General features: G+C 43.8%; 1 protein-coding gene and 2 long non-coding RNA genes across 13 annotated transcripts; 1 reads left to right on the top strand and 2 right to left on the bottom strand.

Annotated features, from left to right (window-relative positions):
- The first annotated feature begins 12,868 nt into the window (after positions 1–12,868).
- CD46 (CD46 molecule) lies at positions 12,869–56,180 on the top strand. 10 transcript variants are annotated; one of them, XM_003893174.3, is made up of 14 exons: positions 12,869–13,136; positions 17,872–18,060; positions 18,408–18,510; positions 20,515–20,600; positions 22,089–22,286; positions 27,808–27,990; positions 28,393–28,437; positions 28,550–28,594; positions 31,265–31,306; positions 44,315–44,353; positions 46,084–46,119; positions 46,633–46,696; positions 50,938–51,026; positions 54,176–56,180. In XM_003893174.3, exons 1-13 carry the CDS (start codon positions 13,040–13,042, stop codon positions 50,987–50,989), a joined length of 1,179 nt encoding a protein of 392 aa, XP_003893223.1. In that variant the 5' UTR covers positions 12,869–13,039; the 3' UTR covers positions 50,990–51,026; positions 54,176–56,180. The 10 variants fall into 10 exon arrangements, with proteins under 10 accessions (XP_003893223.1, XP_009186496.1, XP_009186502.1 ...); XM_009188232.3 differs by lacking the exon at positions 50,938–51,026 and adding an exon at positions 47,276–47,334; XM_009188238.2 differs by lacking the exon at positions 50,938–51,026 and having other exon boundaries at positions 12,869–13,079.
- Positions 56,181–62,028: 5,848 nt separating this feature from the next.
- Positions 62,029–76,626, bottom strand: LOC116270710. Its single transcript, XR_004178871.1, has 2 exons — positions 72,183–76,626; positions 62,029–70,274 (listed from the first exon to the last, which is right to left on the bottom strand). It is a non-coding gene; the product is annotated as an uncharacterized LOC116270710 (long non-coding RNA).
- Positions 76,627–122,816: 46,190 nt separating this feature from the next.
- Positions 122,817–129,407, bottom strand: LOC116270712. Of its 2 annotated transcripts, none has more exons than XR_004178872.1 (2): positions 129,292–129,407; positions 122,817–128,291 (listed from the first exon to the last, which is right to left on the bottom strand). It is a non-coding gene; the product is annotated as an uncharacterized LOC116270712 (long non-coding RNA). The 2 variants fall into 2 exon arrangements; XR_004178873.1 differs by lacking the exon at positions 129,292–129,407 and adding an exon at positions 128,615–129,264.
- Positions 129,408–133,315: the final 3,908 nt, after the last annotated feature.

The raw sequence follows: 133,315 nt of genomic DNA, 5'->3' as shown, positions 1-133,315 counted from the left end.
TGGTGGCTGGTTGGGTTGGGAGCCGGTTCGCTGGGGAGGAGGTTCCTCAGACCCCTAGGGGATGTTGAGGAAGGGTGTCCTCCCAGGTCGGGCTTCGGCACCAGCTGTTTTGTTTCGTTTTTGCTTCTCTATTACTATTATTAATAGACGCAAAGACTAAATATCAATAAAGGCCAAAACGAGTGAAGAAAGTGGCAGCCCTTTTATTTGCAAATATGCACGCACTCTGGACGAGGTTCACTGGTCCGCGGGAAAGGGCAAGGGAAGTCGCGCCAGCGCTCTTGGGTGATGTTCTCCGGTCCACGAATGCGGGGGGGCCGAAGAAGTCACGCCGGCTCCTGCCTGGGAGCTGGAAGAGGAGGAGTTTGGGGCGTGTGTGTAGGAGTGGCTTCTTGAATTTCGGTGTCCCCGGCTTGACGTCATTCTGCGCATGCTCAGTTGATTTGGTTCTTTTCCCGGGCGTGGGAATTTTTCCCGGGCACGGGAAAATCTGTGATGAAGAACCCAGAAACAATAGGGACTGCTCCATCTTGTTCACCTTCCTCCATCTTGTCCCTTTTCCCTCACCCAAACATATATGATTACTGCTTATTTCTGTATAATTCTGTTTAACAGTTGCTTTAAAGGTGAATTTGGCCACATTTATTTTGACAACAATATAAAGAGAGAGATAGACATGAACCTGGATTTCAATTTAAAATCATGCAAGATAGGACAAAAAACAGCCTAAGAAAAATCTGTCAGGCCTTTGAGCCCAATCCAAGTCATCGCATCCCCTGTGACTTGCACATATATGCCCAGATGGCCTGAAGTAACTGAAGAATCACAAAAGAAGTGAAAATGCCCTGCCTCGCCTTAACTGATGACATTCCACCACAAAAGAAGTGAAAATGACCGGTCCTTGACTTAAGTGATGACATTACCTAGTGAAAGTCCTTTTCTGGGCTCATCCTGACTCAAAAAGCTCCCGCACTGAGCACCTTGTGACCCCCACTCCTGTCCTCCAGAGAACAACCCCCTTTGACTGTAATTTTCCTTTACCTACCCAACTCCTATAAAACGGCCCCACCCTTATCTCCCTTCGCCAACTCTCCTTTTGGACTCAGCCGGCCTGCACCCAGGTGATTAAAAAGCTTTATTGCTCACGCAAAGCCTGTTTTGTGGTCTCTTCACACAGACGTGCATGACAAAATCAACTGATAAACTGCAAGAAAAAAAATGCAACTTATACCACAAAGGGTAATTGTTTTATTATTTAGAGAGTGCTTAAAAATTCAAAGACCAAACTTCTCTCCACCCCACAAAAATGGGCAAAGGACATACAGCTAGGTCACCAAGAAAGAAGAGCAAGTAGGCAGTGAAATACACGTAAAGATACTCGATAGGACTTTTGCTTATCTGGATCGTTAGCAAATCTCTTATTTCTTGGGATTTTGAAGAAGTAACTTTTAAAAGAGGACTTAAGACTAAATGTTTGGGAATTGGCCTTTTTTAGAATTAAAATTTCCCAACACAAGAAAAAAAATCCTGTGTTCTTTATTTTCCAGAATGGGGTAGGTCACTGAGCAATATGATTAATAAATATGTAATGCCTGTGTCTTCTGTTTTGTTTTGTTTTGGAGACAGGGTCTTGCCCTGGGGCTGGAGTGCAGTGGTGCAATCTAGGCTCACTGCAACATCCCCTGTGAGTTTTTAATTGCAAGAAAGCCAAAAGATTTTTTTTATTACATCAGTTATAATGGGAAATACTGTATATATTATGATAAAATACTTTATTGCCAACTTGTATTATTAAACAATTCTGCTGACCTTTGACCTTACATTTACATCTGAAAAGCAGTGTGATAGGAGTTATTAAGAAACTATTTTAGGCAGATGGAGGGGTACTTGGAACGTTTTAGTTTCTTTTAAAGTAGCTCCAGAAATGTTTCTTGTCTAGCAGGAAGGCCCTGGCTCTCAGAGCTGGGCCAGCAACCTTTAATATGCAAATGCAAGCCATTAGAAACTGGGTCCACCCAACATGGTAATTCCCACTGTTTTCCTCTTGCCCTAGCCGGGAGGTGTGCCTGGCCACGTGGCCACTCCCACATATCTCCCCATGTGTAGAACATCTTGGTGCCCTGCATTTGTATCTTAAAAGGCTAGGGTGGGAAGGCCAGTTTTTCACAGTCTATGTGAATGACATCCCTGGCCAAATCAATCCCCTGAGCCCTGTGCAAATCAGACACCACCTCCTCCAGCCTCTACATATATTTGGCTGTTTTCCACCCCACATGGGGGTCTCCTGTCTTGGGTTTGGAGCCCCTCCACCCTCTGTCTCTGTAAAGGGGAGCTTCTGCCTTCTTTCTTGCCTATTAAACTCTCTGCTCCTTAAAACCACTCCATGTGTGTCCGTGTCGTTTTTCCCAATTCAATATGAGATGAAGAACCTGGTTGGTGTTCCTCCACTCCTCAGAGCCGTATCATTTTGGTGCATGGGCCAGGAAAGGAAATTCATTCATCAGACTGGTGAGTATGGAGTGGATCTCAACTTTAAATCTGTCCTTTAATCTCAAGGCTGTCTTCCAGCTACCCTGTCACCAAACTTTCTCTTTTCAGCGGTCTCTTACCCTCTCTCTGTGTGTCTAATGTGCAGGAATCTTTACAGTTCATGGCAAAAACAGTTCATGGTCTGTTAGAAAAGATCACGAATCATGGCAGGCAGTAACTTAATAAACGTCTCTTACTCTCTACCGTTTCTCTGGCGAGCACATGGTATTTCTAAGCCACCTAGTGGAAATAAAAATCCTCTTCATGAGACACATTGCTGGTTCTCTGCAGTACATTGCAGCTTTGCTACTTTTCCATTTTGCACTTTTCTACTGCTACTTCTGTGGACGGGAAAGCTCTGCTTTTAACAGTTAGGAGTAAGATGTCTTCTGCAATCACATTTTAGTCTCCATATTGTCCCACTGGCAGAAAAACGAACATTCAGTTCCTATGTTCCTTTAAGGCGTGTATTCTGTCTCCTATTAAGACAGTACTTAATTAGTGAGGGAATTTTAAGTCCAGAAGTTAACCGGAACCATTTTTCTGTGGGTAAATGCTTTAGCACGGACTATAATAGCAGGATATAGAGTTCAATCTAGCATGCCCCCTCCCTTACAGGGACCTTGCCCAATTATGTGATTTTTCTTGAAATCCATTTAGGAAGGAACACAGGCCACACAAGTCTAGGACGTCAAAGGGAAATAAAAGGCAGAGGACTAAGACTGCTTGGGGACGGCGTGACTAAGGCCCAAAAGTTTAGTTCCTCTGGTGCCATAGCTTGGAGGGTAACGCCTGCAGTCATGGGTGGCACATTTAAACAAGTGCTGGGAATCCAGGAACCCTGGAGGGAATATAGTTGGGGGGACGCCCTCTACTGTTTTTGTCTCTATCCTGGATCACATACCGAAAGGGAGGAGACTAAAAGGATGCTTTTATTCTCACTTCTCTTTCTAGATGGATAACAAATCATCTTTTAACATGCACTCCCCTGGAGTGTATTTTAAAGCACTGGGACTCCTTCGACCCTGAAACTTTGAAGAAAAATGGCCTATTTTCTTTTGCACAAGGGCATGGCCTTTTTACTTCCCCAAAATTAAAGAAGTAAGTTACAGGGGAACCATCTGAGGATCCCCCTTATTTGGGGGCCCTTCAAGTTCCCTTCTCATTGCAAGGCCTCAGACAAGTAAAAGGAGTCTTAGGACTATTTTCGGACAACCCTGATGGGTATATAGAAGCTTTCCAAAATTTAACTCAGGTATTTGACTTCTCATGGAGGAATGTTATGCTGTTTCTAAGCCAAACCCTAACTACAGCTAAAACAGGCAGCTCTGCAAGCAGAAGAGAATTTTGGAGATGAGCAATATGTCTCCTATAGTAGGCCAAAAGGGAAAAGAGAAAATAGGGAAGGCAAAGAAATAGGGGAAACACCATTCCCAATAGGAAGAGCCAATACCTCTTGACAACCCTAACTGGAACTCCTTTCTAAGGTGTTTTTCCTGTTTTTGCAGTTTAAAATGGATTCTATCTCTTTCATAATGTTCTTCCAACCTGGGAAATGTTAATTTTCCAAACCTTAAAATGCTTGGCTTAGAGTTGAGCCAAGGGGGAAGGGAACCCAGAAGCCTGATATGCTGGCAAAAGGGTAAAAATTTCTTACTAGTCAGGCTTTTGACTTCTCTGTCCCTGTGCAAACCAGTAAACGGGATAATAAGGATCATAATTTATATTATCTGTAAAATTATAATTAATGAAAAAGGATTTGTGAGGTTGGTCTTAAGCTGCAGACAATCTGATGTGCTCTGCATGTCTTTCTGTATGGTTCTGTCAAAGAAAGGGTATCTTAGGTTAGGATGCAGGCCCAGTACCCCATAAGCCTGCTGTTCAAGGCAGCCCAACAAAACGGTCAGTAACAAACTTGGCTACAGGACTCCATCTTGTTTCATGTCCTTGGGAACATAACCTGTAACCGCATGGCAATACTTTGTTTTAGTTTCTGCCATTTTACAATGGTGGCTGTCTTCTTGTGCTGAGTCAGTTCCTGGGTGACAGCCACAAAGTCAGATAAGCCAGTTTGTCAATGTGGGTGGTACCAGCTAATCCATCATGAGCAGGGTTTACAAAATATCTTAAGCACTCATCTTGAGAGGGTCAAAATCTTGTAGCCTCCAGCTGCATTACCCCTAAGTCATGGTTTCTAATCTTATGGCTAGTTTCTTGGTCTGGTCCCCTGGCAAGAGGGGAGTGTATCTTAAGAAAGTGCTGTTATCATCTTTGTTTTAAACTATACACTGTAAACTAGGCTCCTCACAAAGTTGGTTCAGTCTATGCCCAGGGATGGGCAAAGGCAGCTTGGGGGCTGGAAAAAAAATGGAGTTGTTTGGGTTGGATCTCTTTCGCTGTCTCAGTCACAATTTGGCAATGACAGTTTCAAGAGCTGCCTATCTCCCCTTACAAAATACCTTGTACACTTGTAGTTAAATCATAACCTACTTAAGGCTTGTTGGTTTCACCTGTGAGGTTACTTTTTGTAAGGTTTAAGAGTAAAAATCTTAACTGCTTGGTGTGGCTAAAGTCAAGTAACAAGGAGTTTAAAAGAATTTTCTTAAAGAGTGCTCAGCTTAATTAAAAGTCGATATTCAAGTTATAGGTATATTTAAAAGTTTTTCTGGAAAAAGACTCTTCTGTCAGCTGAATCATTTTTCTCAATTTTTTGTCTTACCACTCTTAATACATGCATGAGAGGCCCTAAGATAACTTCTGGTAGCATGGGACTCCTTGGGAAAACTTCTGGTAGCATGGGATTCCTTGGGAAAAACCGAAGACGCCACTTTGGGGAAAAAACAAAAAACAAAAAACAAAACTGTTTTCCTCATGAAACCCCAGGAATTAAAAGGAGATAGATCCCTCTCAAAATCAAAGGCTGTGTTCTGTTTTGCATTGTGTTATCTGACGGTTTTGAGTTTTGGGGTATCAAAAATTACTTCGCATTTTGAGAGAGCTTTGGTGTGTAGTAACCAGGTAGGAAATATACTTTAAGGGATGGCTAATAGCAGTTATAAATCAGAGAAGCATGCTCTTGGCCTCCTGAAAGATATGGAAACATCCCCACCCCATCCCACCCCCAACTAAGAGATGAGACTCCCATGAGGGATGGGCTAATTACAAAATAAGCCGATTGGTTTTGGGTTGCCTTGCAATGAAATACATGATAGAAGCACTACATTGTCTTCTCCCATAGTATCTATAATCATAAATTGAGCATTGAAATAAAAGTATAGCAAGGAAGTCTTAAAACACTAAACTGCCCTTTAGTAAAAGGGTTATAAAAAGTTTGTTAAGCTTTCACCTCATGGTCAAATTGGATTAGATGGGATAATCTATAAGGTTTCATTTAAACAAATTGGGGTTTATATTAACAAACTAATGCAAGGCTAAAATTTGTCTTTGAACAGGATTTTCATGTCATAGTAAAGGCTAACGAAACGTTTTTGCCTTTTGAGTCATCATTTTGGCAAAATAATTTATGGCAATCTGGAATTCTATTTCATAACATCAAGTGTTCTAAACCTCTAACATTTTAACAGTCATCTCAAAATCAAACTTCAAGTTTCAAAATTTTCCTTCCTGAGGGATGGCTTTTTGGATGGTTCAGAGGGCCCCTGAAACATTCAGAAAAGAGGTAAACAGGATTATTTGACATGTTTAGTCACATGAGATTGCCAAAATGATGTCCAATCTTCTTTTAAGCCATATTTTGATGAATAATATATGTTCCAAAATTAGATGGGATTTCCAAAATTCTAATGTTTAAGTATATGCTATCAGTCATAATTAAGGGTAAAATTATTGGAAGCCACAGAGATAAATAAACTTCTTTTTCAGTCATGTTTTTAACTGTAACTATCTGGGAAATGTTGCCGTTCACAGATAATTGTTCGTCTTGCTTTGTTCCTTCTCAAAACACGGTTTATAACCCAGCTATATTAAGGACTTTAACAAGTGTTCTCAAATGCAGGTTTTTAACAGCATTGAACACTGTAACACTGGAATAGAGAAAGGATGTACAGGACTCATAAAGAACTGACATGTTCGCAGATATTAAACAAAACAAGAGTTAACTAAAGGGACTGCACTCAGAAAGTTAAAGCAGACTTTTTAACTTTTGCTTGGAATATTGTTGGTCCTTGTTTTGTTTTTTCAGAGTCAAGGAAACTTATTTTAAGCTATTTCTGGCCTTTGATAATTGAGTAAGGTTTACTACTGTGAACAAAATTTGGAGCATGTTTATTTTTCTCTGCCTGCTTCCTCTGGAATTTGGAGACTATCTGTGAGTATTCTTAACTTATAGCAATATAGTTGTTTGCATCAGTGCAATAAGAATCCTTTTTTTTTTTTTTTTTTTTTTTTTTCAACAAGACACAATTGGAAAAACTGGTTATTTTACCAAGGCTTTGACTGAAAGGATGTGTTTCCCTTTAAGGAATCAAGCTTGACATGCAGAGCCAATAAAAAGCCCTTGGGGAGAACTGGCCTCATACCTTGTCTACACAGTCCCTGCACAGAGTTCCTAATCTGCGGTCAGTAAAGAATGTCACTTTCTAACAGGTCTGGGAGTTCCGAGTTTATCTTGGGATCTCAAGAGGCGAGGATCACCCAACTCACAGGTATTTGCGGATACAAACCCATGGTGGGCTCTGAAGGTCTTATCTGGAATTCCTTATGGAACAGAGTTTCATCAAAACCAATCCAAAAGGCCTATGTAAAAATAACCATTCTTGCTGCATTTTATGCAAGTAATCAGGCCAAGTATAAGATTAAAGTTTATTCTACAAACAACACACACGGTCCGATCATAATTTGTTTTTTACCAAAAATGAGGACTGGAGAGAGAAATTATGCTCCAAAGCTTATCACACATTTGTCATTAAATCCTAGTTTCATTAATTGTTTTTAAGCTTTTTGCCTACATTTAAAACTAACCCTGCTTATTCCTGAAAATCAAGTGATCTCCTGCAACTTGGAAGAAACAAAAAAGGATGGGTAATGTAAAAATCTGGATCAATATGCTAATTATGGGCAATTATCCTGCAAATTCTGCCAGGTAATGAAAGTAAGTAGGGTGCCCATAAACTGGAGGTTTCTTTGTTTGGGAAAATAAAACCAAGGAACTTCACAAACCCCAAAGGGAAATTGTATATCTTAGAAAGTAAAATTTTAGATGGAAATTATCTACCACACCACACTTGTGGGAACTGCTATACTCACTCTACTGTATGTGATGGAGTTATACATGGTAGCATCTTCTAACTGAAATATTGGACAGAAAGTTTCCATTGCTGTATATTTTGCTTAATTATTATCCTTACAGGAGGGATAATAGTTACTAACAAAAAGGAAGCATCAAAGTTTTACTGAGTCTGCTAGGACTTTTTATTGGAATTAGTGATGCACTTTCAAATGAAACATGCTGCTTCTGGATTAACACCTCTACTAAAGTACAGGAAAATCTACAGGTACTCGAAGATCAAATCTAGCCAGGCGCGGTGGCTCATGCCTGTAATCCCAGCACTCTGGGAGGCCGAGGAGGGCGGATCAGGAGGTCAGGAGATCGCGACCATCCTGGCTAACACAGTGAAACCCTGTCTCTACTAAAAAATACAAAAAATTAGCTGGGCGTGGTGACAGGCGCCTGTAGTCCCAGCTAATTGGGAGGCTGAGGCAGGAGAATGGCGTGAACCCAGAAGGCGGAGCTTGCAGTGAGCCAAGATCTCGCCACTGCACTCCAGCCTGGGCGACAGAGCAAGACTCCGTCTCAAAAAAAAAAAAAAAAAAAGATCAAATCTAAATCATCAACAAGCTCAGGAAAAATGCAGGCTTTAGTCCCGGGTAGTTACAATCCCTCTTTAATGGATTCCAGTCTTCTTTATGGAATTGGTTAAACCCTTTATTAAGCCCTCTCTTGCTTATATGTCTTGTATTAATACTTAAACCCTGTATACTCAATACTGTAACTCAAATTGTTTCTTCTCTAGAAGCAACCAAACTCCAAATGGGTGCTGCAAACTGGATCACGCATGGACACACCCTATTTCCAAGAACCCTTAGATAGACCCCAGGAAGAGCCCTAGCTGGTGTTCCCCATTTGACGTCCATTTTCAGCAGGAAGTAGCCAGAAAAAGTCATCACCCATAACCCCCTAACAGCAATTAGGTTGTCTCCTCGGGGGGTTGGGGGAGAATGTGATAGGAGTTATTAAGAAATTATTTTAGACATATAGAGAGGAAAAGGGGTCCTTGGAAAGTTTTCATTTGTTTTAAAGCAGCTCCAGAAACGTTTCTTGTCAAAAAGAAAAGCCCAGGCCCTTAGAGCCAGGCAGACGACCTTAGATATGCAAGTACCGGCCATTAGAAATTGGGCCCACCCAACATGATGATTCCCATGGTTGTCCTCTTGCCCTTGCCCCAACATGTGCCTGGCAACATGGCCCCACATATCCCCACGCGTGTAGAACATCATGGTGCCCTGCATTTGCAAATTAAAAGACTAGGGTGAGAAGGCCAGCTTTTTCGCAGGCTATGTGAATGACATGCCTAGTGAAACCAATACGCTGAGCCCTGTGCAAGTCAGGCACCACCTCCTCCAGCTTCTACATATATCTGGCTGGCTTCTGCCCCACTTGAGGTCTCCACTCTCGGCTTTGGAGCCCCGCTGTCTCTGTCTCCATACAGAGGAGCTTCTTCCTTCTTTCTTTCTTGCCTATTAAACTCTCCACTCCTTAAAACCACTCCACATGTGTCCATCTTGTTTTTTCCAATTCAATGCGAGACAAAAGAACCTGGTGTTCCTCCGCACATCGGAGCCCTATCAGCAGGGGCTGGACACCAATTGCTCTCCGAAGCTATTCCTAGTACTAACATTCTTTGTTTTGTTTGCTTTTTTGGCACACCAAGTATATAAAGTTTATGAGGCTTAAATGAAATTTTCTTTCTACCATTACAATGAGAAAGGAGTAAAATACTTTATTTTTATTTTGCAAATCGACGTATGGAATATAATTTCTAATATACTTATGTTTTTAAAGCCTTCAAAAGCCAAGAGGAAACAAAATACTATCCATTCCTTCTGAGAAATGCACCTCTTTCTATACCTGATTGTTTTCATAATCCCTGTGTTCATATGTAATGCCACAAAAATGCTCTTGATAGTAACAGGAAAGAGGATCAGACACAGCTAACCATAAAGGTCAGTTGGCTGGCAGGTGCTTAGTAGATGCAAATAGAGGCCCATTCATACTACTACACCTGCTCCTGAAAAGCATAATGTAAATACAGTATACTAATTTACGAGGCAAAGAAACATCTAACATCAAATTTTAAAAGAGTTGGCCACAGTTTAATGACATCCCTGCACACCAGCCACCACCCACACTGCCCTTCATAAGCCCCTTAAAGGAGATCCCATAGTTCCAAACGTGGTCCACAAACACACATATCCTCCATTCTCTCCTTTTCTTCTCTTTGGCAGTTTGACAAAATCTATAGGAGGAGTTGGAGGAAACATTAGTGTTTAATCTCATAAATCCACTTCATTCAAAGCTTTGGCTTCAAGCTCTACCCCTGTTAAGGCCTCAGGAAGTTCATTGTCGACAGCCTCCCTTTGAACTGGTCACTAAAATGATCTCAAGGCTAAGGGATAGACCACAGCTCCACTTTACAAGTAAGCTTGCAACACCTGATTTAGGAAAGTTAGCTGTGCAGACATTTGTAGCTCATCCCTTTTACAGACAGATCTCAATTTGTTTTCTAGGGTCTAAAATTATTTAAATCAAAATCTCTCAGAACTTTCTGGGCATTTGGTAAACTCATGCTGGGGGAGAACTGGCAGAGACATGTTAAATGCCCTTGACCACAAGAACCATTCATTTCATCCAACATTTACCAGTTATTCATTGTATACCTATTATAGATTTTGGCACTGTAGATATAACGAGAAAACGCTATCCCTGACTCATGAAACTTATCCAAAAAGTAGAGAACAAGGCTCAGAGCCATTCAAATGAAGCCTCAGTTGAATCAAATAAAAATAAGTTTTAAATATTTAATGTGAAAGTCTTCGAGTATGTTAAGAATGGCTTGATTAACCCCAGGGATAGAAATTTTACTGATTGAAAGAAAGTTTCAATAAAATATCAATCTTTGAGTCTTATCTGACACTTGAAACTAGGAAATCAAACACTAGCCATACTTTTTATTCTATAGTTTATAATAAAATTCCTCATGAGAAAAAAGACATTTTTCTTCCAAGCCTGAAAATAGATGGAGAATTTTTAATATTTATTGTTGCAGAGGACAATAAATAGACTATCCACTTTCGCAAATGAGTGCTGGCATTGAGCCACAGAACATGTCTGTCATATAACTCTTTCACACCATACATTAACAGAAATAATAATTTCCCCTCATTGAGTTTCCTATTTACTATCTCTTTAATTGTACCTGCTTTAATTGCTGTCATGGAGCGTCTGAATTTTATAATCCAAGATACTAAGATGTTTATTTGATATACCACCTCCACACTTAATGTCTTATAATCTCTGCCAAGAATTTTAAAATTTTTGTTGGTCTGACAGGAAGAGGAATTCCATGGTTTGGAGAACCCAGAAAGTCTTCAGTACATCTCAGTTATAAAACTGTTAAATACACTTCAGTTCTATAATTCTATAAGACCCATTTGAGGTTTACACACTGAGCATTCAGTTCCTCATCTTCCTCTTCATAGGTTAACCCTGTGTAATACAAGTTCTACTCCCATAATTCTATGAACAAAACAGCCCTTGATACATAGGTTTGATTTTTAAAATATATTTTCTTTACTTTATTCTAAATGTAATATAAGGTCAACATAGAAAACAGAAAACTGAAAAGCATAAGGAAAGTGAAATATCTATAATCTTATCAACCATTATTTTTGTTGTATTCCCAGTTTTTTATATATATTAGTATGGTACTTTTAATAAAAGTAATGCCAAAAGGCATATGCCAATTTGAACTCTGCTTTTTCCACTTACAATTATATCAGTTTCTCATATTTGGTATTCTTTTGCAATATTTGCTGCATAGAATTCCATCACAAAAGCTAACTACCAGAAATTCCTTATTACTTTTGCTAGACACTTAGGGTTTACATTTTTTAAAATTTATAAATCTTTGATCACAGCTCTGATGATTTCTCTGGGAACTGATAGCCTAACAGAACTCATATCCACTTTAAGACTTTTAACATTCTGAAAAATTGTATTACAAACAGAGTGCTGGTCTCCCTGCAACACGTTCACTCACACTGGCTGAGGTTTTAATTCTTTGCCAGTCTGAGAGGAAGAAATGCCAACTCTTTGTTTGCTCTTGTAATGCCAGTCATGTCCCTTTTTTTCCTGTTACCAGTCATACCGGTTTACTACTCAGAACCCTACAAATCAATCCTGCTCATTCTTAATTTTCCGATATTCTTCCTAAGATTGTTTCACCAGAAAACTTCTCCCCCTTATCCACTCTTCACCTAACAATTTCTACCCACCCCAATCCTCCTGCATTCATTGCTTCCAACTGGCACGTAGGACACCCTTGGTCTTACATTGTTCATGCATGTGTATTTCGTCTTCAATAAAACATTCAGTTGCTCAAGGGCAAGGGCCCCATAGAGTCTCAATATGCTAACGGCCTGGTGTTGCTTAATAATTTAGATTCTGAGGGGTCCTCTCCAGGGAGGGGAGCAAAGAGCAAATTATCTTAGGGGCTGGGAGTGCAGAAGTCAAACCTTTGAGATTGTGAAAACAAGACGGCCCCGAGACGACACAGTAGCAGGCATTCAAGCAAGAAAAACTGAAATATTGTTCCTAATAATGCCTGACTAATGCAAAATACCAAATAAGGGCCCAGGCAGTCCAGACAGCCTGCAGGGCCCCAGGATAAAACTAACCCTGAGCGGTGCTGGCCCACGGTGACCCCCTGCCTGGACTCTGGATCTCTGTTTTTACGTCGAAGTGCTTTATTCTTGATTCTCGAGTTCCCGGAAACGATGACCAAAGCAGCTTAGTTTTCCACCCTTCCTTGGTCACAAATATGACGATGAGGCAGCCCTTTCCCGCACTACGCCTCAGACTTCCGGGATGGTCGGCCAAAGGTTTCCCAAGAAAAGAGGCGGGTCCGGGAAGCCAGGGCAGGTAGGCCCCGCCAGGGCCACGCCCTGTCTCCTTGAAGGCCAACGGCTGCCTCTGAGCGCCGAGGCCCCACCCCACAGCCCGCCGATTGGTCCCAGCCGCCCTCGTGAGTCGACTGACTTCCGCCCCCGGCGCGGTTCAGGCCACGCCCACCTGTCCTGAGGCCCTAGATACTTTGTGAGTTGGTGATTGTTGCGTACCATAGCCGGCCTCAGAAGGGGCTTCCCTGCTCGGCTGGCTCTCGGTTTCTCTGCTCTCCCTCCGGAAAAATAGCGGCGTCTTCCGCATCGCGCCATGGCGCTTCCCGGCCGCCGCGAGCGTCCCTTTTCTTCCGGTCGGTTTCCTGGGTTGCTTTTGGCTACTCTCGTGTTGCAGCTATCCTCCTTCTCCGGTAGGACCCCGGGACGAGTTCGCGCGTTCGCGGCGAGGCTAGAGCTCTGCGCAGTCAGTCGGGCAGGAGGCGCGGGGCGGGGCTCACTGCACGTCGTGCCTGCCTGGGATAGAGAGCGAGGCCAGGTTCTCCGAGGGGTGTAGTGCTCAGATCCCGGGGGTATGTGGCGGGGAATGCGGGGACCACGCAGAGCCCGAGGTGAAGCTTGTTTCGGGGCGTGGTGTGCGCGGCCGGCATTTACGCAGGATCTGGCTGTGTCCCCTTCAAAAGCGTGAACAGTGTTTTCGGGATTGAGCCCTGTCGACAAGGGGAGTGCGGACTGGGCGCCCCAGGTGAGGGCTTGCTCTGGAGTGCACAGGTGCGTGGGAATGTTGCTAGGGCCCGTGCTGTGCCCGTGGTGAGAGTTTGCCCTGTGTTCCCTTGGTGCCTTGGTGAGTGGAGTGTTCATTAGGGCTTGGACAGTACCCGCGGTAAGGGTTGCAGTGCGTCTGCTGTGCCCCATGTGCTGGACTGGGCTGGGCGAGAGGGGCCTGGCCAGGTGTTGCTGGGAGCTTGTTGTGCGCAAGTGGCCTGTGTGCGGAGTTCACTGTGGGCAAGACAGCTAGCTCACTGTTTGCTTTGAATGGAGTGAGCGCGGACGCTGGGGCTGGGGAGGGCATATTGGGTGAGAGCAGGCTCTCAGTGCCTGGGGTTAGAGAGGTGGTAAGGGCGCGCCATGATTTTTGTGCCTTCTGTGAACAGACTTTCGTGTTGCCTGAGCTCCTATTAGTTTTTAAATGGCTGCTTTTTTGGGGGTGGGTGGACCATCGAGTCATCTTCCTGTTCCCAACCAATAGAGACAGTATCTGATTCCATTACCTAATGGATTTTTGACATTGTTTTCCTTCTTTTCATTAGAGTCATATTTGAGAGATGTGAAGCAACCTAAAAAACACTGGTAACCAAGCCTAGTGAGAAATTAGTATCCTAACAAAGGAAGGCAAATAATGTTAATCTTGTTTTCCCCTACAGCTCATAAACTAAAGCTTAAGGCCTATCCCACTAAATGTGTATTGTATTTCATTGAATGGAATCAGTAATTTTAAAAATGCATGCTAGGCCAGGCGCAGTGACTGACGCCTGTGATTCCAGCAGTTTGGGAAGCCCAGGCGGGGTGATTGCTTGTGCCCAGGAGTTCGAGATCAACCTGGGTAACATGGCAAAACCCCATCTGTACAAAAAATACAAAAATTAGCGGGGCATGGTGGTGTGTGCCCGTGGTCCCAGCTACTCTGGGGGCTGAGGTAGGAGATTCGCTTGAGCCCAGGAGATGAAGGCTGCAGTGAGCTGTGATCATGCCACTGCACTCTAACCTGGATGACAGAGTGAGACCCTGTCAAAACAAAACAAAACAAAACAAAAAAAACCGCTAAGAAATACATGCTTATTGTACGACACGAACAGAATCAAAAGACAACTATTTTTAATATTTTGGTATATTTCTTTCTGACTTTATGTGCGCTTCATGTGTATCTATGTCCAAATTATATTTAGGATCTAATAACGTATAGTTTCTGTGTTGCATTTTTTTCCTTAGGAGCATTTGCTCAACGAATATGGGTTTTGTATGTCTATTGCTATTACACTGGTAGGCAATAACAAACCATTCCTATTTTCTTGATCCTTTTTTCACTATTGGTTTACACACACGTTCATGCAGGAAGATAAGCAGAGACTTTGTTTTGTTCGATGCTAAGTGCTCAGTGCCGGGAACACAGTAGGTAACCAATAAATTATTTGCTACAATGTATTGGGAGTGGCAGACATTAACCAAAACTTAATAGTAACAAACAAATTATGAACCAAGGAAAGTTCTCTGGAGGAAAGGAGTATAATTTTCAGATATATATCTGACAGCATTTAACAGATGTCTCGAGGGAGGGAAGGCTTTTCTGCTCATCAAACAGACTTTGGGGCATCTGTGCTTGCTGTTCCCTCAGCCTGGGAACACTTTCCTCCTGTCCTGCTGCAGAAACAGGCCTGCTCTTCTGCAAAGTTAGCTGGAAGGTTATGCCCTAGGAGACCTTCTCTGAACGCGCCCCCCCGCCCCCGCCCCCACAACCTCCCCCATCTCAGGTTGAACATACAACCCGGTTCAAGTCCCTCTTCACTTGTAATCACCCTTTTAAAATGACCTTTTCTGTTCTTTGTCTCTCCCTGTCAGAATGCAGGGATCCTGCCTGTGTTGTCATACTTGTGGTTCCAAAAGCCCCGTTTGTTTGCCTCCATATCTGTTAAATACCAGAAAATTAAATATACTATTCGGCTGGGGATTAGAGCCTAGGAAAAAGCTCCTCCTGCCTCCAAGAGGAGGGTTGTTTAAAGAGCTCTGCTCAGGATGGTCTTTCTGTGGTACCTAAAAAGCTAGGGCAGGGGCAGCTGAGGGCCAGAAAGGATCTGTCTCCCCTGTTTGTGTTAACTTTGCAGGGCTTCCAGTACTTCAGTCTTGCAGCTCACTGATCATTAAAATGTTCATTTTGAAGGAGGGTGATGGGAGTAGGGAGCAGTGGTGATAAGAAAACGAGAGGACTTTTTCTTTTTGTCTTTTACGATTAATGCTTAGAATAGGCTTAGTGCTAGAAGTGCAGCCTGAGCAACATAAGGAGAGCCCACCTATACAAAAAATTTGCCCACCTATACAAAAAATTAAAAAAAAAAATTAGCCAGGTGTGATGTTGCATGCCTGTGGTCCCAGCTACTTGTGACGTTGAGGGGCGAGGATTACTGGAGCGCCCGCGGTCAAGGCTGTAGTGAGCCCTGATTGTACTCCAGCTTTGGTGACAGAGTGAGAGACCATGTCTCAAACCAAACAAAACAAAACACAAACAACACACACACACAAAACAAAACAGTAAGTTGAAGATGATGAATGCGATTTGAAATAGAGGAACATACAAAAATAAAATGAATAGGGTGCAACATGGAAGATAAAACTAAGAATGAAGAGAAGGAAAAACAAGGTTAAGTTTGAGGTTCATAAGCATAAATCAAGACAGGTATGAAACCTAGAGAAAGTGAAAATGAGAACTCACGATGTTAGGCAGAGAGAATACATGGATTAAAATAAACATTCAATTTTTGGAGCAACTCAGTCTCACAAGGAGAAGGTTTTGTAAGCAGACAGTGCTGTGCATGGGAGACCTGCCCTCTCAAAGGTAATTGCCAAATGGTTCCAGATAGCTGAAGGAAACAATGTATCAAAGTTCAGGCCAGTCTCATTCATTCCTCCAGTAGAGGAACTGCTTTTTTGGACAAAATCCCCAATCTCCTGTTGTATGTGGTCTCTTCTGCCTATTTTAGGTGTTTTCCTTATTTCCGATGAAAGAAGCCAAGATCAGTAAGTGCTTACACAGTAGCTTCTCAGTTGCTTACTCGGCATACTACCATGCATAAGAGAGCAGTCCATATCTGGTCACCTGCCAGGATACCAGAAGACTGGGAGATAGGCAGCACGAGAAATGGCCTAATCTTCTTTCTCCACTGTGCTGTAGAATGATTGTTTTCAATATGAAATTGGTTACAATATATTATTCACATTGTTTTGTGTTTGACAGCAGTGGACTTTGAGTACCAATTTTTTTGTGGATAGCTACTATGAGTGACATATTGTGCTGCATGTTGTGGCTGCATGGATGAATGGAGTTGGCCATGTTAACTATTAAACACAAAAGCATGTGATAATTACCTGAGAGATCCATGCAGGAGGAGATTCCAGGGGAAGTTGACTGATCACTGCTTCCCAGGGAGAGGCAGAAAATGCTTCCTGGAGGAGATGATGGGTGGATTAAGGAAGATAAGAGTTGAGCAGGAGTTGTAGCTACTGGCCAGGGAGGAAGGGTATTCAGAGCAGAGGGAGCAAGGTGAGCAACAGCACCAGGATGTGACACTACTGGACTGCCAAGCTACTCAGTGTGGCAGAGTAGGGCAAAAGAGGCAAGAAATAAGGAAAAGGATTAAATCACAGGGCAAGTAATTCTGAAAAGCAACAGGCTTATCAGGAATAAACACTCATCATCATAAACTCAGACTTTCACTTTATTATCTGTCCTTTTAGGGCAGCTTGAGCCTTTTGTTTGACTTAGCACAACATGAATCCAAACTAGGGTTGTTTGATCTCCCCAGGCACAGTAGCAGACAATTTATTGAATACTTATTGGCAGATAGAGTTTGTCAGTGTCAGCATTTCTTGAGCACCCACAAGGTGGGTGGAGTATAGTAGAAAAAGAAGAACATGTTCCTTGAACCCCAGGAACATGCCTTTTAAGAGAAGATAGCCTGAAGCGACAAGCTATTATAAGTTAGTGTTTTAAACTATGGAAGAACAATCTGAGCAGAGTGCTCTATACTGTAGAAGACTTCTTAGAGGAGAAGTTACTTTTGAAATGCATTTAGAAAAATGTGGGGAAAGATGCGTCCGTATATTTTTTAAGACCAAAGACATTAATGCTGTCTCTTCAGTTTATTGGTGAATGCTTATTCCCAAAGAAACCAAAAGCTAATAGGATTGTTACTTAAAACATGCAAGTCCCATTTCCTCCACTACTACCAGCACTCAGGTAAAAGCATGGAACAATCATTTAAAATCTTGCCAAGGACCTTTCTGTTTTTTCTGTACTACTTGCTGCCAGACCACAGTCATGGCTCATTAAAGTGCTATCAGTACTTCATCTTCATGTTCCTATTCTCTTATCCCTAGATGCCTGTGAGGCGCCACCAACATTTGAAGCTATGGAGCTCATTGGTAAACCAAAACCCTACTATAAGGTTGGGGAACGAGTAGATTATAAGTGTAAAAAAGGATACTTCTATATACCTCCTCTTGCCACCCATAGTATTTGTGATCGGAATCATACATGGCTACCTGTCTCAGATGACGGCTGTTATAGTAAGTAAACGAGCCCCCCCTTTTTTTTTTCTGCTTGCTCTAGAGATTCCTTCCTTCCTTCCTTTCTTCCTTCCTTCCTTTTTTTTTTTTTTTCTGCTTGCTCTAGAGATTTGCACATTTTGGGGTACATATTCCACTATGGTGATAATGATTTTCTTCTTGTGAAATGAGGTTTAAGATAGCAATGCATTATTGCGGGCTTTGAGAAATCAAAATCTCCAAGAAATCTTTTTGTAAATAAAGAAAATAATATTCCCATGCATTCAAAAGAGCACTGCAGAATTTTGATTCTGATTCAGATCTGTTTTATAACTGGATTGAAAACTGTCAAAATTATTTTCTTTTAGGAGAAATGTGTCCACATATACAGGATCCTGTAAATGGTGAAGCAATCCTTGTAAATGGGTCTTACGAGTTTGGTTCTGAGTTACACTTTATTTGTAACGAGGGGTAAGTTGCTCCTTAGAGGAAATAAGGGAAATGTTAGTAATTTTATTTTTGTTTTGCTTCTCTTCTTAAGCTTTCCTGTAAACTTAATTTTGCTTTCTATGTGGCAAGTTATACTTCTAGCCAAACAACTCTTGGATGTTTTATGGAGATAGGCAAGATATTAAAGTAAGTAGAAAATAATTGATACTGAAGGAAAGCAAAACTCCTTGTTATTTCTGACAATAAGTCTGTTGTAAGCATTAAGAATGTAGTAATCATGAGAATTTATCCTTCACAACTGAGTGTCCCCTATTTAAATCTGCCAACTCTTAGAGTTTAAGTAGGGCTCACAAAAATGAGAAATAGAATTGCCAACTACGGATACGCTTGTATCCAGATGACTCTGTTAAGTGTTACCAGACCAAAACTGACCTGGTTAGCCTTTACCATCATGTTGATCAAAATCTCTCAGTTGAAAAACCTTATTTTTGAGACTGCTACAATGTGAAGCATCTCAAAAACCGGTACTGAGTGCTCAGTAATAGCCTTTGTTCTGTAGAGATTTTGAAGTCTTATATATTGGAGATACTAGACATTTGAGATAAATGTGCATTTAGAGAGTAAATGTAATTTTCTGTCCATTTTCTCTTGCTAAAACAGAACACTTAAGGCTAGGCATTCATAAAGAAAAGAAATTTATTTGGCTTATGTTTCCAGAGGCTGGGAAGTTCAAGGGCATGGCAGTAGTGTCTGGCAAGGGCTTTCGTGCTGCATCATAACATGCTGGAAAGTGAAAGGGAAATGTAGCACCTGCAAAAAAGACAAAGCACAAGGGAGGGGCTCTCGCTTTATAACAATGTGCTCTTGTGGTAACGAATCGAAGCCTACAAGAATGAGAGCACATTCCCTCAAGAATTAATGAACACCCTCTAGAAAGGCATTATCCTGCTTAATGACCTAATCATTTCTTAAAGGCCCCACCACCTCTCAGTGCTGTTACACTGGCAATTAAATTTCAATATGAGTTTTGGTAGAGACAAACCAGATTCAAACAACAGCAGTAATACACCATAATATAGAAAAAGTAAGTGAGTGTTGGAGGAAAAATCAGCTGTGACTATGTAAGGCAACTGACAGTTTTTAAAATTTGGTCAAGTAGAAATATTGGAATATTCAGTTAACACATACTGCTTGCTTGGCACACCGAGGGATACCAAAACTTTAAGACACTGACCTTCCTAAAAGAAGTTCTAACCTTATTGAGAGACAATATATACTGAGAGCTATAAAAGCAAAATCCTAAATGAGGAATACCAAATAAGTAGAATTATTCATGATGATTCAGAGTCCAGAAGGAGGAGAGATTCCTATGATTTTAAATCAGGGAAGATTTCATTGAGTATAGGGGTATACTTAACGAAAGTATTCCTATACTCAATGAGCTATTCCTAGAAATACACTCTGTTCTAAATAATATTAATAGGAGCTAAAACTTATGTGCACTAACTATGTGCCAAATGCTAACTTATCTAATCCCCTAAACAACCCCATGTACTGTTATCCCCTTTTAATCAATTAGGAAACTGAGTGAAGGAACTTTAAGTGATTTACCCAAGCTCAAGCAACTAGGTAAGTTGAGAAGCAGGGACTTGAATCTAGGCATTCCAGCTCTAGGGCCTGTTCTCTCTACACAGTCCTTGTCCTTACTGTGCAAAGTGGTGTGAGAAAAGGCACAGAAATGAATGTGTGATGTGATTGCAGGAGGCAGCAAAGAGGTTGGGCAGAAAGGCACAGCAGAGTTATTTAGACATCTTTGCTCTTGGCCAATATGTATTCAAATGGAGAAACTCTATTTGATTAAATTGCAGATTTATTTAGCACTTTCATTACATAGTATGTTGTTTAAGAAACCACCTCCTCAAACTACTGCAGTATAGAAAAGAAACCATATAAAAAGTTCCTTCATTATTATGTGTGTCTTATTAATTGCTATGTAAAACAGTAACCCTTTCTTTTCTCATTTAGTTATTACTTAATTGGTAAAGATATTCTATATTGTGAACTTAAAGACACAGTAGCAATTTGGAGCGGTAAGCCCCCATTATGTGAAAGTAAGTAAATTCTTTTTTTTTTAAATTTAGACCAGTAGTCCTCAAAGATTTTTGCCTCAGGGAACCCTTTACACTTCAAGATTAACAAAGATCCCAAAGAACTTTATTTTATGTGGGTTATATCTATTGGAATTTATCATATTGTAATTCAAACAGAGAGGTTTTTAAATAATTATTGATTCGTTTTGGTTTTGTTTTTGTTTTTCCTAAGACAGAGTCTCAGGCTATTTCCCAGGCTGGGGTGCAGTGGCACAATCTCAGCTCACTGCAGCCTCAGCCTCTCCGGTAGCTGAGACTTCAGACATGTGCCACTATGCCTGGCTTTTTGTAATTTTTGAAGAGACGGGGTTTTGCCATGTTGCCCAGGCTGGTCTTGAACTCCCGTGCTCAAGCAGTCTGCCTCCGTGGGCCTCCCAAAGTGCTGGGATTACAAATGTGAGCCACCCCACCTGGCCTGATCAATTTGTAAGAATAGATGCAATACAAATTAACATATGTAACATTTTTTATGAAAAATAAAAATTTTCCAAATAAAAATAAAATTAGTGAGAATAGTGGCATTGCTCACATTTTTTTGCACATCTCTTCAATATCATGCAAAGTCATGCTAAGCCTTTGGAAAAAAATCAGTGTATTCTTATTAGGATCAGAGTGAAAAAAGACAATAATATTTTGGTGGCATTGTGAACCACCAATTTAGATAATGAATATATTTATAAATTGCAAAGGATTTCTCCACCATCACTGAGTTAAGCATATTTTCTCATTAATTGTCAGCATTTCTTGTGATGACTAGAACAGAACTTAGCATGGCCTTGCAAATAAATATAGGCGTATTAGGCCGTTTTTGTATTGCTGTAAAGAAATACCTGAGACTTTGTAATGTATAAAGAAAAGAAGTTTAATTCGCTCATGTTTCTACAAGCTCTACAGGAAGCATCATGCTGACATCTGCTGGGGGTTTGGGTAGACGTCGGGAAACTTAATGATCATTGGGAAAGACAAAGGAGGAACAAGGTGTCTCACGTGGCAGGAGCAGGAGCAAGGTGGGGAGGACGGGAGGCATTGCACACTTTTAAATAACCAGATCTCCCAAGAACTCAGTATCATGAGAACAGCACCAAGGGGATGGTGCTAAACAACTCATGAGAAATCTACCCCCATGATTCAAACGTCTCCCACCAGGCCCCATCTCCAACACTGTGGACTCCAATTCCACGTGAGATTTGGTGGGGACACCGATCCAAACCATGTCGATGGGCATTTACACTTTGAGAAAATGAGATTTGTTCTGAAAGTTAGTTACTACATTAATGGTTTGAATTTGGGATAATATATTTGCTCATAGAAACCTTCTTTTAAATCCATATTGAATTCACAACCAGCTGGTAGAAACCCTATGTTGACGAATTTATTGAAGACATAGAAATTTTACTAAGGCTGTCTTAATCTTTTACATTTCCTTTCCTCATTTTCTTCATTTTTAAGAGATTTTGTGTACACCACCTCCAAAAATAAAAAATGGAAGACACACCTTTAGTGAAGTAGAAGTGTTTGAGTATCTTGATGCAGTAACTTACAGTTGTGATCCTGCACCTGGACCAGATCCATTTTCACTTATTGGAGAGAGCATGATTTATTGTGGTAACAATTCAACATGGAGTCATGCTGCTCCAGAGTGTAAAGGTAACCTTTCAATTTATTTCCTTCTTCATTTGTAAGTACTCTGGAAACATTTTGTAAATAGTTTTATCTACAAATAAACAAAGCAGGTGTATGTGCTTCCTCCTCCTGTATAATTGGTTTCTAATTTATTTTAATACAGGTCAATTCAAGTCAAAAAAGAGTTCTAGATAGAGTTCCCTATTTCTCACCCCTACATGTTCTTGGCATTTCATTTTATACAGTGTGAACTGCTGTGTATCTGTATGAGTTAGAAGTTTTTGTTTGAAATAACCAAAAACAATAAATCAACACACACTAGCTTAAAGAAAGTTTCATCTTGTATTATAAGAAATCTAAGAGTTCTGGCTATGGTAGTGGTAAACTGTAACAGACTAATCATCTCACAAATAAAAATGATAAACTCTGATTAAAAAAAAGAAATTTAAAAGACCAAATGTTTAAGGCACTCTGGAGTGACCAAAAGTATGAAGACCCTGTAGGGGACTTGCCCATTTAAAGAAAGAAATCGCTGAATAATTACAGTGGTTTAAAAGTATATACTCCCAAAGTACACCTGAAACATTCTCCAAAGTAGACCATATTCTAGACAATAAGACAAATTTTTAACAAACTTCAAAAAATTGAAATCATTCAAAATATATTATCCGATCACAATAGAATGAAAGTAGAAATCAATAACAAAGCCAGTCTCCAAAGAACTGGAAAGTATACAGGACACTTCTAAATAACCCATGCATAAAAGAAGTAGTCAGCAGGGAAATTACAAAGTGTTTTGAATTTAATAAAAACACAACATGTCAAAATACCCAAATATGTAGGATGCAGCTAAAGCATTGCTTACAGGGGAATGTATAGCATAACATACTTGTGTTAGAAAAAAAGAAAAGTCTCAAATCAATGATCTAATTTTCCACCTTAAGAAACTAAAAAAGAGCAAGTTAAATCCCAAACTAACAGATGTAAGGAAATGATAAACATAGAGCCAAAATCAATGCAATTGAGAAGAGAAAAAAAAAGAGGAACTCAATGAAACCAACAGTTGTTACTTGGAGATCAATGAAGTATGTAAACCTATAGCCAGACTGACAAAAAAGACGCAAATTAACCAATACTGAGAATGAAAGAAGTGGCAGCCAGGCACGGCACCCCCGCCAGCTTGAAGACCCTGCCCTCCTGCAGCCGGCAGGGGCAGTCACTCCCGGACTTGTCCTTTTAGAAGCTCCAGCTTTACCACTTGCTGGTGGAGCCCAACCACTGCCATAGGGTCCTCAATGCCAACACGCCTGGCAGATCCAAGAGGAGATGGCCCAGGATGGGATGTGGTGAACAGTGGCACCCGAGAGTGTGGGGTGGGTGCTGCTCCACTGCCTGGTTTCTGCAGAGATCCTGTGCCGGTGGCCTGTGCCCGCCATGCGGGAGCCAGAGGGGGTGTGCCATGCCCCCCGCTTTGGACACTGCTGTATGAAGGGGCCAGTTTTCAGACCTTTCCTCTGTCACCTCAGCACTGGCGCCAGGAGTCCTGACAAGCAGTATCTGGGAGGTGGACAGCCCTGGGGAAATAGAGGAGACTTTCAGAAGTATCTAGATATTTATTTGAAATACTGAAGACCAAAAACCCCAGTTTGCATGGAAGAGCTGGCCTCAGACGTGGTCAATTCCTACGACGACCTGGACACACGGTGCTGATCCACACCGTGGGAGGTGGCCCTGCAAAGCATTCAAAGGTTTGGCCCTGTAGCCGCCCCGCCTCCCACCTCCAGCTGCAATTGCATTCTGACCTGGGCAAGTAGGAATATGTGGTGGAGATCCTGATGGAGACCTGAGCCAGGCACCCCAGAGTGCTGGCCAGACGTGGAGTACGGGATCCAGCTAAGGGAGTCTGGCCGGCCTGTATCCCCCCAGCCTTGTTGGCTCCTCTGCTAATTCCAGCAGAGTCTGCAGCCCCAGACCTGTCCCCTGTCTTCCCCTCTGCAGAGGGTAGGCCGGAGGCTGGTCTCAGTGGGAGCTAGGGTTCTCCTCAAAGGCTTTTTGACCTTGGGGCAGTCTTGACATCCCCACAGCCCTACGCCCCTCGTCCCTTTTCATGTCTCCTGGAGGATGGCAAGCTGCAACTGCAGCAATCTTGTTTAAATTTAGGTAGGTGAATTTCTTAGAATTAAGTTTTGTATGTTTTGAGCAATAAATTCTCTTAAGATATATATTTTTTAATCTTCTTATGTTTTATCTCTGAATATTTTTTATTTTTTTCAATGTATGTTTTTTCTGGAAACATTCTGTGCTGCTACATTAGAGCCTACACAGTTGTAGTTGGTACATTTCATTCCTTTTGGTTTAAATAAGGGATTTTATTTTGCAGTGAGTTTCCCTGTATTGTTATTGAGTCAACAGCGTTAACGTATGATTTTTTTTTTTTAATACTTTAAATTTGTGTGCAACCCTTCTCCTTTATGTTCTGTGTTACGGTGAGAGCTTGGTCAAAATGGGGAACACACACACAGCTGCTACATTTTTTTTTTGTCATTGGAAGATCTGTGCCATGTCTTCCTAGACTGAAGTGTAAATTATGGAGGGTTTTATTTGTCAATTTATATGTAAATGTCATTGAAGGCTAAGGTTAAGTCTTTGGAAATCACAGGCACCAGTTGATCTTTAGAGACCTCAGATCCCTTCAGGTGGCGCCTTGTGACAGGTGGTGTTCTGGGAGGCTTCTTGTCAGGTTCAGCAGCACAGGCACCTGCTCTGGGCATGGACCGCGCTCCTGGGGTGTGCATGGATGGAGCTGCGGTGCGCCAGTCACACGCGCTTGGAAACAGCGTGTGCTGCTAGATTGGAAATGCCTATGTTGCTCTGTTAAATTGGTGCTGGAGCAAAAACCTAAGGTTAAATTTAAGTCTGGAATGAAAGAAATCTGAATCCATGCAATTAATGGCCGCTTGATCTTGAGAGTCTTGAGAGTCCTGCCTCAGGAAGTGAGGTGGGGGTTCCTACACCTTTCACTTTCCTTCTTCATGTCTACCCCACATGTGTTTCTCATGCTTTTTCTAACTTCTCCAGCCCTTAGCCAAAAAGCTTTATATTCTTTTGTGCATATGACTATTCTTTAATATCGGTGATGTAAACTTCACTTGAATAACAAAATTATCCAACAGACAAAAGAATGAGAAAGAGAGTATCACTAAATATCCTGCAGACATTTAAAGGATGATAAGGGAATACTATAAACAACTTTATGCCTACAAATTTTACAACTGAAATGGACAGATTCCTTGAAAGATACAAAATGTCAAAACTCACTTGAAGATATGGATAACCTGAATACTCCTATAAAGAAATAAAATTTGTAGTTAATAACCTACTGCAGGCCCAGATGGCTTCGCTGGGGAATTCTACCAACCATCTAAGGAATGAATAATAGCAATTCTACACAAGTGTATCAAGAAAGTGCAAGAGAAGGGAACACTTCTCAGCCCATTTTATGATGATAGCATTGTCATGATACCAAAGCCAGAAAACAAAAACATTATAAGAAAATTACAAATAATATCCTTGATGAACACAGGACCAAAAGTCTTCAACAGAATATTAGCAAACCAAGTCCTGTGATACGTAAAAAGAAAAGTAAATCATGACCAAGCAGGATTTACCCTATGAATGCAAGATTAGTTCAAATGCAAAAATTAATCAATGTAATTTACCACATAAGGAGACTATTAAGGAGAAAGAAAATCATGTGATTATCTTATTAGATGCAGAAAAACAAAGTGTTTCACAGAATTCATCATCTTATTTTTTCATGATAAAACTTCTCAGCAAACTGGGAACAGAAGGATACTATCTGTCTTACCCTGATAACAGACATCTACAAAAATCTCACAGCAAACACTACACTTAATGGTTCAAAAAAATTATACGTAGTGGTAAAAATAACATTGTACTTAGTGGTTAAAAAAACCTTAATTACATTTCTGTCTAATTAATAAAGACCTAATTCTGGAAGGAAAGCAGTGAAGATGTCCACTCTTACCACTCCATTCAGCATTGTACTGGAGATCCCACCCAGTACAATAAGGCAAGAGAAAGCAATTAGGCACACATATTGGAAAAGAAGGAATAAAAACTGTCTCTACTCACAATGAGATGTCACTAAATACCTATTGGAATGGCTGAAATTTAAACACACACACCCCAAACTGACAATACCAGGTACTGACAAGGATATGGAGCAGATGGAACTCGAATATGCTGATGGTGAGAATCAAAGTGAAATGACCACTTTGGGACCTTTTTGGCAATTTCATATAAAGTTAAATCATACAACACAGCAACCCAAATAAACTGAAAACATTTTCACACAGAAACTTATATGAGGATGTTCACAGCAGCCTTATTCATAATCACCCCAAACTGCAAATTGCCACACGTTCTTGAGTTGGTGAATGAATGAACCACCTGTGCTACCTCTAAAAGATGGACTCATACTCAGCAATTAAAAGGAATAAACTCCTGATTCATGCAACCACAACACAAATGAATCTTGAAAGCATCATGCTAAGTGAAGCCATACTAAGAAGGCTGTGATTCCATTTATGTGAAAAAGTCCCACTATAGGGATAAAAGTAGATCAATGGTTTGCTGGTTGTGGAAGTGGGAGTGAGGGGGAAGAGGGGTAACTCACAAAAGAGCATGAGGAAATTCTGGAGAGTAATGGAACTTTCCTGTGTCTTTACTGTGGTGGTAGTTACATGATTATTTGCATTTGTCAAAACTCATACAGCTGTACACTTGAAAGGGTGAATTTTACTGTATGTAAATTATATCCAATAAACTAACCTTTAAAAATATCGTTAGGTACAATTGGACACAACAAAAGATCAGTGAACCTGAAGACAGGTCAATAGAAATTGAACCTTATTTAAGAAGAAATGTTGAAAAAAGAAAGAGAGAGGCTTACAGACCTGTGGGAGAGTATCAAGCAGTGAAACATACATGTAATTGGAGTTTTCAGAAAGACCGGAGAGAGAATGGTGTAAAATATTATTTGAAAAAATATTGGCCAAAAATTATCCAAATTAGATCCAAAACAACCTCAGATCCAGGAGATTCAGTGAACCTTCAGCAGGATGAATAAATTACTAAAATTTGCCACCACCACCGCCCCCCTGCAGTAGTTTAGTAAAAACTACCAAACAAAAGTTTAAAAAGCAACCAGTGAGTGGGGAAAACAACAAAAAACCATATTACATTCAGGAGGGCAGGGACAAGAAAGAATGACAGCCAGCCAGGTTTTCTTAAGAAAACGTTACAATATGGTTATGTCTGTTAGTACTGAAAGAAAAATAAAACACCCTAGAATTCTATATCAAGGAGAATATATCAGTTAATATTTAAAGTCTTTTAAAAAATGTTTTTAACATCTTGCATTCCATTCCTTGTCTCTGTTCCCAATGGAAATTACTACTTTGTACTACTTTTTCTGTTAAAGCAGATATCCATTAATTCTGAGGTTTCTCTAATTTTCCAGTGGTCAAATGTCGATTTCCAGTAGTCGAAAATGGAAAACAGATATCAGGATTTGGAAAAAAATTTTACTACAAAGCGACAGTTATGTTTGAATGCGATAAGGGTTATTACCTCAACGGCAGCGACAAAATTGTCTGTGAGAGTAACAGTACTTGGGATCCCCCAGTTCCAAAATGTCTTAAAGGTACAAAGGTGATCTTTTTTCCGTCTTGGTTTGTTATTGTTGCTGTTCGTTTTAGACTTTACTTCTTTGATATTAACTGTCAGTCATACAGAATAACTGAAAAGAAACAATTTTAGTATTTAACTCTGTCTTGTATTCATTTTTGTGCCATCTATATGACATGAAATTCACATCAAATCCTGCTGTTGTGATTTTGTGTGCTTTTCCAGGGTTCTTAGCATGTTATGTACATTGCATGGGTATATGCTTCTAATATTTTTATGTATAAAAAGTGAATTACAACTTTTTGGAGTGAATTGAAACAGGCATTTTTATCTAAGTAAGTCAACAGTGGCATAATTCATATAAAAAATGAGAGCAATAACTCTCAAGTGGTTGATCTTCTAACATTTTGTTTTCTAGTGCTGCCTCCTTCTAGTACAAAATCTCCAACTTTGAGTCATTCAGGTTTAGTAGCTTCTTCCTTATATGTCTCAAAAATCTTGTAAATTCCTGGAGAAAATGCCAGCAATAACTCCCAAGTGTTTGGTCCAATCTACATTATTATTTTGTTTTCCAGTGTCGACTTCTCCCACTACAAAATCTCCAACGTCCAGTGCCTCAGGTTTAGTAATATCCTGCTTATATTTTTTTCGAAAATCCTTTAAATTCCTGGTGATTTTTAAAAAAATCCTTCAAATTTCTGGTGGTGTCCACTTATTTTTAGTAATGAAAGGAGGGAGGACATTTCTATAGCCATTTTAGTTGTTATGCATAGTGATTCTAAAATTATTTGCCATAATCTGCAGATATTTGCCATAATCTGCAGATATAAACAGGAATATGACCTTGGGAAAGTTGTATAAATTTTGAGTGTGTGTGTGTGTGTGTGTGTATATATATATAATATACATATAGTATATTGTGTGTGTGTGTGTGTGTGTATATATAAATTGATTTAGTACCTTCCTTACTGCGTATTAGTAAGGTATAAGTGGGATGCATTAAAAGCACTTAGCACAGTGCCTGGTATATAGAAAGGTCTTAGAGCTAGCTAATATGACTTATCCTACGCTTAAATTAATGTTAGGGAAGGGGAAAGTTCATGTATGTTAGTTAATATGTATGTGTGTTAATATGTTTGTTCGTTAATATGTATGTTTTATGTCATCAACTGTGCTATTTTATTCTTTTCAGAAGTGATCTGTTGACACCTTTACTGAGTTTGTTCCTATTGCATGACTCTTTCATTTTCTGGAATGCAGCAAGTTTGAGTCTTCTCATGTAACACATTTAAACAGGGAAATTTCTGCTGTCCTCAGAACAAGATCTATATTTCTGCCTCTTCCCTACCTGCCCCTCTTCTACACCTCATAATGTTGCTTTTTTTTTTCTCTCTCTCTAGTGGGCAGTTTTATCTGGCAATAGCACTAAATGTTATAGCAACTGAAAGGCAGGAAAAAGTCCTTATTTATTGAAATGAAAAAGAAGACTTTTGCAGGGACTCCTGGTCATCCACTGTGCTTATGACTGGAGAGATTATTTTGATATGACGGGAGGAATTATCCTGATTTAATCTCTGGTTTCGCTTTGCTTGCAGCAGAAGCAAGAGACAGTAGTAATTGTGGGTAGAGCTTTAGTCTGGGCAGAGTGTGCTTAGTTAACATCATTTCTGTGGTCTTCAGTTTCCCTTTAGTATAATATGAGTGTTGAACTGAAATCTCAATCAGTGGCTTCTAATTTGATTATATATTTCCTATCTCCCTAATATTTTAAAGGATCGAAAGGAATTATGCATGTTAACATAGTAATTAAAATACCTTCTTATAGGCTGGGCGGGGTAGCTCACGCCTGTAATACCAGCACTTTGGGAGGCTGAGGTGGGTGGATCACGAGGTCAGAAGTTCAAGACCAGCCTGGCTAAGTTGGTGAAACCCCATCTCTACTAAAAATACAAAAATTAACTGGGCATGGTGGCAGGCACTTGTAATCCCAGCTACTCGGGAGGCTGAGGCAGGAGAACCGCTTGAACCCGAGGGGCAGAGGTTGCAGTGAGCCAAGATCATGCCACTGCACTCCAGCCTGGGTGATAGAGTAGGACTCCATCTCAAAAAAAAAAAACAAGAAAAAAACAAACACACACACACACACACACAAACAAAAACAAAATACCTTATAATTCCTATAAGAGCTTGGTAACTGGTAGCCTCCTGAGTTGAGTGCTGTAGGGTTTGAGGGTCAGGAAGAGATGGGTTTTTTAGTGGACTGATATATAAGCAAAACAAGATTGCATGTGCAATTTATACTCAGTGAGGCATCCATGCTTACTAACGTGCTGCTAGTGGGCATATGCACTAAGTTTGTTGATACAGTCTTTTGAAAGAATTGACGATAAGCATTTCATAAAGTATTTATAAAACACTGGTCTAGCTTAGTGTTGGGAGAACGGAGAGCAGAAGAGAGAACTGCTTGTGATAAAATGTTTATTAAAAAGAGAAAATGCAAGGATATTTTTTGAAACATCACAAATCAAAATTCCTTACGGGATTGTCAGTCATTTTTTATCATCAGTTAGAGGAAGACTAAATAACAACATAATGATGTCAAGGTAGATCTAAATGTGTTAACATGAAGAAATGTCGAGGAAGTCCTAAGTGGAAAAGAGAAAGATGTAAATTATGTAGTATCATACTACTTACAGTTTTTTAAAAAGAAAAATATGTTTACCCCAAGCACATTCCTTTTTTTTTTGAGAGAGTCTCGCTCTGTCACCCAGGATGGTGTGCAGTGGCGCGGTCTCAGCTCACTGCAGCCTCCGCCTCCCGGGTCCAAGCAGTTCTCCTGTCGCCTCAGACTCCCAAGCAGCTGGGATTATAGGCGCCCACCACTACACCGGCTAATTTTTTGTATTTTTAGTAGAGATGGGGTTTCTCCATTATGGCCTGGCTAGTCTCGAACTCCTGACCTCAAGTGATTCACCTGCCTCGGCCTCCCACAGTGCTGGGATTACAGGCATGAGCCACCACGCCCAGCCTCACATTACTTTAATGATTTACTATTGGTTATCTTCTAGGATTTCCATTATAAAATACAAAATGTAGTGAGCATTCTTGTACATACATCCTTATATACTTGTGTAAATATATATGTAGGTTAAATTCTAAGATGTGGAATTGCAAAGGTTGTAAAGTATGTGTAGTTTTCATTTTGATAAAAAGTCAATATCAAAATTAAAGTCATAATTTTATATTGATAAGGCCCTGGTGAATTTATAAAATCAAACTTATTTTTCTAGGTCCTAGGCCTACTTACAAGCCTCCAGTCTCAAATTATCCAGGTTGGTTAACCCTTTATCCTACTGATATTATTAAGAATTTATTTATTTATTTATTTTTATTATACTTTAAGCTCTAGGGTACATGTGTACAACATGTAGGTTTGATACATAGGTATACATGTGCCATGTTGGTTTGCTGCACCCATCAATGCATCATTTATATTAGGTATTTCTCCTAATGCTATCCCTCCCCTAGCCCCCCACCGCCAACAAGCCCTGGTGTGTGATGTTCCCTACCCTGTGTCCATGTATTCTCGTTGTTCAACTCCCACCTATGAATGAGAACATGAAGTGTTTGGTTTTCTGTCCTTGCGATAGTTTGATTAGAATGATGGTTTCCATCTTCATCCATGTCCCTGCAAAGGACATGAACGCATCCTTTTTCATGGCTGCATAGTATTCCGTGGTGTGTATGTGCCACATTTTCTTTATCTAGTCTATCATTGATGGGCATTTGGGCTAGTTCCAAGTCTTTGCTATTGTGAGTAGTGCTGCAGTAAACATACATGTGCATGTGTCTTTATAGTAGCATGATTTATAATCCTTTGGGTATATACCCAGTAATGGGATTGCTGGGTCAAATGGTATTTCTAGTTGTAGATCCTTGAGGAATCACCATACTGTCTTTCACAGTGGTTGAACTAATTTACACTCCCACCAAGAGTGTAAAAGTGTTTCTATTTCTCCACATCCTCTCCAGCATCTGTTGTTTCCTGACTTTTTAATAATCTCCATTCTAACTGGCATGAATGATACCTTATTGTGGTTTTGATTTGCGTTTCTCTGATGACCAGTGATGATGAGCATTTCTTCATGTGTCTGTTGGCTGTATAAATGTCTTCTTTTGAGAAGTGTCTGTTCATATCCTTTGCCCACTTTTTGATGGGGTTGTTTTTTTCTTGTAAATTTGTTTAAGTTCTTTGTAGATTCTGGATGTTAGCCCTTTGTCAGATGGGCAGATTGCAAAGATTTTTTCCTACTCTGTAGGTTGCCTGTTCATTCTGATGATAGTTTCTTTGGCTGTGTAGAAACTCTTTAGTTTAATTAGATCCCATTTGTCAATTTTGGCTTTTGTTGCCATTGCTTTTGGTGTTTTAGTCATGAAGTCTTTGCCCATTCCTGTGTCCTGAATGGTATTGCCTAGGTTTTCTTCTAGGATTTTTATGGTGTTAGGTCTTACAGTTAAGTCTTTAATCCATCTTAAATTAATTTTTGTATAAGGTGTAAGGAAGGGATCCAGTTTCAGCTTTCTACATATGGCCAGCCAGTTTCCCCAGCACAATTTATTAAATAGGGAATCCTTTCCCCCATTGCTTGTTTTTGTCAGGTTTGTCAAAGATCAGATGGTTGTAGATGTGTGGTACTATTTCTGAGGGCTCTGTTCTGTTCCATTGGTCTACATCTCTGTTTTGGTACCAGTACCATGCTGTTTTGGTTACTGTAGCCTTGTAGTATAGTTTGAAGTCAGGTAGTGTGATGCCTCCAGCTTTGTTCTTTTTGCTTAGGATTGTCTTGGCTATATGGGCTCTTTTTTGGTTCCATATGAAATTTAAAGTAGTTTTTTTCCAATTCTGTGACGAAAGTCAGTAGTAGCTTGATGTGGATGGCATTGAATCTATAAATTACCTTGGGCAGTATGGCCATTTTCCCAATATTGATTCTTCCTATCCATGAGCATGGAATATTCTTCCATTTGTTTGTGTCCTCTTCTATTTCATTGAGCAGTGTTTTGTAGTTCTCCTGGAAGAGGTCCTTCACATCCCTTGTAAGTTGGATTCCTAGGTATTTATTCTCTTTGTAGTAATTGCGAATGGGAATTCACTCATTATTTGGCTCTCTCTTTGTCTATTATTGGTGTATAGGAATGCTTGTGATGTTTGCACATTGATTTTGTATCCTGAGACTTTGCTGAAATTGCTTATCAGCTTGTGGAGATTTTGGGCTGAGATGATGGGGTTTTCTAAATATACAATCATATCATCTGCAAACATAGACAATTTGAGTTCCTCTTTTCCTATTTTATAATCATGTCATCTGCAAACATAGATAATTTGACTTCCGCTTTTCCTAATTGAATACCCTTTATTTCTTTCTCTTGCCTGATCGCCCTAGCCAGAACTTCCAACACTATGTTGAATAGGAGTGGTAAGAGAGGGAATCCTTGTCTTGCGCCGGTTTTCAAAAGGAATGCTTCCAGTTTTTGCCCATTTGGTATGATATTGGCTGTGGGTTTGTCATAAATAGGTCTTACTATTTTGAGTTATGTTCCATCAATACCTAGTTTAGTGAGAGTTTTTAAGCATGAAGGGCTGTTGAATTTTGTCGAAGGCCTTTTCTGCATCTTTTGAGATAGTCATGTCATTTTTGTTGTTGGTTCTGTTGGTTCTGTTTATGTGGTGGATTACGTTTATTGATTTGAGTATGTTGAACCAGCCTTGCATCCCAGGGATGAAGCCAACTTGATCGTGGTCGATAAGCTTTTTGATGTGCTGCTGGATTCGGTTTGCCAGTATTTTGTTGAGGATTTTTGCATTGATGTTCATCAGGGATATTGGCCTAAAATTCTCTTTTTTTGTTGTGTCTCTACCAGGCTTTGGTATCAGGATGATGCTAGCCTCCTAAAATGAGTTAGGGAGGATTCCCTCTTTTTCTATTGATTGAAATAGTTTCAGAAGGAATGGTACCTGCTCCTCTTTTTATGTCTGATGGAATTCGGCTGTGAATCCATTTGGTCCTGGACTTTTTTTGGTTGTTAGGCTATTAATTATTTCCTCAATTTCAGAACCTGTTATTGGTCTATTCAGAGATTCAGCTTCTTCCTGGTTTAGTCTTAGGAGGGTGTATATGTCCAGGAATTTATCCGTTTCTTCTGGATTTTCTAGTTTATTTGCATAGAGGTGTTTATAGTATTCTCTGATGGTAGTTTGTATTTATGTGGGATCGGTGGTGATAGCCCCTTTATCATTTTTTATTGCATCTATTTGATTATTCTTTCTTTTCTTCTTTATTAGTCTTGCTAGCGGTCATTTTTGTTGATCTTTTCAGAAAACCAGCTCCTGGATTCATTGAGTTTTTGAAGGGTTTTTTATGTCTCTACTTCCAGTTGTGCTCTGATCTTAGTTATTTCTTGCCTTCTGTTAGCTTTTGAATTTGTTTGCTCTTGCTTCTCTAGTTCTTTTAATTGCGATGTTAGGTAGTTGATTTTAGATCTTTCCTGCTTTCTCTTATGGGCATTTAGTGCTATAAATTTCCCTCTACACACTGATTTAAATGTGTCCCAGAGATTCTGGTACATTGTGTCTTTGTTCTTGTTGTTTCAAATAACAACTTTATTTCAGCCTTCATTTCTTTATTTACCCAGTGGTCATTCAGGAGCAGGTTGTTCAGTTTCCATGTAGTGAGTTTATTAATCCTGAGTTCTAATTTGATTGTACTGTGGTCAGAGACAATTTGTTGTGATTTCTGTTCTTTTACATTTGCTGAGGAGTGTTTTACTACCAATTATGTGGTCAATTTTAGAATAAGTGTGATGTGGCGCTGAGAAGAATGTATGTTCTGTTGATTCGGGGTGTAGAGTTCTGTAGATGTCTATTAGGTCTGCTTGGTCCAGAGCTGAGTTCAAGTCCTGGATATCCTTGTTAACCTTCGGTCTCATTGATCTAATATTGACAGTGGGGTGTTAAAGGCTGCCATTATTACTGTGTGGGAGTCTATGTCTCTTTGTAGGTTTCTAAGGACTTGGCTTTATGAATCTGGGTGCTCCTGTATTGGGTGCATATATATTTAGGATAGTTAGCTCTTCTTGGTGAATTGATCCTTTTACTATTATGTAGTGGCCTTCTTTGTCTCTTTTGATCTTTGTTGGTTTAAAGCTGTTTTATCAGAGACTAGAATTGCAACCCCTTCTTTTGTACTTTCCATTTGCTTGGTAGATCTTCCTCCATCCCTTTATTTTGAGCCTATGTGCATCTTTGCACGTGAGATGGGTCTCCTGAATACAGCACACTGATGGGTCTTGACTCTATCGAATTTGCCAGTCTGTGTCTTTTAGTTGGGGCATTTAGCCCATTTGCATTTAAGGTTAATAGTGTTATGTTTGAATTTGATCCTGTCATTATGATGTTAGCTGGTTATTTTGCCCGTTAACTGATGCAGTTTCTTTGTAGCATTGATGGTCTTTACCATTTGGCATGTGTTTGCAGTGGCTGGTACTGGCTGTTCCTTTCCATGTTTAGTGCCTCCTTCAGGAGCTCTTGTAAGGCCATAGGCCTGGTGGTGACAAAATCTCTCAGCATTTGCTTATCTGTAAACTATTTTATTTCTCCTTGACTTATGAAGCTTAGTTTGGCTGGATATGAGATTCTAGGTTGAAAATTCTTTTCTTTAAGAATGTTGCATATTGACCCCCACTCTCTTAAGGCTTGTAAGGTTTCTGCCGAGAGATCTGCTGTTAGTCTGATGGGCTTCCCTCTGTGAGTAACCCGACCTTTCTGGCTGTCCTTAGCATTTTTTCCTTCATTTCAGCCTTGGTGAATCTGATGATGATGTGTCTTGGGGTTGCAATTCTCGAGGAGTGTCTTTGTGGTGTTCTCTGTATTTCCTGAATTCGAATGTTGGCCTGCCTTCCTAGTTTGGGGAAGTTCTCCTGGATAGTATCCTGAAGAGTGTTTTCTAACTTGATTCCATTCTCCCCGTCACTTTCAGGTACACCAATTAAACGTAGATTTGGTCTTTTCACATAGTCCCATGTTTCTTGGAGGCTTTGTTTCTTTCTTTTCACTCTTTTTTCTCTAATCTTGTCTTCTTGCTTTTTTTTTTCATTAATTTGATCTTCAATTACTGATACCCTTTCTTCCACTTGATTGAATCAGCTATTGAAGCTTGTGCATGTGTCACAAAGTTCTTGTGCCGTGGTTTTCCATAAGGTCATTTAAGGTCTTCTCTACACTGTTTATTCTAGTTTAGCCATTTGTCTAACCTTTTTCAAGGTTTTTAGCTTCCTTGCAGTGGGTTAGAACATGCTCCTTTAGCTTGGAGAAGTTTGTTATTACCAACCTTCTGAAACCTACTTCTGTCAGCTCATCAAACTTATTCTCCATCCAGTGTTGTTCCCTTGCTGGTGAGGAGCTGTGATCCTTTGGAGGAGAAGAGGCGCTCTGTTTTTTGGAGTTTTCAGCTTTTCTGCTCTGGTTTCTATCATCTTTGTGGTTTTTATCTACCTTTGGTCTTAGATGTTGGTGACCTGCAGATGGGGTTTTGGTGTTGATGTCCTTTTTGTTGATGTTGATGCTATTCCTTTCTGTTTGTTTGTTTTCCTTCCAACTGTCAGACCCCTCAGCTGCAGGTGTGTTGGAGTTTGCTGGAGGTCCACTCCAGACCCTGTTTGCCTGGGTGTCACCAGTGGAGGCTGCAGAACCACAAATATTGCTGCCTGATCCTTCCTCTGGAAGCTTTGTCCCAGAGTGGGCACCCACCTGTTTGAGGTGTCTGTCAGCCCCTACTGGGAGGTCTTTCCCAGTCAGGCTACACAGGGTTCAGGGACCCACTTGAGGAGGCAGTCTGTCCATTCTCAAAGCTTGAACACCGTGTTCAGAGAACCACTGCTCTCTTCAGAGCTGTCAGACAGGGACGTTTAAGTCTGCAGAAGCTGTCTGCTGCCATTTGTCCTACCATTTCCTGCCCCCAGAGGTGGAATCTATAGCGGCAGTAAGCCTTACTGAGCTGCAGTGCGCTCTGCCCAGTTCGTGCTTTGAGACCTCTTTGTTTACACTGTGAGCTACTCAAGCCTCAGCAATGGTGGACATCCCTCCCCCCATCAAGCTGCAGCATTGCAGGTCAATCTCAGACTGCTGCGCTAGCAGTGAGCAAGGCTCTGTGAGGGTGGGACACACTGAGCCATGCACAGGAAGGTATCTCCTGGTCTGCTGGTTGCTAAGACTGTGGGAAAAGTGCAGTATTTGGTCAGGAGTATACCATTTCTCCAGGTACAGTCTGTCATGGCTTCCCTTGGCTAGGAAAGGGAAATCCCCCGACCCTTGCACTTGCTGGGTGAGGCGATGCCCCGCCCTGCTTCAGCTTGCCCTCCTTGGGCTGCACTCACTGTTCCACCAGTCCCAATGAGACGAACCAGGTACCTCAATTGGAAATGCAGAAATCACCCGTCTTCTGTGTCAATCTCGCTGGAGCTGCACACTAGAGCTGTTCCTATTCAGCCATCTTGAACAAGAATTTTTTTTACTTAAAACTTTTTTTAATTAAAAACTTAAGATGTGTCTAAAAAAAAGTTAATTTTTAAATGATGGGTGAAAAATAACATCCTGTTTTAATTTGCATTTCTTGGTTGTTGGTTTTTAGTTGTTTTTGTTTTTTTTGAGACAGGGTCTCACTCTGTTGCCCAGGTTGGAGCGCAGTGGTGCAACCACAGCTCACTGCAGCGTCAACCTCCTGGGCTCAGGTGATTCTTCCACCTCAGTCTCCCAGGTAGCTGGAACTACAGGCACGTGCCACCACATCCAGCTAATTTTTTTGTATTTTTTGTAGAGACAGGGTTTTGCTGTGTTGCCAAGTCTCTTCTCCACCTCCTAGGCTTAAGCGATCCTCCTGCCTCAGCCTCCCAAAGTGCTAGGATTACAGGCGTGACCCACCATGCCTGACCAATTTGCATTTCTTTAATTGTCAGTGAAGCTGAACTTTTTTTGATCTACATTTATTTATTCATATGCTTTGTCTATTTTTCTGTTAGGTTTCTAAAATATTTTTCTTAGTGATTTTTGAGAGCTCATTATGAATTAAAGCCCTAAAAGGGCTTTTGTTCATATGAAGTGAACAATTTTTTCGAGGTTCTTTTGTTTTGTCAGTTTTAAGCTTGTTATACTATTGGATATAGATTACTTTTTATAACTTTTAATTACATGAGTAGTGTATGAATATACTTTTGTAGAATTTCAAACATTACAAAAGTATATAGAGTAAAAGATTAGTTTTATTTTTAACTCATTACCCAGGTTAATCACTGTTAATAGTTTAGGGTTTCTTTTTAAATCTATCTTTGTACATCAACATCTTTTTTAAAAAAGTTTTATTTTAGATTTGGGGGTACATGTGAAGGTTTGTTACATAGGTAAATGTGTCACGGGGATTTGTTGTACATATTATTTCATCACCCGGGTATTAAGCCTAGTACCCAATAGGTATCTTTTCTGCTCTTCTTCCTACTCCCACCCTCCCTGCTCAAGTATACTCCAGTGTCTGTTGTTTCCTTCTTTGTGTTCGTATGTTCTTACCATTTAGCTCCCACTTAAAAGTGAGAACATGCAGTATTTAGTTTTCTGTTTCTGCATTTGTTTGATAAGGATGATAGCCTCCAGCTCCACCCACGTTCCTGCTGAAGACATGTGTGCATTCTTTTTTATGGCTGTGTAGTATTCCATGGTGTATATGTACCACATTTTCTTTGTCCAATCTGTCACGGATGGGCATTTAGGTTGATTCCTTGTCTTGTTATTGTGAGCAGTGCTGCAGTGAACATTCACATGCATGTATCTTTATGGCAGAATGATTTATATTTCTCTGGGTATATACCCAGTAATGGGATTGCTGGGTTAAATGGTAGTTTTGATTTTAGCTCTTTGAGGAATCACCATACTGCTTCCCACATGGTTGAACTGAATTACACTCCCACTAACAGCATATAAGTGTTCCCTTTTCTCTACAGCCTCACCAGCATCTGTTATTTTTTGACTTTTTAATAATAGCCATTCTGACTGGTGTAAAATGGTATCTCACTGTGGTTTTGATTTGCATTTCTCTAATGATCGTGATATTGAGCTTTTTTTCTATGTTTGTTGGCCACATATATGTCTTCTTTTGAGAAGTGTCTGTTCATGTGCTTTGCCCACGTTTTAATGGAGTTGTCTCTTGTAAATTTGTTTAAGTTCCTATGAATGCTAAATATTAGACCTTTGTCAGATGCGTAGTTTGCAAAAATTTTCTCCCATTCTGTAGGTCATCTGTTTACTCTGTTGATAGCTTCTTTTGCTGTGCAGAAGCTCTTCAATGTACTTCAATCCTACTTGTCAATTTTTGCTTGTGTTGCGATTGTTTTTGGCGTCTTTGTCATGAAATCTTTGTCAGTTCTTATGTCCAGAGTGATATTGCCTAGGTTGTCTTCCAGGGTTTTTATAGTTTTGGGTTTTACATGTAAATCTTTAACCCATCTTGAGTTGATTTTTGTGTGTGGTGTAAGGAAGGGGTCCAGTTTCAATCTTCTGCATATGGCTAGCCAGTTATCCCAGCACCATTTATTGAATAGGGAATCTTTTTCCCATTGCTTGTTTTTGTCAGTTCTGTGGAAGGTCAGATGGTCGTAGATGTGCAGCCTTATTTCTAGGCTCTCTTCTGTTCCATTGGTGTATATGCCTGTTTTTGTACCAGTACCATGCTGTTTTGGTTAGTGTAGCCTTGTAGTATAGTTTCAAGTCAGGTAATGTGATGCCTCCAGCTTTGTTCTTTTTGCTTAAGATTTTCATGGCTATTCAGGCTCTTTTTGGTTCCATATGAATTTTAAAATAGTTTTATCTAGTTCTGTGAAGAATGTTATTGGTAGTTTGATAGGGATAGCATTGAATCTGTAAATTGCTTTGGGCAGTATAGCCATTTTAATGATATTGATTCTTCCATCCATGAGCATGGGATGTTTTTCCATTTGTTTGTATCTTCTCTGATTTCTTTGAGATTCTTTTATAATTCTCATTGTAGAGATGTTTCAACTCTCTGGTTAGCTGTATTCCTAGGTATTTTATTCTTTTTGTAGTAATTTTGAGTGGGATTGCCTCTCTGATTTGGCTTTCAGTTTGGCTGTTATTGGTGTATAGGAATGCTAGTGATTTTTGTATGTTGATTTTGTGTCCTGCAACTTTGGTGAAGTTTTTGATAAACATCTGGAGCAGCTTTTAGGCCAAGACCATGCGGTTTTCTAAATATAGGATCATGCTGTCTGTGGACAGAGATAGTGTGACTTCCTCTCTTCCTATTTGGATGCCCTTTGTTTCTTTCTCTTGTCTGATTGCTTTGCCTAGGACCATCAACATATTTTTATGTGTTATTATACATGTAGTTTAGTGTTCTCTCTTCTCTTAAAAATGATATCATGCTGTACATGTTTTTCTGCAACTTGAACTTTTTCCACTTACACTGTTAGATTGGGGTTGTGTTTAGATTTATTCTCATCCTTTCTAATGATGACTTTAATATATACCATATTTCATTTAACTATTCTTCTATCAGTGGTCATTTATATGTTCAGACATTTTACATGAATAGATAGCTGGATGTATTGATCTTTTCCCTAATGGCTATGACTTTGATGTCTTTCTTACTAAAACTTTAGGTCTTCCATATGCTGAAATTATATAAAGATTTCAACCATGTGTTCTGACTTTGGTCTTTGCACTTAAATCGTTGGTAAATCTGAAATTTATTCTGGTGTATATAATGAGATATATGGTTCCACCTCACCCCACTCCACTCACCACCCACCATCCAATAGCTAAACAGCGCCATTTTTTGAATAAGTTGTCTTCTTCCCAACTGATTGGAAATGCCAGTTTGTATTGCATTCATAGGTGTTCCATCCTCTTGTCTCCTTTGAACTTTGTCCATTCTTCCATTTTTGTACCAGAAGCAAGTCTTTTTTTTTTTTTTTTTAACTATAGTACTATATGTTTTAATAACTGCCAGAACACTTCCTTTTCAGAAATTTCTAAGGTACTCTCATGTTAATTTTTCCAAATAAACTTTTTATTTTATCATTTTGACCATGTTGTTTCCAACTCAGTGGCATTAAGTACACTGACATTGTTATGTAATCATCGGTACCATCCATCTCTAGAATATTATAATCATCCCACACTGAATCTCTACTCATTAAACAGTAATTGTCCATTGCTCCCTATCCCCATCACCTGACGATAACCACTATCTACTTTTTGTCTCTGTGAATTTGCCTATTCTAGGTAAACTTATATAATTATAATAAGTGGAGTCCACTTATATGGCATCCCACTATTTGTCCTTTTGTGTCTGGCTTATTTTACTAAGCATAATGTTTTTAAGGTTCACCTAGATCTATCTTGTGACATGAATCAGAACTTCATTCCTTTTTATGGCTGAATAATAGTCCATTATATGTATATACTATATTTCATTTATTCATTCATCTGTTGCTAGACACTTGGGTTGGTTTGTTTTTACTTTTCGGCTCTTTTGAGTAATGCTGTTATAAGCATAGGTGTACACATATCTGTTTGAGTTCCTGTATTCACTTCTTTTAGGTATATACCTGGGAGTAGAATTGCTAGATCATAAGGGAATTCTATTTTTAATATTTTGAGGAACTGGCATACTGTCTTCCACAGTGGCTGCACCATTTTACATTCCCACCAGCAGTGGGAACCTTTAACAAAGGTTCCAATTTTTCCACATCTCCACCAACACTTATTGTTTTTTTAGTAATAGCCAAGTGTCTTAGTCTGTTTTGTACTGTGATAACAGAATACCACAGACTGAGTAACTTATAATGAACAGAAATTTATTTCTTACAATTCTGGAGGCTGAGAAGTCTAATATCAAGGCATGGGCATCTGTGAGGGCCCTCTTGCTTTGTCATAATATGATGGAAGGCATCACATGGTGGAAGGGAAAAGAGACGGTGAAGGAGAGGGTAAGAGGGACAAAGCCATGCCCTAAAATAACAAACATACCCCTGCAATAATGACATTAGTCCATTCATGAGGACAGAGCCATAATAACCTAAACACCTCTTAAAGGTGCCACCCCAATAACATTATATTGACAATTAAATTTCATCATGAGTTTTGAAGGGGACATTCAAACCATAGACCATCCTAATAGACATGAGGTAGATATGCATTTCCCTAATAATTAGAAATATGTTGAGAATCTTTTCATGTGCTTATTGGTCATTTGTATATCTTCTTTAGAGAAATATCTTTTTAAGTCTTTTGCCCATTTTCAAGTTGAGTTGATATTTGTTACTGAGTTTTAGGAGTTATTTATATGTTTTGGATATTACTCCCTTACCAAATATATGATTTACAAATATTTCCTCCCATTCTGTGGGTTGCCTTTTCACTCTGTTGATAGTGTCATTTGATGCACAAAATTTGCTTTTAATTGATGAAAAACAATGGTTTTTTTTCGTCTTGCCTGGGCTTTTGGAGTTACATCCAAGAAATCATAGCCAGATCCAATGTCAAGAAGCATTTTATAGTTTTACCTCTTATGTTTAGGTCTCTGATCTATTTTGAGTTTATGTTTGTATATGATAAGGGTCCAGCTTCACTTTTTTTGCATGTGGATATCCAGTTTTACCAGCACCATTTGTAGAAGAGACTGCCCTTTCCCCATTTGACTGTTCTTTGTCAGTCTTGTTGAAAACCATTTGACCATATATGCAGGGGTTTATTTCCAAGGTCTCTGTTCTATTCCATTGGTCTGTATGTTTGCCTTTTTGGCATTAACATTGTTCTGATTATTATAGTTTTGGAATCAGAAAGTGTGAGCCTTCTCAACCTTGCTCTTTGTTTCCAGGATTGTTTTGGCTGTTTGTGGTCCCTTGAGATTTCATATGTATTTTAGAATGGATTTTTCTATTTCAGAAACAAACAAAAAATGCCATCATCAGGATTTTCATAGGGGTTGCACTGAATCTGAAGATTGCTTTGTATAGTAATAACAGTTTTAAAATACTAAATTTTTCCAATCCATAAACACAAGTGTCTTTCCATTTATTTATATCTTTAATTTTTTTTAGCAGTTTTATAGTTTTCAGTGTACAAGTCTTTCACCTCCTTAGTTTGTTCCTAAGTATTTTATTCTTTTTGATACTATTACAAATGATACTGTTTTTTAAATTCCTTTTCAGATTATTCATTGTTAGTGTATAGAAATACAACTGAGTTTTGTATGTTGATTTTGTAACCTGCCACTTGATTGAATTCATTTATTAGTTCTAAGAGATTTTTGCATGTGTATGTATATGTGAGATCCTTAGGGTTTTCTAAATAAAAGATTATGTCATCTGCAAACAGAGCGAATTTTATTTCTTCCTTTCTAATTTGAATTCCTTTTCTTTACCTAATTGCTCTGGTTAGAACTTTCAGTCCTATGTCAGATAGAAGTGGCAAACATGGACACCCTGTCTTCTTCCTGATCTTAGGGAAAAAGCCTTCATTCATTTAACATTGAATATGATGTTAACTGTGGGTTTTTAATATATGGCCTTTATTATGTTGAGGAAGCTTCCTTCCATTTCAGGTCAACTCTAAAGCATTTATTTTTATTAATCCCTCTTTTTTTTTTTTTGAGACAGAATCTCACTCTATTGCCAGGCTGGAGTGCAGTGGCTCTATCTCGGCTCACTGCAACCTCCGCCTCCTGGGTTCAAGAGATTCTCCTGCCTCAGCCTCCTGAGTAGCTGGGATTACAGGCGCGCACTACCACACCCAGCTAATTTTTGTATTTTTTTTTTTTTTAGTAGAGACAGGGTGTCACCAGGTTGGCCAGGATGGTCTCGAACTCCTGACCTCGTGATCCGCCCGCCTCAGCCTCCCAAAGTGCTGGGATTACAGGCGTGAGCCACCATGCCTGGCTAATCCCTATATCTTTTTATTTTAATTAGAATCACACTGGATTTATAGACTAATTTTGAGAATATAATAAAGATAAATTTGCATGTTGAACCACAGAATATTGTCAGAGGAAATGTGAGTGGGCAGGAAGAAGGAAGATTATGACATTAAATACAAGTTTATAAATTTTTATGATACCACTTTGAGAAACATTAATATAGTTTATAAGGAAAATTATGTTTAAGGGATTTTCTACAAAGGTGAAAAAAAATCACGCTATGAATTTAAAGGATTTTAAGATTTATTTAATTCTTTCTTTCTTTTTTTAAATTTAATCTATATTTCTTCTTTTTTCTAGGATATCCCAAACCTGATGAAGGAATACTTAACAGTTTGGGTTGGTATAGCTATCATGACAAATATAAGTGGTAGTATGTGTAGAAATGTGTAAGTAATTACAGTTTTTATGAGGTGCCCAAACATAGGATCCTTGGTAGGGTAAGATAACTTTCTTAAATGCTGTGTTTGTATGTAGGTCAAAATATATAAAACACAATTTTCTTTCCACATTATATTGTTATTTTGTGATGGTAATCTGTAGATAAATTTTCTTTCTATTCATATCTTATATTACATGAACCTTAAAGTAATCTGAGTTGGGTTTATTTTTTCTGTAACAAGCTGATTTAACACACTTGATGTAGGCTCACGCAGTTTACACAATGCATGTTAAAAAAAATGCTAAAGTACAGCTGTGATATAGGACAATGAAACAAAGATTTCTTAATCAGTAAAAACAAAAATCTGTTACCTTTCATTTCTTAGCCTAGTTTAGTAATAATGGTTAATCATTTTATGTAATGCACCTTAGGCTTGTTTTTTAGTATTTGCCTTACCTTCAAAATCTGTTGTCCAGGTGTCATTGTGCCAGTAAATCTATTTGCCATCTTAAACCATTAAATGCTTGATAACTGTTTATGAGATGAGAAGAGCAGAGTTGAACACAGCACTTTATGCTTTGACTTATAGCAGTTTAATAAAAGTAATGGCAGTTTAGAAGCAAAGGTACTACAGACAGAAACATTTCTAAAAATTAAGATTTTATAGGATTTTGTGTTCTCTAGATAGTCAAAAATGTATGCTCAGGTTTCTCTGTATATTTTTTATCCATGTGCCCTGGTGTTTCATTTATTATGGGAATCCTATTGGTATTTAGGACTATGTCTTAATTTTGGGGCAGGGCAGAGTACGGAAGTAGAGAGGGTGGGAAGGGGATTGATAAGATAAAGTATTATTTGTGAAGACTCTGTAAATACCATCTGGGTGATAGAATAATAGAAATTTATTCATGCCTCACTCTACAAATCCACTTTTGGAGGAAAAAATACAAATTAAATGTCTATCAAAATAATAAGAAATGACAGAATGACTATTGAACTAAACCAACTCTCATGGGATAATACTTTTCAAAAATCATTTTCCTCTAATGTAGTGAATTCTAGTAACTTTACCACTAAATAACTTGATGTGGTAGCTATAGAGAAAAACAATGATAAATGAGGTTCCCATTAAGAGTTTCACAAGTGGAACCCTTAATCTGGAAACTGGTTAGAAGGGTTCTATGGTCAAAATGACCTGGATGCCCTAGCAGTCATGCTAAAACTATATAAATTTTTTTTTTTCCTCTGTAGTCTTGTATTAGTCCATTCTCAATGCTGTTGTAAGGAACTGTCTAAGATTGGGTAATCTGTGAAGGAAAGAGACTTAACTGACTCACAGTTCTGCAGGGCTGAGAAGGCCCCAGGAAGCTTATAATCATGGAGGAAGGGGAAGCAAACACATTCTTCTTCACATGATGGCAGGAAGGAGAAGTATGAGAACCAAGTGAAGGAGGAAGCCACTTATAAAACCATCAGATCTAGTGAGAACTTACTATCACGAGAATAGCATGAGGTCCCTCTCATGGGGACCCTCCCACAACACGTGGGGATTATGGGAATTGCAATTCAAGATGAGATTTGGGTGGGGACACAGCCAAACCTTATCAAGTGTTTAGATGGTCTGATCGAAATAAATGCTATCTGGAGATCCATGTGTTCAACATCTTTGAACTGTTTTCTTTCTCAGATGATTGGGTCATTGCTCTGATTGTTATTGTCATAGGTAAGTATCACAAATTTTGACACCACTTAAGTCAAAAAATTATTGTGAAGACATGCGTTTTAAAAATAGTTTTCCAGTTTCTATAGTTTTTTCAGCTTGTAAATTGGTTAAACCAATTTAGGAAAACCTGACCTTTTATTTGATGTACTTACTACCTCCCTTGTGTTAGTGATTTTATATTCTGTTATATTCTGTATATCCACTTAGTAACAAAGCCTAAGTAATACATATTTTCTCAAGATGATCAGTAATACTAGTTGGCTTCCCAAATGTGCTTTTGATAGTTTTCTAAATTAAGCAAGGACTTTTCTCTGACTTACTATGGACTGTGTAAGTGATTATGGGGAGTTGGATTTAGATAGCAAAGAGTCTGGATGGAATATAAATGTGTAGGTGCTTAAATAAAATAACATTTGACCACTGAAATGTAACCAACATTTATTTCTTCTGCTAGATTTTGAATCTTGATTAGTTTTCAGAATTATATGTCATTTGTTTCCTGATTTCTTGTAGTTGTTGCAGTTGCAGTAATTTGTGTTGCCCTGTACAGATTTCTTCAAGGGAGGAAGAAGAAAGGGTAAATTAAAGCATGTTTCTTCTAACTTCTTGGTCCTTCTTATGCTTAACATGCTTTTGTGCAGCTTAAGTTTGTAATCTGTATTGCATGCTATCTTTTTTTTTTTTTTTAAATGCCTGCATTAGTGTGTCCTACCAATTGCATTTCTTTGCTAAAAATATTTTAGCTACTTCTAACATCACTACAACATAAAAACATCTGTGCAGAGTTCCTACAGCTATTATGACTTTAAGAAAAATTTCTCTGGGATTTGAGGTTTAAGTTATTTAGCAAATCATGGACCACTCACTATGAGGCCTTCTCTACCCTATTCCCTATTTCCAAAATTGCACTAGTTTCCAAAATTAAATTTAAAGTATTTCACTGTGGAGACTTTGACAGTTGTATTCACTGGAATTTTTATAATGAAAGTTTCCACTTGTCTATGTAGCTTAGCTAGTTGCAAGAAGCTATGTAGGCATCTCATTTAAATACCCAATTTGGTGTCTTTTCATTTAAAGTTGTTATTTATACATGTTAAACTGGGAGATTCAAAACAACACTGTCCGATTTCCCTCTTATGTTCTTTCAATTTACCAGATTGCAGCAAAACTGATGGGGTTAAAGTTAAAGTTGCTGAGAGGGGTTAAATTTATAAGGTACCTCAATTAACTGTGTGTCTTTTAATATGTAAAAATGTAAAAAGTGAGTGGGCTTAGAATAGAAGAAAAATGTACAAGTACATATCTTCTAAAGAAAATAGGGTTTTTAAACATCAAACTCAAATTTTAGTTAAAGAGCTTACAATTTAACAAAAGACTTAGAATGAATCCTAGAACATAGACTAAGATTAGGTGCTTTGACATTTCTGAGAGATAATATACATTCATTTTTATTGATTTTAAAAAAATGTTTTCCCCCATAGTTTTAGAAATAGCTTTGAAATCAAGCCTAATAATTTTAAGATTTTTGGTACTCATGGTTTTATAATATATATTCCTTTTATACTGATCATCAGGTTTGGGCTAAGTCATAAAAGTACATTCTTTACTCATAAGGAACTCAAACTTTTTTTATATTACTTGGTTATCTTTTTAAATACCCATAATCCCTTCACTTGAATCTTAAATCTTGTATTTATGGAACACAATATGCATATTTGATTTATCCATCAGTTGTATATTTTAAAGGTTACATATCTACAACAATGTGAGTACAAAATATTATCAATGGAATATTTTTACAAATCCATAAGGTTTGTGTAGAAACAAGCTCTAAAGAAAACAAAACAAAGTCACAGTCTACTCATTTTCCTTCTTTGTTTAAAATATCACTGCATCAGAATTTTTAAAGGTTCCTTAACAAGTATTGATCAAACTCTCTCTAGCTCGCAGTTAATGGGTTTGTTTAGTTTAGTTTAGTTTTGTTTTTTTGACGGAGTCTCACTCTGTCACCCAGGCTGGAGTGCAATGGCGCGATCTCGGCTCACTGCAACGTTGGCCTCCCGGGTTCAAGGGATTCTGTGCCTCAGCCTCCCGAGTAGCTGGGATTACTGTTGTGCGCCACCACCACCGGCTAATTTGTTGTACTTGAACTAGAGCTGGGGTTTCACCATGTTGGCCAGGCTGGTCTTGAACTCTTGACCTCAGGTAATCTGCCCACCTCAGCCTCCCAAGGTGCTGGGATTACAGGCATGAGCCACCGCACCCGGCCTTAATGGGTCTTTTAAAGCTAAATACTTATCTATTACACTCCCAAATTAAAGGTTCAGTAGCAATAGTGAACTGAGATGCCAAAATTAATTTGTCCAGTGATTTTTTAAAAGCCCATTATTTTACAGCATAGGGTCCAATCAACAATTGCCATCATTAAAATTTTAAAATATTTTGGGAAGGTATGGTATCTTGAGCCAATGCAACATAATTAATCCTGTAAATAGTAGCACAACTTGAGGAAAAATAGTCCAAAAAATGGTGTGAGAGAGGAAACTCATAATTGCCTTTGAACTTTAAAATATAAACTGCACGGGAATCTCTTAGAATAGATGTTGCCCTTTTTATGACAGGAACATATCCGACTGGAAATTCAGCATAATATGTAATGGCCGAATCCAAAGCTGGGCTCTCTTTATGGATCTATTATTTTGTAGTTCCATGTTATTTTGATAGCTGAATTGAATGTGAGGGTGGTTTATCTTTCTTCAGAGTCTAGAGCAATGCTTCTCTGACTTTAATGTGCACATTAATCACCTGGAAATCTGTTAAAGTACAGATTCTGATTCATTGGGTTTGGAGTGGAGCCTGAGACCCTGCCTGTCTAGTGAGCTCCCAGTACTGATGCTGCTGTTGTGCCTGGTCTACACTGACCCGGGTGTTGGCCACTACTGATGTGTTGAAGTCTGAAGAAACACTATGAAGCTTATTGGCAAATGTTTCTAATATTTAAGATAATTGAAGTTTTTAAGATTCCTCATCCATATGTATCCTTAAAAAAAGGCTATGGGGTAATATATAGTAGTTGGCTTTTCTTACCTTTTTTAACTCTTAAAAAACATAAAGATTTCCATTATTTTCTTTGCACTGTTTAATGTCCATAATCTTGTCCCCCCAGATTGGCTGTTGTGGCCTTAGAAACTTCTTATAAAGACTATAAAATGTCTGGAGTTACTTCTCCACTTCGGGAGTAACTGGAGGCAGGCTAGCAGACACAAATAATCCCAAATTGCTGCTAAGGCCTGGCCCAAAGTGTATTTGTTGTAAACTGGTATTTATGATGATTTGGGAACATAATTACTCTTCTGCAGCCTTCACCTCAAAATACAAAAACAGTGTTAATAGTCATTTTAAGATGTTGGATGATCCAACATCATTTACATTACTTGATGAAAAATGGCCAAAAGATTATTCTGCCACTTTTATGTTTCGTAGCTCTCAGCTAAGAACAGTATAGGATACCGATGGGTCCGAAACAGTCCCATCCACGTGCTCCTTCCCTTCCCTTTCCATTCACATTTCCTTTCTTTACTAATTCTTCTACCATACTTTTTAGTCTTGGAACCACAGCTCTGTCTTTGCTACTGCTTGAGTCCTGTATTGCATGGCATGACTGTGCTTCTGAACAAGAGATGCCTTTTGTTTACATAAATATTTTCATTACTTGTAATGATTTTTTTAAATGCATTTTTTTTAAAAACTCTAAGCATCCCTGGATAAGTGACAGTTTGGCTAAGTTAGTGAAAGTTATTTGCATAATGTATATATTTATTACCTGTGACAAATAGTTTTTCCTTTTTTCCATTAATGGTATTCATTATTTTGTATAACCTAAACTGACTTTTAATGTTACATTAATATTGACTGATGCAATTACTTTATTAAAAATAGCAGTCAATTCAGGTAATTGGGGCATATAGTGACATGGGGCAAAAAAAGGGATCAAATTAACTTAAATGTTTTTCTAGTTGGCCCTCAAATTCTTGAGCATTTAACCCTTCAAAAATTTTTGAGCAACTACAAAAATGTTTTGTAATTAGTTTAGAAAGCATCTATACAAAATTAGATCCATCTCAGAAATATGAGACGCCATGTAATATGAAGTTTTGCAAGGCTATCCCCTCATCTGTTGAAAACAGATGTGCCACAAGAAGAAACTTCTTAATGCAAAAGTCCAGAGAAATCTGAAAATACATGACGTCATAAAGTTGATTTCTAAGATAATATTACATGGATTTGATACATACTCAATGTATTCCCTCAAAATTGAGGGTGTTAGGCCAGGTTTGGTGGCTCACACCTGTAATCCCAGCAACTTTGTGAGGCTGAGGCAGGCCGATGGCTTGAGCTCAGGAGTTTGAGACCAGCCTGGGCAACATAGTGAGATGCTGTCTCTTGAAAAAAAAAAAAAAATTCAAGGGTGCTAGAGACCAGTACCATTTCTCCCCAACAATCTGTTATTCCTTGAAAACATTTTGACATGATTCACTTCATGCAAAATAGCTTCAAAGATAAACATATTAAACAGGAATTTCCAGTCTGTTTATCTGCTGGATGATCTATATGACTTCAAAGTTCAAGTAGCTTCTAGCACAAAATTCATGTTTCCAGTCCTTCAGTGAGAATGAGAATGTCTTAAGTTATGAACCTAATTCTCAGCTTTCCTGCTATTCTCTTACACTGGATTTTATTCCACTTGTTATGCTACTCTTGTTTCTTTTTGGTTTGAAGTCACTACTTTATTCAGCCCTTTTCCCTTCCTCTGTTCAGCACATACCTAACTGATGAGAACCACAGAGAAGTAAAATTTACTTCTCTCTGAGAAGAAGAGATGAGAGGTTTGCTTTTATCATTAAAAGGTATTTGTTTTCTGTTGTTTATTTTCAGATGTCCTTGCTTTTGAAAAATACTCAGTGGATATATAGATACCAATAACCTGAGCAAAGAGATATTGGCAGTAAATATCAAAGAGGAAATTTACATTCCTGTTCCCTTTGCTACATTGATGTTTTCTTATACCATTCCCTTTGAAAACATAATGTGTACTGACAGGCTTTTGCTTTGACGTAGGCTTTAAATAGAGTTATGTTCCCCTAGTCCTTTTATCAGACTATCTCACTTCTACCTTGTGAAACAGCTGTGAATCCAAAAGTAAGAATGTGTGAGCCCACTGGGAAATAACCACAGAGTCAACTCATTTTAAGTACAAGGAAGAAAAATGCCCTTTTATAGAAACCAAAATATAGTTTACTTAGTTTTGTAAATTTATTCAATTCCAACATATAAATAACTCTGTAAAGATATTTTATCAGTTTCCCTGGGCTGGGATATTTTTAGCATATAAAAGGAAACAAAAAAGTCCTCAAATGGATTGTATTGCCTTAACCCCTTGGACCCTGTCCACCTTCTGTCTTCGAACTGAATTGGAACTATTCCTCTGTTTGTGCTAGAATGTGTGTCTGCAGAGCTGGGAAGAGAGGGAGATACGCATCCCACGTCTTATAATGTGAGGGCCCTACCCTAGGTTATAATCAAAAGTTTGGGAGCAGGATCTACAAAGGCCAGTTGGAAGGACAATTTCTTAGTAAAAGCAAAGTGGTGTCTTTGATCACGGGGAAAGCATAAACATAAAGATAAAACATACTAACCAGAATTGGCAGTCTGGGCCTACCCAGTCCTATGTACAGTAGTTCCTCCTTATCCATGGGGGGATATCTCTAGTGGTTGCCTGAAACCTGGGATAGTACTAAACCTTATATATACTGTTTTCTCTTGTACATATATACCTATGATCGTTTAATTTATAAATGAGGCACAGTAGGAGATTAACAGCAATAACTAATATCAAACAATTATAAAAATATGCCAGCATCACTACTGTTGTGCTCTGGGGCCAGTAAGTAAAATAAGGGTTACCTAACCACAGGTACTGTGATACTGTGACAGTCAATCTGATAACGAAGACAGCTATTGAATAACAGGCACATAGTGTCCACAGCGTGGGTATGCTGGACGAAGGGATGATTTATATCTGGGAGGGACGGAGTGGGACAGTGTGAGATTTCATCATGATACTGAGAATGGCACACAATCTAAAATATAGTTCTGTAATTTTCCATTTAATATTTTTTGACTGTATTTGATTATGGGTAACTGAAACCATGCACAGTGAAACCGTGGACAAGGGAAGCCTACTGTATTTTCTTAGTCTCTTAGGACACTTTTGAGGCTAAAGCCAACTACGAAAATAGTTTTTAGACTCTCTGAGCTTCAGGGTATCTGTAAACATTTGAAGATAATTGAATGAATGCAGTAGTTAATATTTTGCTATCTTCAAAATAGTTTCATTGTTATATCCAATAAATGTTTCTTTAAATTTATGTTAATGCCTTTTATTTTTGGCATAGATTGGGTTTCTATTTAAAATTGTATTTAAAGAAACAGATTCTACTACTATGGGAAAAAAATATTTACTTAGAAAAATATAGTGGTGGCTGGGTGCGGTGGCTCACACCTATAATCCCAGCACTTTGGGAGGCCGAGGCAGGCGGACCAGATTGGCCAATATGGTGAAACCCTGTCTCTACTAAAAATACAAAAGTTAGCTGGGCATGGTGGTGTATGCCTGTAATCCCAGCTACTCAGGAGGCTAAGGCACATGAATTGCTTGAACCTGGGAGGAGGAGGTTGCATTGAGCCAAGATCACACCACACTGCACTCCAGCCTGGGCGACAGAGCAAGAGTCTGTCTCAAAAAAAAGAAAAGGAAAGAAAAGAAAAATATAGTGGTCTTGGAGAATTCAGTGACAGGCCAAACCATTAAGTCTGTCATCACAACAGTCCTTAGGGAACTGCAATATTGTAAGTATAGTAATGATACAGTGGAGAACCATAATGATGGCCTCCCCAAGAAAGAGGAACAAACCCATTTATGCCTGAGGTTGCAAGTTTTTAAATTTTTGCCGTCAGACCCTGGCGATGACCTTGAGCAGTAGGAGATAAATTCCACATGCTTAGTGTTCCAATAATGGAACACTAGGCATACATGGGTTATTAAAGTATCCAAAATTAACATGCTTAGCTGTGACATTGGAAAGGCAATGTGTTTGCTGTGGCACACATACTAGTAAAGAATGACTGGTTCAAATTTGGTTTTCATTTTTCTATTAAAGTCAATTTACTAAGGCAGGGAGGGACCAGAGCTGTGCTGTCCAATTCAGTATTCAGTAGCCATGTGTGACTGCTAAGGACTTCCAAAGTGGCTAGCCCAATGTCAGGTATGCTGCAAGTGTCAAACACACACTGGATTTCAAAGACTAAGCGCAAAAAAATGTAAAATACATCCCAATATTTTGCTTATACTGGGTTAAAGAAAATGAAATTATTTTTTCTATTTGTGTTTTTAAAAGTGGCTTCTGGAAAATTTTTAATTACATGTATGACTGGCATCATCTATCTTTGGCCAGCACTAGACTAGAATAATAGGTTTTACAAAGATGTCTATTGTTATACTAAAAGTGTGACATAAACTTTTGTTATTTAGGAGACTCTTAGTGGAATACATGATTTTCTTGACAGTGAGGGGTAGATGAGGCATCACATACTTGAACAGTTAAAACCACTATCTTTTTGAAGGTTCTGTGCCAGAGCTACAGCTTTAAAATGGAGGGATCAGGAAAGCATGCGTTTGTCTCCAGTCTTTCCCATTGACCCTACATCAAAATGAGGACATAGTTACTAAGTACTTTGTATGCTACTGCTCTATTTCTTGTTTTGGAGGGGATCAGAAATATAAGACTGGGACAAAGGAAAGTTTTTTTTTTTTTTTTACAGTGAGACCAGTTGAACATTTGAAATTATTTTAAAAGAATAATTTATTTCCCAGGTTAGCGACTCAGTAGTATAAAGTATTTTTTTAATTGTTCATTTTCTGAATAGGCTTCTGGAATTTAATTTCTGTACTTAATTATATTTATCTTTGACACGATCTTTATACCTTGGTTTGCAGGAAAGCAGATGGTGGACCTGAATATGCCACTTACCAGATGAAATCAACCGCTCCAGCAGAGCAGAGAGGCTGAGTGGATTCCACAACCTCGTTTGCTAGTTCATCTTTTGACCTCTATTAAAATCTTCAGATACCCAGTTGTTATTCTCTAGTTTCACTCTCATGAATGCAACTGTGGCTTAACTAACATTCCAATGTGGCTTGAATGTAGGTAGCATGCTTTGATGCTTCTTTGAAACTTGTATGAATTTGGGTATGAACAGATTGCCTGTTTTCCCTTAAATAACACTTAGATTTATTGGACCGAGTCAGCACAGCATGCCTGGTTGTATTAAAGCAGGGATGTGCTGTATTTTATAAAATTGGCAAAATTAAAGAAATATAGTTCAAAATGAAATTATATTTTCTTTGTAAAGAAAGTGGCTTTGAAATCTTTTTTGTTCAAAGATTAATGCCAACTCTTAAGATTCATTCTTTCACCAACTATAGAATGTATTTTACATATCGTTCGTTGTAAAAAGCCCTTACGAATATGTGTATACTACTTTGGCTCTTGTGCATTAAAAACAAGAACACTGAAAATTGGGAATATGCACAAGCTTGACTTCCTTAACCAAGAATATTATTGGAAAATTCTCTAAAAGTTAATAGGGTAAATTATCTATTTTTTGTAATGTGTTTGGTGATTTCAGAAAGCTAGAAAGTGTATGTGTGGCATTTGTTTTCACTTTTTAAAACATCCCTAACTGATCGCATATATCAGTAATTTCAGAATCAGATGCATCCTTTCATAAGAAGTGAGAGGACTCTGACAGCCGTAACAGGAGTGCCACTTCATGGTGTGAAGTGAACACTGTAGCCTTGTGGTTTTCCCAAAGAGAACTCCATATGTTCTCTTAGGTTGAGTAACCCACTCTGAATTCTGGTTACATGTGTTTTTCTTTCCCTCCTTAAATAAAGAGAGGTGTTAAACATGCCATCTAAAAGTAGGTGGTTTTGAAGAGAATAAATTCATGAGATAACCTCAAGTCATGTGAGAATCTTAGTCCATTTACATTGCCTTGGCTAGTAGAAGCCTCTTACCTATGTATGTGTCTTACCTCATCTCCTAAAAGGCAGAGTACAAAGTAAGCCATGTATCTCAAGAAGGTAACTTCACTTTGTCTATTTGCTGTTGATTGTACCAAGGAATGAAAAAAGTAAATATAACTCAGGTAGCACTTTATACTCAGGCAGATCTCAGCCCTCTACTGAGTCCCTTAGCCAAGCAGTTTCTTTCAAAGAAGCCAGTGGGCGAAAAGCAGGGACTGCCACTCCCAATTCAGATCACACTGTTAAAAGTTGTGTTTTGAAATTTTATGTTTAGTTGCACAAACTGGGCCAAAGAAACGTTGCCTTCAGGAAGATATGATTGGAGAATCAAGAGTGTAGAAGAATAAATACTGTTTTACTGTCCAAGACATGTTTATAGTGCTCTGTACATGTTCCTTTCCTTTGTAATCTCTGGCGAGATGCTTTAGGAAGATAAAAGTTTGAGGAGAACAAACAAGAATTCTGAAGTAAGCACAGAGTTGAAGTTTATACCCATGTCACATGCTTTTCAAAAATGTCGCAATTACTTAGAAGCAAGGAATGGTGTTTTTTTAAAACCTAATTGAAGTATATTCAAATACTTTAATGTATAAAATAAATATTATACAATATACTTGTATAGCGGTTTCTGCTTCACATTTGATTTTTCAAATTTAATGTTTATATTAGAGATCTATGTATAAATATGTATTTTGTCAAATTTGTTACTTAAATATATGGAGATCAGTTTTCTCTGGAAGTTTGTTTAAATGACAGGAAGAAGTGTATATGAATTTAAGAAAATTTTTTAAGCTGCAAAAATGTATTTGCTATAAAATGAGAAGTCTCACTTATAGAAGTTCTTTATTGCTCACTTTTTAAAAAATTGACTCTTGAAATCTGTTAAAATAAAATTGTACATTTGGAGACGTTTCATGATGATGTGTTATTTGGGTTCTGTCTCAAATCGAAGTATGTTTCTAATTGGGGCCGTCTTCTAACCATTCCACTCCCACCGCCATTCATCCTGTCCCTCCTAGCTCAGACCCTTAAGTATCCCCAGGCTTCTCCACTCCTAACCCATCACATAGATACTGCACAGAGGTATCCAGTGACATCACATTACCTACTGGATGAAGTCCACATTTCTTAGCCTGATACTTGAAGACCTTTTACAATTAAATCCCAACTTTCTTCCCCAAGCCTTTTCTATCGCCCTTCTTCAAATAACCTACTCTTAGTCAAGCCTGACCATTTCCCCTGTGCTTTCTGCTGTATTCCTAGTTCACTGTAGCTTGAAACACACTGTCCTGTTGAGATCCTATGCATCTTCCAAGGCCCAGCTCAGATATTACCCTTCCATGAAACTGTGCCTGATTTCTGCCCAGCTCTTATAGTCTTTATTATTACCTAACCTTGGGATAGCCACATTTAAGCATCTATATATACATGTGTCCAGTAGAAGATATATCTTCTACATCCCATGAACGCATATGTAGAGCTAAATAAAAACCCAAGTCCCAACAAAATATAAAATTTATGTAACTAGTAGGATTTGGTTGTTTCTGCAAAAATCATTGTTGCTTTCTCTGCAGATTTCAGTCGGATTGCTAAATTTCTCAGAGCAGGCTTCAGTGTTTCTCAACCGTGGCTGCACATTGCAATCACTGGGGGAGATTTACGGACACCTGGGTCCCATCCCTAGATATTTCCAGTGTAATTGATCTGGGATGTGGTTTGGCTGTAGGGATTTTCAAGCATCCTAAATGATTCCAATGTGCATCTAAGGTTGAAAACCCATGCATTAGTAAATCTCAAGCCCCACAGTCAATTTTTCTATATAAACTTTTAAAGATAGAAGTTAAAGGCTTATAGAAGAAAATTATGGCTTTCTTAATTCAGCCTATTAAATCAGAAAATTTCATTGAAGACTTAAGGTTTTGTCGTTTGGCTAACTGAACAACGCTATCTGTCAAATATAAAAATACTGAAACAATCTGTTTAATAAAACACTAGGTGAAAATTATATATGTATATATGTGTATATATACATATATATGTATATATATTTTTTGAGGCTGGAGTGCAATGGCACGATCTTGGCTCACTGCAACCTCTGCCTCCCGGGTTCAAGTGATTCTCCTGACTCAGCCTCCTGAGTAGCTGGGATGATAGGCATGCGCCACCACATCTGGCTAATTTTGTATTTTTAGTAGAGATGGGATTTCTCCATGTTGATCTGGCTGGTCTTGAACTCCCGACCTCAGGTGATCCGCCCACCTCGGCCTCCCAAAGTGCTGGGATTACAGGCGTAAGCCACTGCACCCGGCCTGAAAATTATACTGACTATGAATAGAGCATTTTAGAAAATCTTATGTGACCTTGAGACTGTAATGTATTTTTTAAATTGGCATAAAATACATGGGGAGAGTTAGTTACTTTGTAAGGTAACTAACAATAAATCCGGAAGAATGCTGAAGGGACTTGAGATTAGAAGGAATATGAATTTGTGGTGTTAAAGTAGATTTTAGGGTTTGTGGGAAACAGGCAACTCTGTGTTATTCTAAAACTTAGTAATGTCTTTCAGCTAACATTTTAACCACGAATGAGCTTTTCTGCGTATTTTTAAATTTTGCATACTTGTACTTGAGTAGGATTTAACATGGAGTCTAATAACTTCCAGAAATGATTCAAAATTGAGTGATTGTACATACGGATTTTTTTTTTTCCTGGACTACACTGTTCTCATCAGAATATCCAGGCTCACTCAGAAAAGGTTACATTAATATGACTGATCCTTTGTAAATCGGAGCACTGCTGCCCTCCTGTGGACTGTTACGGCATTTGGCAATCCCTTCCTTACCAGCTCAAACTTAAGTCACTTTTCAGAAGTTTCCGTCATTGCTGTGATTCCCCAGAAGACATTTTAAACTTCATTTGGGATATGGTATAAGACTAGCCCTCTTCTTCTTCTGTGAGATCAAAATTATTTTTTATTTGACACAGGATCTCGCTCTGTCACCCAGGCTGGAGCTCAGTGGCTCAATCACAGCTCACTGCAGTCTCAACCTCCTGGGTTCAAGGGATCCTCCCAACTTAGCTTCCCCAACGGCTTTCGCATCTTGCCCAAGCTAGTCTTGAACTCCTGGCCTCAAGCAATCTGCCTGCCTCAGTGTTCCAAATTACTGGGGTTACAGGCATCAGCCACCACGCCAAGCCAAAATTAACATTTTTAAAAGAGTTTTAAATGCTGTCCCTTATTGCTTAAGTATAGGACAAGTATAATATTGTGGATCTGTGGTCAATAAACAATTTTTCCTTCCCTCTCACATACCAGCAGAATGTAAACCAATTGCCACAAGTATAGATAACATTTGAAAAAGCCACCCGTCCTGATTCCTGACTTGAAAGTACATAACCCAGGGAAACCTGTACAGAGGTAGTAAAACTGATGTTAGGAGACTCCACCTTCCTTTATAAGATTTACGTCTCTCATGTAGCTTTTTAAAAACCCACACTATTATAATATGGTGCAGTGGCAAACCCTGTGCTAAACTACTGTAAACAGGAGCCCCACTATCCTGGCGTTTGGGGCTTGTGGCTTCATTGAGAGAGAATTCAGAAACAAACGCTTGGAGAAGCACTTCAGAATGGCGTTCAGGAAAATTATCTATCTTCTGATTAACATACTTCACCTGAAAGAGTTCCTAGGAAAAATAGTCTGTAAATTTGTATTTAAGTTGGGACTCAGTGATTAGAGAATTCTTTGGTTAGGTTCCCATAGCATCATGCTTCTGAAATCTTAGTGTGCTAGCTGGTTACATGGTGATCTTCTTAACAGAAATTAGAATCAGAAGATTCAAAAGGTATCGATCGGTTGGGGCCTGAGGTCTGCATTTCTAATGAGTTCCTAAGAACTGCTGTTTGTAGTGGGCTATATTAACGGCCTCTAAAGATATCCAGGTCCTAAGACCTGGAACCTGTGAATGTTACTTTATATGGCAAAACGGTCTGTACAGATGAGATTAAGAAAATTGAAATAGGGAGATTATCCTGGATTATCCAGGTGGGGCCCTAAATGTAATCACAAGGGTCCTTCTAAGAGGGAGGCAGGGGGAGATTTGACTGTGCCAGAAGACAATGTGGACGCTGAAGCACAAGGCTGCCCTGCTGGTTTGGAAGACGGAGGAAGGGGGTGCAAGCCAAAGAATGCAGCTCTAGCAGCTGAAGAAGACCAGAAAACCTGCTCTCTCCTGGCGCTTCTGAGAGGGAGGGCGGCCCTTGCAGTCCAGTGAGCTGACTGCAGGCTTCTGACATCTGTAACTGTACGAATACATGTGTGTTGTTTTAAGACACCAGGTTTGTGGTAATTTTTTAGGGGAGCCACAGGAAACTAACACACCAGTGCTGGGGGCCCTCAGACCACACTAAGTAGTAAAGCATTTTAGGAACAAGACCACAGAAGAGAGGCTCTCAACTTGTTTAAAACAACAGTGATGTCCAGGCCCATTCCCAGACCAGCCAAAACCCGAGATTGTAGGGATGGGACCCAGGGAACACTAATTTAAAGACTCTTTGGGTGAACTGAACAGGAAGATAGGGTAGGGCACCATCATACTAGAATAAACTCAAAAGTACAACTTTTGTGTTCAAGGAAAACTCTCAAGTTCCATCGATGTATGGACACACTAGTCTGCCAGGTACTCTCCTGAACCTACACGCCAGCTTCTCAAAGTGAAGGTCTGGGTCAGTCTCTTACACAAAGAATTATCCAGTTCTAGACTTATTTCTGTTTCGCCTAAATTGGCCAAATATTTGACTTGTCTCATCCATGTTTATGAAGGACTCATTAGTGTTTACTTCCACAGGTGGGATTTGCCAGTCCAACTTGCATGAGGCTTGAAGGTGCTGTCAGTCTGATAAGCCTCCCCACTCAATAATTTTTTTCATTATATATTCACCAAGACCCGCTTATAAATTTACGGTTAAAAAATCTGGTAAAATTTAGATAAGCAGGACCCATGTACTACAAAGCGTTTTCTACCTAGGTTGATAGCATGGCTTCATAAACCTGATTCAAGATGTTATCTCTGGAAGAAACATTCTACATAATTACTAACTGATTGTGCAAAAACACCTCAGAATGGCAATTTTAGGTAAAGAGCTGTCTGCATCCAAATGAATAAAACAAAACAATCCTGTTTGAGAGGCATCCCAGTTACATTTTGCTTCTCATGACTTAGCAATGTGGCACTATTTAAGCATTCAATGAGTGTAACATAAACTGCTTTTATAGAAAAGACGTCTCAAAACATTGTTTTTGTGCTTTGATGCTGAATTCGATTTCGCACTTACTCATTTGAGGACTGGAATCAGGGCCTCCTGAGAGCAAAAATCTGTTTTACTTGTTTGTATTTGCAACACCTAGGCTGGAGCTTTGAGTGTGGTGGGTGGATCAAAAACTGTTTAATTGGTAGGTAGTACAACAGACCCCAAAGATGTCTAACCTATAGGTATTTAATACTATTGTAGCCTATCTCGGTGGGAAGTGAATAAAACAATGTAACTTAGGGTCTTAACACCACCACTTAGGGTCTTCCCACCACCACATCCTGGGGATTAGAACATGGGTTCTTCCATCAACAGCCTGAAATAGCACTGCAGCTGCAGTGAGGGGGTGCAACACATGTACTGGCAAGTGTTGCCAGCAAATGCTACTTCCGCCCCCCACTCTCAGCCCACTGGGCAGGGCAGCCATCTGGGGGAAGACTGTGGCAGGGGGTTGGGCTTAGAAATGGCTTCCTAGGTGGCTGATTTGCCATGATTTACTGCAAGCCACTGGCTTTAAAAGAGTTGTACTGCAGGTAGTTCATAGTCATGCACCTCCTGTGCAAAAAGCCTGATCAAGGGGCCACAGCCTGCCTTCCTGAAAATCCTACAAGCTTGATCCCCTATCAAGTCAAATCTGGCTGATCTCTGAATAGCTTTACAAAACTGGCTCACTGGGCCCAGTGCGGTGGCTCACACTTGTAATCCCAGCACTTTGGGAGGCTGGGGCGGGTAGATCACGGGGTCAGGATTCGAGACCAGCCTGGCCAACATTGTGAAACTCCGTCTCTACTAAAAATACAAAAATTAGCTGGGCATGGAGGCGCATGCCTGTAATCCCAGCTACTCGGAAGGCTGAGGCAGGAGAACTGCCTGAACCTGGGAGGCGGAGGTTGCAGTGAGCAGAGATCATGCCATTGCATTCCAGCCTAGGTGACAGGGTGAGACTCCGTCTAAAACAAAGAAACAAACAAAAACAGAAACAAAAAAAACTGGCTCACCTTGTTTTCAAGTGTTGACATAAACTAACAGTCAAAAGTATCACTCAATCTTTTATAAAACAAGTGAAATCAGTCTGTGCCCCTCCAAGGAACCATGTGACAGTATGTTCAGTTGAGCATAAGTTCCTTGCAGGAACAGTTGCTGGCAGAAGGGCTGTGTCTACAGCCCATGGGGAACCAAGGACAATTTTCCCATTCAGTAGGGAGCATCCCTCAGCCTTGATCTTCAACATTTCTTCTCTTCCCTAATCTGTTCTCTCATTTCATTTCTTGGCTCACAGAATTTCATTCTTGCCTTAATGGGTTTCATTTTTAATGTCTGTCTGGCTGTAACCTACTTTGAATTCTTTATGAAGTAGGCAAGATCTGCATAGCAAATTAATTTTTCAGGACCCACTTCTTATCATCACAGAATTATGAATGGGAAATAATAGATGAAAAACACAGACATGATCAACTGAACATAGTATTTATTAAGGTCAGGATGCATGAATAGACTCTTCTCAACAGAAAGATAATTCAACAGCAATCAATTTATAGAATTTAGTGCAGTACTACATTTCAGCAAAATGCAACTGAGAACATCAGATAAATTATAGTAATTTGTTTTTTAAAATCCATTAAACTATCTCTTACCTCTGCAATAACGTATCATACATGCAGTTAAAGAAGTTAGTAGGGAAAAACATGATCTTCCTTCCCCATGCTCTGCCCATCCATCTTCCAGGAAACCACAGGCTGCTGCCGCCCAGACTTGGCATGAGACTTCGAGGCTGCTGCTTTTCCCCCTACATCATAACCGATTTCAAATGGTGCTAGACAAAAACAGACTCTGAACACCAGGAGAAATCGGTCAGCCTGTGTAAGAGATGGGCCAGTGGTGCTCCCAGGGTCTGCACCTCGACAGTCCAGGTGGCAAGTCTGATTTCGGGTGCCCCGCAACTGACGGGGAATACTCCAGGGCATCCTCTAAGAGCAGACTGACGGTGCTGATGTGGACAAAATGGTCCTCCAGGTGTACTGCCCTCTCCCCTGCCCCATGACAACCAATACCCAATACATTGTTATCCAACAGAGTATGACAACTGCCACACTCAAAGGCCCTACCAACACATTCATGCTGGTAACGGCTGCTAGGAGTCAACAGAAATAGCATCACAACCTCTGCCCCTGCTCAAGCCACTGTGTTTATTTTAAACACAACCCCCTTCCCTACTGTCACTTCTCCCAAAACCCAACAAACTCAAGAGTGTATTTTGCTCTTCAAGTTCTTCCCTGGACTTCTCGAACAGACTCAAGTGGCAGGAGGAGAGGAGCCAGTCCCATGAGCAGCAGTTCCTCTGCAGTCCACCCTTGGCTGTGCTGCAATTCTTACTCCTAAAACACTGATTTCAAATGGTGCTAGATACAAAGATGGAAAAATCTAAGCCACCATGTGAAACCAGCTTCCAGAAGAAGAGGATCTCAATGAAGAAAGAAGGGAGATTCAATCGGAAGACCCAGCCTCTGCCCTGAGGAGAAATGTCTTCTTGCAGTTCTACTTGTGATATGACACAGTGCTCCATGGGAAAGGCACAAAGGAGGTTACACAGTGCTGCGCAAAGCAACATGAAAGTCACAGCTGATGCTTCAAATAGATGAGAGCAATACAAAACTCATTAATTCTAGGTTAATTCTATTTAACTTCATACCAGTCACCATAAGTTATTATATATGATGAAATAGCCAAAATTATCATTAAAATACATTAATATTTACATTCATACTTCCCTGCATTTGTATAGTATTTCACAGTATACAAAGTGTTTCCAGATATATTCTCTTACTTCATCAGGACACAAGCACCCTATCTGCCTGTGGAGTGAAGGTCCAGCTGCTACACAAAGGTGAGTTTCCACCTGGGCCAGGGCAACTCTTCTATGTGTCTTATTTGAGAAGAGCATGCGTTCCTCCTTCCCACCTCTTATGTAAGTATCAGAACATTCAAATATGACCCCGTTAATCTGCAATCTTATTTAACCTCTGATGTGACTTAAACTGGCACCCTATAATTGTATTAAGCAGATAATCCTCTAACATAAGAATTGAGTTTTATTTTCAAACTCTGCTTGAAAATAAGATTTGCACACTGTATTCCAAATTAGATTTCCCATCTCCTTACGGCATCATCTTTTTTGGTTGTCTGAAGCTAAGAAAATACGTGTATTTCCTCTGATACCATAACCAAGAGAAAAGAGACAGGGTAGAAACTGTGTATTTTAGGTTCCCTACCAATTATTCCGGCCTCCAGATACAGGCTTATAATTTTTATGGTTCCTGGCACTAACAGTATGTGTTGCTAGAAGGAGAAGTAAGAAATAGAATTTGAACATCAAAAGTTGTGATATTTAATTCTCACAACAGTCGTATGGGGCAGATATTATTCCAATTTTTGCAGAAGAAATTCATCCTTAATGAGGCTAAATAACTTGTCTGCAGTCACACAACCAATAAATGCAGATCCCAGGTCTAACTCCAAAGACTGCGTTTCCACCCTTGTACCCACTGCAGCCTGCTCCATAACTTGACTATCATCTCATTTTGTTCTTGAACTTCATTAAGAACAAAACAGGGTGGGTGGGGCAGGAAATTCCTAGGTGATACTTCTGCACTGATTGGGATCATACTGACTACATAACACGTTATACTTAGGTGGAGACAGGAGCACGATCTGGGTTCTGCGAAGGCTGGGTGGTCTGGGGCAGCTTGTTTTGTTCTCCTGCTCCTCTAGCTCCTCTGCTGTCTTTCCCCAGCATGGCTGTGGCTGTGGGAAAGACGCCAAAGATGAACCTGCAACAAGCGATTCTGTCACCAGCACTAGGCTCTACGGCCCATGGTGGGACTTGCCAGCCTCAGTCACAGGTGGGAGAGCCGGGGCAGATATGCACACAAGGGCTCTCACTGATGACAACTGCAGCCAACACCTGGGGCTTGTTAACCAGGTAACAGCCTGGTTGTAAGGTCAGGAGTGAGTGTTTAAGGACAGTTATTACTGGGAGTCCAAATCCTGTAAAATGAGGGGATTTGATGAGATTCTCACTTTTCCGCTTTTCATTTTAGCCACTCTTCCTTATCAACTTCTAGTTACCAGTATCCACAAACCCCCTCCTATAAGCCCTCACACAGGTGTTCCGCGGTGATCAGAAAGCACCTCCCTCCATCGCAAGGCCCTGCTTAAGCTGTTGTCTCTTCTGGAATATTCTCCTTCACCCTCCCTTAGCTACCACCCCTCAGCCCCGCCCCCACCCCCCACCACTCCAGGGAACTTCAGTCATCCTCCCCTCAGCTCAGGAAAGCCTCCCTGAGTCTAGCCCGGCTTGCTAGAAGGTTAAGTGGTCCTCGCCAGCCTCAAGTTCTTTCCTTCAGTAGCCACTTATCTCACTTGGTCATCAGTGTGATTATTTAACGTCTCTCCTGCTACCCGTAAGGGACCATTCGGAGTCCAGCAGAGGGGCTGTGCATAGCAGGGGGCCACTGCCACTGAGGGAATTAACAGAAGCCAGAGTCTGGGTCCCCACTCCTGGATTCTAAAATTTAACTCTTAACTCTCTGGAAGAAGAGATAAGAAGCCATTAACAATGCATCACTTTAATTAAACACTCTAAAAGAAGTGGAGAAAAAATCACGTTAGTATTGAAATCCTTTGCCTTTCCAATTCCACTGGTTAAAAGGGGTCCTTCAGGTCTCAGCCCTCCCAATAGAACCAGTTTTCTCCTCTCAGAGTTAGCTGAGCAATGACTCTTCGCTGAAGCAAGCTGGTGGCTGTTCCCTGCTAGGAAGCAGCCAGTTAGTTTGACAAGGGCTGGAAGGGGCTTGCTCTCCTTGGTACCATGCCTGAAGGCCACCTACACCTGTAAGAAGGCAGCCCGTGAAAACCCCGGCCTGCTGCCATCCAAGGAGGGTGACGGGTTTTACCCACCTCAGCCTAATGACTCCAAACAAACCGGCCGAGGGTGAAAGCGTTGGCATGGCTGTCTGGGGAGGAAAACCACCCACCCAGAAGGGTGGGTATGTCAGTCTTGTGAGTGCTGCCATGCAGGGAAAAGGTGTGGGAGCTATACTCCAGCCTGGTCCACTTCTGTCCCCACATTCTACCTGGAGGTTTCTCCACCTCACACCAGGGCATTCATCTGCCTGGGCACACAGAGAATCAGAACACAATGGTTTTAATACCTGCTTGGCCCCAACTCTGAGAACAGGGACCTGCCACTTGCCCTGAATGGGCCTCAGTGTCTTCACATGTAAAGAGAGGAGGCTGAGGTAGGCTGCTCAGTGGGCTCAGGCAGGAAACCTGAGACAGAGAAGTGGTAACAGCAGGCAGCAGAAATACAGTGTCCTGGAGAGGCCGTACTTTGTCTAAATGCATGCAAAATCAGATACATTAAAATAACCCTAGCCAGGTGTGATGGCACACACCTGTAGTCCCAGCTACTCAGGAGGTTGAGGCATGAGAACTGCTTGAGCCTGGCAGGCAGAGGTTGCAGCAAGCTGATACTGTGCCACTGTACTCCGGCCTGGGCTACAGAGTGAAACCCTGTCTCAAACCAAAACCAAAACCAAAACCAAAACCCGTGCAGGTCAAACACATCTGAGGGTTAAATACAATCTATAGGCTGTTGGTTAAAAACAGTTTGGAGATGCAAAGACAGCTTCTGCTTCATTCTGTAAATGATGCTTTGTCTTTAAAGCCTAGCATGGTACGTAAAAAATAACACTGGAAGAAAATGGGAAGGTGAAGGAATTCTCGTTTCTGAAATCTACAAGCAAACCCACTGAACAAACAGACACTGGCCCCCAGTTGCCTAACCCTGCTTGCTTGTGCTGCGCTACCACACTGTGTGCAAATCCAGAACGTGGGAAGGTTCTGCCAAGGCAGCGCTGGGTGCTGAGTCACAGCTACTTACGTGACTGATGTGTGTTCCAGCCAGATGGGGGGAGCCGGAAGCCAAGCCCAGATGGCCATCTTCTTTCCTCTGGGAATGCTGATTTCAGGGCTCCTGGCAGTAAGGAAGAGCTCATCTTGGTAAGAGAGGGGCCTGGGGAAGGCTCTTTTGTAAAAGGGGAATGTCTTGCCCTCAAGAGACAGTCCCAGGCCATTGCATGTATAAACTGAAAGGGCAGCCCAGCTTCCTGTCATTCTAGGCAGCAGCCTGGACATTCTGTCTTTAGCTGCCGGGGTGGGGGCTGTGAATCAGAGGGAAGGGTGACAAAAGGAAGGGTATATACATGAGGGGTCAAGGGTGGGCAAGAGGGAGCATGGAGTTACTGGCTGGCCCAAAGTCCCCAGAAACCTCCATTAGGCTCTTCCTTTCTGGCAGGGTGGCCTTCAAAGGAGGACTCAGAACCCAGGGACCACTGCATTTCCCAGGCCCTGAGCCCCAGTGTGGGAACCACATCCTCCAAACCCACAGTGCCCCTCAAACTGCCACTCAGGTAACAACGCAAGAAGTAACAGCCTTCCAAGCCTATGTGGACCCAGTATCAGTTTTTCTGGTTTCCCCTAGGTCAGAGGTATGGAGGTCTATGTTCCTAGGCAGCTGCACTCCTAAAAGTTCAGTTTTCCGTCCATCCCTTAACACTACTGACAAAAAGCCTAGACTCAGTCCAGGCACAGGGCCCCTGGTCGGGATTGCTGGCTGGATAGGAGGATGCACCAAGGTTACCCTGCCCCTGGGATAAGCTGGGGGGACAGCAAAAGACAGTGGAGGGCAAAGGGAAGGAGGAGGAGTGGAATGAAGACTGGGGCTCGGGTGCCTCCACATCCCCCCAGTAGAAGGGCTCAGCTCTGGCACAGAAGGATAGGCATGGCCCTGAACTGCTTTCAAGGAAGCTAGTGCTTTCCACGAGAGGAAAAATGAGCATACCAATGGTCTATTACACAAACACAATGCCCACCACAGAGTTCACGGGTCCAAACCAATGCAGATCCAAAGGCAAACCAACGCTGCTCCCTGGTCATTCCTAAATTATCTGCTTGACTCAGTGAAGATGGACTCAAAAGTGAAACCACAGTCTCAGGTGAAATCTAACTCTGGAGGTAGGGAAGGAGACGCCCCAAAGCCCAGCTTCCGCACCTCCCTAAGGCAGAGCTGGTGACCTCCTCCTTCAGCCACCAAGAAGAAGTAACTAACAGACGCAGTATCCTACCAGGCACCACATTCACAAGACGGCATGGCTGCTCTCGCTGGGAGAAGCACGTTCCTGTTCCCAAGAGCTCCTCCAGAGGCATGCCCCAGCCTCTGCAGCACAGCCTCTGCTCCTCCCTGGAGGGAGAGCACAGCATCTCAAAGGAGAGAGCATTTCAACAAGTCAAACACCTTCCCCAGAGCAGAGCACAGCCCGAGGGGGGCACCAGGAAGCCCAGGGTGCTTCCTGAACTAACCTCTGACTGGCAGTTCTCCCCAGTACCTGGGCACACACCTGGTCCACACACATGGACTGGGCACACCCTGTGACATGACGTGGTTCCACTTCCCTAATAGAAGGGAAGGAGGCTGGGCCAGACAGAGGGTAGGTTGGAGTCCAAAGCCAACTGCGAGCCCACTTTCTCTCCTTCTCCTTTGGCTGGCCCAGCTGGTAGCTGCACCTATGGTGCTATTCCAGCCTCATTCTGCTATCAGGACCTCTGTCTGCCAGGCTCAAGAATAGTGAGTAGCAGAAGGGAGGAGGAGGAAAGAGGAGAAAGGAGGGAGGAGAGAGGAGGAAGGAGGGTAAGAGGGAGGGAGGGGCTCGGGAGAAGAGGTGGAGGAGGAAGTTTCACAGTCTAGTGCATTCCCATCAGATCAGAGAGAGGGGAACATGTGCAACTTCCCTTTTCAAGCGTTTCTCTGCCCCCCCTTTTGTTTCGGTTCCTTCCCCTCTGGCCTGGGGATGGTGCGGCTAGTGGGCTATGCAGGGGCAGGCGCCCAGGTACCCAGCCAACTGGGCTCTCGCCCGGCTCCATCTCAGGCCTGGCACGCTCCCTCGGGCCGTTACCCGGCATGCCCTTCTCCTTGTCAGGGAGGCCGCGCCCTCTTGTTTTCAAAGTTTTATAACAGTATTGTTTGTTGTCCAGCAGATTAAATTCTTTGGAGGCTGGGGAGTGGGGGGAGGGTGAGTGACAGAGAGGAGGGAAAAGAGAGAAGGAGAGAAAATACAAATCACTTCTATTAGGCCCAAAAGATTAAATGAGTTCGCTTAACACAAAGTCCACCTGTCTTGAGAGAGGCTAGTGGCCAGGAGCCTGCATTCCCTTCTTCTCTGTCTGGGCTTGTCATCTCTGGCCCCCTAGCAGGGTACGTACAGTCTCAAACTTCCAACACCACTCCTTGGGTCAAGGTGAAAAGCAGTACCAGCTAATAAGATTGGAAGATGCATGTGTGAGCACCACCCACCAAGCAGGACACATGACGTGGGGTCGAGCAGGTCCCTGCAAGGACACTCTTGACTCTCATCTCAGGCATCCGGCCGAAACAGTACAGGGCTACGGGGGAAGGGCGTCTGCAGGCAGCTGCCGGAGCCCTTGTCTCAGAGATGGCTGGTGCCTGCTGTAAGCCAGTGGTTTGTTTACATTTGAAATCAAAGTCACACATTCATTGATGCCAATGACACTGGAAGAACTATACCCCAAGGAAATAACACAACTGCATGCATAAATAAATATTCATGTAGACCTAAGGAATAAGAAAGAGTGGGAAATAGGAACGAAGAGAGACAAAAAGTCAATATATAATAAGCATGATCTTACAGACAGGGCTCATTTCACCATCCTCAGCCTTTCAGGACTTTTGATGCTAAATCTGTAGGTGGTGATGACACAAAAGAATATATGATTTTCCACATTTAATACAACTCTCATTTAGCCACTAACTGATTTATTTCAGACTCTGGGTTACCTCTAAATAGTAGGCCCATTTGAACACATCCCTGTGTCTTTAGTATAGCATGCAACGTGGCTCCCAGAGTTGTGGGCCTGCCCTGGGATGTTCCTCTCCCACCTCCTACCTTCTTCCCAGCAAACTATGTCTGGCCCTGCGTCCTCTACATGGCCCTCCTCCCTCCGCATCATAGGATTAGAGCAGCTCAGGGCTCTTTCCTGGAAAAGATGAGGGACAACATGACTTTCTCTTTTTTTATATGCAAGTAACACCAGTTTCTTAAGATCAGTGCCAGAAGTTCTCTCTGCAAAAAGAAACAAGGTCAAAGTTCCAGGCTGGATGCCTACACTGGTGTACCCTGCCCATGTATCCCCTCAATTCCATCCAGCTTGGGCCTGTCTTGAAGGCAGATGGGAAAGATGGAGAGAAATGCCTGCTCTAGATCCTGGCACCCAGACCTCATGCTGTTCCAGGGACCATCTCAAAGTGCCACAGACTCTGGACTGGGAGGATCCTGTGGCGGACACCCAGTCTCCTACCTCAAATAAAGAAGCTTCATCTTTCCTCAGGAACCCTCAGCAGAGGTGATGCACAGTTCTCTCAGAAGTCTAACCCAAATCACTCTCCTTGCTGAAATTCTGCCCATTCTCTTTTCCATCCTTCAAGTGAACAGAATGAACTGGGTCCAACATGGGTCCAACATGACAAATCTTCACACATGAAGCTACAGAAGGCTTTATCCACTAAAACAATTCCACTGTGGATTCCCCATCACAGGGTTTCTGTATGAGCCAAGGATGTATTCTGGAAATACAAAAGGACGGACATTCAGAGACACATATGCATGCTGCCCTGTCCAGCCTCAATCGCCCTAAAGGAATATCCCCAGAAAAAGTCTAAACCATCGTGGCTAAATCAGCTGTAAATAAAGATAAACCATTATTTCCCCCTTCATACAAATTCCAGGTCTATTTAAACAAAGGTCACTCAGAGGGCTAACTGGCCAAGAAGTCCTGCTGTCCAATACTCTGCCTTAGCAGCCCTTATAAAGACTGGGGGGTTATGCTCTGCCTTTAAGGAAAACTGACACCCATGAGTTCTCTTACCCACCTTTCTCTCTGTGGGTAAGCCCTACTTTTTCAAGTCAATCATGAAGGAGACACTCAGAGCTGAAGCCAGTCTTTGTAGTCCCTTACTTTACATTGTACATTAGCCAAGGCTTCCAGCAGCCGCTGTACATTAGCCAGCAAACAGGTAGCATACACACAACATGCATGCTGGGCAAGGCTCAGGGCATCTCTTACAAAGGTGTTGAAAAAATCTCAAAGACCCCACACTGGGCCTCATCTCTAAGTGAGCTGCACTCAGATGCATGCCTGTGTGCATAGGCATGAGGTGCCATACAGATGTGTCACAGTGGTTTGATGCATCACATATTCCAGAAGCTTCCAAATACAGGAAACCTCTCCAAGAATACATGGTGAGTGGCTGGCTTCCCAGCCAAGAAGTGCAAGCCAGTTCTCACAAGAGCTCCAAGAAGTCTGAAGAATCAGAGAGTTGGAGGACCTGGACATGCTGAGGTTTCATTTCCCATTCAACATATAGAAAAGGAATCTCTAGGCCCTCTAAGGCCTTCAGAAATTAAGGAAACTGCCAAAGACTCCACTCCCCTACTCCTGTCGCTGACCCACTAGTCAGAACCCCAAGAAAATGACAGCTGAAGTCAGAGGACCTGAATGGGAGACCCGCGAGAAGCAGCTACAAGCAGTTAGATCTTGGCAGGATGGACTCTCTGGCTGAGTTTTACCAACGACAAGGATAAGACCACTTACCCTCTCAGGGCTGTGTGAGGACCAAATGAGCCAGCAAGTGTGAAAAGAACTATGAGCTGACACGATGGTTATTACTCAATTCCTCTCTTGCCTGAGTCCTAGCCCAGATCGCTGTTTGCTATTCCATACTGGCAGTGGGGTGGCACTCAGCTATTATTAATCCCAGGTAAACATCCCACAAAGCGGCAAGCAGATAGTGTCTTGGAGAAATGTAGCTATTTTAAAACTCTACATTCTGCTTAGCAGATTGCATGATGTGCCCCCTCAGCCCCAGGGGCTCCTACCCACACAGCCTTGCAGAAGTGGTGTATGTCTGGGAGTAACACTGCCGTGGAGAAGCTAGGCCAGAGTCCCAGCCACTCCTAGCCCCAGTCTGGCTGGGCCTGGGACTTTTGGCTTCCCTGCATGTGTTTTATTTTGCTATCTTTTTAAGCGTGACTCAAGACTAAAAAGCCAAAATGGAACCAGTGGCTCCGAGATATTTTTAAAATTTTTTTCATTGTTTCTTTTCAAAATTAAATTTAATTTTTTAGTCGAGGGCCTCAAAACACACATGAAAAGAGAAGGCTAAATATAAAGGAAAACTTCCTGAAAGCAAGGGGCACAGACTCTCCCTCAACCCACAGCTGCATTCTCTCTCCAGGGTTTTGGGCCAGACAGGATGGAGCATCTCTCCCAGAGCAGGAGAGCAAGCCCCCCAGCAGCTCCCACATAACCCCATCTCCAACAAGCCTCCCAGGAGAAGCCCGTAGCCATGTCCCCTGCCACCCGGTGGATCCTCATCAACACCTTCGCGAAACCTCCAGCCCTCTGCTTCCACTTCTGGGAGGTTCTTTAAAATCTACCTCCTCCCACCCACCCACCCTAATTCTAACCGTACCTCTTCAGCTGCTTTGAGACAGGTCATCAAGATCCCTCCCCTTCTCTTGTGGAAACCTGGGCCTAGTTTTCCTCATCTTGAATTACTGGCTAAGGAAGATCTCCATGAACATTCAGGGAGGCCCCAGGATAAAGCTGGAACCTCCAAAGAGATTCTGATTCCATCCCCTCATTTCACAGATAATGAAACTGGAGGTGAAAGGACGAGAGTGAGTGAGTTTTTACCAACAAGAGCTAGGACCAGAATCAAGGTCTGCTGACTCCTCAACACAGAGCAATACAAACCCCACTTTCCTGACCCTCCTCCTCCCTGAGCACCCCCAACTACACTACCTCATCCCTGTGCAACTTCAGACCTCTGGCAGCAGATGGCAGTGTGTGCAGTCTGATGGGTCAGCTGTCCACGATCAGCCAAGGAGCGAAGAATCACATGGCCTGACTCGCAGGTCCGCTGTCTCTTCCACCAAGTAAACAAGTCCCGAGCCCTGGAGCTACATGCGCTGAACACATGACACATGCCTGCCCTGTCCCCAGCACCACCAACCTGCCTCTGCCTCTCAAGACACAGAGCTCAACCAAGCATCTGGCACAGGTCACTTCTCTATGCCTGGTGCCCATCCCTTCCCTATCGCGAGACCATTAACTCTGGGAACGGCTTGTCCTGGCAGGACAGGCTAAGTTCAGAACCAGCCCCCTGCAGGAACATTTGACCAGTGGCTCGGCAAAGATCTAACCTGCATGTTTCCCTGTGTTGCATGGCAAGTATGGGGCACAGTGGCCAGCCCGAGAAAAGAAGTCAGCTGATGCCTAGGAGGGCATGAGGCGGAAAGCCAACGGCAACCGTGGCAGACAGGAGAGAACCGGTCTGCTGGAGACCAAAGGCTTGACATCTACCCCACCTTGATCCCTGACTCATGACAAGTTCCTGTAAGCTATGGGGACCTTGGATGGATTTCCCTAGGAAAAAAGAGGGGGTTAGTTTGTGCCGGTCCTAACTCCCTGAAGGAAAGCTCAATTGATGTGGCTGCAGGTGGCTGAGCTCCTAAGTCTCTAGATTCCTCTGACTATCATCTGGATTCTCCTCCTTATGTGTGTGGGGGTCCCCCTTTTCATCCCCACACAATCTCCATAGATGTCTATCCTGTACATTTTTGAATTCTTTTTAAAAATCATTATTAGCGGTGTCTCTCCACACTAGAATGTATGCCCCAGGAAAGCGGAAACTTGACTTTGTTGAGTTCTGCATCTCCAGCGCCTGGCACGGCCCCTGGCATATAGCAGAGGCTCCATACACAGCAGCAGACGCCATGTACTGGCCTTACTCAGCTCTGCCTGTCCATGGCTACCAAAGGGCATTTGCGTCTGCCCTGCCTCCCCCAAAAGGAATGTGGCACAACTGTCCCCAGTGACTGGAAAGTTCCTCTGGGTGTCTGCCTTTTCGCTCTAGTTCACATCAGTCCCCTGAGGATCTTAGTTCACAAAAATGTCTGACTTCAACCCAAAAGAGTAAGGAGAACGTAGAGGCTTTGGAATAAGAAGTGCATGCATTTAAATCTCAATAACCTCACTTACCAAATACATAACCTTGGGTTAAGTCACTTAATCAGTTTCTTTAACTATAAAAGGGAAGTGACCCCTATGTCATATGGTTGTTCTGAGGATGAAATCAGATAAGGAGAGGAGGGTCCTTAAAAAAGGTCAGTTTCCCTTGGACCAAAAACTCTGATGCCCATCTCATAACTTCATGCCTCATTACAGACCCTGATCGGGGCACCATCCTGCCTTCAGTATCAGACACTCAGATGCAAATCCTTCACAGGAGATGTACACATCCATCCTGGGCCACGATAGGCAGCCCTCGCTGAGCACTGGACTTGTCCTCCCACACCCTCCTGGACTTGCTCCTGTGATCTAACCACACATACCACCTTCCCACGTGGCTCTATCTGCCTCCACATCCCCAATCCATCCCCACAGGCTTGACACTATGGCACCGGGCTCTGCACAGGCCATGGGGCCCTGGAGGTGTTCTCTGGCTTTATCAGTCCACGAGCAGTTCTTGGGGAAGGAGCCAGCAAGAAAGCAAACTCAGTCCATGCTTTCCTCACAGTCACTCCAAGTCTCAGAAAAGCAAAGCAAAATGAAGGCCTCCCACAGACAGCCAGCTGGTAGGGAACGGTGGTATCTCTTACATATCTCAGAGGGAGGTAACATGCCCAAAAAAAGTGACCAGCACAAGGTACAGATCCTCTCTAAAGCTGTAGCTGCAGCCTTAGGGACACTCGAGCCAGGGGACAGAGCCAAGATATGCATTAAACAATTCACAGAGCTGACCGGACCAGGATTCAATGGAATAGAGAAGGTGCTGACCAATCAGGGCCCCTGGCAGGGCCTCTCCCTCACAACTCCCAGCCAAGCCATACCACCTTGGCTCCAGAGCCACCAGCTCTGTTAACCTCTGCTGGATCCCAGATGGAAAGGCCCCATGCTGCCTCCTGGCTCCCAGACCTCAGAAATTCAAAGGTCAAGAAAAAAGTGCCAGATATGTCGGCCCCTCTCTCAGGGGATACCAACTGTTCTGCTATCCTCATTGGCAACACACAATGCCCCATGTCATGTGTGTAGAACCCAGGCTGGTGAGCAAGGAGGAAAAGAACCAGATGAGGGACAAAAATAGGAAAATCAGCAGGGAAGCACCAATCCCAATTCTGGAAACATCAGAGGCCACAGAGATAACTGCATGACCAGGAGCAAAACCAATCTCCCCTTTACTTCCCACCCTGGTTTTCCCAATCTAACCAAGGACAGGGCTATTTGTGGGAGTGGGGGTCACGAAGAGCTATGCCCAGGGACGCACTGCACATGTGAGGGCTGAGACTCCCAAGCACAGCCAGCAGCCAGGGCTGGCCAGACTCTAGCCAATACTTCTTGAGGGACTTGGCTCTCTCCTTTCAGTCTCCCCAGCTGCACCCAAGTCGGCATCTCTCCACTCCAACACCCCCTGCCATCCCTCACTGCAGTACTGCTGGAGGGCTGAGAACTGTCAGGGTCCTTGAAGGAAGAGACACCAGATTCTTCCCAACAGCCCTGGATCCCTCAGGCTACTCACAGCCAACCTAGAGACTCATCTCAAATGGACAGAGGAGAGTAAAAAATAACAGGAAGCAGAATTGGTTAGTCTTCCCTGGATAGCAACGGGAGCAGCTTAGGAAGATGAACCCCCCATCCCCACCGAAACATATGAGCAGAGAGAGGCGACCACTGTGTGGCCAGAGGTAGGATCCCATAGGTACCTCTGAAAATTACCCAGCATAATTCCTTTTATCTTTAGAGCCCAGACCAATCTGCTGTTGGCTAATTTCAACTGGCTTTACTGGCCAAGAATGCTGTAGTCATCTACTCGATAGGAGAGAGACTTCCAAGTGATGTGCGGGCACCAAGAGTCTGCTTTGTGAATTGTATCAATGATGCCACTGATCTCCCCGATTCTGCAGGCCACCATCATTTTTCATTTTTAATCACCACTGCTATTATTGTGACCGGCAACAAGTGAGGCAGAAAAAAAGCATTTCTTTGTCAACTTCCTAGAGATGCTTTGCAATGGCTTACTGGACCAGGGTTTTTTTTTTCTTTTTTCTTTTTTTGTTTTTAAGGCAAAGGTAATGAAGGCCTAGAGGAAGAAAGTGGCTCATTCAAAGAAACCCCAAAATTAGGGAGAGTCCTAAAGCTCACTGCTCAGCCCAGTCCAAACTCTAGACCACCAACCTAGACTAAGCCCCATCAAGGCAAAATGTATCTAGAGTTAAGACAGGCTATCCACTGAGACTATACAGGGGAGAGAATCCCCAGGCACCAGGAAGGCTCCCAGGATTACAGAGGGGTTAAACCCAGAACCTCTTGCTGGATGCTGGAGCCAAGGAGAGTTTCTATTCAGTTACTGTGGGAGGCCCAAATGCTCTGCCAACTGCCACACCCAGCAATACTACCCAGCTATCTCCCACACGTCCACACAGCCCGACCACTTCAGCTGCCCATCCTGCCCCCAACCCTGTGCTGGTTACTAACCCCATTCACAGAAAAGCCAGAAGGAGGAGAATGCAAAAAAGAGAACAATTGTTTGGGAGATTCTGAATGGAGACGTCTGAGGATTCCCCAACGGAATAAGAAAATGGTGTTCACGGGAAGGAAGGAGAATGGGGAAGGCTGGAGGGAGCAGCCCACGCTGGACTTACCTGGGAGGTAGAGAGTGGTTAAATCCTATTTCCTTGCTGCATCCAGTTTCCAGTAAGCAGCCTGGTGATGATTCACTGACAAGACTGGAGTCATGTGACATCAGTCAGCACTTGTGGTCACAAAACCACAAAAACTGGTGGCTCAACAGCACCTATGAGAGGAAAGAGGGGAATATCCAACCCACCCTGCCCTGAACCAGCCAGCACAACATGCTCACCCACCACCAAAACTCCTCCAGAGGACAACTGAGCCCTCTCTGCCCAACTGGAGCCAGATCTCCAGAAACCCCAAACAGGGGTAAGGATGAAGAGTAGACACAGATCCAGGATGCCAATCACTGTGTTTGCCCTCATATATCCTAAAGAAAATCAAAGGGAGGAGGAAGTGGTAGAGGAAGGCAGGGAATGCAAGAGGTCCGAAAGAAGGAAGAGAGAGGTCAAAAGACATCCTTGGGCAAAGCATGGCAAACAGGAAACCAGGAAGAGAAAGCGGAGGCTGGTCTTTGATGTAGGGCACAACTGTACCTTCAGCCATGTCACATGCCCCTAGCTTCTCTCCCTCTAAGCTCAATATTCATTGGAGAGCTATCAGCCCCTCCTGGCCCTCATCCCACATCAGCACCTTCATCTAGCATGACCTTTCAATCTATCAGCATCTGAAACACAGGAGGAAAGTAAGCAGCTCTGAACCAGACAGACAGACACAGATACACACATACATACACACACACATACACACACACACACACACACACCCCTTCCCAGAATAAAAGGCCCTTGGAGATGGCTCATGCTCTCTAGGTTCTGGTTCTCTGATAGAAGTGCTCCACTCCCACAGGGGAGGGCAGACATGTCTGATAAGAATTGCTTAGCACAATGCTATATATAGTCTAGGTTCCTACCAGCCTGGAGATGTGGAGCTAGAACTTGGCAGAGAACCATGCTAGGTGCTGGCAAGGACCATCCTCCCGCTGCCAGCCAATGGGGAGCCTCATTTCCCGGCTGGGGGCCGTGAGGGCACACAGGGTCCTTCCAGGCAGCCCATTAACACTCCGCACTGAGGGACACAGGCGGTTGGCTCTGTTTTAGGGAAAATCAACTGCTCCCAAATGTGAGGGGGATGTGTGGGGGCTGAACAGCAAATTCTAGCTTCTCTGCAGCTATCCAGTAGCATGAGAAAATCAATCTAGTCCTCTCTTCTGGAGGACTAAGGGCGGGGTGTGTGGGAGAAGAATGGAGAAGGCATAGCAGGTGGCTGGGCTCAATAAACATCTATCCATTTCTGATGTTCGAAGAAATAAAGGAATGTAAAAGAATGCAGATGAATACTTACTGCAGAGAGCGGGGCTGCCAGGCATCTCCTTTTTTTGTTCCAAATACATGCAAGTGAGCCACTCTATCCGGCAGTATGATGGCTGTCTCCGGCACACTGGCACCATCCTCAGCTGAGCCTGAGTCGCCAAGAGGTTGTCACCCACTCACAGAGCAAGCTGCGCTCTCCTGAGTCCTCTGTGAGGAAGAAGAGAAAGGAAGACAGGTGGGCTCAGCTCAGAGAGCCAACCAGGCAATGAATTGAGCAGATTCCAACCAGAGTCCCATCTGGGGTTAGTATGTGGCTCTGGGTTCATGACCCTCAGCTGCTGTCCACCAGCCAATGAAAGAAGCAAGACAATGTTGGGCAAAATGACATGGGACCTATGTCCTGTGGAAAGGTCAGTGACAGCGGATACAGGGTCTGATGAAGGAGGACCTGTTTACCACCTCTTTCAGAAAACGAACCTGAGGGACCACAGAGCTGCCTGAAGCCCGAAATCCAGGCTCTTATCATATACACAGCTTGGGACAAAGAAAATGAGACAGGAAAGGTTCCAACGTCCATATACATAAACAATCTTTTTAGGGTAAGCTGCTCTCTACTCAGGTGCAAAACATGACATGAAAGGGCTGTGTCTGCCTTTGCACTCTGAGTGGCGATGGCTAGTTCCCATTCCCTGCCTGGCTTAACTCTCTCATGTGACCTCCGTCACATCTCCCTGCCCCGCTCTGGCTCCCAAGGCCCAGGAGCCACTCCTACCAGAGATCCCAAATGAGTCACCCTGGGAGGTCCTTGGAGAGAAGAGGAGGTGCTCAGTGGCAAATGTCACTGCTAGCATCATCCGTGGGAAAGCATGAGACTGAAAAATAGTACCCAGCGAAAGGAGGGAGGGGACGCGGACCAGACTGTCCCTCATCCTCATACACAATTGTTTGCCCCTCTGCCCCATGCTCCCACTGCGGTGGTAGAGGAGAGAAAGGGGAGGACGGCTGGGCCGGCATTCAGTGGCAGCAGAGGTGCATCTTCGCTCTCCGTCGCAAGAAGGCGGGGCGGGGCGGGGCGCGGGGATCACGCGCCTATAGCGCAAGGTTGCGGTATCGAGAAAAGCCTAGAACCCACAGCCGCCATGATGACGCAAACAAAATTAAAAGGGTCAAGAACTCAAGGCCCACTGTTTCACCTAAGAAGAAAATAAAGAAGATGAAGCGGAGAAGGGAAGCTCTGATTTGGGTCAATATGGAAAGGGGAGGCTGACGGAGGCTGCCCAAGAGCCGGCCTTTAGCTTAGTGATGGCGACGCGGAGCCGCCATCTTGAAACGCCGCCCGGCAGAGGACTCTGAAGACGCCACAGCCACGCCACAGCCCCACCACAGCCACTTCTCCCGGGGTATAGGTGCGCCCGCATTCACTGATGTCGGCCTGGCCCACCCCCACCCCAAGAAGCGAATAGCCCTTCATTCAAGGCAATGACCACCAAGACCATCACAAACAGAACTACGGTGAAAAATCCCAGAGGACTTTCTGGGCCCTAGGACGATGTCTGTCATCTGGGACTAGTGGGAAGAACTCAAAAAGTGACCCTATTTGCCAAGCTCATCTAATAACACACACAGCTATTATTTTCTTTTCAGACTCTAAAATACAAGGGTTCCCAGAGCCCTGCTGAGTTACCTGGTGTCGCCCCCATCCTGATGCCCGGGCAGTGGCCGCCTTCTCTGTCCAGCCCTCCCTGAAAATGACCCCAGGCTAAGGATCAGCTCAGAGCCCCGAGCTGTTTTTGCAGCTTTCATGTTGACAGAACATCCTGGCCACTCTGCTGAGAGCTCCATCTCCCGGCTCCCGATACACTGAGTCATCTTCCAAAGAGGAAAAAAACAACAAAGCAGCCGTCACCAGGGTCCCCATTGCCGTCGACTGACGACTCACTGGCTGTCGTCACTTTCTGCTCCGCGGCCCCCGAATCGGTAACGAGGGGCTTCAGGGTGCCCAGCTCCCCTCCCATGGGACGCAGCAGCATCAGGAAGCAGGCAGCCACTGCTGAGATTCAGAAAGAAGGGAAACTAACTGGCATCAAAAGACTCCCGGGAAAGCTCACTGACCCTCCCTCTGCTGTCGCCAGCCCCCACCACTCCATGCCACAGCATGTTCCTGATGCAGAAGTAAAGGGGTATTTACGCTAGGTGGGGGACAGTACCTCCTTGCAGGCTTGAGGTGCGCAATGCCTAGGTTACCTCCTCCGCGCCCCTGCTGTGACACTACTTAGGGCACAGGAGCTCCTGTCTCCCCCATTTCTTCTCTAGACCTCTGCTACACTCCCATTTTAAGTCCGTGATAAACCACTGGGCAGGGATGGGAACCTATCTGCTGCCAATATATTAGACATTTCTGTATAACAGTTGTAGTAGCTCCATCTCACTGAACCAGGACATGAAAACTTAAGAGAAATCATATGACTTGTCTAAAGTCATTCAGCTAAGAAGAAGCAGGATCACAATGAAAACCTAGGTCTGTCAAAGTCCAGTGTCTCTGCTCCCTGCTCCCTAATTCTGGAGCTTATTCTGGCTTTGAAGATGCTATATCCCACTCCACCTCTCCCTCCTCTTGCACGAGGAAGGCAACCAGGATAACTGAGTCAGTTAATCCATCAATTTCAGCTACAAGAAAAGAGCCATCATCTTGAGTGAACCTGACCGCAAAGGAAGAGGAGAAAGTTAATGACAGTGTCAAGGAACAGTGTAAGGGACCCAGACCATGGACACAAGACTGACCAAACTCCCTCAGAGCATTAGGGACTTACAAAATTCCTTAAATAGGCACATTTTGGGGATCTACTTCATAACAGGCATCTTGTAAATACCAAGAATTCAGAGAGGAAAAATGTAAAGGCTTTGGAAGACCAGGGTTCTAGTCATGACCAGACCACTTAGTAGCCATGGGATGCTCCTCACAGGGCTATGGAAAGAAATAAATGAAGTAACTGCAGGGAAAGTGTCTAACATGGTATCGGTCAAACAGAAGGCACCAAATAGGTATTTGTTTTCCTTCTCCTTTCTCTAGACTCCCTCTTGGAGCTCCCAATCTGATAGGTGACATAAGACTTATACACAAAGAATAACAACACAACAAAAGTACCATAAAAAGGGACAGACTATCTTGAAGTTTGGCCGAAGGGGCAAGGGTGGTTATGAGAACTGCTTCTTGCAAAGGAAATCAGGAGAGGTCCATGGAGAAAGTGAGACTCCCACAGGTGGATGCAGAGGAGAGGAGGCATGGAAAACATCACTGTTGAAAACAGATAGGAAAAGCAAGAAAAGGAAGTTGCCTGGTTTTGTTGGAACCTGTGGTCCACCAAGAGAAACTGAGAGAAGTAAGGCTGTACAGGAAAACCTAAGGCCAGTTACGGATAGCATTGAGCATCACGCTAAAGGGAAGGAATTTTACTCTGGGAATGATGAGAAACCATTTTAAGTTTCTGAGCAAGAAAGACAAGATGGCCGCTGCACGCAGAAGGGCCTGGAGAGAGGGGGAATGGGCAGCGGGGAGCCTCACAAGAGGACTACAGCTGGAACCATGGCACTGGCAGGGGTCATGAAGGAGAAACAGAAGACAAACAGTAAGCAGACAGGACCATCCGAACAGATCCTCAATGCTGCCATGTACCTCACTTTCCTGTCCCCACAGGGAGGCTGCTGGAGACAGAGCCTATTTGGGGAACACAAACCACGGGTCTGACACGTCTGAGATGAGCTGCTGAGCCTCTGCCTCCACTCTCATTCAGACACTCGGCTTTTCCGAACTACTCCAAGCATCAGGCTGATGAGGACATGGGAAACCCACACTCTGGCAAAGCCAGGCCCAGGTGGTGAACCCCTACCCAGATGCCTTCCACCTGAATCCCCACCCAGGACTGTGTCCAAGGGTGGGACTGGGCGGCTCTGCCCCTGGAGCCACCTTCACTGCGGCAGCCACCACTGTGCCCGCCTCTGCTGTGCTTTTGCCCCCCCTTCCCCTCCTCCGTCATAGCCCCCGCCCCCCCGCCCACTCTGCGGAACTGGCACAGCAGGACAGAAAAACCAACGCCACCATGTCGGAGACCAGCAGAAATGGCTCCAAAATGGCAGCTCATCAGAGGAGTCCAGAAAGATCATAAACCCACCCAGGAAAAGGAGGGGAAGCCAGTGACAAGGGGAGTAAACTGTCAAAACTACCTCCCAACCAAGTCCCCCACAATCATCACGTCTTTTCCTTCAGAAACATCCTCTCAAAAATCAGACGGGACATGAGTGAAAGAAGGGTGCCACTCCCTCCACCAGAGAGGCCCTAGGGGTCATAGGTGGTATGGGGCACTCAGAAGGATGTTCTGTAGCCTCTTCCCCAAGATGAGGCTAGAAAACCACCACTTTTGTCCTCAAGCTTAGCTCCTGCCAGTAACTAGACAAGAGTTAGCCCTCCCAGGGATTGGAGACCTTCACTGCTCCCCAGTCAGACCCTCCCCAGCTCTATGGGCCCTGGGGAGCAAGAAGGTAGGGTTGCAAGGAAGGGCCGAGAAGGCGCGTGCCATGCCCTCAGTTATGTAATAAGAAGGGCGGTGCTCGTCCTAGGCCAGAGACCCAGGGCGCACTGCGCTTCCAGATGCGCAGTCACGGGTGGGGGCCACTGCGCATGGCGCAGGTCTTGGTAAACCCCCTCCCCACAAATGTGAGACCTGCGACAAAGACAGGTTAGAGAGCCGGGACCCTGATTTTTCGAGGCCTCCCTCCCCCAACCAAAGGCGAACAGCCTGCTGCCCTAGTTTTATTCTGTTCTCCTCATTCCCTAGACTGACAAACCTTTCTAACCCGGGGCCTCCAAACCTCCCGTCTCCCGCTGACTCTTCTGGAAATCCCACCAAATACACAGTTTCCAAGCAGTTTCCTGGGGTCAGTCCCCCATCCTCACCTTTCCAAGCACCACGTAGTAGTAGTAGCTTCCAGAAGGCAGATCTTTCCCATACTGGGCTCAGCTCACAACTGGCTCTTAAGGGCCTCTGGACAGCCCCGGACGTCAATGCAAATCTGTTGTCCCCAGGGAGTAGCCCAGAGTCAGCAGGAAGCCCAGGGTGGTGGCAGTATCAGCAGCAGCAGCTCTGCCCTACCTTGCCCATGCGTTTCCAGGGGAGCCAAGAATTATTTTGCCGCAACACCGAGGTGTGGCTGATTGGAAAATTCCCTTTTCCAACACCAAACTACAGAATAAATATTTTTTTCCAATTTGGTCAACCCTCTGCATACCCATCTCCCTAGGATTCTTCCCTCTAAATAAAAAGTTTTGGGAGCCCCGAGCTCTTCCTCCTTATAGTGCGTGAAATTTTAAAAGGCATAGGAAGAGGCTTCAACTGGGCAGTCAAAAGCAGGCATAGACACAGGAGCCTACGCACACCCCTAAAGAGATTTTAGAAAGCTGCTGGGCTTCTCCCCGCTCCCCTTTAAGCAAGTGAAATGCAAATTCAGATTTGATACCCTGCCCTGAGCCAATCAAAAAAAGCTTTTCACCTGCCATTGGCCCACCCACCAATCAGAGGAAGTGTCTGGAGGGAGAGCCCTCCCCTGGCCAATGGAAGGCCAGCTCAGTCACTTAGTTAATGATGCAGCAGTACAGGGAAGGCCATCACATGTGAACTGGAAGGGAGCCAACATGGAGACACAGAGAGCGCAAGGTAAACAACTTTCCAACGCCAAAAGGATGACATTTAATCTCTAAATGCTAGCTTCCCTTCTCAGCTCATCCTTAACCCCTCTCAGCTGGCCACAGAGACCCCAGGAGTCTCACTACCTGTCCCCATAGAGCTCCTAACCAGATGCAACAGTGACTGCGTCACCATTCCCCACTTTTCCCAACTACGCAGTGACAAACCTACCAGCTTTACCCCACTTCTCCCAGCCCACACCCCACCCTGGCCACTCGGCTCCCCACCAGCCTCAGATTCCCAGGGCCAGACCTTCCAATAAGACAACCCCTGGGAAAAAACTGTCCCTCTGTCTTCCTTTTGGCACTTCTCACTCCCCTACCTTCCACACAAGACCTGCACGGACAGACAGATGGACGCTGACACCCAAACAACTTGGAGAACCAGTCTGTCTGTCCACTAGAAGGAAATAGGGTAAAGGCTGGGAGGTCAGGTGGGAAGCAGGGGATGGTTCACTCCTCTCTCCTCTACCCTGGTCAGGCTTGAGCAGCTGACACTAGGGAAAAGAAATTAAAGTGGGAAGAAACCCTCCCTCAGAGAAATAAATAGCAAAAATCGAGAAAGAAGGTGAGAAAGACAGAGCACCCACATACACAGAGACAGCGCCCCTGATCCCAGCAAATACATACGTGGGGGAAGAAGGGGGTTACGCCATCAAGTCCTGAAGCCCGTCGGACCACCCATCGTCGCCTGCGCAGACCCAAATCTCGGTCCCGCCGTAAGGTGCCGCAGTCCCGAATGTTCCAGAATTTGGTCCCATCAAACCTTCCACTGTCGCCCCGCAACCTCTTGCTCCCACCCCTGCCCCCCACCACCACCCCACCTCCTCCCCGCGGGAACCGCCCGTGCCACCTTGCGTGTCATCTCCTTAGCCTAGGCTACCCAGAGGCCTCTGGCCCCGACAGATCTCTGAACGCTCAGCAAGTGAGCTGGCAGAACCTGGTGCCCGGTGTTGCTATGACTTGTTTCTTGATTTCTCTCTCTCTCTCTGCTGCAGCACGGCTGTTGCTAGCAGACCTATCGACGGAGCTTGCTTGCTCGCTCGCTCTCTCACTCTCTCCCTCTCTCTCTCTCTCTCTCTGAGCTCTGTGACGCAGATCTAAATTCTCCAGTCTGCTCCTTGTGTTGCAAGAGCAGAACTGCAGCTTTTCCCCTGGAGAGCCGGAGGGCAGTGCCAAGGCTGGTCAAACAAGGCAAAAAAAGTTGGGCCTACACTTTGCTTCCTTGGCCACACTTTTCAGCTCACCCCCTCCCACCCCACCCCTTCTGCACCTCACTGCTCTGGGGCATAGAGGTCCCTGTCCTTGCAGGCTCACTCCTTCCCTGAGGCCTTCCCAGGCATAAGACTAGCTTAACTCTTTGAGTGGCAGCCCCCAGCGCCCAGACAGGGCTGCCCCGTACTAAATGTTGCAAAATCTTTTCTTGAGCCATATGGGCTTCTCCAGCCCTGAGAAAAAATGTTCCTCACCCTGACCACTGTCCCATTAACTCTTTGTGCCACAGACAAGTCCAGGATTACAGTCATAGCTGATTTCTGTTGTTTTTGCCTTTTTGGCCACAAACCAGGACTTTTTTCTCCCTGGAATTTCTTAAGGACAAAAAGCGTAATTAAAACATTGCCTGCCTACCCCACAAATGAGATCCTTCTATCAGGGCAGGAATTTGAAAAACCAAATTGAACTGCAGCCTGAAGAATCCAGAGTAAAACCAGTCTGGATCTCCATCCTTCCTGGGCTCAAAATTTTAGGGCCTAGGTAGATACGTTCAATTACTTTTCAAAAGGTACTTAGACCATAAAGTCTCAGAGATTCAGGTTGCTGAGTCATTTGTTCCCAAGAAGATCTGACAACATGAAAAACAGCAAAACAGAGCAATAGCCAAGCCTGGACCTGAAGTGGCCAATGACTGGGTTCTCCTCTCCAGCATGGGTAGTCAAGCAAGATCAGCATCCACTGGATGACCCCCAACCCCTCCAAAATGTTCATGCATGGATGTCCACACTCCTGGAAACTTCCAGGGAAGGGCGGTCCACCAATGCTCTAAAAATCGAGTGGGGTTGTTTTTGGATACTCACAGGTCTCCACTGTGGCAAGCAAAGAGCCCCCAACATTTTCCTGCCCCTCCCCCCAGACCCAAAAATGCTTCCAAGAACAACTGAGATACTAAGCCATTAGACCCTACATACCCAGAGAGACCAAGGGAGTGTCAGGTTCCCACACTGCTACATCCAAATAATGCAGAAAGGTTCCAGTTGTATCATATGAGCCTAGACTTGACCAGAAGTGAGTGATATATTCAGGTCCTGGGTCAGGTGACTCATGAAGTCCATGACATCAAGAACCTTGCCACTTCCAGGAAGATGAATGAGAATGCGAGGCCAGGCAGCCACCTTATCTCATATCTGCTTCCCAGGCAGCCTTCTTCAAGCAACTACTCTGGGCCAAAGTTTCATCTGGCAGAAAGAAGGACCACTTGGAAGACAAGCATGGCACTACACAATTTTAAAAGAAGACCAGAGTATCTGTGCCAGGCTCCCAGCAGGGGGAAAGTGCTTCAAATTCACACCTTCTGGGATCCAAGGTTGAGCATGCCAATAAAGAAGTTACCTACTGGTCTGACGACCAAAGGAAGGTGGCCTTGATGACACTAAAGCAAGTCCCCCAGAATGGCCCTCTGGTTACTTAAATCCCATTTGCCGTAGTTTCCTTCTCCATGGAAGAAAAACATGCCTAAGTTCATGTCAGGACATTCCTGATTTATCCAAGAGCCCAGGATCAAATAAACAAAGGGCTCTGAGCTCTGCCAGGGAGCCTCCTCCTTCAGGAGGGAGAACTAGAGGGAAGTAGGCTTGGTACAGAGCTGGCCCATCACCCCATGAACTTGGTGAGTGACGTGGCTGCTCACTGCCATGGCGATGGGGATGTTACGGGTGGGTGGAAGTGAGAGAAGAGGCAAATAAGTCATGAGAGACGAAGTGAAAGCGAGGCAGGGTCAGAGGAGGAACCTACAAAGCCACAGAATTTGTAGAGAGGCCGACTGTAGTCTATGACCGCAGCAAAACTAAGCTGAGTCCTTGCAAAGATAAGTCCCCATCTCAGGGGTGCGGCGTGGACCAACTATGACTCGCAAAAAACTATGACAACACTACATTCAGCAAGGCTTTGTTTCGTTTCATTTCCCCTCTAAATCTTTTCCTTCCCATGACCCCGTTGATACAGCTTTGATGACTGGAAGAACACTAGGGTTTTTGGTTTCGCTCCGGTTTGAATAAAATGACATGGACATACGTGGAGTGGTTTTAAGGAGCGGAGAATTTAATAGGCAAGAAAGAAGGAAGAGGCTTTTCCTGTACAGAGACAGAGGGAGGGGGGCTTTAAGCCAAAAGAGGGAACCTTGAGTACAGTGGAAAACAGCCAGTTATATGAGGAGGCTAGAGGAGGCAGGATTAAAACATTTTAGGTACCTCTGTCCAATTCTAGGTCTTTCTTCTATTAACCTGATTCTGTGAGGCACTGAGAACAGAAAAACCCGAATGGGATGACCAGGAAGTAGAAATGAATTCAGTTCCAAAAACATGGGAGGATGTTTACTTAGCAAGCACGCTCGAGCCTACAAGGAAGCAATTTTACAGGGTGCTGCATGCAGTGTTTGATTTCAGGGGGTAAAGATAACTTCAGAGTGAGGAAAAGGTGCTGGCTCCTTCTACTCACCCTTGGAGGCCTGGGAAGGCCGGGCCAGCGCAAACTTGAAAAGGCAAGGCTTCAGCTCAAGCCCAACAGGTCGCCGGCTCTCTTTGGCTCCTCGGCAGCTACCGGGCTCAGGAACTAAACAAACTCTCCAGACTTCATGAGCATTCCGTGGCCTCTGACTGATCTGGGTCAAAACTTCGAAATGTCAAAGACAAAGAATTTTTTTCTTTAAACGGAATGAGCTGAACTTTGACCCGCCCTTGTTCAGGGTGTGGAATGCAAGCACTGTGTACTGGCCACAAACTCCAGTTCGGCAGGCAACAGCCGGAAAAGCAGTCTTCATGCCGGCTTCATGCCGGCCTCCCTGTCCTGTTTCCTCTTTAGGTCCGACTTGACGGGGTCTAGGTCTTTACCTCTCTCTCCAGACAGGGAAGCTGTGCAGAGGACACATTCCAATTTCTGTTATCTAGAGCTAGAGTGGATGTTCTAGATAAACCTGCAGCGATCCAGTCTCAGGCGGAACTGACAGGCCCAGTCCACAGCAAGATGGCATTTCTGTTCACTCCCTAGGAGCTGGCGAACAACAGGCACTTGGCTACCCCCTGAGGTAAATCATTTATTAAGTACCTACTAAGTGCTAAGCCAATATACAGTACAGGAAAAGCATCAAATACAGGCCATCATGGAGAACACACATATTCCAGCTGAGGCTAAGTATTCCCAAATTTGCATTGCTGATATTTAAAACATCTGCTTACTTTAAAAGCTGAGATCCACTTTTGCAATGAAATAATATCAAACATACTGCTTGGTTCTCAGGCTAGCTCACAAAAGCCCATTTTATCCACTCCAGGAAGTCATCAACTCCAGTGTCTTCAGGGGCCAGGCAGGTAACGAAGGAGTGCAGTGGCCTGGGCTGGGGGGTGGGGGTGGGGGGCGGATGTGCCCATTGGAAGGACCCCACCACTCCCGATGGGCCACCCTCCCAGCTCTGCTTCCTGGGGACCATCTGGGAATAGAGACCCAAAGAGTCCAGATCATCCAGGCTTTCAGGGCAAGGTAGAAAACTAGCTTTATGTTAAACTCCTGATTTTTTTTTTAACACTGTCAAGATATTTTAACGGTCAGAACATATCTACAGAGCTTCCAGTTTGTTCTCCTGGTTGTAAATGTGTCTAAAATACAATACATTTGCAATGAAAAAAAAGAGCAAGCATTGCCAGAGTGAAGAATTAAATAAAATAAAGAACATACCCAAAGAGGAAAACTTTACCTCACACATCTGCCATTTGAGGAAAATAATAAGCATAGAGGAAAATAAGGAAAATTTAAACCTTCTGGTAAATGGCTGTCAACTAGCCCTACCCTGAGGGCTGCAGGTGGAGAGGTGTATCAAAATGACTTCCAAGTATATGTGATTTAACTGAAGTACTAATAATATGTGTGCATCCTGACCTGCCAGCCAGGCAGAAAAGTCATGCTGATATACTGGCTGTGTCTCCCAGTTGAGAGCGCTTCTCTGGACATCCACAAAAGGTCCATCCAGGGCTTTGGTGATAAGATTGGAAGGGCTTATCATAATCCAGCTGCCCATCCAAGGCACAGTACCCTCCACAAACACTCCCGTGACCAAGTCATGGTCTAGCCCCCACTTGATTCAGTAACTCCCACCACACCTTTGGAGGGCTCAGACAAGTAGAACACAACTCAGATGAAATCTCTCTGCAGGGAAATACTAGCCTTCAGGTCTCCACTCTGCCTCTGGAGCCCCAGAGAACAAGCCTACTCCCCCAAAGACTTGGAGACATTTTAGGATGGTTTTTACAACCAGAAGTTTTTAGGCTAAACAAGAAGGTACAAAAAGGGAAATTAAAAAGGAAGGGCAGGGGGAAGAAGCCAGAGAGAAATATTCTTGAAATAGCTGATCAAAAGTTAACAAGCCAAAGGAAAAGAGGAAGAGACACAGGCATTCATGAGACAGGAGCCTCTTGTGGCCAAACCAATAGCAAGTGAAAAAGCACATGGGAAAGGAAGGGCCCACAGTACAAACACAAAAGAATGCCAAGAGCCACCAGATCAGTCAGTTCCCAAGGCCAGCCACCAGGCTGTGCCAGTGATCCAGGACATATTGGTTAGAACCTGGCACTGGGAGAAGAAAACTGCATACAACTCACAATTGTTAAGTATGGAACTTTTTTCTGTCTAGTTGGGGGAAGAGATTCTTTTACTGATAGATTTGTTGGAATTATTTATATATTCTGGATATGAATCCACTTGCCAGGTATAGGTACTGAGTATATCTTCTCCTCTCTGATTGCCTTCACTGTCTTTTATTGATGTCATTTGATGATCAGAAGTTCCTCATTTTAATGACATCCAACTTATCAATCTTTTCCCTTAGAGTTAGTGTTTTCTGTGTCTTAAGAAATGTATGGCTACCCCAAAGTTATAAAGATACCCCAAAGTTATAAAGATATTCTATGTTATCTTGTAGATGAAGTTTTGTTTTGTTTTAATTTTAACATTTAGATTGATGATCGCTCTGGAATTTATTTTTGTATATGATCAAGATTCATTTCTTTCCTGTGGATATCCAGTTGAACCAGCACTGTTTATTAAAATAACCATCCATTCCCCACTGCCCAGCAGTGCCCTTTTCATCATAAATCAGGTGTCCAGATACATATAGGTCTGTTTCTGAGCTCCCTGTTCCATATCTTTGGTAGAAATAAGACAGACAAATAGGTCTGTTATTAGAGTGTAGATCACTAATTGTAAATCTGGTGATTTTAACATGTCTGGTGATTTTAACAAGTAAAGTTTAGGAAAATATAAACTGAGGGGCCAATTGTGAGAAGCCAGCTCGATGTGGATATCCATAGTCTGAGAAGAGAACTCTAGCCTGGGCTTCTCAGAATGAATAGGATGAGCAAGAATTGGTAAAGAAATAGCATCACAAGCTAAGGGAGGGGACAGCAAGAAGAAATGCACAGAAAAATAAAAATCAGCCTTATTTTTTTGTGGAGAGCAACATAGTGATTAAGAGTACAGACTCGGCCAGGCATGGTGGCTCATGCCTGTAATCCCAGCACTTTGGGAGGCCGAGGCGGGCGGATCACAAGGTCAGGAGATCAAGACCATCCTGGCTAACACGGTGAAACCCCGTCTCTACTAAAAATAGAAAAATTAGCCAGGTATGGTGGCGGGCGCCTGTAGTCCCAGTTACTCAGGAGGCTGAGGCAGGAGAATGGCGTGAACCAGGAGGCAGAGCTTGCAGTGAGCCAAGATGGCGCCACTGCACTCCAGCCTGGGCGACAGAGCCAGACTCCGTCTCAAAAAAAAAAAAAAAAAAAAAAAAGAGTACAGACTCACACAGTTTAGGAGACAGCTTGCATCCAATTCCCCGAATACTATTCAGCTGTGTCACCTTGGGCAAGTTACCTTGGCCTTTCTGGCCTCAGTTTCCTAATCAGCAAAATGGGGGTAATCTTCCTCATTGAGCTGTAAGATTAAATGGGTTAACTGATGCATATCTTTTAGTACAGAGCTTACCACTGCAAGCGTTCAAAAAATGCTGTGTGCTATCATCATCATCATTAGGGACACCATGGAGAACAGCTGGACTGTTAGAGCAATCTTGCCATTCAACAAACATTTATAGAGTACTTACTACCAAACAAAAATATTACATATAGTGGTTAAAAACTCTAACTCTAAAATGAGATAGATTTGAATCTAAATTCTAGTGCAGCCTCTTGACTAATTATATAAACCTGAACAACTTACTTAACCTTTCTAAGTTCCTAGTTTCAGCTTCATCTATACTTCATAGGAATTTTCTTGGAGAGGATATGAGATACAGAAGTAATTCAGCACAAGGGCCAACACAAAATAAGTGTTTAATTAATCCCAGCCTTCACTGTGATGATGAGAATGACAATGGCGACATAAAGATTTTTCATTTGGTATAAGAAAAAGCCTACCAACACCTCAAAAGACTTAGAATACCTAGCATTCTCAGGTCTTCCATCCAAGTACTAACCAGACACAACCATACCTAGCTCCATATTGACAAGGTAAGTAGACAAGATCAAGTGTGTTCAAGTGGTAGGCCCAAGACAGATAAGGAGCTTAGAGAAAAAAGGTTGGAGAAGCCAAGTAAAAGCTAAATTACTGGGATAGTTCAATACCTGGTAAGGAAGAGATGAAATTCCAACATCAAGCAACTTCAAGAAGAAACAAAAACACACAAATCTAAGCATATATAATCAAAAAGTATGAGAATGTGCTCGATGGTTGGGTGGGGACAGAAATGGTACTCGTAGAGTAGAAGTCTGATGGTATTCATGGGGAAAAGGATCCTAAGGAGCAGTGCCATTAATAGTTGCAAATCAGCAATAGCAATCGCGGCGTGGTAAGCCCTCAGCCATGAAGACCACACTGTGCCAGTCTCCTGGAAGAACTACCCCAGAGACACTGAGGAGCTTTCCCCCAACCCAAGAGACCGTGGCACTTCTACCTGAGTCACTGAGCTGAAGCGAAACAAGGCCCAGCAGTGACAACGAACACTCCAAGGACACAATGCAGTGCCTGGTGCCAAGTGAAAATCCGAGAGGCAAGGGCTGGGGACAGCCTGTGCTGGAGGGTAGGTGCTGGCAGAGGTGAAATGCAGACACACACTCAGAATGCCGCCACAGACGGGGAGCCAGAGCCAGGCAGCAGAGAGTGAGTGGCCTGGCAGACGCTGGCCAAGAACGTGGGGCTCCCCGAGCCCGCAGGGTAAAGGAAGACAAGCAAAGGCCAAGTTGAGTGCTGAATTCACAGCACAAATGGAAGTGAACCCCAGCACCAACAGGGACTCCCGTGTGAAATACGCCCAAGGGCTGAATAGAGAGGGGCATGTTTGCATGGGGGAAGGTCAGGCCTGCAATGGCAGATATTGTGACTAGGATGCTCTGTTTGTAAGTAGATGCTTTTTCCTGGGCAGACACAGTCTGTCTCTCAGGCCAGAAATCCAGGCTCCAAAACATCCTGCCCAAACTGGCTCCCATCACCTCCTGGGAAAGTGAAACAGGCCAAAACATCTACCTTGTCTTAAGCTGCTAATCATTAAATCTAAACTCCCACCCCAGAGGGCTCACAACTCAGCCATAAACAAAACCCAGACTGGCAATGGCACTGGCACCTGCTATCCTGACCATGGACTGCGGCTCAGTGAACATGGCCACTCTGCTAACCACTGGTCACAGCTCCTGCTGCCTAAAATACAGGGGGACAAAGTCCTCTTGGGACTGAGGGAGTAACCCAATGTGCCTCTTGGCTGGCTGCTCTTGGCCCTGCCAATGGATGGAAATAATTTCCAGAGAGATAGAGTATGGTTGGGCCATGTGAGAGGGACTTGAGGAGAACATTACTCCATTCCTCAACAGTGGAACCTGTAGCCTATGTCACACGCCAGATGTGGATGGGATTGGGGGGTCTTGGCCAAACTCCCTCCAGGCACAGGCTGGTGCCCTCAGATGCTGCTGCTGCTGCTCTTGTGGGCAGGAGGAGATGTCTCTAGGGTATGAAGAACCTAGGCCTCTGATGACTTATGGGGCTGTGCTGACCTCTGTGTGACCACATGGGTTTAGCACCATGTGACTTAAAAATGGAGTCTCTTTCCTGCCTCAGAACAAACTTCTGCTCTGCTTAACTGAGTCAGATCTAGACAGCAGGAATCATAAACACAAGTGGGGCAGGGGATTCCCCAAACACTTCTGACTTGAACTTTCATTTCCATACTGCCTTATCCCCCAAGCAGGGGCACGTCTGTACCTGCAGCCTAGGACAGAGGAGGAAAGAGACCGGGGCCATTGTGCATGGCCTGGGTGCAGGTCCAAGCTTTCAGCAAAGTGCCAGCCTAGGCAGGAGCAGGGACAAACCTTCCAGGGCCAAGGCTCTCATTCAGGGGTGGGAGAGGAGCTGGGGACTGTCTAAAACATAACAGTTAATATTTGGGATACGTTTTCATATTGTTTTCACAATATGAAACCATACTAAAAGTAAGGTTCCACAAAACCTTTGATGATGTGAATACTTCCTCTGCACTGGGAGGGGGTGCTGACCAGAATCTTTGCGGGTGGGAGGCAGTCCTGTGGTTTATTTACTGAAGGTAGGTGTTGGAATTACACTCTTTTAGAGGGTTCAGCTCTCTGAAACTCCCTGGGATCACTGGACAGCCATTATTCTCAGGCTAGGATTTGACATTGGCCTCAGTTCTATGTCCAAAAGCAGCACAGCAACAACAGCTCTGCCTTGGAAGACAGAAGATCATACTTAGATGATTTCTGCAACGACATATACTTTGGAGGTGAGAAGAGCACCCCGTCACTCTCCCTCTGAAAACTTCAAAACCTTCAGAGGCCACGGTGAGTATTTAGAAAGCAGGCAGGTCCAACAGAAAGAACGGCCATTGATTTATTAAAAAAAAAAATGTGGGGTCCATGTGTCAGGCACAGTGCGAGGCACTTTTTAAGGAGCTCCGCCCTTGGCTGGCAGGAACTCCCTTGGTCAGCAGAGGTTGGTAACTAGGAAAGCAAGACGCTAGGAGGAGAGCTGGCTCCTTAATCCCACCCTGGCCCCCCAAACAAGACAGCTCAAGTCCTGCTGGCCCTGGAGGCCCAGGCACTTGGACATCACTTGCTCTACACCTTTCTTGGGAGGCAGAGCTAAGTGGGGGTTGAGGAGAGACCTACAGGCTGAGTGCACTCATGACACAATCAGGAAGTTTCTGGGGCCAGGTGCAGTGGCTCACGCCTGTAATTCCAGCACTTTGGGAGGCCAAAAGAAGCGAAGGCAGGCAAATCACTTGAGGCCAGGAGTTCAAGACCAGCCTGACCGACATGGTGAAATCCTGTCTCTACTAAAAATACAAAAGTTAGCTGAGCATGGTGGCACACGCCTGTAATCCCAGCTACTTGGGAGGCTGAGGCAGGAGAATCGCTTGAACCTGGGAGGTGGAGACTGCAGTGAGCCAAGACTATGCCATTGTACTCCAGCCTGGGTAACAGAGTGAGACTGTCTCAAAAAATATATATGTAAGTTTCTGGGTATGCTGACATGAAAAAATTACCACTGGAGCTTCTGAGAGCCCTAAGTCACCATAAGGGTAGAGGAAGGAGGACAGGAGGAACTGAGATGCTGAGATAGCTGGGATGCCCCAGCCCACTTCCCTAGAGAGGCCCTTTCCTAACAGCCAGTGAGAGAACCCTGTTCACGGAGCCCTATCACTGACCTCGAGGGCAGCACCAGTATCCACAGTCAGGTCATCCCGAGAGTTGTAATCACTGTTCCTGCCCCAAACCCACAGACTCTCTCAATCCCATCCAAACAGCCCAGGATGAGCCACAAGACAGGGCCTTAGAACCCTGGGGGTGTAAGACACCCTCGATGTCATCTGGCCTCACCTTCTACCGAGACAAGAAGAGTCCGCCTTGGGTTAGTGTCCAAGGTGTGGGATTTTGGGTGGGTTATTCCATGTCTTGCCTAAATTCTCTCATCTATAAAGTAGGGCCGATAAGCTCATCATACCTCTTCACAGTGTTGCTGTGAAGATTAGAGTCTATTCCAGTAAAGCACTTAGCAACAGTGCCTGGTACCCAACTAGTATTCAGTAAGGGAAGTTATGGCTACTGTTTTCATTATTAGCATCCATCCCTGCATGGCAGCCATTCGCTCATGTATAAACACTATCAGACCCATGGAAGGAGCTGGTGACCTGACAGGGTCACCCATCTTCTCTCCCTCACATCCTTCACAGCTCATAAAGCAAGACAGGTATCCAGCTCCCAGCACCAACATCTGCCTCCCTGTCACAGCTGCCCACTGGCCCCAGGGCTGCCCCTGAGGTAGCACAGGGTAAGTCTGACACCCACATCACTTGACAGTGCTTTAAACACACAATACTGTACCTAGCAAACCCCCTCTCACCAAAATCTCTACCTCTCTGGGGCACACAGTCTTATCAGCTCTGCTCTGTACTTGAACTAGTTTGACATTTTCCCTCCTAATTGAGATCAGGAACCGGAGCATCCCTCCAAAAGTGGCCTGAGAAGGCCAAAGGACAGCCGGCTCTGATCTCCCACAGAACCTTCTTCCTCCCTCAGGAGTCCTCACTCCCTGTCTTGCTTAGGCCACCCCTGCAGCTGCCCCTGCCCCTCCACTTCCAACCCAGCCCTCCCATACACACAATAATTAAAACCTTGCTATGTGCCTTCTTCAGGCCCTCTCATTCTTGAGCTTAGGAATCTGCCAATAAGCGTTTGTTGAATTATTTCTGTATGACACACACTAAGCCATTTCACATATATTATCTCCATTAATCTGCTCAATTTCCCTTAGCTGGGAATCAATCCCAACACTCACCTGCTCCTTTTTTTGAGAGCTAGCTGGATGGATTCTTTCCACGTGGCCAAACTCCAGCAAGTTCTCGGTGCTTTGGTACTCTTGATATTGGACAAGAGTCCGAGACCCATGGTCTCTACTAGACTAAGCAATATGTCTACCTATATCTTTCACTCTTTCCCAGATGAGATAGACAGCAATCCTGCAGGCCCCACGTTTGCCACAATTGTTCTTCCTTCTCCAAATGCCAACACTTTAACCCCTTGTTACAATTTAGAGCCATGATAATATGCTGTGATGTCTCATGTCACACGTGGCTCATCTGGTGCCTCCAATTAGAGTCTGAACTTTTTAAAGAAAGGGTCCAGGCAAGCTTCAAAATTCTTTTTTCATTCTTCCTAAAGCGATACTTCTAGCAGCACTCAATCAATACTTGCTGATTGGCTGATTGGACTAGATTAGGCCTGTCAACATGACGACCCCTAAATCCCCAACAAACAGACTGGAAACGGGCTCACTTGATATGAATCCCTTCCCTGCCCACCCACACAGGTCCTCTGAGGTTTCTCCTACTCTCCTTCCTTTGATCTAAATGTATCAAACAAGAATGTGCTCTTGTAACTGCAGCTTCTGGAAAGGGTCCCCAAGCAAATATCAAAGGGACACTCAACCTGTGGTGTCACAAACACCAGCAATCACCTCACCCCTCTGCCTGACGGATGCCAAGGACAGCTGGCTCTGGACTAAAAACAGTGCAACCCCAAATCTGAGCCCTGGGGATCTTTTATGTGTTTTCCTTTTCCCTGTGACCCCATGTGAGGCTGAGAACAAAGGAGACAGAAATCAGCTGTCCCATCACACAGGTGGGAAGGCCACTGTCAGACCCACCCTCTCCCAGGGAATCAAAGACCAGAGACTCTAATGGTTCCCCATGGCTACCAACTGTAAATTTCAACTAAGGGTAGAAAGTGGCCTTACCTGATACGGTAACAGAAGAAGAAAGGAAAGGAGCAGAGGAGTGCCACTCAGGGCCCTAGGAGGTAGGTGGAGAGGTGGAGCTTTGCATGCCTTCAGGTGCCTCCTGCGGTGGGCTAAAACTCTGTTATTAAGAACATACACCAACCAAGGAAAAGAGGGGGACAAACCCTCTATGTTATGGCCTAGCTCCAGGCATTTCACAGATTCTGATGCACTCCAGACGGAAGCTCAGGGTCCTTTTGAGACATGAAAAGTCTTGACTGCACAAGAGAAAGTCAAAAGTTCTTTGGAGATGGTTCTAGGTCCCTACTCTAGTTAATTAACAAGCTTTTACCAAATACCTCCTAATTCTTCTAAGTACTTCCAACACCTACGACACAGCCAGGCACACAGTGTGGATGCTGCTACTGAATCCAGGACAGGAGGGAAAAGAGAATCAAAATTAAATATAAGATACGGTTCATAACCAAAGGCGTTCCTGAAATAGCTTCCAGAGCTAACATGATTTGGGAACAGTTATAAAACAGCCTCACTGCTAGGAAGCTTCTCACGGGCCTGGACTGCGTCTTACAGCCCTTTACACTACCACATGGCGCACATCCACGTTCAGTAACCGTCCGCTGGGCAATTAGGCCGATGAACACAGGAAGGAAACACAGCACAACTTCTGTAAGGCCTACTTCTGAACATTCGAAATACCAAGCTTACCCCTCGTTTTTGGAATCATACAACGCTGAGATACAACTGACTGGCCACTTCCTGCCTACCTGTAGGCTCTCCCCAGAGTCGTCATACCTTTGTATAAGAAATGTGTTCCAGCAAGCCAATCTCAACATTTAACCTCCTTCCCACACCCATCCCAATACTTGGCTCCCCTGTCTCCTTTTTCTGTCTCACATGCAGAACCAAGTAACAAGTTAAAAAATGGCAGGAACTCTTTCTGAGTAAACTTTGCTCCTTGGCCAAGATGATAAAGTTGAGCTTCACCGTGGAATGCGTCCCTCCTCCCGGTGATTTGTAACCTGCTCAGGCACAGAATGGAAGCTGGCCAGCTGGCCTCCAGGACTCAGCCATCTCCCTGGGGCCTACAGAAGGACCAGGGACAGAGGCTACCTCCCTGTAGTCCTTGTTGGGCCCCACAGCCCTGACCACCACTGACCCCCAGCTTTGGGAGACGAGGAATAGAACTAGACCCTCCATCTGGCTGAGAGCCCGTTTACAGGGCTCTGGCTTCCTCCCAAGGCTGCCCTGGGATCTCAGCCCTCAGTCCCACCAGACCTGTATGTTCTCCTTGTCCCCCTCTGGGAGAGCCTTCAAATAAGGCCAAGGCCCCCAATTAGCATGTCCCTTGCCTTTATCTGCCCAGGTAGCATCCTCCTCATCACGAACATCAACTTCCACATTCCACAAACCTGCCATGTTGTCAGGCCTGGTGATTGGCCCCGTGCTGCCTCATAGCTCATTCAGCATTCCACGACAGTGGGATGAAGCTGGCACTGTTGTCACTTCCACTCCACGGATAGGAACTGGGGAGCCTATATGAGGAGGCACAGCTGGTAACTAGACTCAGAGCCCTGTCTCTTAACCGCTGTGCTGTACATGCGGATGACATCCTTTCCCCTCTGACGAGACCTCCTCCCAATGCCTGTCCTTGGCAGATGAACTACTCTCCATTGTCACACTTGACCATCCCTGGCATAAAAGGCGGGGCTAACCAGGTTTCCTTAGGAAAAGAAAAAGGCCCAATACATGTGACTTTTTTGTACATAAGTATTTTTTAAACAAGTTTTTACTACTGACTCATTTAAATGAGGTGGAATGTAAGTTTTAACCCCTTCTAGCTTACAAAGTGCTTTTGTAATAAATTAACTTACTTCATTCCCCATCAAAGCCTAGTGAAGTATATGCAATTATTCCCATTTTACGGAGGAGAACATGAGGAAAGCTAGGAGACTCAGCCAGGATCACTTAGCCAGTAAGCAGCAGAGTAACAAATTGAACCCAGGACTCCCAAAGGCTAAATCCTGTCTTTTGGGTACCTACCGGTTGAGAGAAAACACAGCATTGGCATTGAGAGTGGAAGAGTGGGAATGTGGGAGTCAGAAAGACTCACACTGGCTGTGTGACCTGAGGCAAGTTAATTAACATCATCTTGTATCACTAAAGTAGCGCTACTAACAAGCATGACACATGGTTACCGTGGGGATTAAATAAGATAATGTATGCAAAGTACTTAGCATGATGCCCAACACATAGTAAACACTCAATAAATGGCTGTGATTTTTATTACTCTCCACTGTCCAGGCAGGGATTATAGCATCTCCTTAACTCGCTGTGTGCCTATTATAGTGGACATGAGATACAAAACTGTATGTAGTAAGTACTTAATACAGGTTGACTAGGAGCAACTTCCTGATATCCCAGCCACTGTACCTCACAAACAGCTACGGGCAAGAATCACAGGACAAAGACAAGAATCACAGGACAAAGCCAAGCTCCCAACCACAGCAACTAGAAGGAAGCAGTGTCCAACCCTGAGAAACACATTCCAGGACTCAAAAGGAAGAGAGAGGAAGGGTCGGAGCTACAGTCTGTAGACACAAATAAAATGGCCGCCAGCCTGTGCCCTGTGCCAGCCTGAGCACAGCTGTGGCTCCCAAGGGCAGGGGTCTGTGTTTTCTCTGCATTCTGCAGCAACCACCACTCCTTCCCAGGGCTCTGGGTCTCTGCTCCTGGGGCTTGGGAACATGCATGTCCTTGATGAGAAGACCACATAAAAGGGCATGGCCTACTTCCAGGAGCCTCCCTGTTTCCCACTTCGAGATAAAAATAATAAACACACACACACACAGAGGGCGGAGAGTGAGGGGGGAATTAAGTGGCGTAGAAGCTGAGGCACAAGGACTTACACAGCACAGGGCTGCGGTAACCTGGCAACCTACGAAAGGTGTGTCAGAATGAGTAGGATGCAAATAGACAAGTACCAGGGCTGGGAACAGTCAGGGCTGGACGGGGGAAGGTCACAACGTGCTGGCCTGGATCCTTGTGGCGCTGAGCTGAGGAGGGAGGGGGAGGACAGCAGATAGGACGCTGCTGCCCACGCAGCTTGTGACTCCCAGCTGTGTGTTCCCAACAGACTCCCAACTGGCCACTCTGCTAGCTTCAGGCCCTCTTCTCCAATCCTGTCTAGATATTGCCATCAGTATCTTCTCTGAAATTCTGAACCATCATATGCCTCCCCTGCTCTAAAGCTGCCCATGGCTCCCCAGCACATAGCCTCAGCATCCTGTAGCATCTGGTTCCAATCTGCCCCTTCAACCTCAGGATTCGCTATCCTCCCATGTCCTGTACCTTCTGATCCTGCCTCACTGCCCCTTCTATATGCCTCCTTTCTATGGGCTTCTGCGTATGGTGAGTCCTCCCTCTCAGCTCAGCCTAAATCCAGAGGTCACAGCTATTTCAACACATTTTCTAAATACCTACCATGTGCCAGGCACTGGGTTGGGCACTGAGACTATAGAAATACTTAAAATATATCCTGCCCACAGTGAGCTTGTGGTCATAGGGCAACTCAAACACGCCAATGTGAAAGTAATACAGGAACAACAGATACAGAGCACTTCCTATCAGCAAGACACTCTTTTCAGCCTTTTACATGCTCGCTTTCATCCTTTCAATAACCCTATCAGGCAAGTACAATTATTATCAGCCCCATTTTATAGATGAGGAAACTGAAGCATAGCAAAGGTCAAGTAAAACTTACTCAGACTCACCCTAAGGAAGCGACAGGCTTCTATGGACACTGAGCATCTCCGGGAGTGGGTGCTGCAGTCCAGTAGGGCAGTCAGAGATGGCCACAGCCACAGATAAAGCCAAATCCAGGATGGCCATAGCCAAGGCAGCTTCTCTCTATTTCCCCAAGAGGCCATCCTGGAAGCGAATGCTTCCTACATGGAAGATATACTTAAAGCAGGAGGTATATCCCAGCACTCTGGGAGGCCAAGGTGGGTGGATGACCTGAGGTCAGGAGTTCAAGACCAGCCTGACCAACATGGTGAAACCCTGTCTCTACTAAAAATACAAAAATTAGCTGGGCACAATGGCGGGTGCCTATAATCCCAGCTACTTGGGAGGCTGAGGCAGGAGAATCGCTTGAACCTGGGAGGCAGAAGTTGCAGCGAGCCTACATCGCACCACTGCACTCCAGCCTGGGTGACAGAACAAGACTCTGTCTCAAACAACAACAACAACAACAACAACAAAATCACCCAAGGCTGCCCTCTTTCCTTCTAAGAAAGAGGCAAGCAGAAGGGGAGATGTGCATGAGCAACAGCCAAGTGTCACAGTGTGAGGGGATGGAAACTCAAATTCACAGCAGATCCACTCAACATCTATGTTTCCCCCAGGCCACATAGTCGGAGGACTGAACTCTATACTACTGAGGGCTCAGCAGCTCCACCGTCCTGCCTCTAGCACAAGCTGAGGAAGGGACCTCGGAGGTGTCTGGAATGGCTTCTTTTTTCTGTCCCTGCATGGCTGTAAGTGTTGGCATGGCTAGAAGATTCCATGCATCCCTGACAGCCCAGGATGCCTCTATGTCCATGCCAGGCAAGTCTTCACTATACCACAGGGGAACAGGAGCAGGATGCTGGCACATTCACATCGCAGGAGGGCACGGGGCATTGTGACCCAGTCTCTAGACAGGGGCATCTCCACCTGGGGCTGTTCCTCCTTCCCACTGCAGGCGCTGGATTATCGTACAGCCTCAGGGTCAGGCACAGCAATATGGCTCAGAGGAGCTCACTGTCCCTTCAGTCCAACCCAAGGGGTCTTTTCTCCTCTTCTCTTCATCTCACAGTAGAAATCCTACACTACCCAGGGAGTTCCTGGGCACCACACAGGCCACCAGAGGCAGCCTCCAGCCAAGCTGCAGTTCTACCACTGACCAGGCAGAAGGGACTCATTCCTCCTCCTCTTGTTCCAGCAACACTGTGCTGCTCTTCCTGAAAACTGGCTGGATATAAACTCCATGAGGACAGGAACTTCTGCCTGTTTTATAAACTGCAGAATTCCCAGCGCCTAGAATGGTGCCTGGAATATAGCAGGCACCCAATAAATACCTGTGGAATAGAAGCATTATCATTTCTACCTTATAAATAAGAAAAATTAAGTATATTTCCTATAGACATAAAGCTAGTATATGGCAGAACCAAAATTCAAATCCAGGACTTCATGGGAACAAAATAAACCATATTGTACAATCACCTAACACTACTATTTACTGAGCACTGACCTGGCAAAATATGTGGGAGGACATGGAAGATAATCCCCATGATCAAAAACCTTTATTATCTGAGCAAGAGCATGTGAGCAAATAAAAAATTTAAAAAAATCTTTATTGGGGATCTATTATGTACCAGGCACTGGGGGACATACAGACATGGTCTCTCTTTAAAGGGTGTATGTGTATGCATGTGTGGCGTATACATACATATAGATACACATATATGTAAATATATAAGTATATGCTAATTATATACACAATATATATAAATATTGTGTTATAAATTTTTTAAGCTCATCACTAGGCAGTATAGGGGAGGCCAGTGATTGAAAAAGCTAATAAATAAATATAACAGGAACAGAAAGGGGCAGAAGTCACTGCAGGCAGATGCTCCAAGAAGGAGGTGGAAGCTGAGGGGGGCTCTGAAGAATGACGGCACAAAGGCAACCCCAGGGGCAGGAGTGCATGCAGCAAAACCCTGCAGGCTCTGGGAGGAATTCATAGAGAAGTCTGACTACCCTTTTTCCATTTTTTGGAAAATGTATACTTCTGCTTTTAACTGTCCCACATTCTGTACCTATCCTTAATACCTTGTTTGAAGAAAGTGTTCCACTGCAGTAAAATACACACACACACACACACACACACACATTTATTTATTTATTTGGAAACTCTGTTCAAATTCAAGTTTGTTCTCCTACATATGGGAAACTGGAGTGGCCCAAGATCCCAGACCTAGCTCATAGCAGAACTGAGGGAAAGACTGTAGGCCTCCAGGCTTCCCATGAGCAGCCTGGGACACTATTAAATTTCACAGGGCATAGCAAGAGAGCAGAGAAGGCAGGCTGCTGTGGAGACTGGGCATTATGGTGAGCCAGGCCTCAGCATCCTGACTGTGAAACGAGGGGACCTCAAGGCCCTTCTCAGCAATATATGCGTAAGACCAGGTCGTAAGCTGGGACCTTCAGGCCCCCCCAGCTGAGGTCTCCCCTCCTGCTGGAGAGACTGCAGGGATTTTTCTGCTGCAAGTTATGAGTTGTTTGTTGGTTTTTTTTCCTGCTTGGCTTGTTTTGACACAAGGAAGAGGCTAATCCTCCTGGCAAACCTGGGTAAAACAACAGAGCCACAGTCCCCTCCCTGAAGCAGTGGGGGCAGCTGGCTCTGACAGGGAGAAACTGGATCTAGGGGTGTGATTGGTCAGCAGCTGACCTCTCTGCTCTGGCCTCTGGTGGCTCCTACACATCCCACTGGAGCTGTTTCCCTAAGAATGCAGGCTCTGGAGCAGGACCGGTCCACTTTCTGTCTCTGCTTATTACTAGCTGAGTGATCTCAGGAAAGATATTATAGCTCTCTGTGACTCAGTTTCCTCATTTGTCAAATACAACAGTTATCTCAGAGTTACTGTGAGGTTTAAATGAGTGAATACATAGAAAACAGAGCAGCACCTAGGACACACTAAACACTTAATAAAGTTAGCATCATCACTACATTATTGCTTATACATAAGGTTCGCTGAAACCTGGTCTCTTAGATGCTAAGATCAGGCTAAGCCGGATGCTAAGGTAACCTATTGTGGGACAGAGGTAAATAGTGGTGCCAGAGATACAACAGGCACAAGCCCAGAGACTCAAAGCTTCCTTTAGGGTCCTGAATTCCCGTTTAGCACCTCAGAGCTGGAGGCTGGTAGGGTGACACCTCACACTTCCTAGCTCTGGCAGGGACACCCCATTATTCAGAAGCAGGTAGGGTCTCTGGCCTCTCTGGCCCCATGCTCTCTGACTTCGTTCTGGCACTGGTGGGTGGCATCTGACTGGTTCCCTGTATAGAATACTCATGCTCCACGTGCGTGCATCCTTCATTTACATCCTGTAGGAATACTCTAGGCAATCTCCTGGAGATAAATAGCTTCTAGGGATCCTGAATTTGGGGGAGTTAGCTGGATATCATCTTTCAAAATCATTTCTGAGGATTTCCTTGAGATCTGGGGCCAACCTCGTGGGTGTACCTAAGAAGTTACCAAGCCGCTTTTTCAGAAGTGCGTATGCATGAGAGTACAGACTTTTGCCTGGCCCCAGAGCAGAGCACTGGGAGCCCAGCAATTGTGTAGGAAGCTGCAGAGACTAAGATGGGAGCAGACAATGCATCCACTTTCTCAGTTTTCAGTCCAATATCTGTGGAAAGGAAGGTCTCTAAAACTCAGGTAAGTCTAGGTACAGCCCAGGCTCAACTCTTACTTCTTAATCTCACCTTTTTGTCTCCCTATCCCAGCATCTACTGTTAAGCAGGGCTCTCAGCTGCCGCCCAGTGAATACTGGTTAAATTGACTTAGAGGCTCTTGATTTTTCAGCATGTGACTGATAAATCACCACACTCATATTTAAGTCAAGTGCATCTGTCACATGCAACCATGTTAGACTATTCTACCATACATACAGGGTAATCAGCTCGCCTGGGGATTCTTTGGTGTCCAGTAATTTTAAGTAGGAGTGACATTAGATGTAGTGTTTAGATGTAGATTGCTCAAGCTTCCCAACTGTCAACTCTTGATCAACTTTAAAGGGAAGGAAATAAAAGAAGTGCCGACCCTGTCTCCCACTTCCCCTGCAAGTCCACTGCCTCATCTTTCTGGTCTCCTTTCGTGCCCTGTACCTTCCCATTCTTTCCACCAAGCTCCTTTTCTCAATGCTTTCTCACTTGTGGTATCCTTCTCTCTCCTCTTCATAGTGCAGAGTCCAATTGTATTTCAAGTCCACACTCAAGTTCAAGACTTCCACTTCCACGAGGCCTTAGAACGATTTGTGCTGGTGAATCTTTACTTCTGCCTCATGCATGGTGCTAGTCCTAGTGCCTTGATTACTGCCTTGCACTTAATAGCTCTGGCTGTACTGGATACATTTCCCCTGATCTCATGTTCTGGCCTGTACCACTGTCCTGAGACCACCTTTCCTGCATCTGTCATGACTCTGGTCCCACCTGTGCTAGCCCCAGGCCCCTGCTCCTACTGTTCAACCCCTGTCCCTGGGAGCACCTTCACACCACTGTCTTTACCCCTTGCCCATGAAGGCGATTCCAACCTTTAGTCCTGAGACATCCAGGAATGCCTGTTAGACAGCCCACTTGGGTATTCCACTATCACCTTGCATTCAACATAACTAAAATTCATTCAACTATTACCTGTTGAGTTACTTTTAAAGCCAGGATCTGTTCTAGTCACTGGTGAGCAAGCCATGTAAAAGTCCTCATCCCAAGGGTTCATCAATGGATGAAGCGATGAACAAAATACAGTGGAATATTATTCATCCTTGAGAGGGAGGAAATTCTGACACATACTACAACACAGATGAACCTTGAGGACATTATGCTGAGTGGAATAAACCGGTCCCCAAAAGACAAATACTATATAATTCCACTTACATGCAGTTTTAAAAGTAGCCAAATTCATAAAGACAGAAAATAGAATGGTGGTTGCCAGGGGCTGTGGGGAGAAGAAAAGGCAGTTGAATGGGTACAGAGTTCAGTTATGTAAGATGAAGAGAGTCCTGGAGACAGATGGTGGTGATGGTTGCACAACACTATGAAGGAACTTAATACAACTGAATTGTACAATTACAAATGGGTAAGATGATGAATTTTATGCTACGTGTTTTTTAGCACAGTAAAAAAACGTTAAGTCCTTGCCTTCTGTGCACTTTTCTGTATGTTATGCTTCAATTAAAATGAAAAAGATTTTGTCATCATGGAATTTACATTCTAGAGTCAGTATCTCAGTTATCATCTAAGCAGTTTCCTTCCAATTCCCATCACCCATATTACCAGTTTCCAGGCCTGTGCAGTCCTCCTGGAATTCCTCCTTTTCCCCCATATTCAATTCCTCCTTTTCCCCCATATTCAATAATTCTCCCAATTCCCATTACCTCTTCATTTTTGATAGAAAATACGAGGAAGTGGGAAAAACTCTACAGTGCCTGATTTCAGCGTTGGCTCTACCACTTGCTGAATAACCTCTCATTTAAACTTTGATTTCCTCACCCACCAAATGAAGAGTTTGACAAGACATTCATGAAGGCTCCTTCCGGCTCCGGCCCAGGATAAGTCTCCGGTTCACCCTCCCCAGCCCGGCCTGAGGTCTGGTGTATTCCTCTCAGGCACTTTGAGCAGCCTGAGAAGAAAGGCCTCATTCAGGAGGGGAGCCCAGCCCGGGCGACAGCTCCCTCCAGGAGCTCCTTGGCTCTCTTGCCAGCCAGCCTGAACTTTTACTGCTTGCAACCTTGTGACTTTGGATTACCTGACCTTGAATCCTGCCAGCCCTGCACTCCTGCTGGGACCTCTTCTGACCTGACTGCCTGTAACTGGGACAGCCTCGCCTGCTGACATTGGACCCTATTCTGCTACTACAAACTGGGCTGCCTTGTGGCTGTACAACTGGGATGCTGCTAGCCAAACTGTGAATTCTCCCTGGGCCATGACCATGGCCCCGACCATGGCTTTGCCTTGGCCCTGGTTCCTGTAGTGTCCTCTGAGCTCACTCCATCTGCTAGACAGGGTCCACAATCTGCCTGTGATTGATTCATTCACTCCAAAATGTTCACTATGATACTTACTCCAAGACAGGCACTGCTCCAGGTAAGAGATACATAAGGATGAAACACAGCTGCTTCCAATATCAACATATGCCATTGCCAGGGCAAATTTCCCCATTTAACGAAGACCTATGTAACTCACCACTGTCAAATTATTTCATGTAACATGTATTTACCATGTGCAATTACTATGTGCCAGCCACTAATCCAGCACTATAATAAAACAGTAGTGTAGGGAAATGCAACTTTCTATGTGGTACAATGGTTAAGAGTATGGCCTCTGCAACTGGAATCTCAGTTGTGTGACCCTGGGCAATTACAAGATTTCTCTGAGTTTCAGTTTCCTCACTCGAAAATGGGAATAATAATAGCACTTAACTGATAAGCTTATATGAGGAATAAATGAGCTAGCCCATGTAAAATGCTTGGAACACTCTATGGCACACAGTAAACACTTGGATATTAGCAGTTTTTATTTTGATGTAACCCCAAAGATGCCAGCACTTAATATGTCAGGAACTTCAAGGGTCCCTGCTCCAGCCTATATAACCAGTATCCCGAGTACCTTTGTAGATGAGTAGTGATAGCATGTAGCCCCAACTTCAACATAGCTAACAAAGAATACAAAATTCCTGTGCAAAGCACTATATACAATTCTAATATGTTCACATGAGTTAAACAGGAATATCACTAAAGAAATGGATACCCAAAGCTACTGAGGAGTGAAAATCTTCATAATACATATATCCAACAATATATAAAGTACTTCCTACAAACCATTAAGACAGGCGACCCAACAGAAAAATGAGCAAATGATCTGAAAAGGCATTTTGCAAAGAGGACACACAAATGGCCACTATCATCAAAATGCACATTCAGACTACAGTAAGTATTACTACATACCCACCAGAATAAGTACAATGAAAAAGGAAGATAATATCAAATATTGGCAAAAATTTGGAGCAACCAGAACTTGCCTACTTTGCTAGTGTGAGTATAACTGTTACAACTGCTTTGGCACTACTATTAAAACTATGATCCAGCAACTCTACTTCTAAGTTTACATCCAACAGAAATATATATGTATATACACAAGTATGTATATGTATGTATACATACATTCAGGTATGTGTGTACATATCCATTCACCAAGACATTCATATTTACACTGGCACTGTTTGTAATAGTCAAAATCTGCACACAGCCCAAATATCCATCAATGGTATACAAATAATAAACTGTCGTCTATTAATATGGAATACTACACAGTCATGAGAATGGAAAACTACAATAGCACAGAACATGGATGAATGCCACAAGGAAAATGATGAGTGAAAGAAACCAGACTCCAAAAAAGAACATACTGTGTGATTTCATTTATATGAAGTTGAAGAGCAGGCAAAACTAATCTGTGATTGTAGCATTCAAAATAGTGGTTACCCTTGGAAGGGGTGGTTTGTAACTAGAAAAAAATGCAAAGTATTTTCTGTGGGGTTTGGTTTGGTAATGTTCTGTTTCTTTTCCTGATCTGGGCACTGGTGACAGGATATGTACACTTTGTGCTGAACACTTATGATTCACTCACTTTTGTGCATGCAGTTATACGTCAATAACAATATTAATTTTTTGAAAAAGGGCCAGGTGCAGTGGCTCTCACCTGTAATCCCAGTGCTCTGGGAGGTCGGGGTGGGAGGACTGCTTGAGGCCAGGAGTCCAAGACCAGCCTGGGCAACATAGAGAGATCCCATATCTATGGAGTCGGAGGCTGCAGTGAGCTATAATGGCATCATGGCACTCCAGCCTGGGCAGAAGGGCAAGACCCTATCTCTTAAAAAATAATACTACTACTACCAAAAAAAAAAAAGCTAATGAGAAAAAAGCTAGGAGGAAATGGACTTTTATCCAAACGGGTTGTTGCCTCAACACCAATGAATTTTAGTGCCTACACTCTCTGCTCACAAAATCTGAAGGACACACACATTTCTGAGCATTTTCCTATTGCATTTTAATAAATGGCAAAAATGTTACTCTACAAAGCTTCAATACCATAAAAAATAAGCATGTTTTCAAAACTCCAAATTAATTTGTCAAGCTTTATGTTCTGTGAGACTGTGTCTGAAAATGTCTTCAGGTTTTATAAACCCATGCTGAAATATAAAGTAACTTTTATAAGAAACAAGATTTTTAATGAGACAGAAGTGGTTGGGCCAGGGGTGAAGGGAGTGAAAACCAAGAAGACGGAGAAGACGAGACAGTTCCCAACCAGCAAAATCCAAGGCTTAAATTTCCAGTGGCTGCCAGAGCCCTGAAGTAACTCTGGGCCTGGAAGCCAGGAAGTCCAAGCAGAAGCCGCGGACTCAAAGACCAGCTCAGGATCTGGGAGCAACATGGCAGCTGAACTGTGGAGACTCAGACACAGGCAAAAGAATCCAGAATGCTGCTGATGACTATAAGCTACCAAGAGGTTATGAGAGGAGTGATCTGCACTTCCTGACCGGGCTCAGGAAACAGTAGCTGGGCGTGGGCAGCCTTGGGTACATAAGGAAGTGACTTCAGCCGATCATGGAATAAGAGGATGTAACCTTGGGTGTGCTCTGACCTGCAGCAGGGATGAGCAAGCTGGGCTTACCCAGAGGTTCTTTCTCTACTGGGTGTGAGTTTCTAAATATATACACACTCATCTGTTCAATCCATTCAAATATTTACCTCACTGAACAGGACTTCTGAGGCTTTTGGTTTCAACTGCCCTAGTTGCCAGCTAAGACAGCAGTAATCTAGAACCTGGCTCCTGAGCCCACAAGTACCATCTCAGTCCCTTGCATGAGAACGGGAGCAGTGAACCTGAACTCCAAGAACAGCAAGCACTTGCCATATCATCCATTCCCCAGTGACTTCCACTAGCAAAGGGAGACATTTTTAAAAAGAAAAAAACCCAGACAACCCCAAAGTCATTTGTAAAATGTTATTTACTCTCTTCCTAAGCAGAATGATCTTCCTAAACTGTTTGGTTTGAGTGAGAGTTTTGTGGCCAGGGGAACAACGCTGAGAAGCAAACTGGAGGCAAGGATGTCAAATGCACCCAATGAGAGTATCTGGCCCTCTCCCTGCTAATCTTCTCTCCCACCGCTCCCATTACCCTCTTCTTTCCCTGAATCATAAAGTGTCAGTCACACCTTCACCCTCTGACATGATGATGAGAGAGTCCAGGTGGTGGGGTCACATGGAGAGAACCTTGAAACTTGTCGTGAATTTTTAAAAGTCAGCACATTCTGGAATCCACACACAGTGACCCTCCCTTCAGTATCTAGAGCAAGCAAAGGTCCTCACTTTGGGAGACTTCTCATTTCCCCATTCTGGCCTTCAAGCAGCCCTGTCAACTGCAGAAAAATGGTGTTGGCAGATGAGAGATGCACCAGGCTGTTCAGGCATCTGGCCACAGGTTGGGTCTTTTACCTGGGAAATAACATCATGTTCTCCAGGGCAATGAGTATGTGTTTCCTGAATTTAAGAGAACTTGAGCAAGCAGAACTCAGTTCTGCAAGGCAGAACAAACATTTAGCTACAGAGAGAAAGAGAAGGAAAACAGCTCCAGGCTAGACTCTGATCATTCCCACATGATGCCTGCTTGGAATGGCTTCCTGGTTGCCCTTACAGTTCATCTTAAAGGTACCAACACCTAAATCATAGGTTTACTTAGGTACACCAGAGACACAGCTGCACAAAGCCACCCAGATGACTTGGGATACATGTGTGCTTACAGGGGGATTCTACAGGAAACTGTACCACAGCAGCTTTAGCGATGGCTTGGAAACAACTTCCTGAAGACAATATTGTTAGATGCTAAAGTATTTCACTACCAAGGTTCCCCATGAACACTGAGAAGAGAGGGGAGCAAGCGATGAAGGGAGAAGGCAATGACTCAATAGTTCCTGGTTTCAAGTTATTTCCAATAGAAGCAAAGAGCTGGATGAAACGACCTCTCATGGCCATTTCTACAAAACTGTCCCCCTGTACCAAGGTTTCTCAACCTCAGCACAATTGATATTTTGGACCAACAACTCTGTTGTAGGGACAGTTGTTCTGTGCATTGTATAATATTTAGTAGGATACCTGTTTTCTACACACCAGATGCCAGTAACAGCCTTCCTGATCCCCAGTTATGACAACCAAAAAATGTCTCTGGACATTGCCAAATGTCCCCTGGGAGCCAGGGCTAGGGAGTACAGAATTGCCCCTAGTTGAGACCCACTGCCCTATACTAACAAATCATGTTTGATCCCAGTCCTGGGTGAAGGAAGTGAAAACCAAGAAGACCAAGGAGATGACACAGTTCCCAATCAGCAAAATCCAAGGCTAAATTTCCAGTGGCTGCTAGAGCCCTGAAGACTTCACACTCATAGGCATGATCCCAGTCCTGGCCTCATAGTGTAATCACCCACTCTGGAAAGAGTTGAGTAAAGTTAGCCTGGTCATTATCTCCCAGGGCATTAAGGAAACAGAAGCTCCTCCAGATAAGTCACCACCATCAGATCTGAGGAGTGGGAGAGGGAGCCAGCAGGGAAAGATGTCCCGTCACCCACCGACGTCCACTCTTTAATCCCACAAAACCCACCTCTTCCAAGATACATCGACACCAGGACAGAGACTCAGCCAACCAAAGAGAAACTCCCAGCTGTCCAAGAGTCTCACAGCCACTCTGTTCCCATGACAATTCACTTCAGTTGTTGGGTATACAAATACCATCTACCTGGCTAAGTTTCTGGGAGGAGGGAAAGTACATCTCAGTCCCTCAACACTTGTTTGACTAACCATCCCAGCTCCCCGCTTTCCTCCACTTGTCCACCTTGACTGAAAGGTGTCCTTGGTGCCAGATACTCTAAAGAAAATCTACCAATGCTAGGGTCTTGCCTTCCAGGGCCTTGGGAGTCAAGGCTGGCAGCATTGGCCAAGAGGCATAAAAGAAGGTCAAGGTACTGAAGTGGAAATTCCAGACACACAAGGGAGAGACAGACAGACAGATGGATGGAAGACTAAGTCCAAGGGCAGCATCAGTGGTGGGGGTGGAGCCAAGTCTTCAAGGGGCAGAGTCAGGGAGGCCTGCGGGACAGGCTGACAAGCTTCCGGGGTTTGGAAATCGGAAGATCCTGTGTAACCACACACTTTCCCAAGCAGAGATGATGCTGACTGTGTTACTGACTATAAATCTAGTCCACTCAGGGCTGGGTTTGGCTCACTCTGGGCCGGCCCCCCACCAGCTACAGTTTTGCTAAATTTAGTGCTGTTCCCAGCCACCCAAACGACTCTGCTCTTCGTGTCCATTTCAGGTTCAGTCAGGGACAGACACAGAGGAATGGGACTTGTCCAGAAGAGATCTGCCCTCATGTGACCCTCTCCCTTCCCCGCCGAAGTCAGGGGCCCCAGGGAGCAGAAGATGTGAGAAACCAGTCGGAGGTCTCCAGGGCTCTGATGGAGGCTCTGCCCTCAAGGTGGCATGCAGAGTGAGAAGGGCCACTGATCCCAGGAAGACCACTCCACACCACCTAGGTTTCACTCTTTGGGAGTCACAGAAGCTGTGGGGTGGCAGGGGTCCTACTCCCTCAGATACTATATGGCATGGTGAGTGGACAGACAGACATCCTCAGGGTAGGACTGGAGGAAGGCCCCTCTGCAGTGCTTTGGAGAATCTTGGAGGTAAAAAATGTATTCAGTCAAATATTCAAAGGCTCTAAAACACAGAAGGTTAAAGTAGTGGTCCTTAAATTTGGATGCACATTAGAATCACCTGGGAAGCTTCAAAAACTGATGCCTGTGTCCCAGCACCCCAAGAGACTCTGATGTAATCAGCCTGGGCTTTGGAAATTCTGAAAGATTCCCAGGTGATTCTAATATTCAGACAAGAGTGGGAAGCAGTGGGTTAAAAGCATGCCCTTCTGCTGTCACTGAGTTCCGCCTTTCAGGATACTCTGGTAGACTCCTCACCCAACCACTGCCTTGCTATGTCACCCACGAAGGGCAAGTTATTTAACCTCTCTACACCTCAGCTGCACCAACCGTAAGGTGCACATAATGATACAGAACATCTACCTCTAATGTTCCTGTACCTGTAATGAGACAATCCATGTAAAGCACACAGAACGTGGTATACAAAATGTGCTCCCTGAAAGCTAGGAATCATTATTATTGTCTGTTGTTATAATAATGAGGAGGAAGAGAAGAAAAAAACAGGGAACCCATAGAGCTGGGTCTACATTGCCCAAGGAATAAGGGTCTCTAGCACTAAACCACGACTATCTCAGGAAGTGGGCAAGAAGAGGCTCCATGGCCATCTCCACAGTCCTCTCAGGAGGACACTCATCCATTCCCCCTCCTGCTGTTTGCTGTTTCTTCTGTCTTCCAAGCCCTCCCCTCTTCCCATCATCCTAAATCCCACCACTCAGGGCCCAGCTCTGACCACCCCAGGGCTCTCTCCCTTCTCAGGTGAGAAAGCCCTGAGGTCTCTCCAATAATACTTCCCCTCCTGCCTATCTGTCTATAGTATGAATGAATGCTTTGATATGGACTAGCCTCGTAGCCTCAAACGGACAATAAGCAACTTGGGAGGAGGGCCTGATTCTCATGCTTCTGTGTGCTCCCTGTGACACCTAGCACCATGCTGGGCACACAACTCTGGATTAATGAATATCTGTGAAATGAAAACACATGTAGAGCCAGCAAAGCTAACTGCACATCAGCAAGAATCCAGGCTCAGTGTCCAAGAGAAGCAGGCCCAGCACCCAAGTTGCTGGCCCAGCTCCCCATTCTATCATTACAAGGACACACCACCACCCAACTCCATCACAAGAGATCCCGCCCACCTAGTCCCAGAACCTGCGAGAAAGTCACTGACCCCCATGATTCCCTAAACCCCAAAAGAGTCAGGAAAAACCCAGCTCTGCCCACATGGGAGTCCAGAGCAGCTGGCCACCCAACAAGCTGTAAGCCTCTTACAGATTAAAGGCCCTAATTTAAACCTCTATTTGAGGTACGACAAGTGGGTCAACACTCTGCAGGTCGGTCAGTGCAGCTGGTGGAAGGAGAGGCAACTATGACCCAAGAAAGGCTCTTCTCCTCCGGGGGGAAAGATGGAGCCAGAGAATCACAGATGTAAGTAGAATCACTGAGGTGACAGCAAGTTCATTCTGATCCACCACGAATCCTACTCCCCGCCCCCAGATCGCCAGGACTCCAGCCTCCCTAGGCAACGAACCTGAGAAACAGAGAATGTAAGGACAAAACCACAGTCGGGATGGCCTTCCTCTTCCTGCCATGGCTTTGGTATGTGCGGAAGAAGGAAATTTGCTGCTAAAAGATAAAATCTTTCTAAGGTAAAGAAACAGTTAATAAAGCCAGGAACCAAGAGAAGACCGAAGGGGCTGGATATGCTGCTGCATTCTAGGGAATCATACCCTGGTGACAAGACAGGGAAGGCGACCTTTGCTCCTAAACCTGGCTGAGGTTTTCCCGGTCTTTCTCCCTAGCTCCTCTGCAGCAGGAAGCACCAGGCATGGGTGAGCAGCTGCAGACAAGCCTAGGATCACACTGTCAGAAGCTGACTCTGGCTGCTCTTTAAAAAGAGCCCTCTCACCACATCTGTCTCCATAGAGATGGCCTCTGGGGAAGTGGCTGGAACCCACTGTTTACACTAAGAGCAGAGAAATCCTTCCAGGACAATGTTTCTCAAACTTTCTGGACCCTGATTCATAGTGGGAAATCAATGCTACACAGCAGCCCAGCACAGGCATATATGTGCACTTAACTATATGTCTCTCTCTCTATATATATAACTGAAACAAAGTTTCATGAAATAATACTCATCTTTACTACGTACTATGCAATCTAATATTTTCCATTATATATATATTTTAAAGGCTGGTCTCAACCCGCTAAATTGATCTCACCCATTATGGCCTCTGGACCTGCAGTTTGAACATTACTCTGCAGGAAATGGAAGAGGCTCTTCTTGAAAGAACTTTTAAAATTCCCTTACAGACTAACCTCCCTACAAAACAAATTCCTGCTAAGCCCATGAGTGAGGTGAGGAAAGTGGAACCTCAGTTGCCCAGTCCTTTCTCTGCAATATGCACAAGCTGTGGCTGCCTCAGAGAGCCCGGTCGGCCCCACCTCTCTCAAGGCGCAGGAGCTCCCCCAACACCCGCAGTGATGCCTCCTGGTGCTGGCCAAGCACCTAAGCATAAGCCAGTGCAGGGCTGATTGTCACCATCATTCACTGGGATCAAGCATTGCCTTACCACTCCTCAACCTCACCTTCCACTGAAGGAACTTACCTATAACACACAAAGGCAGAAATGCCAACACTGTGCTGCCCACATTGGTTTTTTTTCCCCTCCAGCCTAGCTATATATCAGATGCACTACAAAAGCCTGGAGGATGGGAAGTTTTTTATCTTTTTTTTTTTTTGAGACGGAGTCTTGCTCTGTTGCCAGCCTGGAGTGCAGTGGCGCCATCTCGGCTCACTGCCACCTCTGCCTCCCAGGTTCATGTGACTCTCCTGCCTCAGTCTCCCGAGTAGCTGGGACTACAGGCACGTGCCACCACGCCCTGCTAATTTTTTTATTTTTTTAGTAGAGACGGGGTTTCACCACGTTGGCCAGGATGGTCTTGACTTCATGATCCGCCCACCTCAGCCTCCCAAAGTGCTGGGATTACAGGCGTGAGCCACCGTGCCCGGCCTTTTTTTGTTTTTTGAAACTGATGGTACAGAGACACATTTTATGGGAATCTATTTAATGTCAGGAAAAAGAAATCCAATGTTAAACCTTCCTCAGTCCAGTCTTCCTGCTTTTCCAAGAGGCCTGTGAAATGCCTCCTCCTCCAGACAGCCCTCCCTGAAGGGTCAGGACAGCTAAGGAATTCTCCAAACCCTATGCCATGGTAATATAAAACTCTAATGACTCCTTTCCACACTCACCATTCCCACAAATGTAACATGCTGCCTCTCTGAATCCATCATTACGGCTTGGGTGGGTATCTAAGTTGGAAAACATGTCACAGAAAAAAAACTTAGCATAAACATTCAATAGTTTGAATCAGTAAGTTGTAAAGGTTAATTTTTTTTCTATTTTTTTCCAAGTAATAGAACAGGTATTTTGTCCCCTGTTAAGTGGAGCAAACACTGGACCTCTCCATTTGTGTCAGTGTGCACACTCCCATTCCCCACTGCTTTCCCAAGCTCCTCGGGACCACTGTCGTGCTTGCTGCTTATCAGCACCCTCTAAACCCAGAATGCCCACTCAGTGCACTTGGGCAAGTACCAAAGACTCCAGGAGAAAAAGCATCTTATCACCATCATAAGAGCTCAGTGAGCATTTGACGGCTCACCAGCCTATAGCAGGTTTTTTGTTTGTTTGTTGTTGTTGTTGTTCTTTTGTTTTTGAGATGCACTTTTGCTCTTTTTTGCCCAGGCTGGAGTGCAATGGTGCAATCTCGGCTCACTGCAACCTCCGCTTCCTGGGTTCAAGCAATTCTCCTGCCTCAGCCTCCCGAGTAGCTGGGATTACAGGCACACGCCACCATGTCCAGCTAATTTCGTATTTTTAGTAGAGATAGAGTTTCACCATGTTGGCCAGGCTGGTCTCGAACTCCTGACCTCAGGTGATCAACCCACTTCGGCCTCCCAAAGTGCTGGGATTACAGGCGTGAGCCGCCGCACCCATCCCCTACAGCAGGTTTTTGTAACTTGGGATCTGTGAATCCTCTGATGGTGTATGCCAGATTGTGGGCTCTTACTATTTTTTTCTCCTGGAGAGATTATAGCATCCATGCAATTTCTAATATGAACTGGCAGGAAAATAAGTTAAGAGCCACCAAAACCAAATTCTTAGAAAGTTGATCAAGGGCCTCCCAAGATCACCTCTACCTCTCCAACACACAGCCCCTCCTCTGCCACTTACACTCTCTGAGCATCCCAACCTCCTTCTGCCAACAAGCCATTATTTCCTTCTTCAGTTTTGTGGTCTGGCATGAACTTTCAGGTGAAGTCCTCTCATCCTTGAACCCTTACTTATTAACAAACACCTATTTATTTAACAAGCACTTGATGGGTCCAAGCATCATGCTAGGCTCTGAGGATACAGCCATAAACAAGCGGAATGAGATCTTCCTTGTGTTCCCAAAGACATCCTCCAGCTCCCAACCCCATTTATGGCTAATACAACACTATCTTACACTTCATTTGTGTCACATTTATACTCTATTTTAGGTGAAGGTATCTGTCTACCTCACTCATTCCTTCTCCGTCCCCACCCCACTACATCCAAAAAGAGAAAAAGACACAGAATCTTTCGCAGAGGCCAGCCTAAGCAAATGCACATCAATCCATGAATGCTGATGGGCTCACCAGTGGTCCAAGCAGCAAGACTAGCACACCAGGGCAAGCCTGACTCAGCAATGCAGGGTCCAGGGGACCTTGGGAGACATCTCTGTTGCAGTAAAGACAGCACGGGGCCTCTGTTCCTCAGCCACAGCCTGCAGTTCTCATCCCAGCTGCTGATCTCTCAAATTGTGCATCCAGTCAGGGCAGTTAGAAAAACAACACCAAGTAGATGTGTCCAGCTGACATATCTCCTGGACTATCCAGGTGGAGGAGAAGCTTACATCTCAGACATCTGCACCAATATTTTCAGCATGTAAACTGATGGAAGACATGAAACAATGCATCAAAGACATACTCTCTCATGAAGAGGAGAGCTGGCTGCTCTAGATACCATGGCCATCTCTTCTAGCAATCTCTGCCAGCTCATTTCTGGAGCATCTAAACACGACCATCTACTTCCTAAATGACAACATGGCAGTGACTAGAGCTGCCACCATCCTTTCAACCTGTCAGATGCAGAAGGATGCACAGCTAACGGCAACAGGACCACAGAGCTGTTTCTCTAATATCACAAAAGCTTTCAATACTGTTAACGAAATGGCTCTAGCAGCCACCAAAGAAATCTGCTACTGCACTTTGTTGTCCAAGAAATACGACCTTATGGTGCTGAGGTCAGAGAATGGGATACTCCTCAGCACTATTCAGTCAACGAATATCAGTGAAACCCAGCACTGTCAGGTACTATAAACAACAGAAAAGACAAGACTCAACCTTTATGTCAATTAAAGGTTGTTAGGGAGGCAAGGTTACTATAGAAGAAACAATCAGAGCAATCACCTCTAATGTGGCATGTATAAGAAGATCCACTAGGATGAAGAAGAAAATATTAGAATATTTATACTTTACTGAAACACAAAAAATTAAATTTTAGTATTATTTAATATAGGAATTGACACTGACACACTCCTTCAATTTGTGTGTTGGGTGGTTGCTGTCATTTAAGGTACCAGAGGCATCCTTGTGTCTGAGTAGGAGATCCAAATGCAGAAGGGTAGACAGTGACACCCCCAGTTGCCTGTTGATTTAGTACAGTTTACATCTGCCCAGTGAAGCAAAATTAAAGATACCATCTTCAATACAATAAACAACAGTCCTTTGTAATAAGACGGTGAGACCTGAACGTCATCTGACCACAGTGTCACTAATTATCTTGTGGTAAAAATATCTAAAAGAGTTGCTCAACTTAGAGAAGAATCAGGCCAGGTATGGTGACTCACACCTATAGTCCCAGTGCTTTGGGAGGCCAAAAACAGAAGGATCTCTTGACACCAGGAGTTCAAGACCAGCCTGAGAAACACAGCAAGAACCCCGTCTCTACAAAAATTTAAAAATCAGCTGGGCATCACGGAGCACATTCGTAGTTCTCACTACTAGCGGGGCTGAGGATTGCTTGAGCATAGGAGTTTGAGGCTGCAGTGAGCTATCATTGTGCCACTGCACTCTAGCCCGTGCAACAGAGTGAAACTCTGTCTCAAAAAAAAAAAAAAAAAAAAAGAGGAATTATACTTTTTTAAACCAGAAAACAAGAGTACTAAAATGTGCTGACCTCTTCTGCAATGAGTGCCAGTAAGTAGAATGCTACTTAATGGATATTTTTAAGCAAACAAATAAATACTTACCCTGTATCTTTATGGTGAAGGTTGAATTTTTTTAATGGGTAAGAAAGCCATTGTTCTTTTAAAACGGGCAATTGGAAATCATTTGTACCATTATATGATAGTGTTGCCAATATCAATGTAAGGATGTCATCTTTAAAATCTCATTATCTACACACACTCAAAATAGAACATCAAAACTTGTTTTAAAATCACCCAAAATGAAGTATTTCCGGGGTTGTGAACCCATTTATTAAATTCAACATATAAAATTATTAAATTTTGCAATGAGTTTTTAAGAACAACTGATTGATATCAAGACTGACTGAAATATATTAGCTGGATTTCAACAAAAACCTTTGCAGAACATGGTGGATGTGACTAAAAAACAAGTATCAAGATTTCGTAAGTATAATCCAGGATGCATTTCTGCCATGGGCATCTGCATAGCATTGTGAGGTCTCTTTTAAAATATCCTGATTCCAAACAGAACTTCTAGTTGCAAATGACACCGAGCTATCCTGAAATAATAAATTATGCTCAATTGCAATGTTCTTACTGAAAAATAATCATTCTTAATAGCTAATTTCACTTAATTCTTCAACAAATGACCATCTCTTATATACATATGTCAGGCACTGTTCCATGCTCCGAAATATAGCAGGGGACAAAACTCACAAAAATCCCTTCTCTCATGGAGCACATATTCCAGTGGAGAGAGACAGAAAATACACTAATAGAAATAAATAGTACGCCAGCTGGTGAAAAAACACTACATGAACAGGATGCAAGGAAGGCTAGAGAATGCTGGGGGCTTGGTAGACCCACTGAGAAGGTAACATCTGAGCACAGACCCAAAAGAAGTAAGAGATTTAACCATAGGGCTATCGGGGAAAAGCATTCCAAACAGAGGGAACTGGAGGTACAAAGGCCCTAAAACAGGAAATGCCTAGTATACCTAAACAACAGCAGGAGGCCAGTGATGCTGGAGCAAAGTGGAAGTTGAAAAGAGTAACAGGAGATAGATACAGAAGCAACGTGATAAAGCCGGGTAAGGTCATATGGACCTGTATTGTGCAAGATGGCAGCCACTAGCCATGTGAGGCTATGGAGCACATGAAAGGCAGCTAGTTCACATGGAGATGTGCTTTGACTATTACTTACTACAACAAACAAACAAAACAAAAACAACGTAATATACCTCAGAGGTGAAAATACTGTTAACATACGGGGCTAAATAAAATACATTACAAAATTAACTTCAACTGGTTCATTTTCCATTCATTTTTCCTTTTATCAAAAAATTTTAAATTATATACATGACCCTCACGTGTAGCTCACATTATATTTCTACTGGGCAGTGCTGAGATAAGCTATGAGGTCTTATGGATCACAGTAAGGGTGATGGCTTTTACTGAGAGAGAAGAGAAGCCACTGCAGGGTTTGGGCACAGCAGAGCATGATGTGACTTAACGTTTCACAGGACTGTTTCGGCTGTGGGGAAGACTAACAGCCTCTAAGGGGCAATAAAGAAGCAGGTGAGAGAGGATGGTGGCTTGGACCAAGGTGATGGCAGTGGAAGTAGTTCTGATAGATGAGATTTTGGATATGTTTTACAGGTAGAGTCAACAAGACTTACTGATGAACTGGATGAAGGACAGATGAGAAAGAGGGAAATCAAGATGACCAGAGGTGTTTTCAAAAAGCAACTGGAAGGACAGCATTGGGGAGACTGCAGGAAGAACATATTGGGGAGGGAAACCAGGAGTTCCATTTTGGACATGTTTACTGAAATATCTATTAACATCGAAGCTGAAATATTAAACAGACAGATGGATACACAGGTCTACAGTTCAGAAGAGAGTTTGGGCTGCAGACAAATGATTAAGGGTTGTCAGCATATCGATTTTTTAACTTTCCATTATAGAAAATTTCTGGGCCGGGCGCAGCGGCTCATGCCTGTAATCCCAGCACTTTGGGAGGCTGAGGCAGGTGGATCATGAGGTCAGGAGATTGAGACCACCCTGGCTAACATAGTGAAACTCCATTTCTACTAAAAATACAAAAACATTTGCCGGGCGTGGTGGCAGGTGCCTGTAGTCCCAGCTACTCGGGAGGCTGAGGTAGGAGAATGGCATGAACCCAGGAGGCGAAGCTTGCAGTGAGCCGAGATCACGCCACTGCACTCCAGCCTGGGCGACAGAGTGAGACTTCTTCTCAAAAAAAAAAAAAAAAAAAAAGACAATTTCTAACATAAGTAAAACGAGAGAGAACAGTATAAAAAACCCCAGGTACCCATCAACCAGCTTCAACAATGATCAGCTCATGGTCAATCTTATTGATCTCCCAGGATTACACTGAAGCAAACTCTGGAGATCACTCATATAGATGGTATTAAAAGCCATGCAACAGGAGAGGATCACAGACAGAATGAGAGAAGATAGAGAGGAGGTGCCCAGGGCCTTTAATGTTTAGAGGTCAGGGAGATGAGCAGCCGAGAAGGAACGGCCAATTAGGCAGATGGAAAGCCAGAAATACACACCCTGGAAGCCAAGTGAAGAAACAGCGTCAAGGAAAAGGGTATGACCAAAGGTGCCAAACTGCTGAAGAACTCCTGTGAGGAAGATGAAGTGACCACTAGAGTCAGGATCATGGGAGTTACCACAGGAGCACTTTCATCAGAGTGGCATGAGTCAAGAGAGGATGTGAAGACAGCCAGGACTGAAAATATGGAGGGACAGATGATGGGGCAGTAGCTGGGAGAGGTGACCAAAGAAGACTTTTTCAAGATGAGAAAGATAGCCTTTGGAAACAATCCAGTAGAGGGAAAAGGTGGGGATGCAAGGAGGAGGGGACAGGCTGGGGCAATGTTGAATAAGGGAGAGGAATTGAAATTTAGGGCAAAGTAGAAGGCTGCCCTTGGACAGAACCATGAAGACTTCACTTAGGAAGAAGGTAGGGAATACTATATATCCTAGCCATTTGAAGTCTTTTGTTTTGTGTTTTATAATACTATAATGTATTTTAGCACAGCACTGCTTTTTATAAATTATAAATACACACACAAACAAGGGGAATTGCTCAAAAGTTTTAACTGATATGGGCACACAATCGAAATAATTAAAGACCTCTTAACTGAAAGAAAACAAAACATATCCTCAGAGGCTGAACATGTAGCCTTTAGGGACAAGGTATCATAAGGCTACTAGGTCTTGTATCTGAAAATATACTTTTATTAACTAAGATTTTTTTTAAAGGCTCAGACACTATAATCCAGTAACTACAATACAGTTGCACTTGAACTGAAAATGCAAAAATGTAAAAAGAATCATGGACCATTCTCAAAATCAGAGCATCACAGGAATCAGAGTCTGATAATTTACTTACATAAAGAAATGTAAATCAGTTAAAAGTTTTATCAGCAAGACAGGCCTGAATTGTACCATCATATTTGGCTACTGAGGCAGACTGGCTACCCAATACATAACAAACAGCAAATCAAGAAAGTGGGCCTGTCATCTGAAAGGCTGGCAGGTAGCCTATTTGGAACAGGCAAAAGCCCCAAACCAACCTGAAGTCCACAAAGCCACAGAAACATCCAATTTGCTCAAACACGTTAGCAACACTTGGCGTTTGACAAGCCCTGTAACAATTCAGAGCCCCTCTCTTTAAACGTGTTCATTTAGCCTCTCTACAATCCACCCATTCAGGAAGCTCTCCATTTTAACTTTCCGAGCTATACACACTCAAGCCCAAAAGTGTTACATGGATACGCTCAGAGCCCAGGCAGCACCACAGTTAAAATGCCGGGTCGCGTGGCTATGAGACATAGTCCTGCCACAGAAGCCACGTCTGGCTTCTTGAACATGCTAGGGGCACCTTTATCAACTACATAAAATGACAACATGAGAGCATGAACACCATGCTCTAAAACGTGGCAGGTCTGCCTGCACAGAAGTGACGGTTGTGGTCACACTGCTCAGCTGGGGTGAACACACGGGGAAAACTGCCAAGCAGCAGCTCTCCTGCGGTCAAACTGTAAGCTCCAGGCGTTGGGCCCTGTCTGTCCTTTTCACAGGTGTAGGCCCAGTGTCCAGTACAGCTCCTGGAACAGAGCAGGCTCGCAAGAAATATCTATTGAAGGAAGGGAAAAATGACGAGCTACATTACACCATAAAGGCAAGAGGGATCATGAAAAAATGCTCAAAATCATAAAAACCATCTAACAAAACTCAGGAAGCTGTTGATGGCAGTTGACTGGGAAGAATGGTGGGCAGCTAAGTAAATCTAAAAGGTAGAATTGCAAAACATCAATTCTTTTAAGAATGACCATAATCTTTATTAACAGAGCTTTGAAGATGTCATCAACTAAATGAAACATACGGATCTTGTTTGGAGCCTGACTCAAACCAACCTGCTGTTTTCCAAAAAAAAAAAAAGAAAGAAAGAAAGAAAGAAAGAAATTGAGACTACAAAGGAAATTTAAACATTATTTGGATATTTGGATGACAGGAGACATTTAGGAATGACTGTGCTTTTTCAAGGTGTAATAATACCACTAGGGTTATGTTTTTAAAAGATATTATCTTTTAGAGATACATTAAAAAGTATTCATGGATAAAATAATACAGGATCTAGGACTTGCTATAAAATAATCCAAGAAGGGGGTAAGGAAAAGGTGGGTGAAGGTATGAAAGAAATGAGAAAAGCCATGTGTTGATTATGTGTCAAAAAACCGGGGGATGGGAACATTGAGGTGTATTACGCTAATTCTTTGTGTACCTGTGAAAATCTCCATTGACAAATTTGAAAAAAAAAAAAAAAAAAAAAAGACTAACCATAATGTCAAACCACAGTTAATTTCCTTGCATTTGCCGCACTGTTGGAAAATAACTGAGAGGCATTTTTAGTCATACATGGACACAGTCATTTCTGAGGAGACTGGCAGAACAGAGCTGAGAGTCCCATCTTTTCTTTATCCCTGCCATCATGTTCATCGGAGACTCGCTTGTGTCATTTCTGCTTTCATCCTAGGCCTGAAGAGGTCTCCATGTTTCCTCTCACAATGGCCCCTATTCTCCCTCCACTCTTCTCTTCTCTGCCGCTTGTTAGTTCTTCACTATTCTGGTGGCCCTCTGCTTTATCCAATGATCCTGACTACCTCTAACCCACCTTTGTAGCCAGGTCATATTCCTTCCTTCTCATGGCCCTAACGCCAATGGATTCTGTCATGCCCACACGGCTTTAACCCTTCTCTTTTCCTTAAAGGCAGTCACTTAAAGGCAGTCATCATCCTATATCCGAGTACGTCCATCTTCCCCCAAATCTGTCACACTTGCTGCGTTAAGCAGCTCTCTTCCTCCACTTACCCACTCAGATCCCTCCTGCACATTTCCAGGACAGATCAAACAAGGATGGGTCAACCAATAAATATCTGAGGCCTATCGTGTGCCAAGCTCTGTACTTAGCACTGGGGTGACAGCAAAGAACAAGACAGATACAGACATGTTCTCTTGAAGCATGTGATCCAGTACAGACAGAATTAAGATTGGTTCAGCTGCCCATAAACCTTCCAGATCAAACTGCGAATCTTTTACTTACTTCTGTATCCTGAGAACTTCACACAGTGCCTACCATGTAATAGATCTTTAATAAATATCTGGTAAAAGATATTTATTTATCCAAGTCAGTATACTTGTCTCAACATAAGTTTAAGACCATATAGTATGGGGTCACCCTAAACCCTACAAATGAAAAGATATTTGAGAGAGAATGTTTTCATTATAACAGCCTCTGGGGAAACTGTGTCGGGGAGGTATGAAGGAATGCTCCTAGAGCCAGAGTTACCATTACCAGCTAAAAGCAGCTCTAGGTGTGCTTGACTTCTGTCTTCTTTGCTATTGCGGACTGTCTGCTCCCTCCTCCCACTGCTGGCCTCCTCCCTACCAAGTGCAATGAGAATCAACCTCAGTCACCTCCCTTCCCCCTGCTACTTTCAGCACGTGGTTTCCTCCTGCTACCGACGTGTCTCACTTCCTATCTCAGCCCTGAGCAGAACTGCCCCAACTGCTGGGCTGCTGCTGTTCTGCAGCAGTGAGAACTTTAGCCCTGTTCCTAGCTAGGAGTTTCAGCAAGACTCCGGCTTGAGGATCAGGTCAAAAAGGTGGAAACTAGGACACAGGAGGACTCCATAAACGTTGGCTGCAGGAATACTCAATGCTGATTCCAGTCCCAAGCCAACACAGACACACATCCTACAGACGCCAAGCCCAGGGCCTTATTCCGACAGAGTGGATAAGTGCCAGATTCAGACAGACATGCCAGGCTGGGTTGCCGACTCTCTCTGCGGTGGCATCTCCAGGACCTTGGCATTAAAGGTGCCAGTGAGATCAGAAGCAACAGAGATATCAGGGGAAGATCCTACAGGACAGGTGGAACCAATAAGCCTCCCTTCTCCTCACCCAACACTAGGCTTGGGTCAGTCCAGTATATCCTCTGCACTGCCCTGGGAAATCAGAATGAGAGGGACAGTAGCTTGTCAAACCCAGTCCTGCTGAGGAGCTCAGGCCTCCAGGCTCCAGGGAAAAGGCTGAAAATGAAAGCGCTTTCCTAGATACAGAATGACTATTTTTGAGCTGACTCTAATAATCTACTACTATTTCAACTATCAGATCATGCTCTCATGGGATCACAAAGACAGGCCCAACACAGAATCTTTAAGAACCCTAGAAATCTGAAACAGCCATCGTTAGCATCCCCAGTAAAAGGCCAAGCACCTTTCTGGTAGTCTACAGCAGGGGTTGGCAAGTTTTATTTTTTATCCTAAAGGGCAAGATAGTAAATATTTTAGACTTATGGGGCATACAGGCTCCCTTGCAATTACTCAACTATGCCATTGTAGCATGAAACCAGTCTCAGACATACAAACGGGCATGTCTCTGTTCCAGTGAAACTTTATTTACAAAAACAGGGATCGGGCCCATGGGCCACAGCTTGCAACCCCTGGTCATTGGGAAAACCTGCTTTTCCAGTATTTCCATGCTCTAAAGAGGAACAGAGGCTCCTATCCACTTGGAGGGCTCCTATCCACCCTGAAGACAGGGACCCACTCTGGGGACTAGGCCTCCATCCCTACCAGTCCCTCCCACAAGGCACTAAGAAATCTAGGCTACTTGTTCAAAAAGCCTGATCTGCATCAGAAACCTGGGCAAAGGTAGAAAAAGCTTTCCAGACATCAAATCAGAGGGCTTCAAAACTGAAAGAAGCTAGATCCCTTAGACTAGACACTTGGCCTGGAAAAGGAAGTGGTGTGACCAAGATTATGTAGCTAGCAAAAGTCGCCTCTCTGTCCAGTGCTCTTACTCCTCCAGGGTGACAAACAGCATGCTGGAAGAGGCCAAAGACTTGTGGCGCATTTCTACAGCACAGTCCCGGGCTATAAGCAAATGGTACAAGAGCTTGGGGAAATAAGTGCGTGCGTGTGTGTGTGTGTTTCCAGGTATACCTGGACATAGTTACTAGGGAGAGGAAAACGTAAGCAAAAATCTTAACTTCAAAAAGGGATATGGTTTGGTAGAAGATGTGGGTGTTTGTTAGCAGAAATGTCCAGGGTCTGGGCAAGCCCTGGGATAATAAACCAGTACAAGGCATACAGCCTCACTCAATTCCAGGTAATGCCCCAGGCCCTAGGATCTACCTCTACCCACCTTCAAGCTTCATAATCCAATATCCTTCAAATCTTTTCCCAGAATGGACTTCCATTGCATATTTTACTTGCCTGACCATAAACATTTTTATTTGGATAACCTGCCATCATCTTGAAGGCAACATGTCTAAAAGAAAATCAAATATGACTCCCCAAAACAAGTTTGAACTCTAATGTTTCTATTTCTATAAATCAGTAAGGTTCAAAATTTCAGCACTTCCTCTTCCCCATGTCCTGTTCTCAAGCCAAAGTAGCACTCTAAATTACCTCTTCCTCTTCATTTCCATAGGCTCCACCCTAACCTATCACCTCCCAATCTGGTATGTTGCTAGTCTCCTGCTGGGGACCCCAGATTCCAGGCTTGCAACAATGCCAGATCTCCCCCCATATACTCATCCTCCTTCCATTCACCACAGTCTCTTCAAGGTCAAGGTCCAGCGCTACTCACCTTTCGCTTTCCAGTTCCCAGAACCTCACCTAATATGGGGGACACACAATAAATGCTGAATGAATGAATCACAGTTTTCATCATAAGATGAAAGATAAAACTTAAACAAAAATCTTAACTTCAAAAAGGGATATGGTTTGGTAGTTTTCATCACAAGATGACTACACAAGAAACCTCATGCCCTTCCTAGTTCCTACTCCCTTGAACCCAGACTGCTGAACTCTGAAGGCCCTCCATCATCTTACCCTGCCTACCTTAGCTCCTACCAGTCCAGAAACAGGCTTTTGGCTCCATCTAGCTCATCAATGCTGGACCCTCCTCATGTGCCAGGCATTCCTGCATCCACATCTCTGCCCACGCTCTGCTCACTCTGCCCTGTGATGACGTCCATGCCCTTCCCCCTGCATCTACTCCAACTCCTACGCAACTGCCAACTGCCAAGCTGTGGGGGGAGACAGGGGATGCAAGAAGAGGGGAGATGATAAAAAAGACTGGGAAAAGGGGGGCATGATGAAAACATGCTGGGGTCTCTCTCTGATCCTTGGAAGTACAACCCTCTCAATGGGTCACAGGCGATTTAGAGAAGGAAGAGCCAGGAGGAGGAGCCAGATTTTTCCACTGAACGAAAGACATGATTTTCATCACTGCTTCTGTTGCCCTGGTAACCAGGGACAGCCCAGTGGAGAGTACAGTAAAAGAACACCATGTTTATCTTTGCTGTCTGATCTACTTCCCTGTACACCCTTCCCTGACCATCCCCTAGCCCCTGGGCCTGCTCCAAATCTCTTGTAATGCCACCACCATCCTTCTGGTTACCCTTGCTCGAAACCTCAAAGGCAGAGCTAATTTCTCCCTCTCTTTATCCAATCCTAAGTACCATGTGTTCTTCCACTGCAACATTTTGGGGTTCATCTCACCATGCCACCTGCCATGCCAGGGGTCCCCCAAAACAAAGAGCTGGTCTCAAAGCACAAGGATGGCATCTGCTCTACCAGACAGGGCAAGTGGGACTAGTGGGGCAGGAAGGTGAGGAAAACTGCCCAGCCAACCATATTCTCATCCCACACAGCTGGTGTGGAGAGGGACCTGGGTCTCCCAGCCCCCATCCTATGCCTGAGATCAGGAGAAGGAGCCAGGCTAGGGATGGGGGGAGTAGGTTCACCCACAGGCTTCCACAGATCCTGCCTCCCACACGGACACCGTGTCTGCGTGACCTGAGAGCGGAGACACAGTGCTCGCCCTGGAAGATTATATAAGCGTTATATAACATGGTGGCACCAATAAGCACACAGGAGCAGTTGTCGAGTGCCAGGGACAGGCCAGGGGTGGAACCAAACCCAAGGGGCTGGAGGTTCAGCCCTCCTGCCACCGATGCCAAAGCAGCACCAGGCCCTGGCTGCCTGGGCCCTGTCTATACCTGCTCCTTCCAGCCCAGAGGACACAGAGAGAAACGTGCCAAGCTCTGTGCTCTTCTTCCCACACGGGGCAGCAGGGAGGGGCCGCAAAACCGTCACCACCCTGGCCCATGGCAGCCTTTGCTCATCCGGCCTGAGGCAGCCTAACTGCCCTTTCCGCAGGGCAGCAGCCAGGGGGTCCAGGGCAGGGGAGGGGTGTGGGCCAGTAGCCCCCTCCTCTCTGTCCTACCAGAATGTAGGAGCACTTGTTTGGGGAACAAGTGCTGCAGCAGCAGCTCCAGGATTGGCTGGGTCAGCCGTTCCTCTGCTCTGTCACTTGCTGTTTCTCTAGAAAACAAAACAAACCGAAAGGGAAAGAAAAAAAAAATAAGCACATTTGACAAACGCCAGATCCCAAATTTTGGTCTAGGGTTGCAAAGCTGGAAGGAAGGGGTCCCAAGGAAATTACCCTATTTCCCTACAGCCCCCATCTCCCACCATTCCTGGCCAGTTCACCATCTATGAACTTGGGCTGTGAGCCCGAAGATTGCCCCGCATCCCCTATGTCTGGAGCTGCCTCAGTGGCTGTAGCTCCTTCGAATATTCCCCCTCCCTCTACAGAATGCTCAGTCTGCGGCTCCCAGATATACACGCGGGACTAGGCGGCCGACCTGGGGCAGTTCTGGGCAGTTTGGGCCAGGTCTTCATCAAACTCCTCCACTGTCATCACCACACCCACTTTATTAATTTGGCAGGGGTGGGGGGGAGTTGAACAGGGACAGAGCCAAGTGATCTCCTGCAGCACCTGCCCTCTCCTGAGCTATGCCTCTGGCCTTCCCGCCTCCTCCTCCACACGGACCTCTGCGCCCCCTGAAGAAGGGGGCAAAAAGAAATACGCATTAATACCTCGAGCCTTGGCGCACCAGCCCTCGCCCCCTCAACCACCTGTCTCTGCCCTCTCCCCCGCAGCCTTCCTCAACTCTGGGCGCCCCCTCTGCAGCAAAAGGGCACCACGCCCACTGCGGAGAGGAGAAATGCAAGGTGGGGAGTGGGCAGGGGCTCACTTGAGGGCCCGGGGGCTGCTCACTCACCCCTGAGCGCAGCTGGCCCTGGCCCCAGAGCCCGGGGCCCGCCCGGAGCTGCTCCAGGCCGCGACCGCTCCCACCCCCGCGGCGAGGCCAGCAGCGCCCCGAGGCCGCGCTGCAGCCGGGGTGGGGCGGGACCGGAGCGCGGCCGGGGCCTCCGGCATCGTCCCCAGGGAGCCCACCCTACCCCGGGACGCTCGGGGACCGCCCTGCAGGCCCGGCCCAAGGTGCCCACTCCCACCTGGCCAGGTCCCGGCGCTTACCTCGGCGGCCTTCCTCCCTCCGGGGGTACTGCGCAAACCGGCTCCCCCCCACCCCCGCCCGCCAAGCGCCCCGCTGCAGGCCCGAGATGCGCAGCCGCTGCGGACGCCGGCTCCGCGGCGGCCGCTTCCCGGGCGTGTGAGCTCAGCCTGCCCGCGCGCCCGCGCTTCCCACGCTCGGCGTCCCGCGCGGCGCCACCCAGCGGCCGCGTCGGGCGCTGCAAGCTCGTGTCCGGGAAAATCTGCCGCAGCCGGGCCGGCCAACTGATTCGGAAATTCCCAGAATTTGACCATAGGCTTGCGGCGGGGCGGCAGACCTGTCAGGCCGTGTGGCCGTCGCTAGACTTGGGGCAGAGCAGCTCCCACCCACCCTGTCTCTGAAGGAGACTCCAGAGTCTGCAAGATATTCTGATTTCCCCCTGTTCCTCTGACCTTGCCTCGCCATATTTCTTCCAGGGCAGTGGAGACTGTGGGGAGGCTGGTGACTCCTTGTAAAATGGGGGTGGAGAATCGAGGGGTGGGAAAAGGGTGGGAAGCTCTCGAGGCTGGCATCTCAAGGCCTCCATGGGCTCGTCCAGAGATCCGAGGTGTGCACTGAGTCACTTCCAGAGCTTGTTAGAACATACATGCACAGATGCTCCAGTCTACCTGTAAATTCTAATTCGGAAATTTCAAGTACTGTTTTTAACCTTTTCTTGTATCTACACCCTTCTGAGAATTGCAGAAGAGCTATGGACCCTCTCTTCAAAAAATGCACATGCATACGGAAATATAATTTTGCACAATATTTCAGGGAATTCTGAAACTCCTCAAAGCTCCGTGGATCCCAGCTTAATATCTCACTTTCTGCAGATACCCTAGGCAGAAAGAGCGAGCTGGTGATTACCTGAATACGCTGCCATCTTATCTCATGCTTTTTCCGCCTTCAGGAATATCTCCACTGGACCCCCAATCTCACATTTCTGCTTGCACAAATTCCACCTGTCCTTTAAGGCCAACTCGAAAACCTCTTCCTCTCTGATTTTCCCAATCAGCAATGCCATTTATGACCTCAGTTTTCTGAGTATGTATTTTATGGCTGTTAACATGTTATACATACACCCGTATTTATTTCTGTGGTTGGTTTTCTTATCTCCTTCTAGATAGTAAAACTCTTTTAAGATCAGTTTCTCCCTCTGCAACTACTAAGGGCCTTATATGATATGACTTTGACAAACAGTTCTTAAATAATCAAAGAGAGGTTGGATTGACAGAATAGGAGGCCCAGGGAGATGAATGCCTTTGCTCTACCTGCACCTCTCCTCCTTTCCTGATGCTCCACCACATGGACTGCTAGGCGTCTGGAAAACAGAGTCCTCAAGTTGATAGGCTCATCTCATTCTTTCCTGCTCCTCTAGGCAAGGCAGCCATAATTGAGGGGTTCCTGGATGAAGTTGCAAGACAAGTTCATGCAAGATGCACATACCAAATGGCAGATATTCTACCACCAGTATCTCCTAGTCCAGTGAGGGGTGTCCCCACCCGCCTGGTGCACAAGCAACGTGGATTTCATCCTTGAGTTTTCCATTTCACTTCCCTCCTTTCTTGCACATATGCCAGTCAATCACCACATTCTGATTCTACTTCCTAAATCTTAAATCTCTAAGATTGGCCCTCTCTTTATTCCTAGCTCATTCCACCATTATTTCTTGCTGGGATTTCTGCATTTGTCTCTAGCCTAACTCGCCTACCTGCCTCCAGCCTCAGTAGGCCCAGATCCAGTCTCCACATCTGCTGTGGACTGAATGTCTATATCTCCCTAAAGCTTGTTTGTGTGCTCTTTCTCTCTCTCCCTCTCTTTCTGTTTTCCAACACGGGAGGATACAGTGAGAAGATGGCCAACTGCAAACCAGGAAGCAGACCTCTCCAGACACAGATCTGCTGATGCCTTGATCTGAGACTACCTTGCCTCCAGAATGGTGAGAAATAAATGTTGCTTAAGCCACTCAGTCTATGGTATTCTGTTATAGCAGCTTGGACTAATACAATATCCCATTTAGAAGGATCTTGCAAACATACCAATCCCTTCCCTACGTAAAACTCTTACGTAGTTTCATTGTGGACTAAGGATGAGGTTCAAATTCCTTCACCTGGCTAATAAGGCCTCCTAGATCTGGTCCCAACTGACTCTCCAGCCTCCCGTCTTGGCACAGCCTCCACTCTTACCTGTATGCTTCACTTGTACTAAACACCATGTTTCTCCCACCTTGATAAGAGTTCTCCCACAATTTTTTTTTTTTTTTTTTTTTTTTTTGAGATGGCCTACTCTGTCACTGGGTTGCAGCGGTGTGATCTCAGCTCACTGCAGCCTTGACCTTCCCAGCTCAAGTGATTTCTTCAAACTCAGCCTCCTGAGTAGCTGGGATTACAGGCATGCGCTACCATGCCTGGCAAATATTTTTGTATCTTGTAGAGACAGGGTTTTGCCATGTTGCCCAGGCTGGTCTCTAATTCCTGAGCTCAAGCGATTTGCCTGCCTCAGACTCCCATAGTGCCGAGATTACAGGCATGAGTTGCCACGCCTGGTCCTCCCCGACTTTCTGAGACTTTGTTCCACCTATTCCTCAGGTTTCCTGACTGTCTCCTCTTGCACCACCTGGCCCTTCCTCTGCTATAATGTGAAAAACACAATATTGTTATTGTTCTTATATGACGTCTGCTTTCCCTGCCACACTAATACCTCTGCGATAGTATCCTCAATGCCTGGCACAATACCTAGTGCCAAATGGGAACACATAAATATTTATTAAATAAATGAAAGCTTTGAACATGGCACATACCCCAGATGAGAGACTCTGGGGGTAAATGCAGTGGTGCTTCGTAATCTAAAAATCAGATAAGGTGGGACAGGCCTACTGCTTTTTAATAATAGCACTATTCACTGTTTTCAAGTGAATTTCAATCTTTCTGAGTTTTTTATTTCCTTATCTAAAAAATGAAAATAATAATAATTAGGCTTGCTCTGAAGGTGGCCAGAGATACATGTGTAACAAAGCATTTTGTAATTTTAAAGTTGTCTCTCTCTCCATATATATACACACACATATATATGTATACACACATATATATACACGTTAGTGAGAAGTATTGTATTACTTCACTTGATCCTCACAATAACATTTTGAATAGACAGCTGACATTTCCTACTTTGCATATAAGGAAACTGAAGGTAGACATGGTAAAGCAATTTGCCTAAGGTCACCCAGCTGGTTACCAAGGAACAGAGGCCTGACACGGGGTTCCAAGCTCAGACTCTCTCCGCCACATCACCACTGCTCTTCTCTCCATTCCCGAAGTAGGTATCAATGTTGGGACACATACATGTTGACATCCTGAGGATCATGCAGCTCATAAATGTCACCACTGACCGCTTCTGAAGGGTTTTCGTGTGTGTGTGGGTATGCTTGTTGGGACGCAGGGGGCAGGGGTGAGTTGTTGGTAGAAAATGGACTATATATCAACAGTTATCAAGATAGGAAAGAATGGAGTGGGGAAGAATTGGCCTTGGGTCTGACCCTATGCTCTCTACCTCTGCCCCTTCTCTTACTCTAATGGGGCCACCTCAGTTGACAGCCCGCTTCACTATGTAGTTGGACCCACGCAGACTCTGAGCTTCTCAGAAGCTGGAGATCTTCCATTTCCTCCATATTTTCAATTCTGTCCATCAGCAAATGTTTACTGAGCTCTTACCAAGTGCTTTGTCACAGCCCATGGAAGCCAGGTCAAATTGCTTAACCTCTCTGAGCCACAGTTTCCCCATTCTGCAAAATGGGATTGATAGCCCATCACACGGCTGTTGGGAGGATTAAGCAAGATAACCTATCAACTGTTGGTGAGCTGTTGCTAGTGGAGACACCTGCCCCAAAACCCCACCCCGTGTCTGCTATTTTTCATGTGAGTGCAAGGGGATGTCTGCTGAGTAAATAGGGGAGGAAAGAACAGATCTGAGGAGCTGGGAAAGTGAAAAAAGGAGTATGAAGGCTGCAGT

Source organism: Papio anubis, chromosome 1 (assembly GCF_008728515.1).
Source record: "Papio anubis isolate 15944 chromosome 1, Panubis1.0, whole genome shotgun sequence".
Lineage (NCBI taxonomy): Eukaryota > Metazoa > Chordata > Mammalia > Primates > Cercopithecidae > Papio > Papio anubis.
The sequence above is the reverse complement of the archived record's forward strand: the minus strand, read 5'-3'. Positions and strand labels throughout refer to the sequence as shown.

Coding starts and splice junctions, on each gene's coding strand:
- CD46 (XM_003893173.3), top strand. CDS start 13,040: ATGGCGCTTCCCGGCCGCCGCGAGCGTCCCTTTTCTTCCGGTCGGTTT. Junction 18,511..20,514: donor CACTTTATTTGTAACGAGGG/GTAAGTTGCTCC, acceptor TTTCTCATTTAG/TTATTACTTAATTGGTAAAG. Junction 22,287..27,807: donor TGCTGCTCCAGAGTGTAAAG/GTAACCTTTCAA, acceptor CTAATTTTCCAG/TGGTCAAATGTCGATTTCCA.